Below are 144179 nucleotides of genomic sequence, written 5' to 3'. Positions count from 1 at the left end.
TATTAAATAAAATATTTAGCTAACTTGCACTCAATTAACATTTATATCAATTTTAAAAAAGTACTCAAACTATCAGTGGTCATTTAGGTTGTTTATAACTGGGTCTTTTCGATGGAGTTGTACCTTATGCTGTGTGCCGTGTGCTTCAGTGTCATTTAAAGATCAGAATAAAGCAATTTTGTAAAATTAATGTAAAAGTATGAAATACACATATACAACACTGATTTTGAATGTTTAAATAATTTTCCTATTATTTATTATTATATTACACAGTTAGAACTTATTCATGACTTGAGTTGTATATGCTACAAAAATCAGGGTCAAAACACTCATCAGGCTTGCTGAATATTTTAGTAGACTTGCTTCATAATACATGTGTGCTTCATATTACTGTATGTATTTTTTTTATTTATTTTTATGTTAGATTGCAGTCTAAATGTTGCTTATTTCAGAATTTCTTTCAAGCATAGAGGAAAGTTCTAAGGTTCAGTGTTAGACACTTTAATTTCTTTAAATCTAATATACTGATGATGAAAATGTGAGGTCAGTTCAAGGTCAGTATTTCTGTGTTCAAAACATCATTTAGGGAGAACTTTTATACTGTCTGGAGCAAATTAAACAGCTGGGTGGGAGGCAGCTGGCCAAATCCTCAAGCTGTGCCAAGGATCTCACTCCACCTACAGTATGACTATGCAAATGAGTTTCACATATTGGCTGCTTCTTGTGGCTGAGACAAGTGCATGTTGTGCGATGCCTTCATTTATGGCCTGGCAGAACAAGTGAAAGATGCACTAGCATCTCGTGAGTTCCTATGTGGGTTTCAAAACTCTGCGGAAGAGCGCCAGCGTCAAGGCAGAAAGAGATCATGCTTTTATTGCGCTAAAGCAGGCCACTTCCATGACACCTGTCCATTAAAAGCCAAGGTCTGGGTCAGCTCAACACAGAGAACACCTGTTTAAAAAAAATATTGTAATTTTGCAAATGCAAAAAGTTAGCAAAACTGTATTTTATAATCAAACATTAAACACTTACAGTGTACGATTGCCAGCAAAAGCAGCAATAGGGATGCAGAGATCATGATGTATGTTGAAGCAGAATAAAAGCTCTTGCTCTTCATTGCTTAAATAATGCTGATCATGGTAAACACATGATAAATGCTTAATAATTTTGTCCACCACTGTATATTTTTTTTCTGTTACCAAATGGCTAGGTAGCTGGAGTAAATCTTGGTAAGCAAAATGCCATGACTAATTTAAATACTGACAATGTCTCTTAAAAAAATAGATATATTTGCATGAGAAAAAAGCAATGCAATTTTTAGCACTTTAGCACTTTATTTGTTGAGGCACACTCTTGCCTTATTTTGCATTTTTAAACTATTGTATAGCAAACTACGAACATTTATTTATTAATTAGTCTTCTATGCTGCTTATTTTTTACAGGGGGGAATTGGAGCCTATCCCAAGATGGGGCAGACCATAGATATGGATCCAATCCATAGCGCACGCGCGCACACACACACACACACACACACTAACTACAGACCATTTGGAAATTCCAGTTAACCTATTCTGCATTTGTTTGGACTGTGGGCGGAAACGTGACTACCTGAACTCCCGTAAACACAAAGAGAAAATGTAAACTCCATGCACAAAGACCTGAGGTGGGAAACAAACCCAGAGTAGTGAGGTGCAAAACCACAGTGATAACCATTACACTATCATGCCGCCATTATGTGAACAGATTGCGCTAAATAAGAAAACTAAAACATGCATTATTTATTATTTAATGTTCCAAACATTGGTTAACAATTCTTTAGAATAAATTTAAAAAGTCTTCATTTGTGAATGTTATAAAAATTACTGTTTAAAATTTATCCAAACTGATTATCAAAACTTCATTTGACTGAATGAAATGTAACATTTTGAATGAGATGGTTTATTACTTGCATTAAGAGCATGTTCATAAAACATGTTTTTGTAAGTAGAATCAACTGTGAGTATTTTGTGCAGTTGTCTTCCACCTGTGTCGGAAAACATTCAGTTTTATTTTCTTTGTGGTCTATGTGTTTAACATTCAACAATTGATAGTCTTCAAAAAACAACAATGATCCTGCAAATCTAAAAATTTCTGGCAATTACTATAACTTCAATAACATGGATGAAAGAGGCAGCGCTCTCCGTGACAGTCTAAAGAACTTAAAATCAATTATGAGAACAGAATGTTAAAGACGACACACTGCTGTAAACATGCTGTATTATAGCTAAATGTGTTTTTCTTAACAATTGTGTGTTTAAAATAAGCACAAACTGATATGATTATATTCATTCCAGTGTAAAAAAGTACAGCTTTGACAAAAATCATTAATGGGTTCATTAAGAAGATGTTTGAATCTGTCAGTTTTTGTAAGGGGAATCCACTGTTCTGTGTCACTGTGTGTATCTTGCGCAGTAATACACAGCTGTGTCTTCAGTTTGCAGATTCTGTCCTTGAATTGTTATTGTGCTAGTAGAAGTGTCTCTGGAGATGCTGAACTTATTTTTTAGTTTGTCACTGTAACCTGGACTCCCACTACTACTGATATATCCAATCCACTCCATAGCTTTTCCTGCAGGTTGTCGGATCCAATATGTATACCAGCTTGTAACTGAATATGAAACCTTACAGGGGATGGAGAGACTCTGGCCTGGCTGGACTGTCATGGCAGCAGGCTGAGTCAGTTCCTCACCGTGGACATCTGAGGAGGAAAGAATAATGCGATATCTCACACTATACAGTACGCTGCACATTTTTTTATTATCGAGTATAAACCTATATTATATTTTATTATATTATAAAGCACTCACAAGAAGCAGCTGCCAACAGGAGCAGTAGAGATGCAGAGACCATGATGTGTGTTGTTTGTCTTCTCTGTTCTCCAAAATTTAACAGAGAACATCCCATTATATAGATTAAGTAATACTGTATCAAGCACTGCTTCTCACATTTACATATCTTGTGATGATGGGAGGAGTTAGTATTTAAAACATATTTAAAGTAGACAAGTTGGTAATTTTTTGGAGAATATTTGACTTTTTAAATCGGAATGGAAAACTCTTTTCCTTGACAAATGTCTCTTTTGTATTAGAAACACCTTTAACAACAAAATATCATATTTGCACTTACATGCTTTTTGGAGTTTTATGACCTACAAATATGAATCATGATATCAGTGTGGGAGAGAGAGAGGGACAGTTGCAAAATAAATTGAATTAAGTAAAAGTAAAAGTAGCTTTTAATTTGGTAAGGAACAGTTTTTATGAATTCTTTGCTCAGAAAAGTAGCAGTATTTTATTATACTTTAAAATACATATTGATTTACTGTATACATCACATCTCCCACTAGATAGCAGCACTTTTCTTATGCTTGTTAGTTATTTTATACACGAACATGACCATGAACATAAATGTAGGAGAATTCAACTTTGTAAATCACAGTGCTGCTGGAGACCTCAGATGAGAAATTGATCTTGTCCTTTAGTCAATCTCTACTGGCAGTACTGGCGCAGTCGCACCAGCTGACCCATTCCAGCATCTGTCCTGTTGCGTGTCGTACCCACGTGCTGTAGCTAGAGCTTAAGACTCTGATGTAAATCCCAGGAGAACATGCTTTCATATTTATTACACTCTCTTAGTCTTTTAAACTGCAACATGCTGGGTAGATAAAGAGTATGAATTAAGAAACAGCGCACCCCACAGGCCTTAAAGCTCATAGTGAATGATAATTGTCTTTCAACTCTCACCCAAAAGTGGCTGCAGGTACAGTATAAAACCAAGGGTATCAATCTGACTGTCTGGTCTTGTAGTTTGGTTTGGGCTTATAGAATTCTGGCCCAAATCAGCTTTTTCTGCCTATGACACCTCCTGTTTAAGAAACCAGATATATATTGCAAACAGTGTGGAAACATTTATATGTACTTTTTTATTTGGGCTAGGATGTTTTGACTAGTCTCTTTCTTTGTTGAATCATGAACACTGACCTTAACTGAGGTAAGTGAGGCCTGCAGTTCTTTAAATATTATTTTGGGTTCTGTTAGGAACTCCTGGATGAGTTGTTGTTGTGTTATTGAGTAATTTCAGTAGATTGGACGCTGCTGGGAAGGTTCACCATCAGTTTCATTTGTGTATAATGGCTCAATGTGGTTTGCTGAAGTCTTAGACTGGTACTTGTCAATTACGTTGTTCTCATGTAATATTGTATTTATTTAGATCATGTTGATTTTATTTTTAGATCTTTTAAAATTATTACCTATTTATTATTATAGGTAATTGTCTCCCCTGTGTATTCACCCAGCAGGGGAGACGATGACCTACAAGTCCGCAGCGCAAGAGAGAGAATACCCGGTGCTCGTAAACCAAGGAAACACTTGTTTTCCAAGTCAAATTTTATAAAAAATATTTGCTCGTCTTGCGGAACATTCGTAAACCGTGTTGCTCGGTCTAGGTCGGGCCATAACAGGAGTGAAAAGAAAAAAAAAAGGGGGTGAGACCAAAAGTGCGTTTCCTTAGTGTTTATTTTACAAAAAGGTGAATAAGCAAATCCCCAAAAGGTGGCTGTGAGCTTCAGAAGCCGACAAGGCCAAAACAATAAACAAAATTTCCTCTACCTAGTACCAAAAGAGACAACTTGCCTGCACCAAAAATAAAGAAACAGAAATACAAGACTCTTCCCTCACTCCCTAACTAACCACAAACCAAGAAGAAACAAGGGGCAAACAAAATGGCGTCGACTCCTTACTAAGCCACTCAAAAAAAGAGTTAAATACAAATATATACAAAAGTATTTACAAACCAAACAAACAAAACAGAGGGCAAACACAAAAGCGTAGTCAACACAAGCAAAAGGGTCATACATGGAATAGGCAAACAAAGACCAAGCAACTATCAAAAGGGGAAAGTCTAAGAGTAGTCAGAAACGTAGCAAAGGGGTCATATACAGAATAACATTCAGGATTAAGTATGGGATAAACAGTAAGCAAAAACAAGGTCTGTAGCATGGTGGTCTGAAGGCCTTAAGTAGGCCTTGGGGTCCCTGGAGGACCAATCATCTGGGAGGAGGCGGGACCAACAAAGAACAGGCAGAGCAGCAACCAGTAGATTTACAGGCACACTGAAGAGGGTGGGACCTAAAACAACAAGGGTTGACACACCCTATCCCACCACCAGCAGAGACAAAGCAAACATAACCAGACACACAAAACAAATAAATCCGAAATCGTAACACCGAGGTTCCACTGTATATATACAGTACAGTATGCATATATATATTTTTTATTTTTATATTTTAAAATTAACTGATTAAACAACTTTTTCACTGTTCATAAATATGCTGTAAAATTACGAACTGCATAAAGTAGCTTAAAAATATTATTTGAATGTTATTCTTTAATTAATAATACTGTTTGTACATTCTCAGTGGCACATGAATCTAAATATTAATTTCAGTAAATTTCAGTTAATGTTTTACTGAGATGTTTATTAATTTCATTGAGAGGATGTTTTTTTCACATTGAGTTTTTGTAAGGGGAATCCACTGTTCTGTGTCACTGTGTGTCTCTTGCGCAGTAATACACAGCTGTGTCTCCAGTTTGCAGATTCTGTCCTCGAATTGTTACTGTGCTAGTAGCAGTGTCTGTCGACATGCTGAACTTATTCTTCAGTTTGTCGTTGTAATATGTGGTGCCACCAGCTATAGACCCAATCCATTCCAGAGCTTTTCCTGCAGGTTGTCGGATCCAACCTGTATAATAGCTCGTAACTGAATATGAAACCTTACAGGTGATGGAGAGACTCTGGCCTGGCTGGACCGTTATGGCGGCAGGCTGAGTCAGTTCCTCACTGTGGACATCTGTGGAGAAAAATACATGATGATGATGTATCACACAATATACTAGATGCTGCATATTAATTGTTATTGAAGTAAATAAATGAATTTGATGAAACACTCACAGGAAGCAGCTGCCAGCAGGAGCAGTAGAGATGTAGAGAACATGGTGTGTGTTGTTTGTACTGGATCCTTTCTGTTCTCTACAGTTTAACAGAGACCATCACATCACATAAATAGAGTGATATACAATAAACACTGATGCTTGTATTTGCATGTCTATTGACAGTGGGCGGATATACAAGTAAAGTGAAACTATCAAAGATGTTTGGGAAAATGCAAAACAAACCCATTAACATGAACTGTGGATATAATAATGAAGCAGGTGCTTAAGTGCATGCACACACACATGATTACCAATGCATGTGTAGCGGACTTATAATGAATACAATCTTAGTGTACTAAGATAGTTTTTACTATAACTTGAAATACCTTTCATTACGCCCAGAGCACAGCAAAATCGTCAGTGTTAATTTAACTCCCACAGTGTTAAATTCAACACTATCCCAGTGTTTATATTATCCTCACCAGTCAAGAGTTAATTTAACACTTTGCATAGTGTTTGCTATCACATTGATTAGTTCATTGGCCATTCCCATTTCAAGGAAAAAAGTGCTATATTACTGGTATTATACAAGGACCAGATAGATATCCAGATAGCTGTCCGTCATTTATTGATACCTGCAGTAGATGATAGTTTGGCTGAGATGTTTATTAATACTTTGAGAGGGTGTTTATTGCATGTATCAAAGTTAAAACAAAAAAAAAGCAAACCATTACCAAGGTTTATGAATGTGGTGATGGAGGACATGTGGTGGGTTGGGAGGGAAGGGAAGATGTGATAAGCAAAGTTAGATGAAGACAAATGGTCCTCTCTGGCAAGGGACATACTACACATACAACAGTTTCGGCAAATGTATAACTGTACAAATTCACAAAAAAAATCTTCTTGTTTACTTACAAATGTATCAAACAGTGCAGCACCCTTAATAATAGATAAAGAATGAGGACATAAGCATAACGTCCCTGCTTTTTAACACTAAAATAAAAATAATTAAAGTGCAACTGTTTAGGTAAACCTAAAATTGTTGTGACAAATGAAAAATATTTTTGACTTTTAGTGAAATGTTAGAACAGTGTTTATTACACAGTAATTAATTAATTTATTTTAATAATAATAATTTAAATATCTATTTACTGGCACATTTAGCAAACATTTCAACTTCATTGTCATTGTAGAAATACATTTAAATTACAGTAGTTTGGTAGCCCTCAGAGACCAGCAGCATAAAAGAAGATGTAAGAATAACAGAAAAAGAAAAACTATATGATAAACAAGTGATAATTGCACTGATGTGTGTAATTGTGTGTAAATGTTTAAGTTTTAACTGCTGTGAATAACTGCTTCCATACCTGCAACTCTCACAGTGAAACATTGCAGTGCTTTCAGAAGAGGAAACAGCTAAATCCTTTTTATTAATGCAATTAAAAGTGAGCTCTATACAGTATGTTAGATTATAATCAAATAGTCTTGCCATTTTGATTCTGGTATAGACTGCCCTCTAGAGGTTTAATTAAGAGTGCAGTATAGAGGATTTCTGATGTCAGCTTGATGAGTTCCCTTTCAAAGGCTACACTCGATGCTGCGTGAAAACGCTATGGGAATATCTTTTCGTGTTGCCGGTTGTGAAGCATGTGTGTAGCAAACACGCCAAATTTTGGCTTATATAACCTCGGTCAGGTGACGTCATCTGATTAGATGCACCTGCAGGTTATAAATAGGAGTGAGCCGGCAACATTCCTCAGATCTTTTTCTTCACCGCATTGTGCGCGTGTGTGTGTCAGCAAGCATAACAAAAATACAAAATAAGCAGAATTAAATCTCATAAAACTCACCAGTTAGTATGGCGGAGTTTAGAACTAGATGTCGCCCTCCTTGTGAAAATTTCCTTTCGGAGGGCAATATGCACACATTCTGCTTCGAATGTTTGGGTGAGAAGCACGCTCTCGAAGGGCTTAATGGAGAGTGTGAGCACTGTGATCTTCTCCCCATGAAGCTGCTTCGCGCGCGTCTCGTGTTCTTTAGGGAACCACGAGCTGCGCTGCACTCATGGGGATCACAAGCAGATCTGGCCGAGGAGCGAGAGACGGAGTCCCTCCTTTCTCTCGCCCTCTCCCCCGATCCCGATGTCTCTCCTTCCACTTCACGAGCTTCTGTGGAAATGGAAGTTGCTTCCTCAGAACGCTCCTCAAAAGATGAGAGAGAATATGAGGAATTGCTTGAAGTTATAACGCGTGCAGTCGAACGACTGCATATTGACTGGCCACAGGAGCAGGCTCACCCAAAACAATTTAAATTAGATGACAGATTTCTGTCGGGTGGCCAGGAGATGGAGCCAAAACACCGCTCTCTCCCATTTTTTGATGACCTCCACAACGAGTTATCTCGTTCTTGGAGAAATCCTTTTTCTTCCCGTATTTTTGTACCATCAACTTCGTTTTATTCGAACATCATTGATGCAAAAGCACGAGGTTATGTGGTGATGCCCCAGATAGAAAAGACGCTTGCGGGCTATCTCTCTCCTGGAACATCATCCTCATTAAAGAAACCAACACTTCCCTCCAAGCCGTGTAGAACTTCTTCTACCCTGGTAGGAAAAGCGTTCCAAGCAGCAGGTCAGGCCGACGCTTCCTTGCACACCATGGCGGTTTTGCAGGCGTATCAGGCTGATCTGCTGAAAGATTTGAGCACGAGCGGCACACTGAATCATGACGCATTCAATGAATTACGCCGGGCTACTGATTTATCCCTGCGTGCGACTAAACAGACAGCCCGTGCAATCGGCCGTTCCATGGCCTCCTTGGTGACTGCTGAAAGGCACCTGTGGTTAAACCTGACAGGCATCAAGGACAAGGATAGAAGATTCCTCCTTGATGCCCCTGTCTCACCTTCCGGCCTATTTGGCGACGCTGTGAATTCCGTCGCCACTAGGTTCCGAGAAGCTAAATTGTATGAACAGGCTTTTGGGAAATTTCTCCCATGCCGTGCTCAAGAGTCGAGGCCCTCGGCCACCCAGCCTCGGCCAGATCTGAATCTCACCAGGCGAGAGGCACAGAAAGAGAGCGTCAGCAGCCGGGCACCCCCCCGTAAGGACTGGGGTACGGCTCGTCGCCCCCAACAGGCTGCCTCCAAAAGAACAGATCGCCGCACTGTCTTCTTTTCAAAGACTAAGTCCTGAAGCCTACGTGCCCAGGACTGTGGGGGTGATCCCCCCCCCCCCGGGGAACGGCACTCAACGCTCTTTCCTATAAGAGCATGCCCCCCCCGGACACCCCCAGGGGGTCGGTGTTCAGTTTCCGCCGCCTCTGGTGTTTCGGACCTCACCGACCTCCAAAGATATGTTAGTGCCTCGGTTTTATCCTGCTATATTCCAGGATGCCGAACCACTAACACCCCCCCCCCCCGCGCACTAAAACTTGTACCCCTTTCAGAGAAACTGGCAGCGTGGAAGCTACTGCCAGGCATATCTCCCTGGGTGCTAAAGACTGTAGAGAAAGGCTACAGGATTCAGTTTGCTCATCGCCCTCCGCGTTTCAACGGCGTGGTCTACACTTCCGTGATACCGGAGAGAGCGCATCTGCTGAACTCCGAACTCCAGGCGTTGCTGGAGAAGGGAGCCATAGAACAGGTTCCTCCTCCAGACAGGGAGTCAGGCTACTACAGTCGTTACTTTCTGGTTCCCAAGAAAGACGGGGGGCTGTGTCCGATTTTGGATCTTCGCGGGTTGAACCGCTATCTCAAAAAGTACAGATTCAAGATGTTAACCATCAATATGATTGTCTCGCAAATCCAACCAGAAGATTGGTTCGTGACGATAGATTTAAAGAACGCATACTTTCACATAAAAGTTTTGCCACAACACAGGAAGTTCCTGAGGTTCGCTTTCGGGGGAGAAGCTTACCAGTATCAGGTCCTTCCATTAGGTCTAGCTCTGTCACCCCGCACATATACAAAATGTATGGATGCTGTCCTGGCTCCCTTGCGACTCCAGGGCATCTGTATTCTCAATTACATAGACGACTGGCTAATCCTGGCCCAGTCTCAGAAGCTAGCGCTCAGACATCGCAATGTTGTCCTAGCTCATCTCCATTCGCTGGGATTGAGACTCAACGCTACCAAAAGCGTTCTCGTTCCGGCTTAGAGGACAACATACTTGGGTGTCAGATGGGATTCGATCACTATGCGGGCACAATTGTCTCCCGCTCGTGTCGAATCCATCCTCAGCGCCCTCAAGGAAATCAGACTAGACCAGGAAGTGACTGTATATCACTTTCAAAAATGTTTAGGCCTCATGGCAGCTGCATCCACGGTGATACCTTTGGGCCTTCTGCACATGAGAGCTTTTCAGTTGTGGCTAAGAGCCAGGGGATTTCATACAAGGGCCTATCCCCGAAGGCGAATAAGGGTTACGCTCGAAGGACGTCGTACCCTTTCTATGTGGTTCAGACGCCAGTTTCTCACCTTGGGTCCCACTCTAGGTCCGTCTTGTCGTCGCAAAATGTTAACGACAGACGCTTCCCTTACCGGCTGGGGTGCGGTCTTGGATGGCCGTCCAGCTCAAGGGCGCTGGAGAGGTCATCTTCTCACATGGCACATCAATTGCCTCGAAATGACGGCTCTATTTTTGGCCCTACAGCACTTCCTCCAGCAGCTGAGAGGGTACCATGTTCTAGTGCAGGTGGACAATACATCGGTAGTCTCCTACATAAATCGCCAGGGTGGACTGCACTCGCGCCGCTTGAACGAGCTAGCGCATCAGGTTCTGCTCTGGGCACAGGACAAGTTCCTGTCCCTCAGGGCGATTTACATTCCAGGGCACATGAATGTGGGAGTAGATTTACTGTCCAGACAAGCTGTGACAAACGGGGAATGGAAACTCCACTCCGACATAGTCAGCCAAATCTGGGAAAGATTCTTTACAGCAGAGGTGGACCTCTTTGCCTCCCAAGAGACAGCACAATGTCCTCTCTACTACTCTCTGACTCATCCAGCTCCCCTGGGTCTGGACGCGATGGCCCATACGTGGCCCAATTTACGCCTTTATGCATTTCCGCCAATATCTCTGCTCCCGGGAGTCCTGGCGAGGGTCCGTCAACACTCTTACTGATAGCGCCCCGTTGGCCGGCCAGAGTATGGTTCTCGGATCTAATATCTCTCCTCGATGGCTCACCTTGGATGATTCCAGTGAGGAGGGATCTTCTGTCTTAGGCGCAGGGGACAATATTTCATCCCCGACCCGAGGTTTGGAACCTTCACGTTTGGCCCCTGAACGGGACCAACTAAGTCAAGCTGGTTTCCCAGCCAGCATTATTGACACTATTCTAGCCGCTAGAGCTCCCTCCACTAGAAAAGCTTATGCCCTCAAATGGAATGTTTTTGAAAGTTGGTGCATGACGAAGCAGGTAGACCCAGTCCACTGCCAAATTGTTTCAGTGCTAAAGTTCCTGCAAGATAAGTTGTCCTCGGGCTTGTGCCCTAGGACCCTTAGGACGTACGTGGCCGCTATCTCAGCCTGCCACGTTCCAATCGAGGGGATTACTGTGGGAAAACACCCTTTAGTTGCCCGTTTTATTCGTGGAGCTAAACGGTTGAGGCCACCCACTAGAGCCACGGCCCCTTCATGGGATTTATCTATCGTGCTCGAAGGTCTAATTGACACTCCTTTCGAACCGCTAGAGTCAGCCCCTGACAGGCTTCTGACTCTTAAGATGTTTTTTCTTATGGCCATTACCTCTCTCAAGAGGAGGGATCTGCGTGCCTTGTCAGTCTCCCCATCCTGCCTGAACTTTGCCCCTGGGCTAGTCAAGGCCATTCTGCATCCTCACCCGAACTATCTTCCGAAAGTTCCATTTTCAAACATGCACCCTGTTGTTCTTGAAGCCTTCTGTCCTCCGCCTTTTAAAGCTTCGGAGCAGGAGAAACTTCACCTATTATGTCCAGTACGTGCTCTTCGGATTTACGTCCACCGCACCTGCCAGTGGCGTAGATCAGAGCAGCTCTTTATTTGCTATGGAGGCCGCAACCGGGGGGCGGCCGCTACTACGCAGACCATGTCACATTGGGTGAGAGATGCTATTGCTCTCTCCTATGAGGCGCGTGGGCTCACTTCGCCTCTAGGAATCAGGGCTCATTCAACCAAGGGGATTGCTTCATCTATTGCACTAGCAAGAGGTATTCCCCTGCAACAAGTGTGTGACGCGGCGGGCTGGTCCTCTCCGCACACATTTATTAGATTTTATAGTCTGGATGTTTCTGTCACTCCGGGCTCACGAGTCCTCGAGTCAGCTTCCCAGACATAGTTCTGAGACCTCTCAGCCTTGTGCGCACACGTTACACAATGCGGGGTCCAGACACTTGCAGTGCGGCGACGTTGGTACTCTCGTTCCCATAGCGTTTTCACGCAGCATCGAGTGTATCCTTTGAAAGGGAACGTCTCGGGTTACTTTGTTGTAACCCTGTTCCCTGAAAAGGCGGGAACGAGATGCTGCGTCCCAATGCCGCACTGCCCACGTGACCGGACGTCCGTTCAGACAATCAATCTAAGGAATGTTGCCGGCTCACTCCTATTTATAACCTGCAGGTGCATCTAATCAGATGACGTCACCTGACCGAGGTTATATAAGCCAAAATTTGGCGTGTTTGCTACACACATGCTTCACAACCGGCAACACGAAAAGATATTCCCATAGCGTTTTCACGCAGCATCTCGTTCCCGCCTTTTCAGGGAACAGGGTTACAACAAAGTAACCCGAGACGATTCTCAGTCAGATGTTCACATCCGCCTTCTCAGTCACTGCTGAACAGATTGGCTGTATGGAGTGTATCACTTTATAATCACCTGATACCACTGTCACTGGCTGTATAAATCTAAAGTCTGAGCTGAACCAGATTTCACCAGTAAATTCACAACTCCAGGTATCCATCTAATCATACATATTCAGTTTTATCCAAATTTAATTAAAATATTAGTTTGAAATAGCAGTTAGTCATTTTGTTTGTGTCAATGTGTCAACCAAGTGCACTAATACACAGCTGTGTTTTGATGTTTCAGGAGATTGTGAATCCTCCCTGATTTTTTTTTATTAATATGTTTTTTCTATTAATAATGTGAGTCATGACATTATGATTTATTATATTTGTGAGTTAGGAGGATGTACATGAAAGGAACAGAAATGATATTTTTTCATTTTATGTTCATTTGCTGTGTTATTGTAAAACATTCAAATCCAGCAGAAGTTTTAGATCATCCTGCTGATGTCAGTAAGGAAAAACATGATCGTTGCATTTACAAAGATTTTTGAGATATGGTGAGGTATTGAGGCAATATGGCTTTTAAATGGAACACATATACACATACACTTTACCATATCAACAATTATACATTTTGCGTCCATTAAAAAAGTTCCTCTACAGAAATTATATGATATCGATTACAGCCAAAACTACAGGTTAATCAGATTGCTAAATTCAGGAGTGCTGTAGTGTAATGCAGTGTAAACTGTAAACACCAACAGATTTATATCACAGTTTTGTTTTCAGAATATTTTTATGGAACATTTACAGTATAGAAGGAGTTCCTTAGTGTCACCATTTTGTAGACAGCATCAGGACAGAATAGTTTGCTCTTTCTGATTTCTCTTTCCTCAAATTGATAATATTTTTAACCTGTTTTGGTGGAGTATTCTTGATAGAAATAATATGTGATATGAATTACAGCCCACAAAATTACTGTCTAATCAAATTGGTGAAATCAGTAGAGCTGTGGTGTAATGCAGTGTGAAGACCAACCGATTTATATCACACAGTCAGTATATCACAGTACAGTATATCACTAATCATTTGAAAGTGAACTTCTTAATGAAGCTTTCTGTATAGGAAGATGAATTAAATGAAATAGTTTATCACTTTGCTTGTTTAAAATCATATGAATTTCCATGAAACCAACACAGCACATGTTCCTTTATGTAAAATCTGTTTAATGTAAATGATGACAATGTTGAATGCAGTCATACTGTAGCTATCATGGTTGAGCAGGTGAGTAGACTGCCATCTAGTGGAAAACAGAAAGTAAACAAAAATGTTTTTAAATGTTTAGCTGAAATACGTCTTCCTCTCAATAAAAACTTCGCACACGGAGATCAAATATAAAGTAAAAAAGTAGATGCATTTGTATCATCTCTGTATTATTCCATATTTATCTTTTAAATTTAATACATTGATAATATACAACTTAGCTAAATTCATCTATACAGTACAGCACATGTGTTTTTGTACTAACTTCTAAGCAGAAGTATCACTGTGTGTGTGGCGTGCACAATAATACACAGCTGTGTCTTCTGTCACACTGATGATAAAAATGTTAGCTCAGTTCATGACAACAACACATGTTTTTGTATTGACATCTAAGTAGAAGTATCACTGTGTGTTGCGTGCACAGTAATACACAGCTGTGTCTTCTGTCTGCAGATTCTGTCCTCTCAGAGTCACTGTGCTGCTGGAGTCGTCTTTAGAAATACTGAACTTGCTTTTTAGAGACTCTTTATGATAAGCATTTCCACCTCCCCAAATGTTGTTTATCCATTCCCGAGTTTTCCCTGCAGGTTGTCGAATCCAACCTGTGGCGTAGCTGTTATCAGTAACAGAGTATCCGGATACTTTACAGCTGAGGGTTAAAGATTCTCCTGGCTTTAACATCACTGAGGAGACCTGAGTGAGTTCTACTGCACATTCCACATCTGAAAACAAGTCACAATTTCAGTTAAACATGTATGTACAGAATGCTATAGCTACAACAATTTATTAACATCTCTCTGAGTTTATTAATGAAGTGAAACTCACAGGATGAAGCTGCCAGCAGCAGGAAAAATGACAGAAACATTGTTTAACTAAAAGCAGTGCTGAATTCTCCAGAGCCCACAGGGACAGAGGCTGATATTTCTCTACATGTAGATCTAAGTCGGAAAATTTGCATATATATTTGCATATTGACTGCTGGTCAATTAAAAAGAAATAAATACTACCAATAATAATAATAATAAAAAAAAAAAACGCTTGTTGGTTTTCTCCAGGTTTTAATAATTGCAGTGGTAAGATTTTAGTGCTTAACTTTATTTGTATTAACTAAAGACAAAACAGCAAATTGAACTTTAAAATGGACTTAATTGTAATGGTACAGCTGTTCATTATTGGCTGTCACACTTTTGATTCTTAAAGACAAAAGCAATGTTTTGGGAGCACATATAAAATCTCAATAAAATATCCCTTTATTTTCAGCAAATACTTTAACCTAGTCAGTGTTACAATCTCAAGACAACCCCAGGCATCGGTGGATGTGATGGAGGAACATATTTACACACTCTTTATGTCTAAATCAATGGTCTTCTAGCATGATGTTTTTGGACAGTTAGAGAAATTCAAATGAAAATGTATTTCTTTTTTCCTCTTTATTTCTTTAAATTTATTAGATAAAAAAAACATACATGAAATGTCCCTACCGAAATGTTTTTATAATTCACAAAATGCACAAAACCTAATCAACCTGCAACACATGTCTTTGGGCTGTGGGGAAACTGAAATACCCAAAGAAAACTTACAAAACAAATATAAAAACTGCACACACAATGTCTAAAAGATACTGTACACACCCCAACCATAGAAGTACTGACCCACCGCCTTCTTCCCCCCCAGCTCCACTTCAACCCCACATTTAAAATATTGTGATATTTGTGTTTTTCAGTGTTTAAATGAGCATGATATTAGGACTTGTGAGGGTGATCAGAATTGAGTTCATAAAATATATTAGAAAACATATTCAGAAAATATATAAAAATATATCAGCATGGTGTGAGCTTAAAAAGTCCATAACAAATTTACTATTAGTAACACGATCAATAATGTATATAAGAAACTTTATATAAATCTTATCGATATGTAAATGTAGTTAGGACTGACACCACCATTTATTAAGTAAGAAATATTCTACTAAACTGCACTAAAAACACAAGGCTCTTCATGCTTTAGGCTTTGAACCAATCATACATCAGACTGAATTTTTATAAATAATCCTAAGAGGCAGGATTTCTTGAGCTCAAGTGATGGATATATAAAGATATATTTAAAATAAATGTTTGTCTGTACATTGGTCCGAATTTGCGCTTTAAATGATCTCTTAATGTTTAATGAAGCTCCCAACTTCTGACTGAGAAAGGCCCAGCTTCCACCACCGATCCTGATCACCTTCTATAGAGGGACTATCGAGAGCATCCTGAGCGGCTGCATCACTGTCTGGTTTGGGAATTGTGCCATATCGGACCGCAAAACCCTACAGCGGATAGTAAGGACAGCGGAGAAGATCATTGGGGTCTCTCTTCCCTCCATTGAAGACATCTACACCACACGCTGCATCCGCAAAGCCAACAGCATTGTGGCTGATCGGACACACCCCTCTCACACACACTTCACAATCCTGCCATCTGGAAAAAGGTACCGAAGCATTCGGGCACACACATCCAGACTGTGCAACAGCTTTTTTCCACAAGCCATCCGTCTCCTCAACAAAAAGGGACTGAACTGATAAACACACACACACACACACACACACACACACACAAACATTATCACTCAGCTTAACTACTACAACTCAACTACATCAATACATCAAAACACTGTGACTGGACTGACAAATCAACACAAGCGCAGACACACTGACCCACACAAACTATTCTACACACATCTGTAAATGCCTCACTGTTTATCTCTTCTGCACAATATTCATTACTTCTTGCACAAATACCAATTCTTGCTGCTATGTTTTTTACTACCTCAACACCATATTTTATGTCTTATGTTTTATGTTCTGATATGTCGTTGTCGTCGCACTGTCACTTTGTTGTTGCTCGTTTTGCACATTTGCACGTGCACTTTGTTGTTGTCTGGGAAAAAAAAAAAAAAAAAAAAACCTGTAGATAGTCTTTTAGTTAGTTAGTCTTTTTTTTTTTTTTTTTTTTTTTTTTGTTAATTTAATTTATGTTGTAATTTATGTTAGGAATATCTGTCTTGTCTCTGCCAGCCAGCTAACTAGGCCTCCTAGCTAGCTAGTTTAGCTTCTCTGTTAATTTATGTTGTAAGTTTATGTTGCATGTAGCACCTTGGTCCTGGAGGAACGTTGTTTCGTTTCACTGTGTACTAACTGTATATGGTTGAAGTGACAATAAAGCCTACTTGAACTTGAACTTGAACTTGAACAAAACCAGTCTCAGATTTATTTTTATTTTTTTTGTCTAAATGTCTTTCTGTCTGTCTTTTGGTCAGTCTGTATGTACTCTATGTCCGTTTAGCCAGATTTTGTCGAAATGTGATCACACATTACAACATCACACAGAACTGATTGGACAAAATGTAATAAAACTATTATCTCATAAGGTGTCTACACTCTATAATAAACAAAAAATGTTTAATTTACAATTTAATGCTTACATTTATCTTTAGTTACCCTAAATTGGTTAAAACAAACCGAATATGAGCTCAATCCTTTTACTGAATACACATTTAGATTATCTCTTCAACATGTCAGAAAACATTAATATGTAAAATTTGATGATAAGTAATACCAGAAATTTATCCAGTCATAACTGGTAAAGTTGTTGAAGTCTATTTCCACCACTAAGGGAAAATATGAAGAGAGGGAAGATTGTCATGGTGAAAACAGCAATAAAAATGACAAATCAAAATTACAAGATTAAAATGTAAAAATTCTAAGGAAAAAAGGGAACATTTGGACTTACAAAAAAAAAAAAAAAAGAAAAATAAATATGAAAAGAAATTAAGCCTTTCAATTTTTTTTTTTTTTTTTTACAATCATTGTATATCCATGAAGTAAATGCCCAAATGACCAAAGAGGAGATTTATGGATGCAGTGAGAGAGGACATTAGTTAGATGGAGAGAGGAAGTTAGTTGGGATGAGAAAAGAGGATGCAGAGGATAGGGTTAGATGGAGGCAGATGATTCACTGTGGTGACCCCTGAAAGGGAACAGCCGAAAGACAAAGAAGAAGACTGGGGCACAGGCCACTCTGATATTTAGTTCCCACAATAATTCATGCTACTTTTTGTGTACAGGGTCACAGGGGCCTGGGGCCTATTCCTTTATTATTTTAATCATCAACTTAAAGTATAAATACTGTTTCAGGGGAAAATCTTTTACTTCAATAAAACTATAAACAGGAAGCTTATTTCCACACACTTGGATGCATTTAAAAATGGCTTCATGAAGGCAATACATACATAACGACTTGATAGTAGTGTTTGTAATTTATCACATCAGTGTTTATTTGATCCTCTGTAAGAAATCAACATTTGATCGCTGTGTGTATTATTTTGCGAAAAGATAGAACATGGTTTTAAGTGCTGTATTTCATTTTATAAAATTTAGACAAAATACATTCAAATTCAAATTTTGTCACATACACAGTCATACACAGTTAAATAAAATTTAAATTTGAATGTATTTTGTCTAAATTCTAGACAGTATTTTATTGTGCAAGAGATTTATAGAATTTAGACAAAATACATTACACTTTATTTTGTGTATAGAGTTTTAAACAAACTAAGACACATTTTTTTGGAATTTAGAAAACAGGAAAATAAAACTCAATAAACCTGTTTAAATAACCTTCAAAGGTCTAATCTCACTCTTACTCATCATCCGCTTTATCCTGTGTTCAGGTTTGTGAGGGCCTGGAGCCTGTCCCAGGAGACTTAGGGCACGAGGCAGGGTACACCCTGCTGGCTGCCAATCCATTGCAGGGCACACACACACACTATGGGCAATTAAGGAAATGCCAATTAGCCTAATCTGCAGGCCTTTGGACTGTGGGAAGAAAAGTAGAGTACCCAGAGGGAACCAACCAAACACAGGGAGAACATGCAAACTCCATGCACACAGAGAAAGGAATCAAACCCAGACCCTGGAGGTGCAAGGCAACAGTGCTAACCACTACAATATCATGCCACCTAAAAAGTCTTATGTTTTAGTAATGTCTTAATTATCAAATAATCTATTTTGTATAATGAATAAGTAACTACTTTTTAACCTAAACTGTCTATCCTAACATGTGAAAATAGACATTTAAATTTGCTTAGTGGTTCATAAAAGTGAAAAGAAGTGCACATCATTAAGTTATCTGAACTGAAACTGTTTAATTTGTTATTGCTGTTTTTATTTAAATAAAAATTTAAAATGTATTTATAAATTGCTTTCTTAAAAAACAAATTTCATGAGTTTTACCTCATTAAAAATGAGCTACTGCCCCCTATAGGTGCAAATAAAAAACAAAAATTGGTTCCTCTTCCTGCATATGTGTTTTGTACTGAGCCTTAATGGATTAACTGTAAATACACCTCAGTACAATAAATAATTTAATAGTGCTGTCAGAGATGAACCATTATGTTAATGGGGGGGGGGGGGTGTCCTAATTTTTCACTTATATTAGGTCTACCTGTGGACAAGTGTACTGCAGAGAGATGTATATGAACAGGATTGGAAAATTAGGAAAAGATTTGCATAAAATACATCGTCAACTTTCATGTCACCTTGAACACTCAGGTTTTCTTACTGATTAGCTCTCTTAAACTTAACCCAACTCTTTAACTTTAATTCTCTTAAAATTAACCCAAAATAAACAAATCACCTTTTCACTGTGATCAGCTTATTAGTGAATAACATTTTAGTGCCATATGCTAAATACCTGCACAATCATGTAAAACAAGCATTTCTCATTAAAGTAGCAGGTGCTGTGCTCAGACTGTGAAAGACTCTGACCCTCAAGGATCACAGAGAGGCGCTCATTCAAATATGCTACAGTTGCTCTACATTTTGCACAGAAACATATATAATGGATGCCATAAATTAAAATAAATTAAATAATGTGGGTAGGACTGCTGATATGGTGAAGTTCTGTGAAAGAGAAGGAATGTAAGAATTTGACGACATTATTTGAAGTGAACAGATTTTGTGTTTTTAAAAGATAGTAATACAAATAGGTTCATGTTTAAAAAGTTCTAGAACATCCTTCCAATTAATGTTTAGTACTCAGACACAGTCTCAGTGTTTAAGTCTAGGCTAAAAACCTATTTATTTAGCCAACTATTTTTGTTCTCTCTCTCTCTCTCTCTTTCTCTCTATCTATCTTCTTGTCTTTCTCTTCTCAAACCCATGCTGCTCCTGAGCTGCCAATGATCCAGACCCCCTCTGTCCTGTGGACCTTTCTCACTTCTATAATTATTTTGGTTGGCAAACTCATTGCACGTAGACTCGTGTGGTCTGCTTGGGATGCCTGTGATGACTGGGGACGGTTCCACTTTACCATGAAGACAGTCCTGGCCTCGACTGATGCAGACAGCTGTTCTCTTAGAACTTGTGACTGCATTCGATCAATTGTTCAGGACTGGAATTTAACAAAGTCAACCTGATTCATCAATAACAAACTGGACTCCTCATTAACTAAAAACTGTTATATTGAACCTCCAGCTTCCTGACACACATTATAATTGCACAATAATTCCTGCTATCTGTTAGCCCACAAATGGGGATGGGTTTCCTGTTGAGTTTGGTTACTCTCAAGGTTCCTCATACTGCCATCTCAGGGAGTTTTTTCTTTGCCACCGTCAACCTCGGCTTGCTCATCAGGGACGATCGGATCATTTTGATTAATACACATTGTCACATTTCATACAAATTTCTATAATTTTCTTTTGATCCTGCAAAGCTGCCTTGTGAGAATGACCATTGTTAAAAGCGCCCATACAAATAAAATTGAATTAAATTGAACTAAATATAAAAGAAATTTAGCCAGAAATCTGGTTGAGATTGTAGGTGTGTATTGGGACTGGGATGGCTATTAGTTTGTTGAGGAACTGTTGAAGCCACAATTCATGTGTGCTGCTAAAGGTTGTCGAATGTCTTCTTCCAGGAAAAGTTTTTTCCCTTTTTTTTTTTAGGGAATTATTCCTCAACCTGTGAAAACAGACTGTTATGCACATTGTTGGACACATTTTGTATTATTTCAAATTTACTAATTAAACATTTCGTTTCACTGTTCATTAAATATTCTTTAAAAAAGAATAAATAAATTAATAAATTAATAAATAAATTTTAAAGAATATTTTTATTATTTTTTAAATGAAAATTACTTATTGTCATTTGTTAAGCTGTTAAATCTTCATTCCAAATAACGACAGTAAAATCTGATGGTGATGTTTATTAGTTGCATGGAGAGGATGTTTATTACATGTCTCATAAGGTTTTTGTAAGGGGAATCCACTGTTCAGTGTCACTGTGTGTCTCTTGCGCAGTAATACACAGCTGTGTCTTCAGTTTGCAGATTCTGTCCTTGAATTGTTATCGTGTTAGTAGAAGTGTCTCTGGAGATGCTGAACTTATTTTTCAGTTTGTCGCTGTAATATAAACTCCCACCACTGCTAATAAGTCCAATCCACTCCAGAGCTTTTCCTGCAGGTTGTCGGATCCAAGCTGTATGATAAGTAGTAACTGAATATGAAACCTTACAGGTGATGGAGAGACTCTGGCCTGGCTGGACTGTCATGGCAGCAGGCTGAATCAGTTCCTCAGCGTGGACATCTGTGGCAGAAAACACTTAGTGATTTCTCACACAATATACAGTATGCTGCACATATAGTGTTATTGTAGTAAATAAATTAATTTGATGAAACACTCACGGGAAGCAGCTGCCAGCAGGAGCAGTAGAGATGTAGAGAACATGGTGTGTGTTGTTTATGCTGGGGTCTCCACTGTTCTTCAATGCTTAACAGAGACCATCACATACATAAATAGAGTGATAAACCCACCCTGATGCTTGCTTTTGCATATTTGGTGATGATGCACGGATTCACAAGCACAGTACTGTAAATGTTAAAAAATAACAAGTACATTGTAAAAGAGGTAAATGCAAATTATTTACTATGTAAAGTATGCAACAAAAATAATCATTGATGAAAACAAGACCTAATAACTGTTGATATGATAAGGAAGCACACACACACACACACACACACACACACACACACACACACACACACACACACACACACACACACACACACAGAAACACACACACACGTGCACATACTGTATACTAGGCTACTTGTTTCTGTATACTGTGTATATTTTTTTTTTAATTAGGACCTTTCTTTTTTATCTGACTCAAAGTTCACACAAAAAAGAAACTGCAAAGAGTAAAGCCCACCACACTAAGAACTTTTCAGTGTCATGAAAGTGATAGCTTCACAAGATATTGCATTTCCAATATCCCAATGCATAAGAATAAATATAAGAATAAATTTAATGTTTCATTTTTAAATAGATAAATCATTGCAATATGAGTTAAACAGCAGGGCTCTCAGAATCTGAAACCAAAAGAAATATTTTATAGGGAGTTTGGTTGACATGACAGTGTTTTTTCGTTTACAAAAATACTACATTTCCTGCAAATGTATACATATACACATTCACAGAATATAACATCTACTCCTGTTTTTTTTTACTGACGGTTTGTGACAAATTAAAAATATTTTGCACTACTAATGAAATTTTAGAACAGCTGAAGCTGTTTTTCCAGCACCATTATTTAATTTTTCAATAAATTTAAAGAGATAGACACTTTATTGTCATCATAGTAATACAGTTAAAATCGTTTGATAGCTCTCAGAGACCAGCAGCATGAAAGAGGATATATGTAAGAATAAACCAAAAAAATATGGAAATATAACAACATTAACAATACAATAGAGTATATGTGCAGTGGGATTTGGATGGTCCGTACAGTGCAGTGCAAACCAGTATTTTCAAAAAGAAGAAATTATTATGCAAATGATAATATTAATAATTACAGCCCTGGATGTTACTCGTTGAGTGCATTAGCAGCAACTTGGGGAAGAAGAAAAAAAAGAGGTGGGTAGACAGCTTGGTTCAAGTCTTTAGTTTTCAGCAGTTGTGTGCAGGTGTGTGTGCACATGTGTGTGAGCTGTTTCTTTGTTTGTGTCCTGATTGTCCTTATTTTGTTCCTGATGGGAGGAGCACAAACTTCAGGGGACCAGGTTGGGTTGAATCTTTGATGAGCTAGCTTTGTTGCTAACTCTTGTGTCGGCTACCTCTAGACGGCTAGCATAAACTATGTCCAGACTCTGGAGCATGGTTCCCACAATCCTATGTGCAGTTTTACCTATTTAGAAACAAAAGCCTCTGCTGAGCTTTCTTCACTAAGTAGGAAGTGTTTATGGTCCGTGTTAGATCCCTTGTGATGTACAGACCCAAGAAGTTCAACCTCACTATTTATGTGGAGAGTAGTGTCATTTTTCTGGTTTGCCTGTTGTCTACAAAAATATTTCTTTTAGTGGTGTTCAGAGCCAGGTCACAATCCGAACACCACTCAACCAGATGTTAAACTGCCTCCAGATGTTAAAATGTTTCATTTTCTGGTATCAGTCCCACTATAGTGGTGTCATCAGCAAACTTCACTACAGTGTTAGAGAAGTGGATGGGTGTGCAGTCATGTGTGAACAGGGTGATGGGAACAACCTACATATCCTTAGCACTGCTCTATTATAGAAGCTCATTTTGAGGCGAATCTTTCCTGAAGATTTTTTTTCATTAATATGTTTTTCTATTAATGTGCATTTGCTCATTGTGAAAGTCATGACATTATGATTTAATACATTTCTAAAACATATTAAAAAATATGCTATTATTTAACAATATAAAAGCTATGGCCAAGGATATAAAGCCTTCTGTAGGAAGATTTTTATGAAATATTTATGGAAGGAGTCTGTCGTGTCATGCACACAACTGCTTGTATACATCAGGACAGAAGAGTTTGCTCTTTCGGAATTCTGCATCCTCAAATTGATAACATAAAAAAGCACTGAATGACAAATGATTAATTAAATAAATAAAAAAAAAACATTCACATCCCTTCACAGTACAGCACATACTTTTTTAAAAACGTTTTTCATGTAGTACTGTATCCACGACACAGGTCCCTCTGAAAGTTACTATAGCAATGATATGTGATATAAAGTACAGCCACCAAAACTACTGTCTAATCAGATTGGTAAATTCAGCAATGCTGTGGTGTAAAGCAGTTTAAACACCTCATTTACTGATTTATATCACACAGTTTTGTTTTTAAGTCTCATAATTTTCTCAATGATAAAGTGAACTCTCCCCAGTGTATTTAATTAAGTGACTATGGGACCTTGTATGAGCCTGTCCACATAATATAGGGTTAATGAGAAAGAGATTAGAAAATATGGTCTGTGATAAAACTAAGCTTTCTCTAAGAAGATAAATTAATTGAAACAGTTGAGCACTTTGCTAGTTAAAATTCATGTGAATGTACATGAAACTAGCACAGCACATGTTCCTAAATGTAAATCTGTTCAATGTAAATGATGACATGATGCTGGATGCAGTCATAGCTGTCATGGTTAAAATATGAGTTTGCACAGACTGCCCTCTAGTGGCAGACAAATGGTCAACAAAAATGTTTTTAAATGTTTAGCTAAAATATGTCTTCCTCTCAATAAACACTAGAGCATTTGTTTTATCATTGTATTCTTCATTATCCATATTTTAAATCTAATACACTGATGATGAAAGCATGGGCTAAATCTTTCTCAACAGCACACCTGTTTTTGTATTGACATGTATTTAGAAGTATTGATGTGGGGACACGTGTCCTGTGTCTTCTGTCTGCAGGTTCTGTCCTCTCAGAGTCATCATGCTGCTGGAGTCATCTTTAGAATTCTTATGATACATATCTCCACCACCCCAAATGTGGTTTATCCATTCCAGAGTTTTCCCTGCAGGTTGTCGAATCCAAGCTGTGGCGTAGCTGTTATCAGTAACAGAGTATCCGGATACTTTACAGCTGAGGGTTAAAGATTCTCCTGGCTTTAACATCACTGAGGAGACCTGAGTGAGTTCTACTGCACATTCCACATCTGAAAACAAGTCACAATTTCAGGTTATGACTACAATAGTTTACTAGCATCTCTTTGAGATCATTAATAAAGTAAAAACACTACAATGTTTTTGGACAGTGAGAGAAAACCGGGGAACCCAGATGAAAATTTATTCATTCCTTTATTAATTGATTTAATCTGTGCTTCTTTACCTCGTTTGTTATCCTCCGAGTCTATATATTCAAGGCCACCGCACATCTCCATAGAAGAAGTTTTTAACCAGGTGTCCATTTTGATGAATTTAGTAAGCGAAAAAAAATTATAAATGTACTATCACTTAGCGCCTAATGTGAAATGTGAAGTTGTGACGCAGACATGAAACCGCGAGATGAGTAATGCATAGGTTGTAAATTACAAGTTGTAATGTGATTTTTTTCTTTCTATCAGTAAATTTCTTTTTTTCTCAAAAATATACATGTTAAGTTTGCCCAAGATAAATACATAAAAATAATAAAATATAAATATATTTTTGCCATTACAAACATTCCCCCACGCACCCTTGGTGGTCAGACTGCGCACCCCCCGTTAGTGTGTTTCTGATAGAGCAGTGTGTGTAAAAGTCGTCCAATAAAGTAGCCCCCTCAAATATGAGATGAGGGGGGGCTGCAGTGTAAGACAAGAGGAGAAAGAGAGGTAGTCGTTCCTCCTCTCGTCTTACTTTAGCTTCACACACACGCACAAACACACACATACAGCACATGCACACACAAACACTAACGGAAACACTGCTTTGTCTGGATTTATTTTTACTATTTTTAAAGGTAAAGTGCAGGTTAATTTGTTAAATTTTTTACTTTATATTATGTATTAATAGTTTTTTCTATGAATATTCTTGGGTTGTGTATAAAAACGAATAGTCTGAGTTTCATAATTTTTATTATGGGGAAATTTACGTTGATATACAGTGCGAGTACTGTATTTTGATATACAAGCAAACTTTCGGATTATGCTCGCAATACAAGGTTCCACTGTACTAACATTGACTTTATAATGCTAGGGCAAAGGAAATAAAAAATAATAATAACATAAAGAAATGGTTTAAACATGGGATTTTATTTGCATGGCTTACAGGTAGAGATGGTTTAGTTTACACAGACTGCCCTCTACATGCATAAAAAAACAGTAACTATTTAAACCCCAGTAACTTCTGGGGAAATGCGCTTTGATATATGAGTGCTTTGATATACAGTACAAGCATGCTTCCGGAATGACTTATCAATCAAAGGTCTTAAATTAAAGTTGAGTAAGTACAATACCACAGGTCTTAGTCATGAGAAATTCTGCTCTGCACACCAATGTTGAAGTTTGTCAATTGGAGTGCAATTGCAATGTGCATAATTAAGGCCAAATTCCACAACCCTCTCACAGTCCAACAATGCATATACAAATAATTTCAGTTAAAAATAAAGTTATGGAGTATTTAAAACCTATTCAATTCTGTTATTTTCTTAGAATTAGCCATATGCCTACTTTTTTATTATTACAAAATCTGCCTTAAAAACTGACTGTGTAATTACTGTAGATGATAGTCTAGCAGAGATTCTATTAGATACTAAAATGCGTTCATGCAGCACTGTGTTCTCAAACTTAACTAAGATTTCCATTATTTAAAAACCTCTTAGATTGAAAGCTTTTGCTAACCTTAATTAAATTTAGGTGTTGGATTCTGGGTCATTTTTATGTTGAAAGATGCACTTATGACTAAGTCTTGTGAACTCAAGGTATCACCATGAATATAATCGATCAAGCCTTAGCATCTTAATGGGGTCAAGGTTTGGACTTTTATTGTAACAGGGTGTACCACTGTGGGGGCACACAGTGTTTTAAACCATTACAAAAACCTGATGCTGAAACGGAAGTTGTACATATATGATATTTATTGATATACAGTATCTCACAAAAGTGAGTACACCCCATGTACTCAGCAATATGTTCTCATGAGACAATACTATTAAAATAAAAATTGGATATACTTTAAGTAGTCAATGTGCAACTTGTGTTTACTCTACAGATTTACTGTGCTAACAATATCTTTATTGTCTAAATAACGTGCAATGAAAATGAGTACACCCTAAGTAAACATGTCAAAACTGTTAATATTTTGTGTGAGCACCATTGTTATCTAGCATGGCCTTAACCTCCTGGGCATGGGATTCACCAGAGCTGCACGTGTTGTTGCTGGGATCCTTTTCCACTCCTCCATTATGATATTATGTATCTTCTGGACATACCTTCTGCTTGAGGATGCCCCACAGGTGCTCAATAGGGTTCAGGTCTGGAAACATACTTGACTACTGACAAACACACAAACACTATGAATAAAGGCATGCTACAGTATAACTTTGTATGGTTAAAAATGTACAGCTGTTATCACTAAGGTGATACTTTTTTTGCAAGCTACAGTATTTTGACAATAATGGCTGTATGTTTAGTTATTTTCAGAGGATAGTAAATCTGTACTGCTATACAAGCTGTTGACTATTCTAAAATATATCCAAGTTTTATTACACAAAGTCAAAATCCAAAATTATAATACAAAAACATATTTATTTTTAAATTGCACAAAACAGTTTAAAAGTGATTAGTTTTTCTTGCTTTTTCTTTATGCTGCAAGTTGCTTTCACGTATTAAAGTGCAAATGTCATCACCCACCATGTTTTTGTTGTATGCACCTTGGTAGCAGCATTCCAAGTCAAGAATTTCTTGATGGGTGCGTATTCAGAGGAACAAGGTAAACACTTTTATGTTGTCTTTAAATCTGTTAAGATGAGCACTGAGTATATGCACTTTAAAATACATTAGAAACTGATTTTACAGAAGTTTTGCGTCATGGTCTCTAGAAGTTCCACGCATCCGGAAAGTATTCACAGCGCATCACTTTTTCCACATTTTGTTATGTCACAGCCTTATTCTAAAATAAATTAAATATTTTTTTTCCTTAAAATTCTACACACAACACCCCATAATGACAACATAAAAAAAATTTTACTTGAGGTATTTGCAAATTTATTTAAAAAAAAAAAATTAAAAGAACATGTACATAAGCATTCACAGTCTTTGCCATGAAGCTTAAAATTGAGCTCAGGCGCATCCCGTTTTACACTGATCATCCTTGAGATGTTTCTGCAGTTTAATTGGTAATTGTGGTAAATTCAGTTGATTGGACATGATTTGGAAAGGAACACACCTGTCTATATAAAGTCCCACAGTTGACAGTTTATGTCAGAGCACAAACCAAGCATGAAGTCAAAGGAATTGTCTGTAGACCTCCGAGACAGGCTTATCTTAAGTCACAAATCTGGGAAGGTTACAGAAAAATTTCTGTTGCTTTGAAGGTCCCAGTGAGTACAGTTGCCTCCATCATCTGTAAGTGGAAGAAGGTGTGCCAAGCTTGTGGCATCATTTTCAAAAAAGACTTGAGGCTGTAATGCCAATGCCAATGCCAAAGGTGCATCGACAAATACAAAGTATTGAGCAAAGGCTGTGAATACTTATGTACATGTGATTTCTCAGTTTTTTTTTTTTTTTTTTTTTTTTATAAATTTGCAAAAACCTCAAGTAAACATTTTTTCATGTTGTCATTATGGGATGCTGTATATAGAATTCTAAGGGGAAAAAATGTATTTAATCCATTTTGGAATAAGGCTGTAACATAACAAAATGTGGGAAAGGTGATGCGCTGTGAATACTTTCCGGATGCACTGTAGTTTTCAGCTTTGTGATTTCCAAGGAACCCTCAAACCACTGCAACAAAGTTATTATATGCAGCTTTTTGTGTCCTGCTAAGGTTCTTAATATATTCCTTAAACTTTATTATCTTGTTTATTTGTAGGCCTATGAAGATCTTTGCTTTCAATTTAGCCTCTGAAAATTTTGGGAAGAATTCCTGTAAATACTTAAAGGCTGCAGATTCTTCTGCCACAGTGTTCCTGAAGCTGCCTTGGTGATCCATTAGGAATGCTACAATTTTGAGGTTTCCGGTCACCACCCAACGGCAATCCTCATACTTAAAAGCATCCAACATGATTTTAAGACTGCTGTATTCCTTTTTATGCTGCACCAAGTGAGCCAGTGGAAGAGATGGATATATGTTTTATGAAGCAGCACAGCTTTGCTGCTCCTGCATGAACTGTCAATAGACCAGTCACATTATTGCAGATGCAATGCTCATCTGGACGGCTGGGTAAGCTTGATAAATACTTGATGCTTTCTTTGGTACTCTTTCTACAGGTACACTTAGATCTATCACATTCCACTGCTTGAGTCTCAAGTCAAAAGCTCAGCTTTAGATTTCGTAAGACCAAGATCTCTCACCAAGTTGTTAAGGTCTTTCTGGTTGGGGTAGCATGAGTTTTTTTTTTTTTTTCTTTCTTCTGCATCTCTGTCATCTTGATCAACAACTTCTTTATCCTCTTCGGAAGTGTTGCTTTCTTTTGAAGACAGCTGATCTCTCTTTAGAGGAGTAGGCACTGGGAGTTTTGTGCTGTGTCATTGAGCCAATGGATAATTGAATATCTAAATATATATTATAGCAGATGTATTCTTCCCACGTTGATGTGCAGTGGCTAAAAACTCCTACAAAATTATTCTTCCACAGCTTGCTGCTGAATTTAAATAAAATATTATATATAATATGAAAAAATCTAGTGGGGATGCATTTTCTCTATATAAGTAAAAGTTTTGTCTGTGCAGTATACTGGTCAGAACTCGTTTTCTGTCATATCTTTACGTTTTATACATTGGAGGACCCGAAATCAAAAAAAAAAAAAAATAATAATCTGACAGTATGTTTGTCTTGTCTGTCTGTCTGTACAAATGTCTGTCCAATCAGATTTTGTCAAAACATCATGCAAAACTAGTTTTGGCTGAACTTTTCCAGTCCTTAGATATCTGCCTGATGTTTAACTTGCGCAATAAGTAAAATCAAAATATTTTAGTAAAAGTCATGCCATGAACAGTCAGGATTTAAAAGATTAAACTAAATATATTTGCTGGGATTTATTTGTATTAATTGTCAAAGATATATAAGGTACATCTTTAACTTGAATGTTAATGAGTAAATATAGCTGGATAAAACAAAAGCTGTGCTTGTCTTTCTTTCAGGCTGCAAAGCAACAAAATATGATTATATTTAAGGGCGTGATTCTTTTTTATACCCAACTGGAGTTTTTTCAAAATTGCTTCAAAAGCATTTTTCCATTGTGTCCATTCTACAAACTGCAGTATAGTTAATAATTTCATTCTTTTATTTTTGTTTGTAATCATTTATTTTATTTATTTATTTTCATTTTGTAAATTCTGTTTAATGCATGTATTTCTATTGTAATTTAATTTACTCTTGTATCATTTTTTAGAAATTTACCAAAAGGTTTATTATTATTATTATTATTATTATTATTATTATTAAAATTATTATTATTTTGTGTTTATTTATAAAAAAAATTATCTGGTGGCACTGTGGCCACTACTGCTTTTTGTGTTTGGAGTTTGCATATTTTTTTCCCCATGCTTGCTTGGTTTCCTCTGGGTATTTTGGTTTCCTCCCACAGTCACAAGACATGTAATTTTCATAGCAAATTGCCTATTACTGGGTGTGCCCTATGATTTATTGCCACCTTGTCCAGGGTTTACCCTGCCTAGTGGCCTTTTATTTATTTTTTCTTTTCATTGTATTGGAATCTTGCTATTTAAGGTCACAAACAGTAGTATAATAATTGCATTGCATATGTTGCTGTGTATGTGACAAATAAAATTTGAATTCTAAATTTGAATCAAGACCCTCAATTTTCCATGTCTAGCTATCTGAATAAACTAAAAACATGCAAGCTGAGTCAGGGAAGCAACCCAGCAAAGTTGTTGGTGCGGGTCCAGTGTGTGTGTGTGTGTGTGTGTGTGTGTGTGTATATATATATATAACATAAACAAACAAGTGTCCGTAAACTTGAGACATTGTACTTCATGATGCAGGTGTTTCCTGATTAACGCTATGAACACCAACTGTAGTACCAATGACCATACATTAAATACACAGTGCAGGCAGAATTCTTAACACACATCAAATCAACAAATCAAGAATTCATGAGTGTAATAATTGCTTGTTTTTAATTGCTTGTTTTTGTTTGTTATATAATTGCTTGTTGTAATTGCTTTTACAATTACAAGGAAAGCATGCATAAAAAAGTCCCTATCTTTTATAATATGACTTTTTATTCTGATGTCAAACTGTTTATATACTGTACTGTATGCCTCAGGGTACGTTTTGTTTTTTAAAAAAAAAAAAACTACATTGTTTTTATCAATTTTTTTTATCAATTACAATTATATCATATACATACTAGTACCTGTCATTGACTGGAAAATAGTTGTAGAAATAGTTAAAAGGTAAAAGCTAAAAAAAAATAAGCTGATCAGCATTAATGTAATCAGTGATATTATTATTTCACAGTGAAGCCCATGTACACATCTGCTTGTTTTTCTTATTAATACAAAAAAGTAAAATTGTGTAAAGTTGAGTATCTTACACCTGGTTTACTAGTAATTTTTCAATAAATTTTGTCCAGCCAATTTTACGTGACGCTTTGCCAAAATTGGCTGGACAGACTGGTTTCTGGTCCTCCAATGTATGAAATGTAAAGATATCATTGAAAGTGCGAGTTCTGATCAATGTACTGACAAAAGTGCTTCTTTTTTATATAGTTATCTTATACATACATTTTATACTGATAACATTATTTATTTGTGATGATAAATTTTATGTTGGGGGGGCACAGTGGCCTCACACCTCCAGGGTCAAGAGACCATTCCTGACAGTATTGTTAAAAGAGCAAAAATGTTATTAGAAACTTCCATTTAAACAGATAGCTGTACACAAAACTAGCTTACCAGGTATCTTGCTACAGAAGCGTAATGAAATTATATACAGTACATGTCTCTTCAAAGGTCCCTGTGCTAGTCACAACTCTAAAATGCAACAAAATTTAACTAAGACTCTGAGTACTTGTACTGACACCCACTTTGAATTACTAAGGCAGATAAATGGTAGGCTATTCCAGATGCACCACTATAGTCCCCTGTCCAGTTATTGCTGTAAAAACAACAATGTGAAATGGTGTTCCCGGTGATAGCATTGCCACCAGTTAGGTCACCGTTGGGATCTACAGCAAACTCCACTTCACATGCATTGCAGCCTACGAACACAGCCATCACTAACTTCAATAACCAACACTGCCCTATATAGTTACACTTAGAATTCACTTCATGAACTTAACAAGTGTGTTTTCCGTGTAATTTAGCAGTGACTATGTTTTGAGACCTTTTGCCTGTTTGAGTCTAATTCCATTCAACAGTTTAAAACTGTCAGCTTTTACTGCTTTTAGTAACAATATAGGCATGAATCTCCATCTGTCATAATGGATATATACTGTGTGGTGTGGAAAAGCTGAGATCGAAGATAATGTCAATGAAGTTGCCTGCAGCCCCTGAATCGATCAGTGCTGCAGGTGTGAAGACAACCAATTAAAAAAAAGCGCTTGATGCGCTTGCAGGTTGGAGTGACAAAGCTTTCTATCGTGGCACCTTTAAATTGCAAAATAGGGAAAAAACGTAGATCCCACCATGTTTATCTTAAAACCAACTAACTAGTTGATTAATTTAGCTTTTTCTGTTTTTTTCTGGGAATCAGATAACAGCAAGTAACAAGCAAATGTACCTGCAGGTTAATTTATATGATTGAGATAACCTCAACTTAATGAGTATGAAAGTTAAGGTAGGGGGGCATTATTTTCTTTGGCTTTTACTGGTAGGATGCAAGTACTGTAATATGTGGTTTGCACATCTGCTGCATTACAGTGATTTTTTTACAGAGAAATAAAGCTGATGAGCCACACAATGAAGCTTTGGGCAGGAGTAGTGAAAGCTCTGTTAAGGGCAGAGGTGAGCATTATTGAGCAGCAATGCGGTTTGGAGAGCAGGAAACGGGTGGAGGAAAATTTAGAGAGGTAGAGGTATGCTCTGGAAAGCAGAGGAAAGTTTAGTCATAGCAAGACAGAAAACATGTGTGAATAAAAAGGACCCAAGTAGAATGGTAAGGCTACAGGGAGCAGAAGTAAAGATGGTGCAGGACTTATTTTCAACAACGCAGAGCGACAGAGAGTGTGGAAGGAGGTGAATAGGCATGTACAGGCAGGTTGGAATGGTGGAAAAAAAGTGTTAGGTGTGTTATAAAGGAGTATCAGTAAGTGCACTGGAAAAAAAAAAAGCAGGAGGCAAAGTTAGAGGTACATATCAGAGATGAAGATGTTTAGTCTCTATTTTGGGGTGACAAGGATGAATAGGATGAACAAGTCCATTAGAGGGACAACCCATGTTGGATGTTTTGGAGATAAAGTCAGAGAGGCCAGATTGAGGTGGTTTGGACATGTCCATGAGAGCAGAGATTGTGAGCATATTGAAAAAAAGGACGCTGAGGTAGGAACTGCCAAGCAGGAGGAAGACCAAAGAGGACTGCCAAGTTTGAAACTGCCAAGCAAATACTAGAGCATAGGGTTAGATGGAGACAGATGATTCGCTGTGGCAGCCTCTGAAAGGTAACAGCCAAAAAACAAAGAAGATTACTCTGTGTATAAGGAAAATATAGCATCTGTCCAAACACAGGCATTTTCAATATGTAGTTTTCTTTATTGCATACTGTATAGTGTTACAGTATATAATTTCTATCGCTGACCATTCACAGTGTAGATTAATTAAAACTCCAGCCAAACCTGAAGGAACAACTTTCACATGTGTCTCACATGGATATTAATTTTCATAAACTCAGCCTTCAAAAACCAAGTCAGAGATTATTATTATGTTATTATTATTATTTCTATTATTATTATTATTATTATTATTATTATTATTGTTGTTGTTGTTGTTGTTGTTGTTGTTAATGATGATGATGATGATGGTAACTAATAATGTTGAAATATTTGATAATGCTATTTATTAATAATTTATAGGAATAATTCATAATTATGTATCTATAATTTAAATGATTAATTTTGGATATCATAATGGAACGTAGATGATTCACATTAGTTCAAAAATTTTGGAAATCAAGAAGATAACTGAGTAAAATACAGTACAGAAAGTTTGGTGGAAAAAAATACTGTACTTGTTGGACTTACAGGTACAGATGTCGGGTTTTGCACTATTGCTTTGAAGTATTAACCAATGTGATACTGTGACTGTGACCTCTTGCTTTGTTGTCCACTGTGTTCGATTTTATTCATTCAAAAATACCGATTATCTACGAATATTTGAAATATATCGGAGCACGAGCACTGTAAGGCAGGGTAAGTAGTTAATTCAGAAAAATTAGAGAGAAATTGGTGACCGCCCTGCAAAAACCCTGTCAGAGATTTTGTACAGAGAATCGGCTAATTAATTCACTGTGACTACTCCTACTACGCCTACTTTGACTACTGGGGGAAAGGAACTTCAGTGACCGTGACAAGAGGTAGCAATTTATTTATCTGTCACGTTTAATATAACCATAAAGTTAGACCAGTTAAAAAATATATATATTAATATTCTCCAAGCACCTCTGGGTCAGATATGAGTACGAATAGTATCTTAAACCTGATGACTGTAATGGAGCTTTTAATTACTGGGAGCAGGAACGTCTGTGACTGTGACTTCAGGTAAGAAATTAAAGCCAAACCTCTTTAAATTATACTTCTCTAAAAAATAGTGGGAGAAAAGGTTTGTATTTGTTTATATTTTTAAACTTAAATAATGCTTTAGGGAATTATTCCAGTGAAAATGTCACACTTCGTTAAACAATGACTGTAATGAAATATATATGAGCCAATCTATTTTTTAAATTGAATGTTTTGTTTACATATTTTGCTCGGATAAACAAGAAAGATACCCTGTTGTAATTAGCAATATGCTGATATGTTTTTTTTTTGTCATAAAATGACACGATATGGTTGTTCAACGCTAAGAAACGCGAAAATATATATATATATATTTTTTTTTTGGTCTGGGTTTTGTGAGGATTTTTAGACGTTATGAGTAACATAGATATTTCGGACAGGTCTTTTTGAACAATGTTAGATGAGATTTATGTCATTTTGACTACGCATTTTACGAACATTTGTCTTATTAATTAAATTAACAGTAATTTTTTTATGTATTTATTCTCCTTTTGATGTCTTAACATTAGCCTGTACTACATGTTTGGTTAAAACAACGAAAAATAACTTATTCATGGCGTTAAACTAACAGTACACTTTTTTATGTATTTATTTTTTGCGCTTTGATGTTTTAATATTATCCTGTAATGTTAAAACATCAAACTTTTGGATGTTTCGAAACTTTAAAACTGTTAAGTTTAAGATTTAACATTTTTAAGTAATATTTGTCCACACCATAAAGCAGTAAATGCGCTACAATATGTATTTTTTTAGCTTAAACATACAACACATTATTTTAAGTTTTGGTTGTGTTTTATGTAGTACGTCTTAAGCGTCAATAAGCGAGATAATAATCCATAATTTAGTTGTGTTTATTTAACATAACTATATTATAAGTAATTAAGTGCTTTTACTTCAATTTTATCATTGTGTTTATATTTAGAAAATGTTAAACGAATGTTTTTTTGTGTGAAATGTCACAGTTCGTTAGAAAATCCATATCACTATGAAAAAATATGAGCAAATCTATTTTTTATTTCATGTATGTATTTTGCTATAGTATAAACAAAAAAGATATGCTGGTATGTTTAAAATATGTCATAAAATGACACGATGTTGTTCTTTAACGCTGAAAAACGCAAAAATCGAATGCTTTTGAGTCTGAGTTTGTGGGAGAATTTTAGACATTATGAGTAACCCACAGTGTAGATATTTCGGATATGTCGTCTTTTTGAACGATATTAGATCAGATTTAGGTCACCGTGATTAGGCTTTTTATTAACGGGGAAAGGTAACGTCGGTCCCCGTTGTTTCTGGTAAGATTTTTAAAATTAAATTAACAGTACACTTTTTATGCATTCATTTTCCCTTTGATGTCTTAACATTAGCGAAAATAACGAAAAATAACTTATCCATGGCGTTAAACTAACAGTACACTTTTTATGCATTTATTTTTTGCGCTTTGATGTTTTACCATTAACCTGTTTGTGGAAAACAACGAAAAATAACATTTCGAGTTTCAAACTCTTTAGTTCAAGATTTTGCATTTTAATGTAATTTTTAGTCCACACCATAGAGCAGTAAACGCGCTAATATGTATTTTTATAGCTAAAACACAGCACATTATTAATTGGGTTTTATGTAGTACGTCTTAAGGGTCAGTAAGCGAGATTATAATGCATAATTTAGTTGTGTTTATTTCAGTTCAGTTTAGTTTCGTTAAATGTATCGAGATGTGCTGAAAGCAGGAGCACTGTGTAACTGGGCTTTTGATTATTGGGAAACAGGGTACAGCTAATTCAGCGCTTTTATGTCAACTTTATTTATGTGTTTATATTTAGGCTAAAGATATTAACGCTGATTAACGGTCTAAAATGTAAACATGGGAAAAGTTCTGTAAATAGTTATAGGACTATAAAAAACGAACTTAGTAATATGCTTTAGAAAATGTTAAACAAATATTTTTTATGTGAAAATGTCACACTCCGTTTAAAAAATCCATATCACTATAAAAAAAATATGAGCGAGTCTATTTTCTATTCATTGTTTTGTTTACAGATGTTGATTGTATAAACAAGAGAAATATATGCTCATATGTTTAAAATACGTCAGAAAATGACACGACGTGGTTATTTAACGCTGAGAAATGTTTTTGGTGTGCGTTTGTGAGGAAATTTTAGACTTTCTGAGTAACATTTCGGACAGCAAGGTCTTTTTGTACGATATTAGATAAAATTTGTGACTACGCTTTTTACTAATGGGGAAAGATAACGTCGGTAACTGTTGCTTTTGTTAAGACTTAAGACGTATATTTTATTGCCGTTAAAATAACAGCACACTTTTTTATGTATTTATGTTTATGCGCGTTGATGCTTAACTTTTAGCTCGTACTACATGTTTGTGAAACACAACGAAAAATAACACTTTGAGTTTCAAACTTGAAAACTGTTAAGTTCACGATTTTGCATTTTAAAGTCATTTTAGTCCTGAAAAAGTTAAGTGCTGAAAAACCCAGCATAGACCAGCAAATAAATCATGGTTAATACTAGTTAGTTCTTACCTGAAGCTGGGTCAGCTGGTGAACCAGCATAACTGATGGAACACCAGCGTAAACGCGCTACAATATGTTTTTTTTTTTTTTTTTTTTTTAAACAAAGCACATTATTGTCTTGGTTGGCTTTTATATAGTACTGTATGTCTTATGTAGACTTAAGCGTCAATAAGCGAGATAACAATCCATAATTTAGTTGGGTTTATGTGTGTTTCGTTTAAATAAATGTATCGAGATGTGCTAAAAGCAGGTGCACATGGTAACTGGGCTTTTGATTTCTGGGGAAAAGGCAAAGCTTTACCGTAACAAGCGATAAGTAATTCAGCGCTTAATTTCTGTGTTTATATTTAGGATAGAGATAATTAAAGATCTAAAATATAAACCTGAAAAAATTATCTATAAATGTTAAGAGACAATAAAAACGAATTTAACAATATATAGGCCATCTATAGATGGTTATCTTTAAAGTAAGTGAATTATTATTATTACGTCTTATAAACTGTGCATGACAAAGTTCCATTATTAAAAAGTTTGACGTGTTTTTTCCGCTTATTGCCATTTACCAAATGCTGACAAATTATTTAAGTGATTTTACTATTCTAATTTTCTTATTATTGTTGTTGTTGTTGTTGTTGTTGTGTATGCTGTGTATAGATGATACTACTACTACTACTACTACTACTACTAATACTACTACTAATACTACTACTACTAATAATAATAATATATTCATTGATGTATTTATTTAATGGTTGTTGTTGTGCGATCAGTTCTATCAGTAAATAATAGTAAATTGAGCGATCAGTGTAAAATAGAACAGTAAAATTGTTCGGTCTAACCATAAGTAATTTATTTCGCATGACTAAATTTAGTTTTTATAATACCAGGGTGTTACCATTGCGTAAAAAATATGGTTCATTAAATCGGAAAAAGGGCGAATTTAGTGATCTTATTTGTTTTCTCTATCTCTCAGAATGTTAAAACAAATCGTTATTTAATGCATATGTGCGTACGGAGTTTGTTTGAAGTGTAAGGCTGAGTTTATAATAACGCTTATGTGCCTTATGTGTAAATGCAATGCAGTATATATTGCCAAAAGTATACACTCACCCATCATTGAATTCGTGTGTTCCAATCACATGCATGGTTACGGGTGTAAAAAAATCAAGCACCTAGACATGTAAACCGCTTCAAACATTTGTTAAAGAATGTGTCGCCCCCAGAGCTCAGTGAATTCCAGCGTGGTAGCGTGATAGAATGCCACCGGTGCAATAAGTCCAGTCGTGAAAGTCCCTTGCTACTTAATATTCCACAGGCATCTATTAATGGTATTATAACAAAGTAAAAGCGATTGATAACAACAGCAACTCAGTCACGAAGTGGTAGGTCACGTAAAATCATAGAGTAGGGTCAGCGGATGCTGAAACGCATAGTGCACAGAGGTCGCCGACTTTCTACAGAGTCAAAAGCTACAGATTTTTGGACTTCAGATCACAGTGAGAGCTTAATGGAATGGGTTTCCATGGCCGAGCAGCTGCTTCCAAGCCTCACATCACCAAGTGCAACGCAAAGCATCGGATGCAGCCACTGGACCTTAGAGTAGTGGAGACGTGTTCTCCGGGGTGACGAATGCTTCAGCATACTAAGACATTTTGGATAATTTTATGCTCCCAACCTCCTGTTGCCCTTCCTGTTACAACATGCAGTGCACAAAGAAAGATCCATAAAGACATGGATAAGCGAGTTTAAGAATGCACAAATGCGCTTCTGGAAGAATGGTCAAATATTCCCATATACACATTGCTAAACCTTGTGGAAAGCCTTCCCATAAAATTTTAAGTTGTTATAGCTGCTATGGGTGGGTCAACATTATATTAAACCCTATGGATTAAGAATTAGACGTTCATATGCACGTGAAGGCAGGCGAGCAAATACTTTTGGCAATATAGTCTATGTGTGTGTGTGTGTGTGTGTGTGTGTGTACATGTATACATAGAACTTAATGAATAGTAGATTAGTAAAATTTTAATATCGTATGAATTAGTACAGGAAAAGCGCATATAAAATTATTAGATGTGAGAATAAATTAAAATATTAGAAAGTTGAAAATGATGGATTGTTGGTAGAGAAAACTGTTGATTGCAAATAATAATAATAATAATAATAATAATAATAATAATAATAATAATCGTGTCTGGCTTCTGTTTGTCTGGCTGTGTATATACAGCAAAGCAAGAAGCCCCGAGGTCCCTATTTCCCGTGTGGCAGTGCGGCTCGTCCCCTGATGGTTTCGTCACTCTGGGCTGCGTCACCCGCGACTTGGCAACCGGCGATGGACTGAGGTACGTTTGGAAGGATGCGAGCGGCCGCGCGCTGACTGACATTATACAATACCCAACGGTGAGCGCGAGCGGAAAGTACTCCTCGGTGAGTCAGGCGCGCGTCAGGGCTTCTGACTGGGACGCGAACAAGAAGTTCACCTGCGAAGTCTCTAATTCCGTCGGAACCAAAAAGGCGGACTTGGTTAAGCCAGGTAAACACTTCAAAACACCATTTTGTGGGTCATTTGGAAAGAAGCAATGAGTAGCCAATTTTTATATAATGTAATCTCCCTTGACCAACACACACACACACACACACACAGGGAAAATGTTTCCAAACTATTCCCTGTTCCTTGGTGAGGTAACGTCAAGGCGACAACATTAGGTACATTGAGGGAACATGAAAATAATTGAACCTTAAGGCTACATTGATGTAGGCTACATGTGAAGTTTTACTCTACATGTACCTTCCCTGGTCACATGTAACCTACATATTATGATGGTACCTTCCCAGTGACAAGGGAATGTACAGCATATAGATTGCAATAGATTACTAACTATGCTGGGTGTATTTGATGAAATTGGCAATGAATGTATTATATACTATGCATAGTAAACAAGCAATCAAATCGATATCGAAATATAATATGATTAACTTATGTGCTCTATCTGAAAGTGTTTATTCACCACAGTTCGAGCTAACACTAAAGTGAAGTTCCGGTAAAGCTTCATCAGTTAAATAGAAGAGCTAAAACCAACTATAATCACTGAATTGTGATAGATAGATGTGGTAACGCAACTAATCAGACTCTGTTCTAGAGAATAAAAAAAAATAAAAAATTCACATACAACACTGTTTTCACTGTTTACACTGGCTAAGTGTTCATATTCTGGTAGATTGTTATGGCTTTTTGGTTTCAGTGTGACATTATTCTTTGGGAAAACTATGCAAATGACATGAAATTAGACTGTTAACAGAATATATGTCTACATTTTTATGATAAACTGTGATAAATATTACATTTTATACTAATAGTTTATGAGCTTATAACAGTTGCATCAGTCATTACATTGAGTTCTGTTTTTGAAAACTCCCACAAGCAACAACTTAATGAAAAAAAAGTAAAAAAAAAAAAACAATTAAAAGGAATGAATTAAAGATTGCTGACAACAAAAACTAAAAATTTTTACACCTATATATACGTATGATATATATATATACACTACTGTTCAAAAGTTTAAGAACACTTTCTAACTCCATGACCGTTCCTGATTTTTATTTCTTTTTACATTGTAAAGGAATGCTGAAGGCATCCAAAAAATGCATTAATCCTCTTAAACAGTTAATGGTGAGATGTGTCTGCTACTTATGCTTTATAAAGACTTTATAACGCCTCTAATCTGAGGTGCTGTTAATTGGTCATTTTTCAGGCTGATAACTCTAAATGAACTTTTTGTCTGCGGCAGAGGTAGGTTTTGGTCTCGCCCTCCTGGGATGGCCTTCATGAGAGCCAGTTTCATTATGGTGCTTGACGGATTTTGCAAATGCACTTGACAATACTGTTTTTGCAAGAACTATTACAGAAAGGCTGACCTCTGTGTCTTAAAATAACAACTAACTGTTGTTTTTGTTGTTGTTACGTAATTACCTAATTCCATATGTGTTATTTTATAGTTTTGAAATCCCCAGTATTGTTGTAGAATGTAGAAAATAAATCACTAAACAAAAACAAAGAAATTTGCAAGTGTTCTAAAACTTTTGAACAGTGTATATCACTAGTAAGGCGTATTTTTTACTCTTCTTACCCAAATTATAACCTGATTTGTCCAGAGGTTTAAAAAAGCACCTGCCACAACGCACTTAAAAAATGGTGTACACTGATCTTTGGTTTTCTTGTGACACATGAGTTCCACTCATATTTCTTGTGATAACAGCATTATCGTAATGTTTACAGTTTAACAAAGTAACCTTAGAACCTTTAGAGTTCCTTAAAAAATTGTTGTGCCAGAATCATAAAAAATACAAAAATTAAAATTAAAACTTGAAGTAAGGTATACTGAGCATAAACTATATTTGCCATGTTTCTGAATTATTGTTTTCTCTTTGTTTATAGTTGTGATTGTGACTCCACCCAGCATCAGCATCAGCACCAGCATTAACACAGCAACCAAGAATATTGATTTGATTTGTTGGTTGGATGGTTTTAGTCCTAAAACGATTACTGTTGATTGGGGAGCGGGTAAAAAAGGGACTGAGAAAAAATTCAAAAATGAGGAAAAAAAAGACTTTTCCATGCTGAGCCAAATCAGCATAAATGCACAACAGTGGAATGAAGGCAAAGAGTTCACCTGCAGCGCCACACACAAGGGTAAAACCTACAGTCAAACATGGAGCATCTGTAAAGGTCAGTTCCACACAAATACAAGGCAAAATAAAAATCTTTCATGTTGTCTAAGTGAAAGTGAACAACTTCTTATATATTTCAGGCCATCCAAATTCTGAACCACGGATACACCTAGAGAAACCTCCTCTGAGGTCAATATTGACAGATAAACAAGTAACCGTTTCCTGTGTTGTTGAGACTGTGTTCCACCCTAAAGTGTCCTGGTTTGTAGATGTAAATAAAAAATCTGACAGAGACAGTAACAGTGAGAGACAGGATGAGTCCACTGTTAGCAACCTGACTATTTCTGTAGAAGACTGGACAAAATCAAGGACAATAACCTGCAAGGCTGAACATCCATGTTTAAAAACAACAATACAAGATGTTATCAATACGACAGGTAAGTTCTGTATAAAATGTAAAACTTAATTATCATCCTTTCTGTTCATTTGTATACTTTAAAACTTGAAATGTGATGGGAGTTGCAATGCTAGCACAAAAATATTAAATGTTTAAACAATAATTATAGGCACTTATTAAATTTACTTGTGCACACAGTTATAGTAATATAACACAGTTATATTGTATGTGTGCATGTAAAATGTGTTATGTTGAAAATTTAAGTTAATTTAAAAATATTTCACCTCAGTTGAACATTCTAACTTATGTGACTACGTTATGTACCTTAGAAACTGTGCAGAAAACTCCTACAGTGGTGATCAGACGGAGTCTTGCAGACGTAGGGAAGAGTGACAGTGCAGTGCTGGAGTGTTTTGCAAGCAGTCTGCCTTCTGGTGAACTCTCTGTCACCTTCCAGGCCAATGATGAGAAGTTTCCACAAATTCAGTTTGTGAATCTGCTAAAAGAACAGGACACAGTGACTGCACACTTCACTATACCCACAACACATCGCACCAAAAACTACCGTTTTACTTGTCAGATTCAGAAAAGCCATTCCATGAAGTGGAAGTCCAATTCTATAGTAAACCTTTTTGGTAAGCACAATTTCAATCTCAGTATCTTAATTGCTTGACTACTGGCATTATCTAGTTTTAAATTATACTGGAAAAGAGTGGGGGAGGAGGGGAGAACACTGGTATAACTACCAGCACACTCAGTGTGATATGTGAATTCTGGCTCTCAATTTTCCTCCATTATATCTTATCAATCTAGTTTATACAGTAAATGGTCTCAACATGAGATGTACAAAAAAAAGTTTGTTTTATACTTCTTGATTGTACAGATAATATTGTTGGTCTCTATATTTTCTTAGAAATTAAATCAGATACATGTCCGAATATATAAAAAAGTTATTAAGGCTTTAATTCATTTTGTTTAGGTTAATGAATGCATTCTTTTTCCCGCTGCGCATGAAAGTAAAACTTCCTGCATTACTTTTGTCACTGAGGTAGAAAGTGATATGTAAAATGTCTGCCTTTTGTAAATATAAAACAAAACAGGGTATTTAGTTTCCTATTGAGTTTCCATTAGTGGCCATTTGAATTTTTATGCATTTATTTCTTTGCTATAATATTTAGGTGACTTTTCTAGATGGTTTAAATCTTTGTGGATAAAATTTTTTTATTTTAGACGTAATAAATGTCCTTCTCTCCAGATGACCCTTCAGTGGAACTGTCAGCTGTATCCAGTGCGGATAAATCTGCATCAGGAAAACAAAAACTTCTTTGCTATGGAACTGGGCTTAACCCAGAGATCAAGTGGCTCCCTGAATCTGTGGGGAATTCTGATAATAAAGTAACAATGAATGCAGATGGACGTGTGAAGGTGTCCAGTGAGCTATCAGTCACAGAACAAGAGTGGAAACGTGGAACTAATTTCACCTGCCAAGTCAGAGATCAGAGTCTTACTAAAAATATCCCGAAGACCATCAATATTTGTGAAGGTATTGTAATATTAAGAGAAGTTTATGATCTTTATACAAAATGTAAATATTATACACCGTGAAAGGTCAGTCCTGCATAAAAACATCCAAAATAAGAATCTTCCATGATATCTAAGTTTAGGTAAACAACCTCTTATATCTTCCAGGCTATCCAAGTTCTGCACTACGGATACAGCTGGAGAAACCTCCTCTCAAGTCAATATTGACAGATAAACAAATAACTTTGTCCTGTGTTATTGAGACTGTGTTCCACCCGACGGTTTCCTGGCTTGTAGATGGAAATAAAAAATCAGACAGTGACAGTAACAGTAAGAGACAGGATGAGTCCACTGTTAGCAACCTGACTATTTCTGTAGAAGACTGGACAAAATCAGGGACAATAACCTGCAGGGCTGAACATCCATGTTTTCAAACAATACAAGATTTTATCAAAACGACAGGTAAGTTCTATATATGATGTAAAACTCAGTTATCATCTTTTCTGTTCATTACATTATTTAAAACTTGAAATGTGATGGGAGTTGCAATGCTGGCACAAAAATATTACTTGTTTAAACAATAATATTATAGGCACTTATTAAATTTACTTGTGCACACAGTTATAGTAATATAACACAGTTATATTGTATGTGTGCATGTAAAATGTTTCATGTTGAAAACGTAAGTTAATTTAAAAATATTTCACCTCAGTTGAACATTCTAACTTATGTGACTACGTTATGTACCTTAGAAACTGTGCAGAAAACTCCTACAGTGGTGATCAGACGGAGTCTTGCAGACGTAGGGAAGAGTGACAGTGCAGTGCTGGAGTGTTTTGCAAGCAGTCTGCCTTCTGGTGAACTCTCTGTCACCTTCCAGGCCAATGATGAGAAGTTTCCACAAATTCAGTTTGTGAATCTGCTAAAAGAACAGGACACAGTGACTGCACACTTCACTATACCCAAAACACATCGCACCAAAAACTACCGTTTTACTTGTCAGATTCAGAAAAGCCATTCCATGAAGTGGAAGTCCAATTCTATAGTAAACCTTTTTGGTAAGCACAATTTCAATCTCAGTATCTTAATTGCTTGACTACTGGCATTATCTAGTTTTAAATTATACTGGAAAAGAGTGGGGGAGGAGGGGAGAACACTGGTATAACTACCAGCACACTCAGTGTGATATGTGAATTCTGGCTCTCAATTTTCCTTCATTATATCTTATCAATCTAGTTTATACAGTAAATGGTCTCAACATGAGATGTACAAAAAAAAGTTTGTTTTATACTTCTTGATTGTACAGATAATATTGTTGGTCTCTATATTTTCTTAGAAATTAAATCAGATACATGTCCGAATATATAAAAAAGTTATTAAGGCTTTAATTCATTTTGTTTAGGTTAATGAATGCATTCTTTTTCCCGCTGCGCATGAAAGTAAAACTTCCTGCATTACTTTTGTCACTGAGGTAGAAAGTGATATGTAAAATGTCTGCCTTTTGTAAATATAAAACAAAACAGGGTATTTAGTTTCCTATTGAGTTTCCATTAGTGGCCATTTGAATTTTTATGCATTTATTTCTTTGCTATAATATTTAGGTGACTTTTCTAGATGGTTTAAATCTTTGTGGATAAAATTTTTTTATTTTAGACGTAATAAATGTCCTTCTCTCCAGATGACCCTTCAGTGGAACTGTCAGCTGTATCCAGTGCGGATAAATCTGCATCAGGAAAACAAAAACTTCTTTGCTATGGAACTGGGCTTAACCCAGAGATCAAGTGGCTCCCTGAATCTGTGGGGAATTCTGATAATAAAGTAACAATGAATGCAGATGGACGTGTGAAGGTGTCCAGTGAGCTATCAGTCACAGAACAAGAGTGGAAACGTGGAACTAATTTCACCTGCCAAGTCAGAGATCAGAGTCTTACTAAAAATATCCCGAAGACCATCAATATTTGTGAAGGTATTGTAATATTAAGAGAAGTTTATGATCTTTATACAAAATGTAAATATTATACACCGTGAAAGGTCAGTCCTGCATAAAAACATCCAAAATAAGAATCTTCCATGATATCTAAGTTTAGGTAAACAACCTCTTATATCTTCCAGGCTATCCAAATTCTGCACTACGGATACAGCTGGAGAAACCTCCTCTCAAGTCAATATTGACAGATAAACAAATAACTTTGTCCTGTGTTATTGAGACTGTGTTCCACCCGACGGTTTCCTGGCTTGTAGATGGAAATAAAAAATCAGACAGTGACAGTAACAGTAAGAGACAGGATGAGTCCACTGTTAGCAACCTGACTATTTCTGTAGAAGACTGGACAAAATCAGGGACAATAACCTGCAGGGCTGAACATCCATGTTTTCAAACAATACAAGATTTTATCAAAACGACAGGTAAGTTCTATATATGATGTAAAACTCAGTTATCATCTTTTCTGTTCATTACATTATTTAAAACTTGAAATGTGATGGGAGATGCAATGCTGGCACAAAAATATTACTTGTTTAAACAATAATATTATAGGCACTTATTAAATTTACTTGTGCACACAGTTATAGTAATATAACACAGTTATATTGTATGTGTGCATGTAAAATGTTTCATGTTGAAAACGTAAGTTAATTTAAAAATATTTCACCTCAGTTGAACATTCTAACTTATGTGACTACGTTATGTACCTTAGAAACTGTGCAGAAAACTCCTACAGTGGTGATCAGACGGAGTCTTGCAGACGTAGGGAAGAGTGACAGTGCAGTGCTGGAGTGTTTTGCAAGCAGTCTGCCTTCTGGTGAACTCTCTGTCACCTTCCAGGCCAATGATAAGAAGTTTCCACAAATTCAGTTTGTGAATCTGCTAAAAGAACAGGACACAGTGACTGCACACTTCACTATACCCAAAACACATCGCACCAATAACACCCGTTTTACTTGTCAGATTCAGAAAAGCCATTCCATGAAGTGGAAGTCCAATTCTATAGTAAACCTTTTTGGTAAGCACAATTTCAATCTCAATATCTTAATTGCTTGACTACTGGCATTATCTAGTTTAAAATTATACTGGAAAAGAGTGGGGGAGGAGGGGAGAACACTGGTATAACTACCAGCACACTCAGTGTAATGTGTGAATTCTGGCTCTCAATTTTCCTCCATTATATCTCATCAATCTATTTTATACAGTAAATGGTCTCAACATGAGATGTAAAAAGAAAAGTTTGTTTTCTATTTCTTGATTGTACAGATAATATTGTTGGTCTCTATATTTTCTTAGAAATTAAATCAGATACATGTCCGAATATATAATTAATTTATTAAGGCTTTAATTCATTTTGTTTAGGTTAATGAATGCATTCTTTATCCCACAAGCTTCATATCCTTTCATGCTGCGCATAAAAGTAAAACTTTCTGCATTACTTTTATCACTGTGATAAAAAGTGTGATGTAAAATGTCTGCCTTTTGTAAATATGAAACAGAACAGGGTATTTAGTTTCCCATTGAATTTCCATTAGTGGCCATTTGAATTTTTATGTATTTATTTCTTTGCTATAATATTTAGGTGACTTTTCTAGATGGTTTAAATCTTTGTGGATAAAAAAAATGGATTTTAGACGTAATAAATGTCCTTCTCTCCAGATGACCCTTCAGTGGAACTGTCAGCTGTATCCAGTGCGGATAAATCTGCATCAGGAAAACAAAAACTTCTTTGCTATGGAACTGGGCTTAACCCAGAGATCAAGTGGCTCCCTGAATCTGTGGGGAATCCTGATAATGAAGTAACAATGAATGCAGATGGACGTGTGAAGGTGTCCAGTGAGCTATCAGTTACAGAACAAGAGTGGAAACGTGGAACTAATTTCACCTGCCAAGTCAATGACCAAAGTCGTCAGAAAACTGTCCAGAAGTTAACCAGTTTTTGTGCAGGTATTGTAATTATCAGAATAAGTTCATGAGCTTTAAACAAAATCCAAAGGAGTGTCTAATGCTAATGTCATTTCTTTATCTCCAGTCACTTCAGATCACGCTCGGAGTGCACAGGTTTACCTGATAGGTCCCTCCATGAGTGATATGCCAGAGGAGGATCCTGTTTCTGTCATCTGTCTGCTGTTGGGCCACGGGCTTCAGGACTTCTCAGTTAGCTGCAAAGTAGGAACAGCGAACGTGTCTGCAAATGTGAATAAAACCGAAAACCACTTAAATGGAACAGAGAGTGTTCAAAGGGTTATAAGTGTTCCAGCTAAAATGTGGAAAAATTATGAAAATGTTTCCTGTGAGGTGAAACACCCCTGTTCCAATGCACAGACATACATCACCTCTAAAACCAAAGGCAAGTAGCTTTAACCATTTAAAATGACTGACGAAAAGTTGATTATTCCTAAAAGGGCTATCCATTTTAATGAGCTTATGTATGATTTGTGCTCTTTCTCTGTCAATGCTAATCAAAGCCTTTTCCTTTTTTAATCTGATGCTTATGACGTCTCGCATGTGTGTTGCCACAGTATGTTATCAAAATGCACAAGTTTATTGTGACAATCAGTTATAAGTGATAAGATTTTAAAGATTAATAAATTATAATTGAATGGGTTCTCAAGTATAAAGTTTTCTCCTTGTCCCTGCTAAAATACTATACATGGCATTTGTTTACCCATAATTATTTTAGTATGGACTAAAACATGATGAGTGCTGTTGTAGAAAAATGATCAGTTATCAAATCACACTTATGCTACAGCAGTTTGCTTATTTACAATATTTAGTTCCTTTCCAAGCTATTTGTTAACTTTAATTGGGAATTTACCATTATTATAAATATGAAAAAAGGACTTTTGTGGCTTTCATATACTGTGGCAAAACAATCTATTCCTGCTGTGTACCTGCTGTGTCCATTTCTGCTGCATACAGATGTGTGTGTTTGTTTTGCAGACCTTGCTGCAACTCTGCTTCTAACAACTCCAACTCAAAAAGAATTAGACAGTGGAACCGCTACATTCATCTGCTTAGCTTCAAAATTTTTTCCTAAATCACACACATTTAAGTGGACCCATGACGTGATAAACCTCAATAATAAGGTCAAACGCACTATATTAAGCAAAGAGAAAGATACTTACACTGCCATGAGCATTTTGGAACTCAATGCCAATGAATGGATCGAATCATCTTCTCCACTTAAGTGCGAGTTCCAGCACAAGGCACAGAATCTGTCCGAAGGGGCAAGTCATGGTACGTATTAAGTTACTCCTTTTTTCTTTTTTTTTTTAGTTTTTATGACTATGATTACTTTAATTTTTACAAATTGCCTTTTTATAGCATTTGAATTCAGTGTTATTCTTATACCATAATATGAGGATTTTTTTTTTTAGATTGAAACACCACAAAGTTTTGTTAAATGCTATAAATTGACATTTTATGTGATCATTTGTCCTTTACTTTGAATGACATGGCAGTGCAGTAAAATTCAGATTTGATGGTACTTTTCAGATTGTACATTCACTGTTTGTCCTTTTTTGTTTGTTTGATTAAAAAATTAATTTGCTTCTTTTAAAAAATATATTTCTACATCTTCTTTACAGTGTTGGTGGATCAGCAGCAGCCAAAGGTGACAATAATCCCACCTTTAAACAGAGACATTCTCATCAACAGATCTGGCGACCTTGTGTGCAAGGCTGAAGGACCAGAAGGTTTCACTGGCATTAGGTGGTTTGTTAACGATGTTGAGACCACTTCACTACCTAAAGAAGACGTGTCTGGGAAGACAGCAGTCACACTCACCACATCGATCTCTTACGCAGAGTGGAATAGTGGCACCAAATTTACCTGTGAGGTTCTTCATTCAGCATTTGCTCAGGGGTTTATTAAAGAAGACTACCAAAGAGAAAATGGTAGGAAATGTGTTTACTATTTCTACATTCTTGCTTTTACTTTGTATGAGAAAGCTGTGAGGTTTATTAAGAAGCATAAAAAGCTTTCTTATATCTAATAGTTTTAAATATATTTATATGTAAAAGCTTTTTTCTTTGTTGTTTATTTGTGACCAGTGCTCCCAAACAAAAAGAAACAATGCAGCATAAGAAATATTATTATGTTTTTGTTGTTAACTGTGATTTCATGTTTGTAGGCAACAGGAAATGCCCTGAGGTTTACTTGCTCGCTCCATCAGAGAGCTCAGGGGGGAAAACGGTGACCCTGACTTGCTATGTTAAAGAGTTCTACCCTCAGGAGGTGGCTGTGTCTTGGCTTGTTGATGATAAACAAGTGGACAATGTGGTGAGCTTTAAGCAGAACACCACTAAGGTTATTGAGAGGGACAACTACTTTTCAGCATACAGCCAGCTGATTGTCAATACTGCTGATTGGACCAATGGCAGTGTGTTCACCTGCAATGTTTATCATGAGTCCATCGCGGACCCTGTGCGCCACATATCCAGATCCATCGCTTACAATTCAAATCCACCCACCTTAGTGAATCTCAGTCTAAATGTTCCCCAAAGCTGCGCACCTTCTGTCTTGTATTAAAAAGTGTAATCTGCTTTTAATGCTTGTTTTCTTTAGATTTTTGTCTTCTACGTCTTATTCTTTTCAAATAACATAATGTCATTGTCCTTCCAGTCTGTCTGATGCTTGTGTGTTTTTGGTTTTTGGAATATGCCCAATGCAATATCACACTGAAACAATGACAATAAAAAAATCTTTCAGCATGTATCCTGTGCAGTGCAGAAATATTCTAATATTGCATTACACCAATTTCCTGATCTAAACATCTTTTAAAAATAATGGTCTTCACATTGACTGGCTTTGAATTAAGACATTTTACGTAAAGCTGTTTTAAGACCCTCCTTCATCATCAGCATTTATGGGAAAGAGTTGACTGCTTTTTTTCCCAAAATGCAATTGCAATATACAATACAAAAAAGACAAATATGTACTATTGGCTTTAAATACCTATCAAAAACAATTTAATCAAATAAAAAAAAGGCAAACAACTTAATAAAACATTAAGTCTGTTAATTATGATAATAACAGATGCTCCAAAACTTTTCCCCCACAATTTCACATTGTGTTTTTGTGTGTTTGCTTTTATGTAATATTTTTGTCAAGCTTTATTTGTTGCTCATTCTTAGTTACCCTTCAATACAGTATATCCTTAATAAGTCCATAAATAAAAATGTTCTAATGGCTTAGTTTTACAGTATACTGTTTTATCTCCAGCAAGCCAAGACATTCAGTGCCTCTTGTAATGTAAAGACTTTTGTTCTTCCTTTTTCATTTGACAGGTTGGGTCACGGATATCATGTGTACCTAAGAAAAACTAAACAAACTTTCATTATAAAAAATAATTGAGATATTTAGATGCACACATTGGCCATTTCATGAATACCACAAAACATTAATATCATTGATTATGCCTTGTGTGCCAGTAAACTGTTGAGAAGATCATAGGCAACTAAGGCTCACTCATGCCTGTGGGGAGCAACAGCCAGCCTGTATGGTCCAATGATTTAGAAATGCTAATGCAGCACAAATAGGTGAAAAAAGGCAATACTGGACACAATAGAAACGTCCCGGAATACTTAGTGCAGTCTGACCCAGCCACAGAATTCTCCAGATCCCAATCAGATTGAGTACCCATGGGATGTGCTGGACAAACAAGTCTGACCCGTTGAGGCTCCACAGCACCCAAAGGATCTGTTGTCAAGGTCCTGGTGCCAGAGTTGCCCAGGTTGTAAAAGGCAAACGTAAACAATACTGGCCATAATTTCTTGTGTTGCACTGTTATGGCTGATTTGTGTACTATAATATTGTACACATCAATCTGAATTTATAAAAAAAAAAAAGACAAAAACCTTTAACTGATTTTAACTGATTTTAGCATTACACCCATTGATAAGGCCCTGCTTAAGCACTAGTTTTCTACCTAATCATGGGTCAAATTACTAAGGCTGCAAATGCAAAGATTTGAAAGCTCATCCCAGCGCACCAAAAATACACTGATATGTTAGGAATAAACATGTCAGAAAGTGCCATTATAAATAAATAATTGAAAGAAATGATGGCTGGGTGCAGACTCATGCACTCTGAAGCACACACAATAATGTGACTTGTCACAAAGTGCACAGCCATCCATTCCAGCTTGAGTAATTACTGTCAGACACACTAATGACTTCTTTAATAAATATAAGCTAAATGTCTTTTTAGAGAGAAAAAAACTTAAAAACTCTCTACTGGATCAAGACATCACTCCAAACTGTATGAAAGCTGGTCAGAGAGGCTACCAAAGGGACATACAGTACAGCAACCCTACAGCAGTTGCAGCACTTTAATCCAAAAAGCGTGGTCATTGTGTGCATGTGACACCAAAATCATAAAATCTCCACAAATGTGGCTTATATGGGATGCTTGCAAGAAAAAAAAAATTTAAAATTTGGAGCTTTGCAAAAATGGTCAGTTGAGACAAAAATTTAATTATTTGAAACCTAACAATACTGTATGTCTGGTTGAAATCCAATACAGCTCACCATCCAAATAACACCATTTCAACAGTAAAGTATAGAGGTGGTAATATCCTGTTATGGAGTGTTTCTCTGCAGCAGAGACTGGAGCATTTGTCAGGATAGAAAGAAAATGGATGGGGAAAATACTGTCACAAACATAACAATAAGCCAAAGCGCACAGCAGAACTGACCGCACAATGGTTAAAAGAGGAAAAAGGTGAATATCCTTGCATGGCTTAGTCAGAGGAATTTTTAAAACCTATTTAAAATTTGTGGAATGACTCGAAAAACTGCAGTCCACAAATGGTCATCGTCAAATTTAATCCAACTTGGGCAGTTCTACAAAGAAGGGCAAATATTGCAAATTATTTTAAGGACAGGTGATTAATTTTTTTATATGTGTGTGTTTGTGTGTGTATGTGTGTGTTTGTATGTGTTGATGGATGCCAACGGATTCAGATGGCCTGGTGCTGTTGGACCTTTTCTACGATGGGACAGAAATGGATTATGAAAACAGAGCAAACACTGCATTAACATTTGTATTTCTCTTCCTCATCACCCTCTTCTACAGCATCGGGGTAACTGTAATCAAGGTGAGAACTGTTCCAGTAAACATAAACAGGGTGAACTAAGGCATACTGGGGGAAAAAACTATACAGTATTATGCAAATACTCTGCCTGGTCAAAAAATCTCGACACTCTTAGACGTCCTTAGATTGCCTGTAGCATTTATTCACTTTGTTATTATTTTGGCAACCTTATGCAATGTCACAACGTTAATTTCCTTGTAAAGTATAATACTTTGGCCGAGACCATGTATTGACATAAAGCGAGCTCAGGAAAGTCATCACCAGCACATTCCAATGATTTTCACAGGGGTTATGGTCAGAACTCTGCGGTGGCCAATTCATGTTTCAAAATAAATCCTCATGTTCCTAGAACCACCCTTTTGGAATTTGAGCCTGATAAATCATTGCATGAATGTCCTAGAATATGCCATAAGGGAAAAAATAAATTATGTTATAACCTGTTTAGTACCACACTGTGTGTAGAAATGCTTTAAATTTAACAGGGGGACAGGCAATGTACTTGAACTTGGTGTATATTGTTGATATACAATAATTTTACAGGCAGATATAAATATAGTTTTTTTAAATTCCATTTTTCACTCTTGCTGCAAGTAATAATTACTAAAATGTTATTTGTTCATAAAGTTCATTTGGTCAAAACAATTATAGAAGAGGATTTCTAAAACAGCAGCTCTGACAATAACATTAACTTTACTTCAATTAGAGAGGTTTGTAGTGTTGCATGTGTTGCATAAAAATGTCATTATTTTTTAATTAAAATCAGAGAAAAAAGGGGTGATGGAAGAAATACTATTTATTTCTGTTTTCCTCATAATTACATAGTTTCATTGATGTTCTACAACACTGAATGTACTGTTTCTATTTTTTAATAGGACAACTTAAAATTGTTTACAAATAACCAAATAACACACTTAAACAGCATAAACAATAATACAATAATAATAAAAATAAAAATAATAATAATTGTAGTAGTTTTAATAGTTACAAACCTAAGCTTTTCCTAACACTGTAACTGTTAGAGTTAATTATAGAATTATAAGAATTATACGAATTTCTTTATATTTATTGTAGGCCTCTACAAAGAACACAATTCAATAACAAATTGGCTTTCTAATCAAATGTAATTGTCAATTTGACTTACAGTGCTTTTCAGATAATTTTGTTTGACTTAATAATGTTTTAAATAATTATGCTACAAATAAAATAACAGTTTTGATATGTCATGGAGGGTGAAAGTAAATGTTAAATGCAAATAAGAATCAAGGAAAATATGTTTTAAGCTTTACAGTAAGTCATGTGTGTCCTGTGTGGGATTTTGTTTTATTATTGGCAGTAAAACTTAAAATATAATGTTGTACCCACAATAAATGACAGTTTCATGGTCTAATCTTCTTTATTTTCTTTCTTTCAGGTTAAATGACTACAGAAACTATCAGAAATGAGTTTGGTCTTCTCGCTTTTTTTTTTCAACATACTGTTCTGAGTTAAACTTTACTGCCTACTTTCCACATATATCTGTAAACACTTTTTGTCATCTAAAAGTTTAATGCTTTCTCATGCTTTTACTTAAATCTCAAATAAATGTCTTACAAAAATATGCAATTATTGTTTTCTACATCTTTATTTTAATTACAGTATACTTAATGTATGCAAAAAACTGGGTGTACATGGTCTCTCAATGCATGCAAATTTAACACTTCTTCCTGTGCAGGTGCGTTTCACTTTATCTCAGTAATACAGATGATTTTCACTTCTTCTTTTGCCATTTATCTTTGGACCACCTCTTGCCTAACGCTCTCAACTGCTGTTTGTTGTGCTCACTGTAGCTTATCCTGCACTGCTACCTCTTGCCACACCGCAAAAAAAACAGAGAAAACTGTAAATAAAACACAAACACAAGATTGGTCTGCTATATTTATTCATTTTAAAAATAATTTTTTATTATAATTTTTCATGCAGTAAAACTAAGAGGAGAAAAACAGCGATAAACTGATAAATACCATGCTTTATATATAAATTAAATAAATTATTTATATTATATTTGCCTATAAAATATATTTGCCATGTTCTTAAATTGCTATATTATCATTGTTTATAGCTATGATTGTGACTCCACCCAGCATCAGCATCAGCACCAGCATTAACACAACAACGAATGATATTATTCTGATTTGTTGGTTGGATAACTTTCATACTAAAGTGATTAATATTAATTGGGAAGCGGGTAAGAAAGGAACTTCAAAAAAATTTAACAATGAGGGGAACAATGAGTTTTCCATGCTAAGCCAAATCAGCATTAATGCACAACAGTGGAATGAAGGCAAAGAGTTCACCTGCAGCGCCACACACAAGGATAAAACCTACAATCAAACATGGAGCATCTGTAAAGGTCAGTTCCACACAAATACAAGGCAAAATAAAAATCTTTCATGTTGTCTAAGTGAAAGTGAACAACTTCTTATATATTTCAGGCCATCCAAATTCTGAACCACGGATACACCTAGAGAAACCTCCTCTCAGGTCAATATTGACAGATAAACAAGTAACAGTTTCCTGTGTTGTTGAGACTGTGTTCCACCCTAAAGTGTCCTGGCTTGTAGATGGAAATAAAAAATCAGACAGAGACAGTAACAGTAAGAGACAGGATGAGTCCACTGTTAGCAACCTGACTATTTCTGTAGAAGACTGGACAAAATCAGGGACAATAACCTGCAGGGCTGAACATCCATGTTTTCAAACAATACAAGATTTTATCAAAACGACAGGTAAGTTCTATATATGATGTAAAACTCAGTTATCATCTTTTCTGTTCATTACATTATTTAAAACTTGAAATGTGATGGGAGTTGCAATGCTGGCACAAAAATATTACTTGTTTAAACAATAATATTATAGGCACTTATTAAATTTACTTGTGCACACAGTTATAGTAATATAACACAGTTATATTGTATGTGTGCATGTAAAATGTTTCATGTTGAAAACGTAAGTTAATTTAAAAATATTTCACCTCAGTTGAACATTCTAACTTATGTGACTACGTTATGTACCTTAGAAACTGTGCAGAAAACTCCTACAGTGGTGATCAGACGGAGTCTTGCAGACGTAGGGAAGAGTGACAGTGCAGTGCTGGAGTGTTTTGCAAGCAGTCTGCCTTCTGGTGAACTCTCTATCACCTTCCAGGCCAATGATGAGAAGTTTCCACAAATTCAGTTTGTGAATCTGCTAAAAGAACAGGACACAGTGACTGCACACTTCACTATACCCACAACACATCGCACCAAAAACTACCGTTTTACTTGTCAGATTCAGAAAAGCCATTCCATGAAGTGGAAGTCCAATTCTATAGTAAACCTTTTTGGTAAGAGCAATTTCAATCTCAATATCTTAATTGCTTGACTACTGGCATTATCTAGTTTTAAATTATACTGGAAAAAAGTGGGGGAGGAGGGGAGAACACTGGTATAACTACCAGCACATTCAGTGTAATGTGTGAATTCTGGCTCTCAATTTTCCTCCATTATATCTCATCAATCTATTTTATACAGTAAATGGTCTCAACATGAGATGTACAAAGAAAAGTTTGTTTTCTATTTCTTGATTGTACAGATAATATTGTTGGTCTCTATATTTTCTTAGAAATTAAATCAGATACATGTCCGAATATATAATTAATTTATTAAGGCTTTAATTCATTTTGTTTAGGTTAATGAATGCATTCTTTATCCCACAAGCTTCATATCTTTTTATGCTGCGCATAAAAGTAAAACTTCCTGCATTACTTTTATCACTGTGATAAAAAGTGAGATGTAAAATGTCTGCCTTTTGTAAATATAAAACAGAACAGGGTATTTAGTTTCCCATTGAATTTCCATTAGTGGCCATTTGAATTTTTATGCATTTATTTCTTTGCTATAATATTTAGGTGACTTTTCTGGATGGTTTAAATCTTTGTGGATTAAAAAAATGGATTTTAGACGTAATAAATGTCCTTCTCTCCAGATGACCCTTCAGTGGAACTGTCAGCTGTATCCAGTGCAGATAAATCTGCATCAGGAAAACAAAAACTTCTTTGCTATGGAACTGGGCTTAACCCAGAGATCAAGTGGCTCCCTGAATCTGTGGGGAATTCTGATAATGAAGTAACAATGAATGCAGATGGACGTGTGAAGGTGTCCAGTGAGCTATCAGTTACAGAACAAGAGTGGAAACGTGGAACTATATTCACCTGCCAAGTCAGAGATCAGAGTCTTACGAAAAATATCCCGAAGACCATCAATATTTGTGAAGGTATTGTAATATTAAGAGAAGTTTATGATCTTTATACAAAATGTAAATATTAGACACCGTGAAAGGTCAGTCTTGCATAAAACCATCCAAAATAAGAATCTTCCATGATATCTAAGTTTAGGTGAACAACCTCTTATATCTTCCAGGCCATCCAAATTCTGCACTACGGATACATCTGGAGAAACCTCCTCTCAAGTCAATATTGACAGATAAACAAATAACTTTGTCCTGTGTTATTGAGACTGTGTTCCACCCGACGGTTTCCTGGCTTGTAGATGGAAATAAAAAATCCGACAGCGACAGTAACAGTAAGAGACAGGATGAGTCCACTGTTAGCAACCTGACTATTTCTGTAGAAGACTGGACAAAATCAAGGACAATAACCTGCAGGGCTGAACATCCATGTTTTCAAACAATAGAAGATTTTATCAATACGACAGGTAAGTTCTGTATAAAATGTAAAACTTAATTAATCATCCTTTCTGTTCATTTGTATACTTTAAAACTTGAAATGTGATGGGAGTTGCAATGCTAGCACAAAAATATTAAATGTTTAAACAATAATTATAGGCACTTATTAAATTTACTTGTGCACACAGTTATAGTAATATAACACAGTTATATTGTATGTGTGCATGTAAAATGTTTTATGTTGAAAACTTAAGTTAATTTAAAAATATTTCACCTCAGTTGAACATTCTAACTTATGTGACTACGTTATGTACCTTAGAAACTGTGCAGAAAACTCCTACAGTGGTGATCAGACGGAGTCTTGCAGACGTAGGGAAGAGTGACAGTGCAGTGCTGGAGTGTTTTGCAAGCAGTCTGCCTTCTGGTGAACTCTCTGTCACCTTCCAGGCCAATGATGAGAAGTTTCCACAAATTCAGTTTGTGAATCTGCTAAAAGAACAGGACACAGTGACTGCACACTTCACTATACCCACAACACATCGCACCAAAAACTACCGTTTTACTTGTCAGATTCAGAAAAGCCATTCCATGAAGTGGAAGTCCAATTCTATAGTAAACCTTTTTGGTAAGCACAATTTCAATCTCAATATCTTAATTGCTTGACTACTGGCATTATCTAGTTTAAAATTATACTGGAAAAGAGTGGGGGAGGAGGGGAGAACACTGGTATAACTACCAGCACACTTAGTGTGATGTGTGAATTCTAGCTCTCAATTTTCCTCTATTATATCTCATCAATCTATTTTATACAGTAAATGGTCTCAACATGAGATGTACAAAGAAAAGTTTGTTTTCTATTTCTTGATTGTACAGATAATATTGTTGGTCTCTATATTTTCTTAGAAATTAAATCAGATACATGTCCGAATATATAATTAATTTATTAAGGCTTTAATTCATTTTGTTTAGGTTAATGAATGCATTCTTTATCCCACAAGCTTCATATCCTTTCATGCTGCGCATAAAAGTAAAACTTTCTGCATTACTTTTATCACTGTGATAAAAAGTGTGATGTAAAATGTCTGCCTTTTGTAAATATGAAACAGAACAGGGTATTTAGTTTCCCATTGAATTTCCATTAGTGGCCATTTGAATTTTTATGTATTTATTTCTTTGCTATAATATTTAGGTGACTTTTCTAGATGGTTTAAATCTTTGTGGATAAAAAAAATGGATTTTAGACGTAATAAATGTCCTTCTCTCCAGATGACCCTTCAGTGGAACTGTCAGCTGTATCCAGTGCGGATAAATCTGCATCAAGAAAACAAAAACTTCTTTGCTATGGAACTGGGCTTAACCCAGCGATCAAGTGGCTCCCTGAATCTGTGGGGAATTCTGATAATGAAGTAACAATGAATGCAGATGGACGTGTGAAGGTGTCCAGTGAGCTATCAGTTACAGAACAAGAGTGGAAACGTGGAACTACATTCACCTGCCAAGTCAGAGATCAGAGTCTTACGAAAAATATCCCGAAGACCATCAATATTTGTGAAGGTATTGTAATATTAAGAGAAGTTTATGATCTTTATACAAAATGTAAATATTATACACCGTGAAAGGTCAGTCCTGCATAAAACCATCCAAAATAAGAATCTTCCATGATATCTAAGTTTAGGTGAACAACCTCTTATATCTTCCAGGCCATCCAAATTCTGCACTACGGATACAGCTGGAGAAACCTTCTCTCAAGTCAATATTGACAGATAAACAAATAACTTTGTCCTGTGTTATTGAGACTGTGTTCCACCCGACGGTTTCCTGGCTTGTAGATGGAAATAAAAAATCAGGCAGTGACAGTAACAGTAAGAGACAGGATGAGTCCACTGTTAGCAACCTGACTATTTCTGTAGAAGACTGGACAAAATCAGGGACAATAACCTGCAGGGCTGAACATCCATGTTTTCAAACAATAGAAGATTTTATCAATACGACAGGTAAGTTCTGTATAAAACGTAAAACTTAATTAATCATCCTTTCTGTTCATTTTTATACTTTAAAACTTGAAATGTGATGGGAGTTGCAATGCTAGCACAAAAATATTACTTGTTTAAACAATAATTATAGGCACTTATTAAATTTACTTGTGCACACAGTTATAGTAATATAACACAGTTAAATTGTATGTGTGCATGTAAAATGTTTCATGTTGAAAACGTAAGTTAATTTAAAAATATTTCACCTCAGTTGAACATTCTAACTTATGTGACTACGTTATGTACCTTAGCAACTGTGCAGAAAACTCCTACAGTGGTGATCAGACGGAGTCTTGCAGACGTAGGGAAGAGTGACAGTGCAGTGCTGGAGTGTTTTGCAAGCAGTCTGCCTTCTGGTGAACTCTCTGTCACCTTCCAGGCCAATGATCAGAAGTTTCCACAAATTCAGTTTGTGAATCTGCTAAAAGAACAGGACACAGTGACTGCACGCTTCACTATACCCACAACACATCGCACCAATAACACCCGTTTTACTTGTCAGATTCAGAAAAGCCATTCCATGAAGTGGAAGTCCAATTCTATAGTAAACCTTTTTGGTAAGCACAATTTCAATCTCAATATCTCAATTGCTTGACTACTGGCATTATATACAGTCTAACATTATACTAAGAGTGTAAATCTGGCGGGGGGTTGTGGGGAGTTGCATTGGTAGAAATACCAGCAGAATGAGCACGGTGTGTGAATTCTGACTCTCTAATTTCCACCACCATTGCTCATTAATCAAGTGCATAAATTGCCTTACTTGAAATAAGCAAAGGAACTTTTTTTTTCAACTTGATTTGTACTTGATTAATATTGTTGATCTCTATGTTTTCTTTAAAATTCAATTAGTTACATTTCCAAAAGTACCAGCAATTGAATATAGGCTTTGTTCTACAAACTTCATATGTTTTCATGCTTCACATGAAAATAAAACTTCCTTTATTACTTTGTTTACTATTCCCAAAACATAATCCTGCAAGATCCTGGTCTATATTCTCCTGGTCTGCAGCTGTAAAGCTTAAACATTTTGACATTGTGATGTAAAATCTGAGGTCCCCACATTAAAATACTATATATATATTTAAGCGACATCTCAGATTTAAAAAATATATTCTCTCCAGATGACCCTTCAGTGAAACTATCTGTTATATCCAATGAAGACAATTCTACATCAATGATCCAAAAACTTCTTTGCTCTGCAACTGGACTTAACCCAAAGATCAAGTGGCTCCCTGAATCTGTAGAGAATAATGATAGGGAAGTAACAATGAATGCAGATGGACGTATGAAAGTGTCCAGTGAGCTTTCAGTTCCAGAAGAAGAGTGGAAACGTGGAACTACATTCACCTGCCAAGTCACTGATGAGGGTCATTCCAAAACTATCCAGAACAGGACCAGTTTTTGTGCAGGTATTGTAATAATCAGAGAAGTTCATGAGCTTTAAATTAAATCAAAACATTAGACAAAGGTGTGTCTAACGCTAATGTCATTTCTTCATCTCCAGTCACTCCAGATCATGCTCGAAGTGCACAGGTTTACCTTTTGGGTCCCTCCATCAGTAATATGCTAGGGGAGGATCCTGTCTCTGTCACATGTCTGCTGTTGGGCCACAGACTCCAGGAATTCTCAGTTAATTGCAAAGTAGGAACAGAGAATTTGTCTTCAAATGTGACCAAAACTGAAAACCACAGCAATGGAACAGAGAGTGTTCAAAGGGTTTTAAGGGTTCCAGCACAAAGGTGGAACAAGCATGAAAACATTTCCTGTGAGCTGAAACACCCCTGTTCTAATGTACAGACATACACTGTCTTTAAAATCAAAGGCAAGTGCTCACTGATATTTAAGGACCCATTCAATTATTTTGTTGTAGGGGAGAAACAAACAAAATATATGCTGTTTATATGCTTGACTCAGTTTTATAAACCCATCACAGTGCATTAATGTATTATGTGCACACTTTTTACTGACCAAAAAGAAAAGACAAGCTGTTGTTGCCATGTGTCTAATATTACAGTATATTAATTATTGTGATGTTTTTTCTTTACAGTTAAATGTATTATTATTATTATTATTATTATTATTATTAAATGCGTGAAAAGAAAACTCAGTTACCACTTACTCACTTTATGACAGATATAATGGTTACAAAGTTTATGATACAAACGTTCGATGTAGCTTTACAGAAGGGTGACCATATTCATAATTGAGAATTTTTTTTCCATTCTCAATTAAATTTGGATCTGTGTTATTAAATTTGTATTTGTTGATACATCCAATAAGCAACTGTTTATAAACTAGCTTTTACTGTTAAATCCTCAAATATTGCAGTTAGGGCATTAATATAAACATGTGACCTGATATTCTGATCAGTAAAATTAAGAATTCAGTCACTTAAATATGACTATCAAAACAATCAAAAATTTTCATAGGTGGTAAAACAATTCAGTTCTGAGTTAATATTTGTATCCTTAGACCCCAAATGTCCCATCATCCGAATTCGAGGTCCCAGTGATGATGAGCTGTCAGGATCTCACAACACAGATATTCTCTGCTTGATTGACGGCTTCCTCCCTGCTGATATCTCTGTTCACTGGGAGCTGAACGGCACCCGGCTGGACACGTCTCTTTTCACCAACAGTCCGGCTCAGTTTGTGTCAGGCAGTTATTCCATGCACAGTGCACTGATATTATCACCATTAAAAAGAGAGGATGGCACTTTTTCCTGTGTGGTCAGGCATGAATCATCTGAAAAACTAATCATCAGCAACATAAGTAACATATACGGTAAGTAACATCCTCTCTCTTGTAGCTGGTTTTTATTTTTATTTATATTTATTCAAGTTCCTAAAGCTAATGTATAAATAAAATGATGATAAATTTTCTAATGATCAAATGCAAACTAATATTACGTAGCCTTTCATTAAATGCAAACTTCATGAACTCAGTGAAAGTTTTTCATCCTGAAGACACTGGAGATTGTTTTGAAAAATGTAAAATAACCATCTCCTTGCACAAAACCCTTATAAACCCTGTGTTTTTTATTTATTTATTTGTTTGTTTGTTTATTAGATTTTTTGTGAATTCCACATGGGAATAGCATCAGAAAAACAAATTGAACTTATATTATTCTTATTATAGTTTTAAAAACAACTGAAAACCACCATAAAAACACATTATCACATGTATCCTTGGTACTGTATGTATTTGCCCATGTGAACCAGAAAGTAGTGAGTAGACCAGAGAATTTATTGCACAATTATAAGTCAAAGCAAATACTATGGAAACTCCACTGATAGACTGCTGGTTTATTTATTTAAAAAAAATATATATATTGTTAATGCTTTCATTCTTCTTCTTCTTTTTCATCATATATATTTTTAAATTTGGCAATAGAGAAATCATATAAAGATGTGGTATTTATTTGCCAATATAACAAGAAAAAAACAGATTTGAATCATTTAAGTGTGACAAATATGCAAAAAATATATATTATTATACTACACTTAGATTTTTTTATGTCCTTGGTGCTTTATATTTGAAAGAAATTAATCAAACAATATTTTGCTATTGTGCTAATAAAGTATGTCCCATGATCACAATTTGCCCTCAAATACTGTACTTACAACTTTTTTTTTTTTACAATATCAGACTGTTAGTTTTACTGAAGTTTACTTTTTCTTTTTCCCAGCTTCTATAAATCCAAATCCTCCCTCTGTGAAGCTGCTGCAGGGACAAGATAAGCTGATTTGTCTGGTCTATGGTTACAGCCCATCAGCCATTAACATTACCTGGCTCCATAATAATGAGGCTGTACAACATAATGGTACCGGCAGCTCTGCCAAGGGGCCTGATGGAAAATTTATCATTAAAAGCCACCTGAATGTCAAGGCCTCTGAATGGGAACCTGGAGCCTCATACACATGCCTTGTCGAGCATTTCACTGGCCAAGTCATTCGCTCAATATCCAAAGCAGGTGATTACCACCAAGCATCAAAAAACAAAACATACACACAAAAATACACTTTATTTTATTTATAGTTGTAAAGAAAATGTTTGTGTTAAAGTTTGACTTAGGTTGATTTACAATAAGAAAATGCCTAAAACCCTTTTTTTCTGACAGAATTTATTGAAAAGGCAATATACTTTAATGACAACGAATCAGGCATTAATGCAGTGGATCAAGCTGAAGAAACCTGGAATATGGCCTGTGCCTTTGTCATACTCTTCATCATCTCTCTCATCTATGGATGTTCAGTTACTCTGGTCAAAGTGAAGACGCTTCAAAAAGTCTAGTCAAAGCTTGATCAGCTGTTTATGGCAAAGTTTAGATTTATGTAATGCTTTACTGCTATATTTGTTTAAATGAGAAAAAAAATATTAATGACTACTTTTAAGTTGATAAATGCAAGCTAGTTAAAAGAATAAAGAATTTTTTTATTTTTTTTTTATTGATGCTGGAAATTGTTTTTTTTAGCTGTTTAATTTTATTTTATCAATTTGTATTTTTTTTTCAAATAAAGGATATATATTCAAAACCATTTCTTAAACTCAATTACACTTGTATTATTATTATTGTTTTTCAATCTACTGGGTGCCAGTATAATTTTAAAGATATATTTCAATCTCTTTATTCAAAACATAATAAATAAAGAAATAGAAGTACACATGTACATGTACATCCTACAGATTCATGTTAAGATGTTAAGTTTGATTATTTTCAGTTCATACATCTACATGTGTCAAATTAACCAAACGTAGGGTAAATGTCTCGTTTGTGAAATTTAGAATGAACAAGTTTTAAAAATGGGGCCATCGGTAGCTCAGTGGTTAAGGCATTGGACTACGGTTCGGAAGATCCCAGGTTCAAACCCCACAACCACCAAGTTGCCACTGTTGGGTCCCTGAGCAAGGCCCTTAAACCTCAACTGCTCAGATGTGTAATGAGATAAAAATGTAAGTCGCTCTGGATAAGAGCGTCTGCCAAATGCCTAAATGTAAATGTAAAAATGCATCATTAATAGGATCAGAATATCAAACATAGTTTGACTATGTTTGACTGCTAGACTAAAATATCAAAATGCAAATTTCAACAACATGCACACAATCATCTCTGGTCCAGAGGTGACAGAACGATTAGCACATGACCTAAACCTTTCAAAGTTCCTCCAACTTTCTGAATATATAGTCCTCTCTATAGTCATAAATTTTCACCAGGATTGATCCAGCTGTACCTTTAAATGTGAGAAATTTAAAGCAATGAAAAAATATTTTTTTCATACAGTGGAACCTCGAATTGCGAGTAACATAGTGAGTAACGTGGTTTGTGAGCAAGACAAGCAAAGATTTTTAATAAATTTTGACTTGAAAAATAAGCAAGTCTTGATTTACAAGCAAGTTTTGGTTGAGCAAGCATGTGATTCTTGTTTTGACAGCAAGCGTCACGTGATCACAACTGAGCTAATGTTTTTTCTCTCTCTTGCGCTGGGAAAAAACAGAATTACGGGTAATAGTCTCCCCTGCTCAGTCTTACTCACTGGTATAATCAACATCTGTGCGAATGTTTACTGTTTACTATAACACTGTGACCACATGTGTGGACGTAAAACATATTTTATTTTGTGTTTGTAAGTGTGTGTATACAGCACGCGTGTAAAGCTAAATTAGAGAGGTTAAAGATAAATTTTCCCCCTGTTTCAGTCGTTATGTGTGTGCGTGCACATAATTTGACACCATGCCCTTCACACGCACACTCTTGCCTTTACATCCACCACCCCCTGCTCAGCTTCACACACACACACACACACACACACACACACACACACACACACACACACACACACACACACACACACACACAATTGTGAAATTCAAATGAAGAAAGGAGAAAGGTTTACTGTGTAAGTGAGAAGGGGGAGACGGGAGGGGCTGATTCCTCCTGTCCTCATACTTTAGATTCACACACATACACAAACACACAAATGAAAACACTTATCTGTCGAGATTTATTTTGACTTTTTTTAAAGGTAAAGTTCAGGTTAATTTGTTTTATTTTTACTTTATATTTTGTATTAATTATTTTTATGTATTTATTTTTTGGGCTATAGAAACAAATAATTTAAGTTTCCATTATTTCTAATGGCAAAATTTGTTTTAAGCTTTTATATTATTATTGATAACTAGCATTATTAAACATTATTAATGGCTAAAGAGTTTGTAACTAGTTCAAATGTTAAAAATAAGCTGGTCAGCATTTGACACATAACTGTTCAACATTTTTATTTCATTTAAGGTGCAAGATTCAATTTTTCAGTTTTCATACTGAATATCCCACCTTTTGGAGAAAGCCATCCTGTGTCCACCATCTAATCCTAGGTTCAGTCCTTACACTTTTTTCCTTCTTCTGTACTTCCAGAGTCCACCTGAGTGATAGTTAATGTCAACCTGCGTTCCTCTTTCTTTTTAAAAGATGTCAGCTCCAATTACCAGTCTTTCTTCTGTGGGGACACTTACTACCACTTTTCCAACAATTTTCTTCCACCTTCACATTATATCTTACCTCGCTATCTTTCTCAGGACCATCATATCAGCTAGGTCTCTCCCTTTCCAGTTATAGTGCAAACATTTTATATTCAAAGTTTCTATTTTAATCTCTTTTAACCAGATCTCACAATGTCTGTTGCATTGTTGGAGTAAGCCATTCTATGTCGCCCTTTTTGTGTTTGGTGAGGATTGTGGAAGTTTGTAAGGTGCATTGTCTTTAGCATACAGTACTCTGTGTGCAGTATACACAATAAATTATCGAGTTGATTGGCTCTGTTGAGTGACGTGTATAGCCCCACTCACCTCGAGGGAAAAGCGTTGAATTCATTGGCTCTGTCAAGAGATTTGCTAAAAAATATCATTGAAGGAGTTATTTCTGACCAATGTACAAATAAAACCTTATTTATACAGATTGTTTAGCTTCATTATGCTTCTTATGACTTTAAGAAAGGTGCACACACAGCATTTAAAAAATAATATTTTTTACATTATAATTAAAAGATTTTCTATTATTTGCCTTCCGTGTGTAATAATATACTGTATGTATATTTAAAAAATTGGGCTTGAAACTGAACAGCTTGAACTGATTTAATTAACAAAGCAGGACACCTTAACGCTTGATAGAGCTCCCATCTTCACATGTGTGTGTTTCAGTGTTTTGCTTCAGGCTCTGCTGGTCACACCTGAGGTGCGAAAAGATAAGAAACTATGAAAAGGGAGTTTTTTTGTTTGTTTGTTAATTTGAATTTTAAATTACCTGAATAGAAAGGATCCTTATGATTTCAGCTTTTAAGGCTTTTATGACTTTATTTACACACATGCTACATTGTTTACTGTATCAGGAGAAATTACTATAAATTAATTTTATTATCTAAAAGGTGCGTTCAAGAATTTTTATAGCAAGACTAATTGACATTTACAGAAAGCTTTAAGCATAGTCAAATGCTATCTCTGTAAATGATATATCCCAGTTAAGATGGCTCAGAGTCCATGCACTGCAGTCATTTCTGTAAATGTTCTGTAAATGTCACATCACGCAGGACCTGGCATGGTCCTGTCACATCAACACCGTGGTAAAAAAGGCCCGGCAGCGTCCTTACCACCTCAGACGCTTGAGAGACTTTAGACTGCCCTCCAAGGTGCTCAGGAATTTCTACTCCTGCACCATAGAGAGCATCCTGACGGGAAATATCACGACCTGGTTTGGGAACAGCACCATGCAGGACAGACGAGCTCTACAGAGGGTGGTGCGATTAGCTGAGCGCATCATCCGCATCGAGCTCCCTGACCTGCACTCGATCTACAGCAAGCGGTGCTTGACCAAGGCCAGGAAGATCGTGAAGGACCTCAGCCACCCCAATAACGGACTGTTTACTCTGTTGCGGTCTGGGAAGCGATTCCGCTCCTTGAAGGCCAACACAGAGAGACTGAGGAGGAGCTTCTTCCCGCAGGCGATAAGGTCTCTCAACCACAACCACACCACTATGCAGAACTAACACAATCTTTTCATAATTGATCAAATCTATCAATCTTTTTACATCCATGGACACTATGGACAATTACACGCTCACCTTCCTTCATATATACACTACATGTCGTACGTTTACATCCTGGACCATTGCACAAAGACACTTTAATAACTTTGCACACCTACCTTCACAACTACACTACATTTTACAGTTTTACGTTTACATCCTGGACCAGTGCACAAAGACACTTTAATAACCTCTGCACAAAGTCACTTTGTTCTATGCATATTTGCACACACAGCACAGTATATTTCAATTTGCACAGTATATTTCTATTTTGTACATCATATTTCTATTTTTATTTTTAGTTCTATTTTTTTCCTAGCACATTTCTATTTTTATTTTTAGTTCTATTTTTTCTAGTTTAATTTAATTTTTTATTTAATTTCTATCGTATTTCTTTTATTCATATTTATTTCTATTTGTAAAATTTAATTCTCTTTTAGGGTCAATGGCAGTCGTTTAAGCATTTCACTACATTTCGTACTGTGTATGTTTGTGTATGTGACAAATAAAATTTGAATTTGAATTTGAATTTGTTCAGCAAGTCCAATGCTCTCAAGAGAAAAGTGGACTGGTTTGAGCACCAAAGGTATGCTGTTTTTGCAGGACAACACACAACCTTGTACTGCTCCATTAGCACATTAGAGGAAATTTACTGGAAGTTAATACCACATCCCCTGTACAGTCCTGTGTGTAGCTTGCTCCAAGTTATTTCCACATGTTTGGGCCATTAAAGCCGCAGTACGTTTGCAAATTACAAATATTTCAATATATTTTAGCCCATAACCATATTAGAATTTTTTTTACTCAAAATACAAAGTAAACATGCAGCCTACACTGACATTTCATTTTTATACAACAAAAATATGTATTTTATATTTATATCAAATAATCAAATCAAATAATTAAATAATATTTTGATAGAATTAAATAATAATGTATTTCTTAACTAAGTATGTTGTGTATAAGGTTATAATAGGTTAAAACGAGTTCTGTTTTACACTGTTTTTTTTAAGCATCAGTTATGCTTACTGAATAGTAACACACAGGATGCATCTGTTCTCTAAGTGCCAGCACCTTTTGCTTTCTAGTTTCAAAAATGTAAATATGAAAATATGAAAACACCAACTATGGTATATGAAACTTTAGGAAACCTTATAAACCTTATGTTCCTAACTGTGCTTAATGTTCTTTTATTTTTATTCATATTTTATTTTTTATTGGTGCAAATTAACAACCATATATCCACAATGCTTTAAACATTCTTTGTTTTGGCTGTCTGTTAATCTCCCTACGTATTTGTTCTTTTGTGCATTGATCTGTGCATCTGCTGGTTTTCAATGCAGCTTGGCCTTCCCTCATTGCGCATAAACTACTGATCAAATGGGTAGAACAGTTGAGTTCTGTCACATGGTCACCCCACAGCTAAGATTAAACGCCTGAAGTCTGTGAATCAAATTGATGATTTTACAATAAGCTACAAGAACAACTGGCAGAACGTTGCCTAACATGTCCAGTATACGCCTTGCAGAGTTATGTAAGCTGAACAATAGATAACCAACTTACCATAAAATCAGCTATTTTTAAATCACATTGCCGATATTTGAAAACAGAACAAACTCAAACTACAGTCTTTCACATGTCTTTAAGCTTTCTTCCATCTTCTCTATAATGATATCTAGTTAACTACAAAACAAACTGCTGCCAAAAAAATTAATGAATAAATAAATAATAATAATAAAACATAACAGTATCAAAATGTGAAATGAATTCCAAGGGTATACAAAGTAAGTGCCAACTGGTTTTCCTTCTGCAGCATAAACTGTTCACTGTTGGAGCGCACTTGCTTAAGGATTTTGTATGGCTTATATTATGACTCAAATTTAAAAGAAAGCAAAACCAGGATTAAAAAAAAACATGTCCACGTAGGCCCTTTATTCCTGAGCACTCATTCAGTCCCTTTTTTTTTTAAATAAGCAATTATTTTCTATATCTAAGGATGTCATTAAAAATACACTGTAGCAGTCTGTAAGAACAATAGTTTGCAGTAGCTGTACATTATGAAAATCAGTTTTCTGACATCATATTAATGTTCATACTATTAGAATCATTTATGATCTATTGAAAGGCAGATTTAGCTTAAGTCAGTGTGTGTGAGCTGCCCTACATCCCCTGAGCCCTGCTGCGGTTGTGTGAGAGCCAATTAGCTGCAGAGCCACAGTCCAGATTACAAAGATGCTCCTGCTTTTTACTGACAGCTGTATAACAAATGCTTAGTTTAGGGTTCGGTATGAGTGCTGCTAAAAGCAGGTCGCATCTACCCGCCAAATACACATTTACCATCGCCATTTTGCTGCTGGCGGGCTTTAAAAAAATATAAATAAATAAAAAACTGCCAGTAAATCAATGAGGCATATACTGTACCTTGCCAAAGTGCTTTTAGAAGTCATAAAGAATGTAGTTTAGTTGTACTGTAAATGTCATTGGCAAACTTAACACATGGACAAACATGGAAAACATATTGAAACTTGGATGGTAGTGCCACTGACAATTACAAGATATACCCCCATCAGCCATAACATTATGACCACCCTTGTCAAAGTCACTCAAATCCTTACGCTTGTCATTGTAATAAGATATTAACTGTAGTTTCTGTGACCAGGGCCAAATTGTGATTGCTAGATAACTAAGTCAGAGCAACTTAAAAACTGTAGCTCTTGTGAAATTTTTCGTGTTCTGCAGTGGTAAGGACAAATCCAAAATGTCCCATAGAAAGAAAACTAGTGAACTGGTGACAGGGTCAAGGACGACCAAGGGTCACTGATGCACAAGGGGAGCAAAGGCTGGCCCATGTAGTCTGATTCAATAAACAGCTACTGTTGCTCAAATTGATGTAAAGGTTACTTTGATACTTTTGAAACAGAGTAACACCCACAGGATGAGTCTTTTGATATGATTGTTTAAGAAATATAAGAATAACGTATAGCCAGCAAAAGCATATTAATCACTGTAATAATTATCCAATGGAAGGCTCTTAACAATTTGCCTAGTTAACTCCAGATGGTGACTTTTCTTTTGGATGTGTGTGAGTGTGTGTGTGTGTGTGTGTGTGTGTGTGTGTGTGTGTGTGTGTGTGTGTGTGTGTGTATGCACACACAAACATAAACTCGTTTTGGGTGTTTTTCGGTATGGCTTGAGGAACAAGAGGACGTATGGACAGGGTTTAGTGAGCACAGCAAACAGCAGATGTGAGCTTTAGGCATCAGGCAGTCCAATGATAAATGGCAACATCTTTCAAAAGAAGTGAAAATCAGCTGCATCTTTGAGATGGTATGAAACGCACCTGCAGAAAAAATGTTCCATGTGCATGCATTATTACACATGTACTGTTTTGCCTGCGATGGAAATGTGTTTTTTATTTTTTTATTTTGCATACTGCCCAAAATTATAATAATTATTATAAATTCATTGTTTATTACATTTCACAAACCCTCGAAAGAGAAACCCTATTGTATAGGTAGCTTGTAATTAAGCCACTACTCTTAAATACTTTACATTTCAGTAATTTAAATAATTTCACTATTAAATATAGCCCTGAATTGTACTTTTGTTCTTTTTAGCATTTAATTTCACGAAATGTTTAAGTGCTTCATTCAGAATCTTTTGATAATGATTTTGCTGAAACCCTACCTATCACCTAACTAGCTTTTTGTACTGAATTAAGCCATGATTCAGTACAGTAAGCCATACAGTTCAGTATTTCAAATGATTTTAGATTTAGAAATTAAAAAGTACTTATTCACCTGAAAAAAAAAACAAGTTTAAACTGATTAGATCTCAAAGTGAAATAACTCATCATCATCATCATGTGATATAAAACTTGCTGTTTCTTAGCCATGTAATCAAATATTATAACCAATTATGCTATATGTTTAAAAATTAAAATATGCTGGGATAGTTCAGGGATTTCTTTGTTATCTAAGTTTTCATGCCATGAATATAAACTAAATCCTGTACATACAAAACATCTGTCATTGTCAATGTGTTTACTGTTAGTGTAGTTACAAGAAATCTGTTTTTAAATTGAACATCACTTTTTTTCTTAACTACACAACACCCTTTTTGACCATTTTCATTTATTTATTGAGGTACCAGTGTAAAGTCTGAAATTATAAACACTGTACAACAAATGAAACGGTATGCACCCTGTTTATGTTTACTGAATCAGGTCTCACCTTAACAACAGTCACCCTGATGCTGTAGAAGAGGGTGATGAGAAAGAGAAATAGTCCATTTGAGTCAGGTTGTGGCTCTTAATCATTACTAAATTGAACAAATTATAATTTTCACAAAGTATTTTAGACTATTTGTCAGATGTTACTATGGTATGCTAAAATATTATTACATGCATTTCAAAGGATTTATAGGCAATTACATTTAGTTTATACAAAGAGTCAATAATTGCATTGTTGCCCCATCTTTTTTCAAGACCTCTGCAATTTACCTTGGCGTGCTACTGTATCGATTTAACTTCTGGGCCACATTCTAACTGATGGCAGCTGGAGGATTGACCACAAGTTCTCAATAGGATTAAGGTCTGGAAGTTTCATGGACACAAAATTTCAATGTTTTGTTCCACAAGCCACTTTATCACTTTTGCCTTTTGGCAAGCTGCGCCATCATGCTGGAACAGTTTGTTTGTTACCAAACTGTTCTTGGAGGGTTGGGAGAAGTCGAGGATATGAGAATGTGTTTGTACCATTCTTTATTCATGACTGCTATTAAGCAAAATTGTGAGTGAGCTCTCTCCACTGGCTGAGAGGCAACCTCACACATAAATGGTGTTAGGATGCTTTACTCTTTGTAATTATACTTCAGTATACAATAGTGACACTTGTGACTTTGTGACATTAGTAACTTTGTAAAAAATATTTTCTGAGCCAAACCTTTGGCTACGACTACTCTCTGAGAATTCTGGGTAACTCTCAGCTATTCTACCTGTGTGACACTACCACCCTCTGCTGGCTATGAGTGGGATAGTGTAGCCTCTTAAGGTTACAAGAACCATAATGAAATTTATTACTAATATAGTAATGCTTTTTGTTTAGTATTTAAGACAAATCTGCTATCTGGAGTTTAATATAAAATATCTCTTACAAATATGTTCTGAAGTGACTGGAATACAGAGTAATAAACTGCAGTGTATTTTGTCCTCACGCTGCTCATGTGCAGATACAGTACACCTGCATCTTACTGTTGCCTCTGGAAATGGTGAAGCAACCATTAACTGCACAAGAGTGTCATTTGCTATCAAGTGTTATTGTTGTAACCCATTATAGCCTATTTCCAGGTGTCTGTCTGATCCAAGCCGTCCAGTAGTCACCAAAGTTAAATCCAGAGGCTGTGCAGGTCAGTGTATGAGACTGATCAGATTTGATGATCACTGAATCAAACTCCATCAGTGTCTGAAAGCAGGAATCTGAAATACAAAAATGCACAAAAAGAATGGTTTAAAACTTAAAAAAACCTAATGCTGTTATTAAAAGAACATTGCTAGAGCAAAATAACTCTCTTTAGTCCCATCTCATAGAGTGTAATGATTATTGTTGCTGTAAATAAACACAAACTTATCGGGATAAATGGCTCAAAAACATGATTTTGTTTGCATGCCAGCCCACAAAGAAGGTAAAAAGAACAATAGTTCTTTACAATAGTTAATTATTTAATGTCCTTAAAAATATAGGTCACAAATCATGACTGACTAATTCAGTCAGGAGCTGAATAATGAGAATAATGGAATATTATGCATCGTTAATTATTCTATTTTCTACAAGAGTGTAAAGAAAAATATAAAAGTAGTATAGTATAGAAAGAGCAAGTTTTTTATATTTATAACTGAGTTATTTAATAAAACTAAGATGATGGTGAGTCATTGAAATCTGTGCGAAGGGAGAAGTTGTACTGTATGTGTATTAATAAGCAGTTAGAGAAGGTTTAGTTTACACGGACCGCCCTCTTGTGGCATGAAACAACTTGGAATCGATTTTTCTATTCAGAATTAAACTGCTGTTTTTGTTTCTTATAAAAGATATAAACACTTGGACTTTCACTTAAAAGAACACAAAATCAGAGCTTAGTGACAGTAAAACCACATGAGTGCATACTGCTATAGGGAAATAATGTCAGGTAAGGTGGTGGAATCATTCCTTACTTGGAGACTCCAGCTCACATGAGTTCTAACCAGACACTCCTAATAATTAAAATCAGACGTGAATAGAAATCAGAATGAGAGGAACGTCTTAAAGTATACTGTATGCTCTACTGAGTTTTCTTCTGATGTTCCCAAGCCATTTATAGGCTATCTATTGTGTCTTTTGTGTATAACTTTAGTATGATTCATTGACTGTGATTTGGATTTGCTTTCACTCATGTTGTTTGCTGATTGACCAACCCTGCCTGTTAATTGACCACTATTTTGATTACCCATGCTTGATTTGACTGCTCTTCTTTTTTTAAACCTTTACCTGTGACTGTGTCTGGTCCTCGCAGCTATAATTTCTGTGTTTTACTTTACACATTAGAAAATGTAAATAAAATTGATTTAAGAACTGGAGGATTAAACTCAAAACCTGTTAAAGCCATATTTTAAAATTTTCAAATCGGCTGGGTCTTAAAGAAAATAATAATAATAATAATAATAATAATAATAATAATAATAATAATAATAATAATAATAATAATAAGAGGAAGAAAAAAACTTTACCCATAATAAAAGTGAGATTATATTCATTCTTTGCATCAGTATCATAGCTGTATTTTTTTTTAAATAAAATGTTGTGTGGAAAAATATTCATCTTGTTTTGGTACAGCTTCTTCCTCAGCTCCAGTCACTGTGTCTCTCGAGCGCAGTAATAGACCGCAGTGTCCTCTGTCCTCAAACTCTTGACCTCTAAGTACTGTGTGCTTGCTGGAACGTCCTCTGTAAAGGTGACCCGGTCTTTCACAGACTCTGGTTTCTGTCGTATCCAGTGTACTATATGTTGTTGCTTGTCATTGAATACCCATTTATTTTACAAGAGATCTTCACAGTTTCTCCAGGTGTCTTTACCACTGCAGGAGACTGGTCCTGTCTGATCTCAGCACTGTAGAAACCTGTCAGATAAAACAATCAAAGAGAACATAATGTATAAAGGAGTATAAGTAAGTATAAAAATGCACTGCTGAATCACACTTTGCCCCATAATCAAACTCTGTGATGGTTGAAATTTCTGTAATTCAATTCTGCAATTCAAAACCAAATGTCTGACTGATATGAGCTTTTGCTGGGCAACCAGCTGATTCTTTTATTAATCAGGATGGATTTGCATAACCATCCTTTAAACCAATAGAGTCAGGTGTTGAATATAAACATCCATGACTGATTTTGCATGTCCTAGGAATGAGAGTGATGCCACATGTGACAGTTTGGCAGTTCAGCATAATAAATTTGTATATAATAATAATAATAATAATAATAATAATAATAATAATAAGTAGTAGTAGTAGTAGTAATATTATTATTAATATTATTATTAGTATTATTACCATTGGTGTCCATTGTCCGGTAATAAGGGAGTGAATTACGGAAAAGTAATCAAAAAATAGATCAGATAAAGATTAGGTAGATCCTGCGCATGTGCAATATGCCTTCAAAACTTGTGGTTTATATTCAGGCACAATAACTTCCCTTTTATTCAACATTTTAATTTCATTCATGGTGCAGATTTTAACTTCAGGCAAACACATAAAAAACTAACATGGTGGGGAATACCCTAAACATGCTATTAACCCACCACAGGGTAGAAGCACACACTCTAAATGTTATTTAGAGGTAACCAATTCAGAAAATTAAATGTTCATTAAAACATGTTTCATGGGTTTACGTGAACTACTGTCCACTATCGGTGGACCTGTTCATAACCATGCCTATCTGTAATGGAAAGCACACTGTGATATCTAACATAATATACTGTATGATGTGCATGTAGTGCTATTGTAATAAATAAATTAATTTGATAAAGCACTGCCAGGAAAGTCTATAGACAAAGAGACACCATTACATCACATAAATAAAGTAATAACCAGACCTAACACTTTGATTTGCTTATAGAGAAGAATGAATATAAATGTATTTAAAATATGAAGAACCGTTTCATTTTACAAAAAATCTTTTTAAAAAATAAAAAAAAAACATTTTTTAAAGTTGTTGCCAAATTAAAATAAAATAAAAACTTATTTTTATACTACAGTATGTGTTAGTGAGGAGATTATACAGTGTATTTGTTAAGCAGCAATGTTAGTGATGCAAGACAAATACAAAAAGACAATCTACATGATAAACCATTAATATATAATAATAATAATAATAATTATTATTATTATTATTATTATTATTATTATTATTATTATTATAATAAATCTGAAACTCTTGTTGATTTAGTCAGATATGAATAAGTAAGAGATGTGTTTTGTACAGTATGTACACTGAATGAATGACCACAGTGGGTGTCAGCAGCATGTATCTCAGGGGAGATCTATCAGGCCTCTATGGTAGAGTGGCCAGAGAGTCTCATCAGACCTGAGAATTTAGTTTCTCATGGTCTGAGAGTCCTTCAGGTGCCTTTTAGCAGGCAGGATGCCATGTGCCTTTTACTAAGGAGTGGCTTCCATCTGGCCACAGTACCATATAAGCCTGATTGGTGGATTGTTGCAGAGATGGTTGTCCTTCTGGAAGGTTCTCCTCTCTCCACAGAGGACCTCTGGAGCTCTGACAGAGTAATTATCGGGTTCTTGGTCACCTCCCTGACTAAGACCATTCTTCCCCGATCCCTCAGTTTAGATGGCTGCCCAGCTCTAGGTAGAGTCCTGGTGGTTTTGAACTTCTTCCACTTATGGATGATGGAGGCCATTGTGATCATTGGGATCTTCAAAGCAGCAAAAAATTCTGTAATCTTCCCCAGATTCGTTCCTAAAGACAATCCTGTCTTGGAGGTCTACTGACAATTCCTTTGACTTCATGCTTGGTTTGTGCTCTGACATGAACTGTCAACTGTGGGACCTTATATATACAGTACAGGTGTGTGCCTTTGCAAATCATGTCCAATCAACTGAATTTACCACAAGTGGACTCCAATTAAGCTGCAGAAACATCTCAAGGATGATCAGGACAAACAGGATGCGCCTGAGCTCAATTTTGCAAAGGCTGTGAATACTTATGTACATGTGCTTTCTCAATTTATTTATTTGTAATGCATTTGGAAAAATCTCAATCATCCATTTTTCATGTTGTCATTATGGGGTGTTGTGGGTAGAATTCTGAGAAAAAAAATAATTCACTTTAGAATAAGGCATAACATAAAATGTGCAAGTGATGTGCTGCGAATACTTTCCGGATATAAGAAGTATTATATATTAATGGAGAACCATGAGCTGGCTTACAATGCACCAAACACAATGTGAAAGTAGGTTAAATAAGAAACTTCTTTATCATCATTTTCAAGGTTTGGAAGTTCTGCTGGATACTTCCAAAGTGCTGGGAACACCACTGATGGTTCTGTACAGAGTATTATGAAATAATATAACTAAAACTAATAGTTTATTGTGTTTACACTATGGATCTGGCAGGTCAGAAAGTTTTGTCCATGTCAAATCACAGTGTTGCTAGACCCCATGGCTGAGAAACAGATCTTGTTCTTTGGTGAATCAATACTGCCGGTATTACTGGAGCTGCAGTACCAACTAATCCATGCCAATGCTTGGCCTGATGCATGCTGTATCCAGTAAGTATAGCTGCTTGTGGCTGAGTATCTGGTGATTTTACAAGGGACTGAAAATGATTCTCCAGCCTTAACCACCATTTCAATACATTTAGACTGCAGGCTGAACCAGTTCGAAACATTTAATACCTATGAACAATAACCATGCAATTATTTAGATAAATTCTTTCAAAATGTAATGTACACACTTATTTGTTGTCCTCCAAATTTTCCAAATACTTACCAGATGCAGCTGTTACTGTAACAGCGGGAGAAGAAATGTCGAGAACCATGGTTTGAGTGGAACCTGAACCCAAAACCTCAGTTCTACAGGAGCACCTTAAATGTTTTTAAAATAAATTATTTGATTTGCATAACAATGTTTACATTTTCATGAAGGCTAAAGGTGGTGCTTGTAATAAATGTTTCTGTTGCAGTATTTCTTTTATCCTAAAGCATTTCCAGTTTCTGTTGTTTAAACTAATTAAATAAAAAGGAGAATGCACACTGTTATTAGCAAACTATCATCAGCAATCATCCTAGATCTTTTATTATTTTCTTCTAACTTTACCATGTGAGTGATTTCTGCTTAGCATTAAATTATGTAAATAATCAAACAAGTCTCTGTGAACATGTTGTTTGTAATAAATGTCTCTGAGGTTCAGTTTCCTGCTGAGGGAATATTCACAGCTCATGAGCTTGTGTAAGTTTTTGTACAGTTCTGGAGTCTGTTGTGTCACTGTGTGTCTCGTGTACAGTAATAAACAGCCGTGTCTTCAGCTTTCAGACTCTTCACTTCTAGATACACCATGTTTTTATTGGTGTCTTTAGTGATGGAGAACTGTCCCTGCAGAGACGGAGGAAATGTAGTGCCAGTGCTACTGCCATCGTCAATGCGCCCGATCCATTCTAGTCCTCGTCCTGGTTTCTGACGGATCCAGTGCATGTAGTAACCACTCAAAGAGAATCCAGACACAGTACAGGACAGAGTGACTGACTCTCCAGGTCTCTTCACAACAGAAGCAGAGGAGGTCAGGGACTGTCCATAAGAATCTTTAAAAGAGATTAGAATAAATGTTGTAATGATAAAAGACAAACAATGAGACAATATTTTAGTTTTCTGATGAAGATTATGTGAAAATCTTTCATACATACATGAAATTAGCACAAAGGCAATACTGTATCCTAACAACATTCTCAAACAAGAAGTTTGTCTCCACACAGAATTATGTGTATGGGAGTGTTCTGTATCACAGAGCTCAATGGAAACTAGAAGAGACAAGAACATGCTGTTTATATCTGACTCTATTTGAATAGGGCGTGTCCATGAGCACTATAGGTGTATTAAATCCACAAACACAAGCTGAGTCTGTACTAAGTGATGTGGGTGTAATTGATCATTTGGAGTGGATAAAAAAATTATACAAATCTTATGTGATCTTAACATTGATCAACACATATTGTTTCAGCAGAACTTCCGAACCTATAGTGTAACAATGATTGGGCTACATTTTAAGAAACTGAGTAAATTTTTATTTAATGATTTTATTTTTTAAAATATATGAATTTTATCTTATCATTAGCAGAAAACAAATAATAAAAATTTTAGGTATGTACATTTTATTGTTGCATGAGTTTGATGGGGTGTTTTGTTAAAAGGAAAAGTGTTTGCATTATAATGTAGTACTTGTTGGGGTGGGTTGGTTTCATTTATAATAAACTGTGTAGGCAGGTTCTCAAAGGAACAAATACATTACTTGATTTCTTATATATGATAACTTTATATAATCAGTGTATGACTATTGTGGTCATGTATTTTTAAATATTATAAAAGCATTTAATGACTAAATCATTTAGTATGTCTTTGCTGCTACTTCATTTAGCTTTTTTGTTGGTCTTCAGCCTTAAGTACAGTATCAGCCAAAGATAAGAGGAGAAAAGGCTTAAAACCGTACAGAGGAATTTTGACTGTTAATACAGTAAGACAGAAGGGAAATAAAACTGAGCACCAAATTAAATGGATAAATGTCTGTGAGAAAACATTTACAGCTCATGAGGACATGTTTATTTGTCTGTAGTGTGTAGTTTGGATGTCAAACACAGTATACTGTATGTGTATATCACTCCACATACAGTAAAAAGAGCTTTAAGATGTTGATGAAGTGCGCTTTTCTATAAGGAGATGTTTATTTTTCCATTCATGTAAGGAGTCACCAGTGTCAGGTTTAAAATAAAAGAGAATAAAAATGTGGTTGGTAAGGAGCTGAAGTGTTGATACTAATAGGATGCAAGTGATAAAAGAAACTAACTAAGGTGTGTTAAGGTTTCACAAGATAGCATGTAACTATAAATTTAAAAAGGACAAATTTATGTTGTGTCGCATTGATCAAAAATGTAGAAGAATTAAACACTGTAACAGAGCTGACATACTCTTTAAGTTACCCCTGTACAGAAGAGTGACAATTCGTGCAATCCAAGTTACTGTGTGAGAGTTCTGGGTAACTGAGTTTAACTGAATAGGAAACAAATGCTGTGCTTCCATGTTGTGAAGGGGTTTGTGTACAGCCCTGCAGCCTCATGTGTCACTGTGTATCTTTAGCGCAGTAATACACTGCAGTGTCTTCTGTCCTCATGCTGCTCATGTGCAGATACACCTGCATCTTACTGTTGTCTCTGGAGATGGTGAAGCGACCATTAACTGCACTGGAGTAAAACTTGCTACTACTGCCCTGATCAATAATTGCAACCCATTCCAGTCCTTTTCCAGGAGCCTGTCTGTTCCAACCCATCCAGTAGCTACCAAAGCTAAATCCAGATGCTGTGCAGGTCAGTGTATGAGACTGACCAGGTTTGATGATCACTGAATCAGACTCGACCAGTGTCTGACTGCAGGAATCTGAAATATGAGAATAAACAAAGTTGGGTGTCAAAAGTAATAATAATAATCATAATCATAATCAGATTTGTTCAAAGTTAATTGAATAATAATTAACAATTTAATTTCAAAGTATGAAATTATTTATTTCAGGAAATAAATTATGTAATACTGACATTGAATGAACAATGCTAAAGCAAAGTAACTGAAAACTCTACTTAGTCCCATCTCAAAGAATTAAAATAACAATTACTGTTTCAGTAAATGAATATAAACTGCAGGTATGTGGTTGAGCAGAATTTATTAGAAGAAATTGTTCACATGCAGGATGTTATTTGAATGCCACACCCACCACAGAGGTAAAAGAGGAATAACTATGAAGAGATAAACTTACAGATGTGTTTCATGATGTCAGGACCATAACTGCTCCTATAATTATTTTTAAGTACATCAGTGTGTATCACTTCAACATCCAGAAGGACATGAAGAACCTGAATTTAGTGACAAAAATAATGCAAGTCACAAATCATCATTCATTCAGTATATAGTATATGACTAATATAAAGCATTAATTATGTTATTTTCTAGATTAGTGTAATAAAAAATATAATATTATGAAACTATATACACTACCGTTCAAAAGTTTGGTGTCACTTGCAAATTTCTTTGTTTTTGTTTAGTGATTTATTTTCTACATTCTACAACAATACTGGGGATTTCAAAACTATAAAATAACACATATGGAACAACAACACAAACAACAGTTAGTTGTTATTTTAAGACACAGAGGTCAGCCTTTCTGTAATAGTTCTTGCAAGAACAGTATTGTCAAGTGCATTTGCAAAATCCGTCAAGCACCATAATGAAACTGGCTCTCATGAAGGCCGTCCCAGGAGGGCGATACCAAAACCTACCTCTGTCACAGACGAGAAGTTCATTTAGAGTCATCAGCCTGAAAAATGACCAATTAACAGCACCTCAGATTAGAGGCGTTATAAAGTCTTTACAGAGCAGAAGTAGCAGAAACATCTCACTATTAACTGTTCAAAAGAGATTAATGCATTTTTTGGACGCCTTCAGCATTCCTTTACAATGTAGAAAGAAATAAAAAACAGGAACCATCATGAAGTTAGAAAGTGACCCCAAACTTTTGAACCGTAGTGTATGTTTGCAGTAAAGGGGAATTTATTAAAAATGATTGATTTTAAAATTAATAATAGTGAATCATTGCAGTCTGTGAGGAGAGAAGCTCAATCTTTTTCAATGAGCAGTTGAAGATTGTTTTATGTACAGAGACTGCCCTCTACAGGCATAAAATAAGAGTAACTTGATTGTGTATTTAGTATACATTTCTGACAACAGACCCTTGAACCTTTATCCAGAACACCACAGGAGCAGAGGAGTGAAACACATGACTCAGTGACAGATTCAGTAAGGAATAAAGCACTGTGGTGAATGCTGTGAAAATCATCAAGGGTGAAGTGATGTGATGCAAATTCAATAGAGGCAGTGTTATTCTTACCAGTATAGTACTGATGTGTTTTATCCTTCAATACCTCTCTCTTATTTTTATGTACTCAAACAACATCTGGAATTAGTCATTAAGAAACAACATATTTTGCATCAGAGCTCTCATTTATTTTTAAATCATGTTATTGTCATTACTGTTTGAATTCAGTTTAATGAGAACCAGCATATTGCTAATAGGAACATGATAAAAAAAAAACAAATGAATAAATAAAAATAAGTAAATAAAATAAATGTAAATAAAAACCTATTTTGAAAGATTGTCCTAGCACTGGACATTATATAAAAATATTTTTTCAGGCAACAAGAGCCACAAATTCTGTGTTCTGTTATACACATTAGTAAACTTATCTACAATTAATTAGAGAACTGGAGGATGAAACATAATAAATATGTTAAAGGCAAACTGCACAGATACTGTACAAACATTGTCTTAAAATCATAAATTCATATGTTCACGATCATTTATTCACCACTTTGCTTTATTAAAATTAAAGCTAAAAGGTGATGCATGTGTGAGTGATGTATGATTTATTTTGGTAAGAGATTGCATGCACTGCATGTTCACGTGAAGCGCTCATGTTGCTTGAAATGGTTTTTAATTGTGCTTGAGACAACTCGTGAGATCTAGTTTCAGTTTCAAGTTTTATTGTCATATGCACAGTAAAGAAACATGTTCCCCCTTGTTCAATGAAATTCTTCCTTTGCTGTCCCCTACACATACACATATATATATACATACACACATATATATACACAAACACACACATTATATATATATATATATATATATATATATATATATATATATATATATATATATATACTCCAGCAAACCACAGTGAGAGCCATTATCCACAAATGGCAAAAACATGGAACAGTGGTGAACCTTCCCAGGAGTGGCCGGTCGACCAAAATTACCCCAAGAGCGCAGAGACAACTCATCCGAGAGGCCACAAAAGACCCCAGAACATCTAAAGAACTGCAGGCCTCACTTGCCTCAATTAAGGTCAGTGTTCACGACTCCACCATAAGAAAGAGACTGGGCAAAAACGGCCTGCATGGCAGATTTCAAAGGCGCAAACCACTTTTAAGCAAAAAGAACATTAAGGCTCGTCTCAATTTTGCTAAAAAACATCTCAATGATTGCCAAGACTTTTGGGAAAATACGTTGTGGACCGACGAGACAAAAGTTGAACTTTTTGGAAGGTGCGTGTCCTGTTACATCTGGCGTAAAAGTAACACAGCATTTCAGAAAAAGAACATCATACCAGCAGTAAAATATGGTGGTGGTAGTGTGATGGTCTGGGGTTGTTTTGCTGCTTCAGGACCTGGAAGGCTTGCTGTGATAGATGGAACCATGAATTCTACTGTCTACCAAAAAATCCTGAAGAAGAAAGTCCGGCCATCTGTTCGTCAACTCAAGCTGAAGCAATCTTGGGTGCTGCAGCAGAACAATGACCCAAAACACACCAGCAAATCCACCTCTGAATGGCTGAAGAAAAACAAAATGAAGACTTTGGAGTGGCCTAGTCAAAGTCCTGACCTGAATCCTATTGAGATGTTGTGGCATGACCTTAAAAAGGCGGTTCATGCTAGAAAACCCTCAAATAAAGCTGAATTACAACAATTCTGCAAAGATGAGTGGGCCAAAATTCCTCCGGAGTGCTGTAAAGGACTCGTTGCAAGTTATCGCAAACGCTTGATTGCAGTTATTGCTGCTAAGGGTGGCCCAACCAGTTATTAGGTTCAGGGGCAATTACTTTTTCACACAGGGCCATGTAGGTTTGGATTTTTTTTCTCCCTAAATAATAAAAACTATTATTTAAAAACTGCATTTTGTGTTTACTTGTGTTATCTTCGACTAATAGTTAAATGTGTTTAATGATCAGAAACATTTTGTGCGACAAACATGCAAAAGAATAAGAAATCAGGAAGGGGGCAAATATTTTTTCACACCACTGTATATGTATGTATGTATGTATGTGTGTGTGTGTGTGTGTGTGTGTGTGTGTGTATTGTTGCAGGACTTTGGAGTTCTGGCACGAAGATTCTTGAAGGTCTTGATTAGTGGTTTCCATTGCATTTGGCTTTAATTTGCGGCATCTGGTCTCAGTGTAGCTCCACATTTGAATTATAACACTAAAAGTGAATTTTGTTTTTGTGTGCTCTCTCCAGCTTTGCATGTTTTCTGTACATGTTTATGTAAAAATAGCAAAAAAAAAATATATATATATATTCTGTCCCTCAGTTCCAGGTTTATCTCTTCATACTTTTGCCTTTTGTATTAGTGGTTAATCTCCCACACAGTCTGTCTGACAGTTTTAAAGTCTGTTTGACCCAGTGACCAACCTCCCTGCATTCTGTCTTTATTAGTCCCAATCTGGAAAATCTGCATTGTCATTGCAGAAAAGTGGACAGTGCAAGACAAAAACAGCTAAAATAAAAACTGTTCCAAGAGTACAGTATAAAAAGTACACTATACAATCAATCTGGAGACATAAATATGGAGGAGTTTGCAGATGTTTTTAAGAGGATCGGACTGTATTCTGGCGGGTGTACTGTACACATAGACCCACATGCAACCCCAGTAGTCCATCCACCCAGACGCATTTCTCTTGCATTACGCAGCCATCTTAAAGAGGAGCTTGAGGGCATGGAAAGGCAGGATGTCATTGTTAAAGTCACTGAGCCAAATGAATCGGTTAATTTTATGGTTGTGGCCAAAAAGCTACGCACCGGTCAGCTAAGGGTATGTCTACTGTAGACCCAAGGGACCTCAACAAGGCCATCAAGCAAACTCATTACTCTCTACCCAGCCTTGAGGATAAAACATCCAGGCTAGCTGGTGCCCGATATTCTAGTGTCCTAGATGCTTGATCAGGTTACTGGGCTATTAAACTTACCAAAGAATCATCAAGATTGACCACTTTATCACAGTCTTTGGACGCTACCTTCTTCTTGGCCTAATTTCAGCTCAAGATGAGTTCCAGCAGAAAATTGATAAAACAAACGAAGGCATGGAAGTTGAGTTGTGGCCATAGTTGACGACATTCTTACTACATTACGACATTCTTGACTAAACCTGAGCATGATGAACATCTCCATGCCATGCTACAACGTTCTAGAGAGAGGCATCAAGCTCAATCCAGAAAAGAGCGTAATCGGCGCTACAGAGGTGAGCTATTTTGGACATCTTCTCACTGCTGTTGGAGTAAAACCTGACCCCACCGCTGAAGTCTCCTAAAAATAAAGGAGATCTTAAGACAGTGCTGGGTATGTTTAATTATAACTCCGATTTTGCACCTGGTCTTTCTGATGTCAATCCACCGACAGCTCTTGAAGGATTCAAGTGAGTTTGTCTGGGACATCCAGCATGACAAAGGCTTTAAGAGAATAAAAGAGCTGCTTCAATGCTAACTAGGTCCAGTCTTAGCCTATTTTGATCTTATCAAAGAGCTCAGATTGCAAGTTGATGCCTCCAAATACAGGCTTGGGGCAGTGTTAATGCAAAATGGATGACCAAAAGGGCATCGACTCCCTACTTACCACTATATACAGGATGATATTTTATAATAAAATTAGTTTCGTCCAATTTATCATTATAAAATATTTATTTTTGATATATATAAATATTTATTTGCATATTTTTATGACAAACCCATGAAAAATAAATGTGTTACAAAATAAACATTATACAAGAATTTGTATTAATGGTCTCGACGGCTGTCTCGTGCCTAGGGTTTATTATAATAGTAATATCATATTTGATAACAATAAACCTATGAATTTATGTTCATATATAATATTTGATAGTGATTACTTTATGTGTGTGTGTGTGGGGGGGGGGAGTCCATGGCAGGGGGCATATACTTTTCTTTTTCCACGCGCTCAGTCGTGAGTCAGTCGTGATCTTTAACCAATCAGATGTGGCCTCGCCATTTCAACCAATCATAACCCGACAGGAGCACAGGCTGTTTACATGTAATAAATCTGCTCCCGAGCAGGTTCAAGCTTACGGCTATGTTGCTATGACAACAAATGCTAGAAGTGCATCGAAGAATGAGACAATCCAAGATCAGGACAAATCCACAACAATCAAATCCAGCTAACTGAGTTAGCGACGTTCGAAGAACGGACCCCTGGCAACACAAAGAATAATATAAAAATATATATGTATATAATACATCAGGGACGTAACATCACCATTGAGAGCGACCAAGACTCGAGTCAATAATGTGGAAGCATTTGGCATCAGTTCCCCCAAGGCTGGAAGTCGTTATCTGACCAAAATGCAATCCCCGGTGAAGGTATGGAACTTCAAGTACATATTGGATACAGCAGTCTTCCTGTCAGTAATTCAAAGTTAAAGCAGTTTAGAGCTAAACTGAAAAAGTTCCAGACACTAAAAAGAGTCATACAAAGAGGTTGGCTAGATGTGAAAAGAAAATGTCCCCTGATCGTGTCAGAATTCTGGAATCACCGTGATGAGCTCTCATACCTGCAGGGAATAATCTTCAGAGGTGAAAAGAGCATCATTTCACAAAAAAAAAAAAAAAAGCCTTCACTAAAACATGTTGGCACGAATACATGCTAGTCACCTGGGCATGGAAAGCAGCAAGTTTTCTTATATCAAGATATCAAGAGCAAAGGCCTATGATATCATGTTTTGGCCCGGGATGAGGGAAGAAATAGAAAGCATTATCAGCAAATGGTCAATTTGCTTCACATATCGCCCTTCCAACACCAAATGGCCCATGATCAGTCACAAAGTCCCAGATAGACCATGACAAGTAGTAGTTACTGATTTGTCACATGGAACAATGAGGAGTATCTTGTGACAGTGGACTATTACGGCAGATATTTTAAGTTGGACAAGCTCAGCAGCACAACCTTAACTGCTGTGATAAACAAACTAAAAGCTGCTTTTGCACGACATGGTGTTCCACAATATGTCATTTTAGATAATGTTCATCAATACAGCTCGGGTGAGTTTGAGACATTTTCAAGAACATAGGAGTTTATACATGTCCCTCAGTACAGCTCAGGTGAGTTCGAGACATTTGCAAGAACATGGGAGTTTACACATACCACCACTAATCCATACCACCCACAAAGTAATGGGTTGGCAGAGAAAGCTGTACAGACTGCAAAGATGTTGCCGGAAAAGGCAGAGGCAGACAAGATAGACGCATACTTCAGTCTCCTGGAATATCGCAACAGCCCTGTCGATGGTTTCAAATCGCCGGCTCAGCTGTTGATGAGTCATCGCTTGCAATTAACCCTACCCAACACCAATCTGCCAAAAGTCATCAGCTACAAAGATGTCAAAGCAAAGAGACTGCAGAAACAACAGCTCCAAAAGTGCTATTATGACAGATCAGCTAAGCACTTATCTCAGGAGGGACAGGCCATTAGGATGCAAGACCAAGGATACTGGAAGCCAGCTGTCATCGTAAGAGCAGCCATTGCGCATTGTGCATTCTGTGACTTTTTTATTCTGTCTGCTGATGTATATGGCCATTTTAGCCTGACCTAAGATAAAATTGATAAGCTGACACTTCAACCTTTCTTTCTCGCATATATAAAATCAAGGATAAAAAACCTGTAGGAGAAAAGTTGCATCAAATTATTTTGCACGACATGGTGTTCCAGAATATGTCATTTTGGATAATGTCCAAATGCTGTCTAAAATTCGGAACAGTGGCCGTGGCCTAAAACAGTTTATAAAAGTATAAACACTTTCTCATTCTGCAAACAATAATGATACTCATGTGGAACCTCTGACTTTAGAAAGCAGAAAAAAGCATGGACTGAGACAATCCTATGCAGTATTCTCATGTCACTATTCAACCCAAAGACACTGCACATGACATATAAAACATCTCAATCGAAGCTGTTTTAAGGCTTATTTCTGTCTTCTATTTGTCTCATAGAGTGGGCTTAATACTATAGACAAATTACGCGTGACATGTCTGCGATGATTCTCAGTCATCCAGGTGAGGGTTAGGGAAAATGTGAGTGGTGCTTGCCATGGCAAAACATTGTAGTCATGCTAGCAACATGCTAATCATTTTAGCATCATGTTGGCGACATTCTAACGATGTTGCTAGCAACATGTTAATATACAAGCAAACGCACAAACGAACAAACACACACATCAAATACACCATGGTAGTTATGTGCAATATTATGACAGAACATGTTAAACTTTATAGCGATGTGCAATATTTCTAATCATGTGCAATACTTTGGTGGATTGTGCAATTTTTCTTTTTGTCTCGGGGAACCACCATAACTGGGCAAAGTGCAATTTAAAACATTTAAAACATTCAAAATATTTTTATAAAGGCCTGTCACTCACTCTCTGTATGTATACATATACTCATTGAGTACAAACATATTACTTAGTCAACTGTGTTTACTTATAGTCTAAATATAATATAATATAATATTTATGTAAATATTTTTTAGTACACAGATGTCCATATTCTATAGCCAGATTGTATAATATACATTTATACTGTTAGTATTTTTTATTTATTTTATTTTTTCCCTATTTTTATTTTTATTTTATTTTACTTTATTCTCTTGTTTCTTAATTTTTAACTTTGTACTGTCCACTTGCTGCCGTGGCAAAACAAATTTCCCACTTGTGGGACTAATAAAGGTTTATCTTATCTTATCTTATCTTATAATGCTAGCAACATGCTAATCAGCTAAACGTCATTTTAGCTATATGCTTAAGAAAACTAGCATTATGCTAGCATGTTTTTCTAGCAACATGCTAATCATGTTAGCACGATAATACCATGTTGCTAGCATGTTTTGCTAGCAACATGCTAATCATGTTAGCATAATACTAGTGAAATGCTAATAGAATGCTAATAATATTGCTAGGGGGCGTGGCATTTGATAAATGCGAATGACTGATTGGTTGCCTGAGTTAAATGACCCCTCCCCTGTGTCTCTGCGACAATAGGATTCGGCTGTGGCGACCCCTTGTCGGGAGCAGCCGAAAGACCAACATGTTTATGTGAAAAGTCATAGCACCACATTCCTGAATAAGCTGCACCTCAATCATGGGTCTACAACATGTGGGCCTAGTTACTCGCCAAACCTTTGTACGGAAGAAGAACCACTAACCATTTGTTTATTGTGTATATGTAACTTTATTCAGTTGTTTAAGTTTTATGAAAATAACATGCCTACTGGGTTACTATTATTTTTTTGTTAAAATTGAATGATACCTGGTTGTGCATGCGAAACGAATTGTGTGTAATAAGTTATCCTAAAATAATATTGTTTGCAATACTGAAGCAAACATGAATTTTATTTTGTTTTACAATAGATCTTTCATGATAAATATGTGTATATTTATACATACACTGTCTATATATTGGTATACTATAGCTATTAGCAGAACTTCCAACCCAAATAGAACAATGATTGGACGTAGAGTGAAACTTGTTAATTTAATAATATAATTTTTTTATTTAAAAGAGACAACGTTTAAATTATCAATTATCATTTTACTGTAAAAAAAAAAAAAAAAACGTGTATGTGTTTGAATGTTTGTTTTGACAAAGGATAAGTAAACGTATTTGCACTATAATGTATTACTAGTACTTATCCATTTTTCACATTTTATAAGACCATTTAATGACTGTATCATTTAATATGTGTTAGCTTTTTTTTAGTTTTGCTTTCTCATTTGTGTTCACTTTTAAGTACCAGCCAAAGACAAGAAAAGAAAAGGTTTACAACGGTAGAGAAAAATTTTGACTGTTAATTCAGAGGACAAAGGGGGAAACAAAACTGAGCGCCAACATAAATGGACAAAGTATATAAAAGGACAAAACATGTATAGCTCATTAGGATGTGTATAATTCCTGGAGGATGTTGTTTGGGCCTCTTGCACAGTAATACATGTCACCCCAAAAAAATGAATCAAAAATATGCATTTTAGAAAACATCTACAGATGTTTCATTTACATTCATGTAAGTGTCAGGTTTGTCAACATACAGTAGCATGCAACTTCATCAGAGAGAATTGAAGAGATACTGCTAGGATGCCAGTGATTAAAAAACCTAAAGTCAAGTAGGCTTTCATTGACATTTCACCCATATACAGTTTAGTACACAGTGAAATGAAACATCATGTGTGTGTGTGTGTGTGTGTGTGCGCGCGCGCGCGCTTTTTTTGTGTGTATCAGTCCAGTCCAGTTGTATTGAGCAGTGAGATGGCTTATGGAAAGATGACGTTTCATAAGTTTACATGTAATTATAAATATATTAAAAAAAAAAAAACAATTGTCTTGAATCAAAATTAAAAATGCAGAAGAATAAAACGGCGCTGACATACTGTACCAGTACAATGGAGTGACTCAGGCAAGTGACTCTCTGAAAGGTTTTTTTTTTTTTTTTTTTTTTGACAAAGCTACCAAATGGAGTCTATTTTAACTTTTAATATTTAGAAAAATATTTTCTCTTACAATTATGTTCTAAAGTGACTAGGAAAGAACAAATGCTGCACTTTAATGTTATAAAGGGGTTTGTGTACAGCTCTGCAGCCTCATGTGTCATTGTGTGTGTCATGTCTAGCACAATAATACACTGCAGTGTCTTCCATCTTCAAGCTGCCCATAGTCAGATACACCTGCATCTTAGCATTGTCTCTGGAGATGGTGAAACGACCGTTAACTGCACTGGAGTAATATTTGCTATAACTGAGATCTGATATAGTTGCAACCCATTCCAGTCCTTTTCCAGGAGCCTGTCGGATCCAAGACATGTACTTATCAAAGGTAAGTCCAGAAGCTGTGCAGGTCAGTGTATGAGACTGACCAGGTTTGATGATCACTGAATCAGACTGGATAAGTTCCTGACTGCAGGAATCTAAAATACGAAATACACAAAGATAATTGTTTCAAAAAATCACAGAAAGAAAGTTATGTTAATACGTAATAAATAATAATACTGACATTGAATGAACATTGTTAAAGCAAAGCAACTTAAAACACGGTTTAGTCCCATTTTAAAGAATGTTAAACTATTACTGTTGCTATAAATCAACACAAACTGCAGGTATGTTGTTGAGCAGAATTTATCAGCAGAAATGGCCCAACTGTAGGATTTCATTTGCATACCACACCCACTACACACGTAAAAACAGGAAAAGCTATGAAGACATAAAGCTTACGATAGGACTCCATGTGTGTTTCATGCTCTTAAGGTCATTACTGCTTTAGATATCATGTTCTTTTAGCACATCAGTGTGTATCATTTTACCACTCAGAAAAACAGCTGATGGTGTGTAAATGAGCAGTTAAAGATTGTTTAGTTTGCACAGACTGCCCTCTACAGGCATAAAACAAAAGTAAATAGATTGAGTAGTCAGTATTTACTGCTGTTTTACATTCCTGCCATCAAACATAAGCACTTGGACCATTACTTAAAACACTATAGAGGCAAAGGAGTGACAGATGGCTCGGAGACTAATTCAGTAAGGAATCAAACACTTGCTGTTATAGGAAAATAATGAACGGTATGGTGATCCATCCTCACTTGTCATTGTTGCCACCTTAAAGCTAATGATTTAGACGAGTTTTACCCTCCAATATCTCTCCTGTGTTATTCAAATAAATATCATGAATTAGTCCTCAAGAAAAAAAACATCACACCATTGATATATTTTAACCTTCGTGTTGTGTTTGTTTTTGGCTCACACTCATAATGTTTCCTGTCACTTTTGACTGGGATCATTTTATTTCATTATAAATCCACAATAATTTAGATATTATTTCTATATATTATTAATGTTGTATTAGATATTTTCATCAACTTCAAATATTGTGAACATTCAAAGTTTTTAACTTGTATTTGCTGTATATGTTCTCCTGGCCTCATATACCTGAGCTCATACCGCTCGTTGTTTTGGGGGGAAACATTATTATTTAAAATTATTTTACATCCACAGAATGGGCTGTACAAATTGCAGCGATATACTGTAAGAACAAAAAAAAACAACTACAAGTGTGTACCTATTTATCCTTATGTGGTGTGGGACTTTTCAGTTACAGGACAAGATATACATTTTATGATACTGTTACTATTTAAACATACAGTAACTAATAATAAAGCAAACACGGAATTTCTTGTTCTTGATTATTTAAAAAAATCCCTACGACTTGCCTTGTGATTTAAAATAAATAAATAAACTCACATGACAACAGCAGCATAAAGTCACCCTTAAGCAACTGCCTGAAGCTTATTGTTTGTCATACTTAAACCAGACTAACAAATCAAATCCATTGAATTAGATGGTGCTCATTTAAGTAGTACATGTCAAACATGGGCATATACTGTAAGTATGGTATAAAGATATGGGCCGCATGTGATGAGAAGACATGTTATGCCCGAAACATGCAAGTGTACACGGGCAAACCGGCTGATGGTGTTCATTAGAAAAATCAGGGGAAGTTGCGGAGAGAAAATTTTGGGGGCGAATTTTCATGCCGCACTTGACAGCAAAATGATAATGAAATTGGCCATGTTTAAAATTTATTGACATATTAATTTCTTATCCAATAAAAATAAATAACACCAAGATCAAAACAAATAAAATACAAGTACGATTGTTATAACAATCGTACTTTGTCACTTATTTTTGCATAATTAATGCAAAAATGCCGCACACCTACAAAAAACATAGAACGATATTGATCTTCCCTTATATTCAGCGACTGAAGGATCGCAACATCAGCATATACTGTACATTAGAAAGAATGATAAGTACATATATATTACCGAAAGTTTCCTTATTGTGCCTCTGCAATTAACATGCCGACATTAAACCGTTATTCTTTAACTGTGGTTCCACTTTTTCTCCTGGCCCCCAACTGATGTTATTTTAGTTTATTTGTATTAATAATCCATTTCTTTGAGTGTGGTTGTTTTGTTTTGAGTGTACGATTTTTATTGTACAGATTGTTTCAGTCTGATCTAAGCACTGCAGAAACCTGACAGTTAAAAATAATGATTAATAGTACATAAAGTCATAAGTCATTTCTTTAAAAATTCTTCTAACAATTCTTTAATTTATTTAACCTTTGACATGGTTGTTAATTAATAATGAACCTAATTTATATAATGAATTAATAACTCCATGATGTTTTTTTTTTTTTTTTAGCAACTGAACACTGTTACCATAAATATCCATCCATCCACACTGGTTTTCCTGGTTAGGGTGGTGGAAGCCTAGAAGCAATCCCAGTAACACCCCACACTTATACACACTTGCTCACACAATCAGAATTTCAAAATACATGAAATCAGCCTACACTTCATGTCTTTGAACTACAGAAGGAAACCAGAGTATACAAAGGATACCTACCAAGCACCAGGAGACGATGCAAACTCCATGCATGCAACTTCTTAATGTAAATGTTCAAAGTGTCTTAGATGTTTTAGTTGTTCATATACAGTAGGTAGGTTATGCTTTACATTTTGTCTTGAATATTTACACTTCATGCTATTGCTGTTGGTATTATTTGTTATATTTAAAGCAGTGAGAGTGAGTTTTCCTTCAATTTAAGTGAGCTACTGCACTTTTAAACTCAAAGCATGCCATCAAAACAGCTTGAGTCAGTTTACCACCATGCCTATCTGTATAGAGAAACAAACTGTAATATCTTACATGACATACTGTACGATGCACATTCATTTTTTATTATAATAAATGAATGAATAAAGCAGATGTCACCAGGGGTAGTAGTAGACTTGTAGAGAACTTGTAGGGAACATGGTGTGTGTTGTTTGTACAGTGCTTGAGTATTCTCTTTTCCACATTGTTAAACAGAAACCATAACATCATGGTTAGACGAATAGAATAATATCCAGCCCTGATGCTAGGATTTGCTTATCTGTTGATGATGCATGTACAATATTTTTTTTAAATATGTGGAAATCTTCATCTTATGGAGGATATGTATTTTTTAATACATATTTTAATTAAATACTATCAATTGTAATGAACAATTAAGCATCAGTGAAACAGACAACAAGGATAAAATACTACATTTAGAATAATAATTATTATAATTTATAGAATATTGTGACAGTGATAATGGGGAAAAAATTACTTAGTTAACGTTTTTTGGTTATTGTCAGCCAATATTACAGGATAAGAATGTCTTGTTAGGGATGTGATTATACAGTACAGCAATAGTGTGTATATAGGACAAAACTTTTTAAAAATTTAAAATCTATACTCTGAACTATTTTTAAAAATTCACTCAAAACTATTGTTTTTATCTGATTGGGATTAATAAGTGATGTGTCTTTTATTTACCCTGTTTGAGGAAGTTATTATTGACATTTTTTTACTGCATAGTAATACACAGCTGTGTCCTCAGTCTGCATGTTCTTCCCTGTTAATGTTACTGTGCTGCTGGACGTGTCTATAGAAACCTGAAACCTGCTTTTCAGTTTCTCGTTAAATGAAATGCTACCACTACCAAGCATTTGTCCAATCCATTCCAGAGTTTTTCCTGCAGGTTGTCGTATCCAGGTTGTCCAGTAGCTGCTTAAAGAATATCCAGATGTTTTACAGGTCAGAGTCAGTGACTGACCAGGAGCTACTACTGTGGATTTGGTCTGGTTCATCTAAACACTGTGAACACCCTGTTAAAGAAAAGTTATTTTAATGTTAAAAAAGCAAAAGTCTATATGTAACCAAACAGAATTATGTCGAATAAAAAACACTTATAGTCTACTGCTGCCAGCAACAGCAGAAGAAGACTTGTGTGTGTAAGTAGATGAAGTAAAATCACTTGGTTTTCATTGCTTAAACATATAACAGGAAAGGAAATTTGAATAGAGACACTCTTTAAATGAGAGAAAATGTGATGGATTCCTCTATTGTATATGAGAAAACGTCTATGTTTCTTAAATATATCTGATCAGTAAGAATATGTACAAAATTTCAAATGATGTCAAATCATCCATGTTTAAGGTTATGTTTTAACAAATAATAAACTTGAAGCTGTGCTTAATGGGTGACGTCTTATAGGTTTTGTGCAGTAAGTTTATAAAGATTTATAAAACATCATAGGGAAAATCATCAGAAAGAAAAACTGTTTTGTACACACAGAGCCTATACTGTTTGTTCATATATTGTTGTAATTGCTCATGCTGTGGATTTTATTTCATATTGATTTCAGATAAAGTGATGATTCCAAACATGCAACCCTAATTTATTAACAAGTATTAAAGAGAAACTACTGTAACTACTGTATATGAAATTAGATTCTTTTCATGAAAATCTAATGAAGTAATAATCAAGTACTAACACACAGTAAAAGCATATGATTTAAAAAAAATCAGAAGAAAGAAACTTACTGTAGCAGATAATGAGTTATACTGAATGAGGCTTATGAGAATAGATACAGTTTGTGGATTACAAATTTATTTTTTAAGCTCACCTCCCCCGTTTGTTTCATTTCAAATATTGCACCTTGAACTATGAATGTTTTAAACACAGCACACTGCTAGAAATATGCTTTTTCCCTAAATTAGAAGGACTGATCATCCTGCATCCAGAGCATTTTCTAAGTGTGGCAGTGGACTTTAGAGACACTTTAGGGCTAATACAATTTAATTTAGCCATTATTATATAATAAAATAGCTACTGTAGCATAATGTCTTAAACAATACATTATTTAAAATGTAAAATGTGTTCTGTGCAGTTATTAGTACACTGACTGTCAACCAAAGAAACAATTGTGTTTGGATTACTACATTTATATTTTCATTAATTACTGTACATTATAACTTTAATTTTGTTTATAATGTAGTCATAGTCTTGATTTTTTACTTAATACCAAAGACATAGTTGTGTTTAGATTATTAAAACCTTTGTTTTACCACCTTTATGTGTTCATTAATTATGGAAATGCAAATCTTAGAAAACAGAAAGTGCAAAACCTTTCATCTTAAAAAAATAAAAAAAATAAATAATAAATACTTAAAAATACTTAATCTTTATTTATTGATTGATTAATTAACTAAATATTGGTTTGTTTTAAAAAGTTATACTTAAAGTCCTCTGTAGGTTCTAGTGGAGGACAAACTGCAAGAAGTATTAAATATTAAATTAAAGACTACTAGGTAGCGTAAAAGCTGTCATGTTCACCAAAAGCAGTATGAAATAGTAGGTTTAATAAGAAACTTTTAAACTACTTTTTGATGAGGGATAACTTTGTTGAAATGCATTCGTGCTACATTATCTATATTGAATTAAAAAAGGGACTCTTTTTCAAAGAGTGCTGAGAAGCCGGGATCCCTCAGTGAAATGAAAGAGTATTTGTTCACTTAACTGTCAAATGAAATGATACAGCTGCATTACAAGTGTTTTTGTACAGTGTTTCCTCATCTTTGTGCTACTGTGTCTCTTGCACAGTAATACACAGCCGTGTCCTCTGCTGTCACACCAGAGAGTTTGAGATATGCCATGCTGTTGGAATTATCTCTGGTGATTTCTGTTCTGCCTTCAAAAGGTTTACTATACCTAGTGACACTGCCATCAGTATAGATATGCCCCATCCACACCAGTGGTTTGTTCGCCTGTTGTCTGATCCAGTGCATGCTGTAGCTTCCGAAAGTAAACCCAGATCCTCTGCAGGAGAGACTCAGAGTTTCTCCAGGTTTCTTTTGCACTGTTGTTTGTAATGACTCGAGACTTTCACATTTCACACCTGAAAATGGATGAACAATATTAAATTAGTTGAGTTTTAATACAGAAACCTACAGATTGATAACTGAACTGTTGAAAACTCACTGATGATGGTGATTAATAGCAGGAGCAAGGAGAGTGGGATCTTCATAGTGAGTGTTGATGAGACTCGAATACACCACTCAGCTCAGCTTTATATAAATACTAAATGGACACATAGCACTAAGAACACAAAGCACGCAAAATTTGCATCATGACATCATCTCTATAGATAAAAGGGAACAGGTTTTTTTTTTCCTCATAAGTAAGTCCATTTATTATTGTACTGTAGTTACACTATAGTATTTTATTGACTGTTCCTTATTTAGATTTAATCAATGTGACCTTTAAAAAAAGAATTAGCATTATGTTATTTGCATTTTTATTTAAAGATTGAAATGATGACAGTAATCTTGCTCCTGCTTCCATTCAATACAGTGGGAATCAATGACTGATTGTCCAGGGTCCAGTTTCCCGAAAGCTTCTTATCGCTAAGTAGTTCTTAAGTTGTACCTCTCTCTTAATGTTATGGCGCGACTCCCTTCGTACGCTAAGTATTGGTCTGGTCAAAAGGTTGGTCTGGACCAACCTTAACTCACTCTTAGAGTAGTTTAATCTCAAGACGCTAGTCGCCACCACTGTGCAGCAGTCTTTATAATAAATCAGCGGTGTATACAAGCACATTGTGGCATATTATCAAAGTTGTGTCAATGATGGAATATACTGTAGGCCTGTTTTTCATAATGTGACTAATGCATTAAAATTGGCAATCACTTTGAATATTGAACAGGTGGAAAACAATTTGGCTCTAAGTGGCTAGGGTCGCATAAATGGGTAATCATGGTGGCTTCCAGAAAACAACAGACATGACAGCGATACAGCGTGTTATTGTGCTAAACCGAAGACAGCGCCGTCCGCGGGGCCATGTGGTTTATGTAATTTTTTTCTTTAGGCAAAACTTTAGCCCTTTTCATATTTTGCCTGAGGTGGCTATTTAAAAAAAAGTTTCGCCTTCCAAGGCAACAGATTATGGAGCTTCTTGACCTGCTTAGACCAGCGCTTGCCAGGCCAACGCGTCGTACTTACGCTCTACGTCCCGATGTCCAACTGCTCGCTGCTTTTTGTTCAAAATACTGTATGTTTCATTGATTATTAGCCAACATCCATGACTGGATGGACTTTTCTTTTGACACGTTTTATTTTATGATGAAATTTGATTCAGTTAAATGAGACAATAAACTTGGCAGTTTCAAACCCTTCGCTAAGAATGTGCGTTATTGGGAAACCTGGCCCTGGCCTTTAAAGAGCCTGTACAATACAGTAACACTTTACCTCATTAAAATTAAAGTTTAAAAGAAAGTCTCTAATATATGTGTTGGTTTGTATTGCAAACAGTTTAAAGTATATAAGCACTATAATTGAGCAGATCTATAACCATAGTAAGAGGGAGATTATTTGAATTTTTTGCACCAGAATGACAGAAATAATAAGTTGTTCAGTAGAATGCTGTGTGAAAAACATGTCCGGGTTTTAGCTGTTTCCTCAACTCCAGTCATTGTGTCTTATCGAGAGCAGTAATAAACCGCAGTGTCCTCTGTCCTCAGCTGAAACATCTTCTGTAAAGGTAACCTGATCTGAGACTCTGCATATGTTTCTTGATCTCTTTACCACAGCAGAAGACTGGTCATGGACATTATCAATACTTATGATATCATCAGTGGAAAACATAAAGGAGTCTCAGATACCTTGTGTTAATGTGAATATAAAAATGTACACCTGAATAACTCTTAACCCCATAATCAAACATCTGTGTGATGGTTGCACGTTCTGTAATTCAATTTGCTAATATAAGCTTTAATGGAGCAACAAGCTGATTTTTATGTAGAGTATATAATAAGAGGATGGATTTGCATAGACATTCTTTAAACCAATAGCATCAAGTCTATAATATGAACAACCACAAGCTGATTTTGCATGTGCCAAGGATGAGAGTGATGTCACTAACCCTGGTGCTACCATCTTTTCCATGAGGGGAGATTCGATATCAGCTGGTAGTTAGACAGCTAACAGAAGTCAAGGTCAGGTGTGATAATTAGTGGTTTAGAAGTGGTTTAATAGGTAAAAGCATCTTATTTTAAAAAATCTGAAATTTAGCTGATAATGAGTGACACTGAATGAGTCTTATGTGAAAAGATACAGTTTGTGGATTTAAAATGTATTTGTTAAGCTCTGCTGCCTCCTTTGTGTGGTGTCAAATATTGCACACTTTAGGGCTAATATAATTTAATTTAGGCCTTAATATTAAAATAAAATGTAGAAACCATAAAAAAAAAACATTACTGAGAAATGTACTTACTTAGTAGAAAAGTTACTAATACACTGACTGCCAACCAGTTATGTTTGAATATGATTGAATAAGTACTGCAATGATAATTACTCTAATCAGTCACAACAGTAACACCACATATATAGCATTAACATTATAATAACAGCAATCTTATATATATATATATATATATATATTTGCAAGCCTTTTTTTTTGCATTTTATGCTTTTAATCGTGTTCTATACTGTACACAGTGTTTTTGTAAAGAGATGTTGTTGATCTGTTTCACTGTGCATTACGAGCGCAGTAATACACAGCTGTGTCCTGGGTCTGAAAGTTTTGTCCATGTAAAATCACAGTGTTGCTGGAGGCCTCGACTGAGAAACTGATCTTGTTTTTAAGTGAATCAATACTGCCGGTATCACTGGAGCTGCAGTACCAGCCGATCCATTCCAGTGCTTTTCCTGATGCGTGTCGTATCCAGTTAGTACAGCTACTTGTGGCTGAGTATCCGGTGATTTTACAGGAGACTGAAAATGATTCTCCAGGCTTAACCACCATGACTGCAGGCTGAACCAGTTCAATACATTTAATACCTGTGAAAAACAACAATGCAATTATTCAGGTGCATTCTTTTAAAATGAAATATACGCACCTATCTGTATATCCCCCCAAAAATTCTTCTTTTGCTTACCGGATGCAGCTGTTAACAGCAGGAGAAGAAATGTAGAGAGCATGGTTTGAGTGAAACCTGAACCAAGAACCTCACTTCTTCAGGAGCACCTCAGATATTTTATAAGTACAGTACTGTAGGATTTGATTTGCATAACAGTGTTTGGGCTTTCACAAAGGCACAGCAAACGTAAAGACGTGAGGCATTTCCTACAAGTGTAAAATATACGTACACATTACCAAAACACAGGCTGTATTAACTTCTTACTTATTAAGTTATCTGTTATTTTTTAGTGTCATAACAATGTTACTGTTAGAGCTCATGACTTTGATGTAAATCCCAGGAGAACATGCTCTCATGTTTATTACACTCTCTTAACAGAAGTTGTGTGAATAGAGAAAGAGCGGCCCATAATGGCTTTAAAGCTTAAAACAATATATAAAATTCATGTAGTTTAATGTGGGTAATGTGTAACAATTACTAGAAGAAGATTATACTTTCACTTGTCTGTAACCATTTAATAATTAATTATTTTCTCTATTCTTCTTTCTTCTTTGTCTTTCGGCTATTGATCACATGGAAAATTAAATGAACATCATGTGCTGTATACAGTATGTGTGGTAGTCTGGGAAAACACATCAGAGGAAACTGGTTACTTGGTTTTATGTAGGAATTTGACTATAAGAGCCAGTCATTGTGTTCTCATAATATTTTACAGAAAATATGTGAGATTTTAGAATAAACAAAGCACAAGAGTGCCCCCTATTGTTTTATCACTAGTAATGTTTATGAAAGCTTTGGTTTATTTATTGTAAAAACACAATCAGTAATTTTTGAAAATACAAAATCTGTCTCATACAAATGCAGAACAAGAAACATTTTTTATATCTAGAAATGACTGCATTACTTTTTTTTCACACTTAATTATCTATTCATCTTCCTTTTAAATGCCAGGGGTAGCTCAGTGGTTAAGGCATTGGCCTACGGTTCGGAAGATCCCAGGTTCAAACCCCACAACCACCAAGTTGCCACTGTTGGGCCCTTGAGCAAGGCCCTTAACCCTCAACTGCTCAGATGTGTAATAAGCTAAAAAAAATGTAAGTCGCTCTGGATAAGAGCGTCTGCCAAATGCCTAAATGTAAATGCATTTGGAGGATAAAATATGCAGAGATTTCAGTAGTTGCATTATTGCTTTTATCCAAAAGAGTTTTGTATTTTTGGATTTTACTTGAATAATAATTCTAAACTTGCAAATAAAATATGAGCATGCACACTGCTATTGGACACTTATGAAGAACAGCCGTCCTGGACTTGATTACGTTCTTCTAGTTCCATTTAATGACGATGAAAATTCACATTACACGTTTTTTTTTTGTTTTTGTTTTTTTACAGCTCTGAAGTCTGTTGTGTCAGTATGATTCTTTGTATTGATTCACAAGAATAAAGAGCCGTGTCTTCAGTTTTCAGACTCTTCACTTCTAGATACACCATGTTTTTATTGGTGTCTTCAGTGATGGAAAACTGGCCCTGCAGAGACGGAGCAAAATAGTGCAAGTGCCTCCTTCAATGCGTCCAATCCACTCCAGTCCTTGTCCTGATTTTTGACGGATTCAGTGCAAATAGCTAAGCAAGAGTCCAGACACGGTGCAGGACAGAGTGACTGACTCTCCAGGTCTCTCCACCACAGAAGCAGAGGAGGTCAGGGACTGTCCATAAGAATCTGGAAAAGAGATTATGAATAAATTTTATAATGATTAGAGACAAACACTGGGAAAATATTTAAGTTTTCTTGTGAGGATCATGTTATAACCTTTCATACATACTTGAAAAAAGAACATGCTGTTTATACCCGACTCTATTTGAATAGGGCGTGTCCATGAGCACTATAGATGTATTAAATCCATTGTACTCAGTGATGCCAGTGTGGTTGCATATTACGTTTAAAGTCGATGAAAAATTATCATGGGAGTTTAAATTTGATCAACTCATATTGCTTCAGCAGAACTTGCAAACCCAGTGTACCAATAATTGGGCTGCATTTTAGGAAATTTTCTTTTTGTGAAATTGTATATAATAACGGATTTGTTTATCTTTTAAAAGAGACACAATGTATAAATAAAACTAACCACCAGTGTAAAGGGATACATATCTCTGAGAAAACATTTACAGCTCACGAAGACGTGTTTATGTTTTTGTGGTGTTTTGTTTGGATCTGACGCACAATTATATGTGTCACTTCGCATAAAAAGATCTTTAAAAATGTTGATGAAGTGCGGATTTCTATAAGGAGATGTTTATTTTTTAATCTATGTCTCCAGTGTCAGGTTTCTCAGTAACATAACGTAATTTTATTAGAGGGAATATATGAGAGGCTGTTAGGAAGCCAATCTTTCTAATATTTAGAAAAAGTTCTACTTTACTAATATGGTCTGATGTGACTAGGGTAGAAACAAATGCTGTGCTTCCATGTTGTGAAGAGGTTTGTGTACAGCTCTGGAGCCTCATGTGTCACTGTGTGTCTCTAGCGCAGTAATACATTGCAGTGTCTTCTGTCCTCACGCTGCTCATGTGCAGATACACCTGCATCTTACTGTTGTCTCTGGAGATGGTGAAGCGACCATTAACTGCACTGGAGTAAAACTTTCTACTACTGTCCTGGTTGATATTTGCAACCCATTCCAGTCCTTTTTCAGGAGTCTGTCTGATCCAAGCAATGTAATAGTCACCAAAGTTAAATCCAGATGTTGTGCAGGTCAGTGTATGAGAATGACCAGGTTTGATGATCACTGAATCAGACTTGACCAGTGTCTGACTGCAGGAATCTGAAATACAAAAATATACAAAGATGGGTGGTAAAAGTAATAATAATAATAATCATCATAATCATTATCATCATCATCATTATAAAGTATGAAAGTATTATTAATTTTTAGCAATAAATGATAATACTGACAATGAATAAACAATGTTAAAGCAAAGTAACTCAAAACTCTTTTTAGTCCCATCTCAAACATTTTTTAACAATCACTGTTGCAGTAACTAAACCTAAACTGCAGGTATGTGGTTGAGCTGAATTTATTAAAAGAAATGGTTCACACGCAGAACATTATTTGCATGCTACACCCACTACCGAGGTAAAAGAGGAATAGATATGGAGAGATTACAGATGTGTGTCATGCTGTCAAGTCCATTACTGTTTTTATGATTATTTGTTTTTAGCAACGGTGTATCACTTTAACACTCAGACGGACACATTTTTCTGATCAATAATAATCAATGATAACCACAAATGTATCATTTAGATTCTAGCATTTTTAGGCAGTCCAACAAAATTTAGTTGAATCTAGTTACAGAAATAATGCAGGTCACAAATCATCACTGACTCATTCAGCAGCTCATGACAACAACTTGTCTGGTGTTAAAGCTTCGTAAATAATTGAATAATTTGTTACATTAGTTATTGACTTTCCTTGAGTAGTGTTATGAAACATATAATACTATAAATAAATAAAATAAATAAACAAAAAACAATAATTATATTATATTATATTATATTATATTATATTATATTATATTATATTATATTATATTATATTATATTATATTATAAATAATATGTTTTAAATTTATGCTAGCAATGGCCATTACGGTAACAGAACTTTTCTGGTGACAAGAGCTTCTGTGTTCTCTTACACATTTGGAAATACGTCTAGAAATTCATAGAAAAGTATTTTAATTCAAGAATTGATTAGACAACTGGAGGATGCAACTTAAAAATGCTATTAAAGCCAAACTTTCAAAGTACATAGACATTATCCTACAATCATAAACTTCTACGTTCACAATAATCTTGCCTTTAGAGAATAATGTATATTACAGAAACACTTTTCCATATTAAAATTAAAGTTTAAACAAAGTCTCTAATACACATTTGTTGGTTTGTATTGCAAACGATTGTAAAGACAGTATAATTGATCAGATCTATAAGCATAGTAAGAAGAAGATTATTTTCATTCTTTGAGCCAACATGATAAAAGTAATAAGTTGTTCAGTAAAATGCTTTGAGAAAAACATGTGTCGAGTTTTAGTACGGCTGTTTCATCAGCTCCAGTCATTGTGTCTCTCGTGCAAAGTAATAAAATGCAGTGTCCTCTGTCCTCAGACTCTTGGCCTTTAAGTACTGTATGCTTGCTGGAACGTCTTCTGTAAAGGTGACCTGGTTTTTCGCAGACTCTGCATATGTTCCTCTATTATTGCCTGTATTCATATACCTGTAGCCCATCCATTCCAGAGCTTTCCCTGGTTTCTGTCGTATCCAGTGTATGTTGTTGCTTGTCACTGAATACCCATTTATTTTACAAGAGATCTTCACAGTTACTCCAGGTCTCTTTACCACAGCAGGAGACTGGTCTAGTCTGATCTCAGCGCCGCAGAAACCTGCCAGATAAAACAATCATAAACTACCACTAATAAACATATCATACACTCAGTGGAGAACATATGAAGGAGTCTCATATACCTTGTGTAAACATAAGTATAAAAATGCACTCCTGAATGACTTTTCGCCCCATAATCAAACTCGGTGATTGTTAGAAGTTCTGCAATTCAGTTGGCTGATCTGATTTTTAGCAGAGCAACAAGCTGATTATTATGCAGAGTGAAAAATAACAGGTTGGATTTGCATAGACATCTCTTAAACCAATAGCGTCCGGTTTATAATATCACAATATTAAGGGTGATTTTGGATGTGCCAAGAATGATGGTGATGTCACATTTTACAGTTTGCCAGTTCATAGTTCCTGAAATATTAATTCCCTTCATCTAAGTTTATTAACAATTTTGCAACTGAATATAGATATATATTTTTATCAACTGAACTTTTTTTTTACCATTCCACATTTCATTCCAGAGAGAGAGAGAGAGAGAGTTTTAATTCAATAGAAGAGAGCTACTGCCCTCTGTAGGTCAGTCAGTTAATAACCAGAGCCAACACCCACAAATGCCATTATGCACTTTTTTTTAAGTAAATATAGATTGATTAATGTCTATCTCTATATAAACCTCTAAATGAAAAGCTATATGATTATGTTCTGATATTGCTTAAAATCTATAATACTTAGACTTTAATCTATTTAACATTTTGGCTGTTTTTTTTTTTTGTTTGTTTGTTTGTTTGTTTTTTAAGTCAAATGTAATGCATATTAGTAACTAGCTGTGCCCACAACTTTGTTCGCTTGGAATGCCCCAAAGAAAATTACAAACCGAAATAAGTACGCAAAATTCATATTTGCAGGTCAAGACAAATAATAAGTACAGTATAGTACAATGAAAATCCCAAATGTTACAAAGCGAATTCCCTTAAAATATGAATTTCAAGCCTAGTCAAATAAGACCAGAAAAACTTTCTGCTAATCAAATAAGAGCAAAAAAAAGCAATATTATACAAAAAAGTATATAAATCAGATTTTTGCATCCAAGTCAATTAAGTAAAGCTTTTGTTTAAACATATTTATTCCTTTCTAAAAAGAATGTGGAGTAAAGGCAAGAGATCACATTTATAAATTAGATTACAGTTGCATACTCATAAAAAATGTACAACCCCATACAGTATGTTGAGTTTTTGAACTGACTAATATTTTTACATGTTGTTATTAGCAAGTGAATATGTCTAGTGCCATCTGTGGTAATAAAAGTACACTTTTTTTTTAATAAGGGTGTTTTCCATTTATATTTATATTGCTCGGCCAAATACAACGGTGAAAATCCCATTAAAATGTATTCGGTATAGTTTTTACGTGACACATGTACGAACAAAGAGACAGAAAAAAATTCCCAAAAATGTCTTGATGTGTTCTATTATTTATCTTACGTCTCCCAAAATTATTTTTTCGAAAATATCAACATACGCACATGCCAATCTTACAGTTTTATTGTATGTATAAATTATACACACAATGCATGAATCAGTATCAGTAAACAGATGGAGACAGACTGGTCACTGTACTGGGGGTTTTTGGACAGGGATATTGTACACCTGTCTCACTGTGTTAGACAAGTGCAATAATACACAGCTGTGTCTTCAGTCTGCATGTTCTGTCCTGTTAATGTTACTGTGCTGCTGGACGTGTCTCTGGAAACCTGAACCCTGCTTTTCAGTTTCTCACTGTAGTAAGTGTCACCACCACCACATATACTTCCAACCCACTCCAGAGTTTTTCCTGCAGGTTGTCGTATCCAGCCTGTACAGTAGCTGCTATCAGTTACTGAATATCCGGATACTTTACAGGTCAGAGTCAGTGACTGACCAGGGGTTACTACTGAGGATGCAGGCTGGGTCAGCTCAACACTGTGAACACCTGTTAAAGAAAAGTTATTTTAATGTCGTGACAAGAAAAATGTACCCAAAAGCCATATTTATAACAAATGTAAAACCCTTACAGTGTACGGCTGCCAGCAGCAGCAGCAGTGGGGATGTAAAGATCATGGTGTGTGTTGAAGCAAAATAAGTAAAAGCTTTTATTCTTCATTGCTTAAATATGTAACAGGGAAGGACATTTGCATAAAGACACTCCTTATCTAGGGGATTTTTTTTTTCATACAAAGCTTAGACTTGCTCTTAAGTGAATTTATCCTGATAAATATAACCCCATGTAAGTTAGTGATAAAACACTGATGACATGCTGTTATAAAAGTATTCAAGTATAATATTATAATAATATTAAAGACAGGGTGTGTAGTGAAGTGGCGTTACCACCTTTATGCTTTTATTAATAAATGGAGAATATGTTAGGGTTAACTTTTATTTTGTATAGCATAAGTATCCGTCATTGATGGATAAAGATTTTTTTTTGAAACAGTTAAAAGGTTAAAGCTAAAAATAAGCTGATCAGCTTTAATGTCATCAGTGATATTATTTCAGGTTGAAGCCCACATACATGTCTGTCTGTCTTTCAGAAATAAAATGTAAGGTTGTGTATCTAATGCCTCGTTTACACACGGTTGTACTTTCGTCATCATTTAAATAAACTTCCTGTTCGGAAATCGGAGAGTGGATCACAGATGAGAAATAAGATTAGATCAGATAAATATTGCATTTTATCTTAAAATGACTCCAGCACATTAAAATCCACTTACACCGCTTCAGGACTCTTATTTCATTGGTGAAAATGTCCCTGTAAAAATATTCAATTTAGATTTTCTAATTAGTATCTATCGGTGCAGGTGTTTGTTTACTTTGAGCAAGTAGCTTATTAGTAGCTTACTTTAAAGTAGGTTATTAAATCCGGCACATAACTGTCCATAATATTGTTTTTACACATTTTGATTTCATTCATCGTTCAAGGTTCGGTTTTCTTATTGTACATCACATTTTTTTGGAGTAAGCCATGATGAGTCGTGCTGTTGTTTGTGTTTTGTGAGGGTCATTTTTGTTTCTTCCACATACTCTGTGTATACATGGTAACCTATCACGTTGATTGGCTCTGTTGAGTGATGCGTAAATCCACACCTGCCTCAAGGCAAAAGCACTAAATGAGTAAAAAACAGCACTATATGCTGTGACGTAGTTCTTATCAATGTAGAGACAAAACTTTTCTTTTACTTATATAGAGAAATATAATGTACTTATGGCAGCTTTACTAGTTTTTAATGTTAACAGGCCAAATCAAATGCATTTTTTGTGAGACTCCAGAAAGGGAAATAAATAAATGAATGAATAATTAAATACATGAAATAAGAAAATCATACCAGAAAAGGCTTTATTCAGTGATTTGTTTTTATAGGTGCTGCGACAGTAGTTGCACTCATGAGCTACTAATAATTGTTAAATCCTCTACAAGTTCTATTATAGAACAAGTTACCAAACATGTTTTTCAAACAATATCAGTAATGTTTTTCTGCAGGGATATGAACAGAATTAACTGTAACTAATAGTTTGTTTGTTTACTGTATCGATCTGGAACATAAAATATTGGAGACAGGATAGTGTGTAAGAGGGCTACAGAGATGGAATGCAGATACTGTATCATTTTTATGCCTCTAACAGTGTTCTGTACATGGGGTTTTTGTAAAGAGATGTTGTTGATCTGTTTTACTGTGCATTACGAGTGCAGTAATACACAGCTGTGTCCTGGGTCTGAAAGTTTTGTCCATGTAAAATCACAGTGTTGTTGGAGGCCTCGGCTGAGAAACTGATCTTGTTTTTCAGTGAATCAATACTGCCGGTATCACTGGAGCTGCAGTACCAGCCGATCCATTCCAGCGCTTTTCCTGATGCGTGTCGTATCCAGTTAGTACAGCTACTTGTGGCTGAGTATCCGGTGATTTTACAGTTGACTGAAAATGATTCTCCAGGCTTAACCACCATGACTGCAGGCTGAACCAGTTCAATACATTTAATACCTATGAAAAACAACCATGCAATTATTCAGGTGCATTCTTTGAAAATAATAAATAAATATACACACTTATCTGTATATCCCAAAATTCTCTTTGTGTTTACCGGATGCAGCTGTTAACAGCAGGAGAAGAAATGTAGAGAGCATGGTTTGAGTGAAACCTGAACCCAAGAACCTCACTTCTTCAGGAGCACCTTAGATATTTTATAGGTACAGTAGGTGGTTTGATTTGCATAACAGTGTTTGGGCTTTCATAAAGGCACAGCAAACGTAAAGACGTGAGGCATTTCCTACAAGTGTAAAACATACGTACACATTAATAAAACACAGGCTGTATTAACTTCTTACTTATTAAGTCATCAATAGGATTATGCAGACTGGTTTAATAAGACACTGATATAATACAGCTGTCATTTCTTAGTGTCATAACAATGTTACTGTTAGAGCTTATGACTTTGATGTAAATCCCAGGAGAACATGCTCTCATGTTTATTACACTCTCTTAACAGAAGTTGTGTGAATAGAGAAAGAGCGCCCCATAATGGCTTTAAAGCTTAAAGAACAATATAAAATTCAAGTAGTTTAATGTGGGTAACATTCACTAGAAGAAGATTATACTTTCACTTTATTAAATTCATTATTTTCTCTATTGATGACATGGAAAATTAAATGAACATTATATGGTGTATATGTGTGGTAGTCTGGGAAAACACATCAGAGGATCTTATCAACAGAGCTGACATACTGTACAAGTTACCCTTCTACAAAGGAGTCGCAATTCAGGTAATCCAATTTACTCTCTGAGAGTTCTTCTATAGCTGACTTTAACCACATGGCCACTCTTGCTGTGTGACACTACCACCCTCTGCTGGCTGTCCTTGGTATAGCGTGACCAGTAACAGTTACAGGGCCATAATAAACTTCAGAGTGGTACAGTAAGAGGAACTCTTAGCATCACTTCATAACACTAGGCTGTTGTATACCTTAAAGTGTGTATAATGAAAAGAGATTTTTGTTAAATCTTTTAGATAAAGCTGCCATGTGGGCTGTATTTCTACGTTTTAATATTTAGAAAATGTTCTTTAATAGTAATATTGTCTAATGTGTCTAGAGTAGAAACAAATGCTGTGCTTCCATGTTGTGAAGAGGTTTGTGTACAGCTCATGTGTCACTGTGTGTCTCTAGCGCAGTAATACACTGCAGTGTCTTCTGTCCTCACGCTGCTCATGTGCAGATACAGTACACCTGCATCTTACTGTTGTCTCTGGAGATGGTGAAGCGACCATTAACTGCACTGGAGTAAAACTTTCTACTACTGTCCTGGTTGATAGTTGCAACCCATTCCAGTCCTTTTCCAGGAGTCTGTCTGATCCAAGCCATCCAAGAACCACCAAAGTTAAATCCTGATGCTGTGCAGGTCAGTGTATGAGACTGACCAGGTTTGATGATCACTGAATCAGACTCGACCAGTGTCTGACTGCAGGAATCTGAAATATTAGAATATACAAAGATAAGTGTTAAAAGTAATAATAATAATAATAATAATCATCATCATCATCATCATCATAAAGTATGAAAGTATTATTCATTTTTATAAACAAATTATAATACTGACATTGAATGTAACTCTGCAAAGTAACTCAAAACTCTGTTTAGTCTCATCTCAACATTTTTTTAAACAATCACCGTTGCAGTAACTGAACATAAACTGCAGGTATGTGGTTGAGCTGAATTTATTAAAAGAAATGGTTCACACGCAGAACATTATTTGCATGCCACACCCACTACCGAGGTAAAAGAGGAATAGATATGGAGAGATTGCAGATGTGTGTCGTTCTGTCAAGTCCATAACTGCTCTTATAATTAATTGTTTTTAGCACTGTGTATCACTTTAACACTCAGATGGACAAATGTTATAAAACATGTAATACTATGATAAGGTTTGCAGTAAAGAGAAAATAATTAAATATGATTGAGATGATGGTGATTCATTGCAATCTGACATTATTTGGAAAAGAAAAAGAAATACAAAATAAGCAAAAACAAATAAATAAAAATATATAAATATAATATATTATAAAAATAAATAATATGTTTTAAGATTATGCTAGCAATGGGCATTATGGTAACAGAACTTTTTATGTGATAAGAGCTCTTGTTTTCTCTTACACATTTGGAAATACATCTACAGTAGAAATTCATAGAAAGATATTCTTTTAGAGAATTCTTTTAGAGCCTTTAGAGAATCAGTATATTACAGAAACACTTTTTAATAATAAAATTAAAGTTTAAATAAAGTCTCTAATACACATTTGTTGGTTTGTATTGCAAACGATTGTAAAGACAGTATAATTGATCAGTGCCCGGTTTCTCGATAACGCACACTCTTAGCACGCTAAGAAGACTCTTAAGATATATCTTATGTAAAGTGTATTTCTCTAACTGTCCCTTAGGAGTCTCCTTAAGTCGCTGCCTCTTACGGCCGACGTTACAAGGCGCTGTCTACAGTGAAGGTCCTGAATTAGCTGACATCGGTTGCTCAGGAATCGATTTTTCACTCCTTTTGCATGGCAGCTTTAAGAAAGATGGCACTTCCTATGCAAATTAAACATTGCACAAAATTCTTCCAATAACTTTTATTTCAACATGGATTAACTTATCAATAGCATGCCATAATAGACAAATATATAAAACTTTATATCATCAACTTCAATATATAACACTGTGTATGACTGTGTATGTGACAAATAAAATTTGAATTTGAATTTTATAAATTAAATAACCAAACTGTCGCTAATATTTTCATGTAACCTGTAGTGGCTGTGAAATGAACCAGGTATATAATCATAGCTGATTGACAAACAGCTGCGGTCTTCTATACGTTTTCTTTAGTTAACTTTTGACAGAGATATTCTAATGTGTAGGCCTATACAACTTTAGGAGAAGCATGTCAGTGGTTGGGGTTGTATAGCGCACTTATGGAATGAATACGATGAGATGACAGAGTAGAGATCAAATAAAATAAAATTCTTTAACAGGCCCACAGTATATTCCATCATTAATACGACTTTGATAACGTGCCATAATGTGCGTGCATACACCGCTGATTTATAAAGACTGCTGCTCAGTGGCGGCGACAAGCGCCTTGAACTGAAACTACGCTAAGAGTGAGTTAAGGTTGGTCCAGACCAACCTTACGAACGAGATACAGTACTTAGTGTACGAATGTTTCAGGAATTGGGCCATAACATTAAAAGAAAGGTTAAGGTACAACTTAAGAACTATTTATCAATAAGAAGCTTTTGGGAACTCGGGCCCAGACCTATAAGCATAGTAAGAAGGAGATTATTTTCATTTTTTTGAGCCAACATGACAAAAGTAATGAGTTGTTCAATAAAATGCTTTGAGAAAAACTGGTTTTAGTACAGCTGTTTCATCAGCTCCAGTCATTGTGTCTCTCGGGTGCAGTATTAGACCGCAGTGTCCTCTGTCCTCAGACTCTTGGCCTCTAAGTACTGTGTACTTGCTGGAACGTCTTCTGTAAAGGTGATCTGGTCTTTCACAGACTCTGCATATGTTCCTCTATTATTGCCTGTACTCATATAGCCAATCCATTCCAGAGCTTTCCCTGGTTTCTGTCGTATCCAGGCTATGTCGTGGCTTGTCATTGAATACCCATCAGACTGGTCCAGTCTGATCTCAGCACTGCAGAAACCTGCCAGATAAAACAATCATAAACTACCACTAATAAACATAACATCATACACTCAAGAGAGAACATATGAAGGAGTCTCATATACCTTGTGTTAACATAATAAGTATAAAAATGCACTCCTGAATGACTTTTCGCCCCATAATCAAACTCAGTGATTGTTGGAAGTTTTGCAATTCAGTTGGCTGATATGATTTTTAACAGAGCAACAAGCTGATTTTTATGGAGAGTAAATAATAACAGGATGTATTTGCATAGACATCTCTTAAACCAATAGTATCAGGGTTATAATATGAACATCCACAGGCTGATTTTGCATGTGTGAAGGATGAGGGCGATGTCTATATTACAGTTCAGCTACTTCCCCCCCAATATAATAAAGTGAAATATTAGTCATAGTCATATTAGTCATCTGAGTTGTTAAATGTTTATTAACAATTTTTGTACTGAACATAAATGTTTATTTTAATCATCAACTGAACATTTTTTTCATTCCACATTTATTTGCCAATGTAATTTTTTTAAAGCAGCCGCATTTACACACAAAACCAAACTGTGCCCGAATTAAATTGTAAAACAGCAGAAAAAAAATATATTATTCATGTTTTTATTTACAGTAGACCTAATCATTTCAGAAAATGTTTCCATTAAAAACATGTTTCATAAGTTTTAAATCAATAGAAGAGAGCTACTGCCCTCTGTAGGTCAGTCAGTTCATAAACATCTGTACAGGAAAGCACTCTGTGATACAGTCTCTCATCCAAGATGACAATCCATCTTATGGTAATAATAATCTTAGAAGAAGAAAAAAAAGAACAACAACAGATCAGTCAGATATAAATAAGCAATTAATGTGTCTTTTATGTACACTGTATGACTGATTGCAGTGTATGGGTGCCAGAAGTATCATTAGTAGGGACGTAGAGACCATGGTGTGTATTGAAGCAAAATAAAAAAGTGTTTGGTCTCTTTATTGCTTACATACAGTATATAACAGGGAAAAAAAAAACAATTGTGTAGAGACACTCCTTATCTGAGGGGAAACCTTACATTTCTCAGCCTTAAATTATAACAATATTATAAAGCATATCTTGTCCGTATACTGAAAAGTCTCACAGCCACATGGTACAGTATGTAATCCAAAACAAAAACTTAAAGGTGTTTTTTTCTGTTCTGTTATTGTTGTAGTTTGTCCAGGTCATGCAGTGGATTTTTTTGTCCATAATGATAACAGACAAAGTGATGAGACCAAACAAGCAACCATTCTTTATCGCCCGACATTGAAAAGAAGAACAGACACTTCCACAGCAAGAAATAGCTTTACTGCCTCAGCAGGCATCGTTTTCCTCCCACATGAAATGAAGACAAAAAAATTAAAACAAACTGCAAAGAATAAAGCTCTCCATCCAAATGTTATATAAATGATAGCTTCACTGAAAATGTTATTTTCACTAATTTTGATTTGCTTGTGTTTAATAATGTTCTGCCCTGTTAATGTTATCATACTGCTGAACGTGTCTCTGGAGACCTGGACCCTGTTTCTCAGTTCTTCAGTGTAGTATGTGTTACCATCACCGCATAAACTTCCATCCCACTTCAGAGTTTTTCCTGAAGGTTGTCGTATCCACTCTGTACAGTAGCTGTTATCAGCCAATTAATATCCAGACACTTTACAGGTCAGAGTTACAGTACTGTAGTTCAGAGTTAGGATCAGTTCACTTTACACCTGTTAAAGATAAATTATTTCATTAATTTAACAAGAAAAAGGTGCCCAAGGCCTTATTTATAACAAATGTAAATAATAATAATAATAATAATAATAATAATAATAATAATAATAATAATAATAATAAATAAATAAATAAATAAATAAATATACAATAATACAGCAGCAGCAGTAGAGATGTAGAGATCATGTTTTTTTTTGTTGTTGTTGAAGCAGAATAATTAAACTCATAGTCTTCATTGATTAAATATGCTACAGAGAAGGACATGCATAGTGACACTTTTTTCTGAAGGAAAGTGCAATGGATTCTTCTATTTTATTTTTTTTTAATCTGTACCCTGCAATTTTATTTTTTTTAATGGTTTCGATTATGTTTAACAAATACAAATGTTCTTAAGTAAATTTAAACTAAGAAAATATAACAATGGTAAGTAAGTGATAAAACACTCTCACATCATGCTGTTATAGGAGAATAATTAATCTGAAGGTGTGTAGTGAAGTGAAGTCAGGGATACCACCTTTATGTTTTTATTAATTACTGAACAATATGTTAGAACTATTTTTTTGTTTATACTGTGGTTATAGCCTCTTTTATAGTTTTTTCAGTTAATAGGCCAAATCAAATGTTTTTTGTTTTCCTTACACCACAAGGGACCAGAAAGTATTTTATAAAAATGAATAATTAAATTAATTAATTAAAATTTAAAATAATAATAACAATAATAAATAAATAAATAACAATAATAGATTATCATGTCAAAAAAATATTCTTTGATTTATTTTTAGTGTTGAGAGAGTAATATTTTCTGTCCTAAGCTACTTATATGTAAAAAATCGCTGCAGTTAATAGATGACTATGCACTAGTTGAAGTCATGTGTACCAAAGGTAATCTAAAAAAGTTGGTTTAATAAGAATCTTTTTAAACATAATTTTAATTAGATAAATCCTTGTTGAAATGCCTTATTGCTACAATCATTGTCTATAGAATTAATTAAAAGGAAATCTTAAAATGCACTCAAAGAAAGGAATCAAAGCTACCTTTTAAATAAAAGATTTATTGGTAGTATTTGGTTGCAATGCCACTAATGCTTTTACAGGTAAATATTAAATAATATAGCTAAAACTATTAGCATGTTGCGTTTACTGTATGGATCTGGAACATTAAAATACTGGAGAAAGGCTACATTATAACAGTGTGCATTATAAGCACAGGAATAGTCCGGCAAACTGTACTTCATGGTTTAAGTGGAACCTGAACAAACACAGTATCTTTACTTTTTTATAGATGATTTGATTTGCATGATATTGTTTAGGCCCAGCAGTATGAGAGGCATGAGGCATTTCCTCACTCACTCACTCATCGTACCACTTTATCCTGTATTCAGGGTTGCCAGGGATCTGGAGCCATACCAGGTGACTTGGGGCACGATGCGGCGTACACCCTGGACAGGGTGCCAATCCATCACAGGGCACACACACATACACGCACTCACATACTACGGGCAATTTGGGAACGCCAATTAGCCTAAACTGCATGTCTTTGGACTGTGGGAGGAAACCAAAGTACCCGGAGGAAGCCCACCAAGCGCAGGGAGAACATGCAAACTCCATGCACACAGAGACGGAAATCAAGCCTTGCCGGGATTCAAACCCGGACTCAATTTAATCATTTATTAATTCATTATTTTCTCCATTGATAGGATGGAAAATAAAATAAATATTATGCACTGTATATGTGTGGTAGTCTGGGAAAACCCATCAGACGAAACAATTAAGTTGGTTCTCTGTAGGAATTTGACTATAGGAGCAAGTCATTGTGTTCCCTTTCAAAGGCTACACTCTATGCTGCGCGAAAACGCTATGGGAACATCTTTTCGTGTTGCCGGTTGTGAAGCATGTGTGTATCAAACACGCCAAATTTTGGCTTATATAACCTCGGTCAGGTGACGTCGTCTAATGAGACGCACCTGCAGGTTATAAATAGGAGTAAACCGGAAACATTCCTCAGATCTTTTTGTCTTCATGACCGCATTGTGAGCGTGTGTCACAAACAAAAGCAAATAAAAATTAAAAGCAAAGAAAAGTGTTAACTCACCGATATAATGGCGGAGTTTAAAACTAGATGTGTCCCTCCGTGTAAGAATTTTCTCGCGGAGGGTGATCTCCACACTTTTTGCTTTGAGTGTTTGGGGGAAAGTCACGCTCTCCAAGCGCTTGAGGGAGGCGGTGAACACTGTGAATACTGTGATCTTCTTCCCATGAAGGTGCTTCGCGCGCGCCTCGCGTTCTTTAGAGAGCCACGAGCCGCGCTGCATTCCTGGGGATCACAAGCCGATCTGGCTGAGGCGCGAGAGACGGAGTCACCCCTCCTTTCTCTCGCCCTCTCTTCCGATCGCAAGGTCTCTCCTTCCACTTCACAAGCGCACTCCGGTGCTTCTCGTGAGTGTGTAGAAGAGGCTTGCTCTCTTGCTTCTGTGGAAATGGAAGTAGCTACCTCAGAACGCTCCTCTAAGGAAGATAGAGAGTATGAGGAGCTGCTTGAAGTCATAACGCGTGCAGTCGAGCGGCTGCACATTGATTGGCCACAGGAGCAAGCCTTCCCCAAACGCTCAAAATTAGATGACAGATTTCTGTCGGGTGGCCAGGAGATGGAGCCACAACGTCGCTCTCTCCCCTTTTTTGACGACCTCCACAACGAATTAACTCGTTCATGGAGCAAGCCTTATTCATCCCGTGTTTTTGTTCCATCAACTTCGTTTTATGCGAATATTGTTGATGCAAAAGCACGTGGTTACATGGTGATGCCTCAGATAGAAGAGACGCTCGCGGGCTATCTCTCTCCTGGGACATCATCCTCATTAAAGAAGCCAACCCTTCCCTCCAAGCCGTGTAGAACTTCTTCTACCCTGGTAGGGAAGGCGTTTCAAGCAGCAGGTCAAGCCGGCGCTTCTTTGCACACCATGGCGGTCTTGCAGGCGTATCAGGCCGACCTGCTAAAGGATTTGAGCACGAGCAGCACTGTGAATGAGTTAGCCTTCACAGAATTACGCCGGGCTACTGACTTGTCCCTTCGTGCGACAAAACAGACAGCCTGTGCTATCGGCCGTTCCATGGCCGCCCTGGTGTCCGCAGAAAGGCACCTATGGTTGAATTTGACGGGCATCAAGGATAAGGATCGAACATTCCTCCTTGATGCCCCCGTCTCACCTTCCGGCCTGTTCGGCGAAGCTGTAAATTCCGTCGCCACCAGGTTTCGGGAAGCTAGGCTTTATGAACAGGCTTTTGGGCAATTTCTCCCACGCCGTGCTCAAGAATCAAGACTGCCGGCCACCCAGTCTCGATCAGATCTGATTCTCGCCAGACGGGAGGCGCAGAAAGAAAGCGTCAGCAGCCGGGCACCCCCTCGTAAAGACAGGGGTACGGCTCGCCGCCCCTCACAGCCCGCCTCAAAGAGGTCAGATCGCCGCACCGTCTTCTTTTCAAAGAAGTCGTCCTGAAGCTTATGCGCCCAGGACCGTGGGGGAGGACCCCCCCGGGGAGGGGCGCGTAACACCCTTTCACATAGGAAGACGCCCTCCCTGGCATCCCCAGGGGGTCGGTGCTCAGTTTCCGTCGCCTTTGGTGTTTCGGACAACACCGGCCTCCAACAGTACGTTAGTCCTTTGGTCTTATCCTGCTGTAATCCAGGATGCCGAACCACTAACACCCCCCCGTGTAGCCGAAGTGCTAAAACTAGTGCCCCTTTCTGAGAAGCTGGCAGCGTGGAAGCTACTGCCAAGCATATCTCCCTGGGTGTTAAAGACTGTAGAAAAAGGCTACAGGATTCAGTTTGCACACCGCCCTCCGCGTTTCAACGGCGTGATTACCACCTCCGTGATACCGGAAAGGGCGCATCTGTTGACTCTCGAACTGCAGGCATTGCTGGAAAAAGGGGCCTCCTTCCAGACATAGAGTCAGGCTACTACAGTCGGTATTTCCTGACTCCCAAGAAAGACGGGGGACTGCGTCCAATTCTAGATCTTCGCGGACTGAACCGCTATCTCAAAAAGTACAGATTCAAGATGTTGACTGTCAAAAGCATTGTTTCACAAATTCAACCAAGGGATTGGTTTGTGACAATAGATCTGAAGGATGCATACTTTCACATAGAAATTTTGCCACAACACAGGAAGTTCCTGAGGTTCGCTTTCGGGGGAAAAGCCTACCAATATCGGGTCCTTCCATTTGGTCTAGCTCTATCACCCCGCACATACACAAAGTGCATGGATGCAGTCCTGGCTCCCTTGCGACTCCAGGGCATCCGTATTTTAAATTACATAGACGACTGGCTCATTCTGGCCCAGTCTCAGGAGCTAGCGCTTCGACATCGGGATGTCGTCCTAGCTCATCTTCATTCATTAGGATTGAGACTCAATGCTGCGAAAAGCATTCTCTTTCCAGCTCAGAGGACAACATACTTGGGTGTTATTTGGGATTCAATCGTTATGCGGGCACAGATGTCTCCCGCTTGTATCGAATCCATTCTCAATGCCCTGAAGGAAATCAGGCTAGACCGGAGAGTGACTGTACATCACTTTCAAAAATGTTTAGGCCTCATGGCAGCTGCATCCACGGTGATACCTTTGGGCCTTCTGCACATGAGAGCCTTTCAGTTGTGGCTAAGAGCCAGGGGACTTCATGCAAGGGCCAATCCCCGAAGGCAAATAAGGGTTACGCGCAGAGGACTTCGTACCCTTTCTACGTGGTTCAGACCCCGGTTCCTGACTTTGGGTCCCACTCTAGGCCCGTCTTGTCGTCGCAAGAAGCTAACGACAGACGCTTCCCTCACCGGCTGGGGTGCGGTCTTGGATGGCCGTCCAGCCCAAGGGAGCTGGAGAGGCCATCTTCTCGCATGGCACATCAATTGCCTCGAAATGATGGCTCTATTTTTGGCCCTACGGCATTTCCTCCAGCAGTTGAGAGGCTACCATGTTCTAGTGCGGGTGGACAACACATCGGTAGTCTCCTACATAAATCGCCAGGGCGGACTGCGCTCGCGCCGCTTGAACAAGCTAGCGCACCAGGTTCTGCTTTGGGCACAGGACAAGTTCCTGTCCCTCAGGGCGATTTACATTCCAGGGCACATGAATGTGGGAGCAGACTTATTGTCCAGACAAGCTGTGACACACGGGGAATGGAAGCTCCATCCGGAAGTAGTCAGTCAGATCTGGGAAAAATTCTTTACAGCAGAGGTGGACCTCTTTGCCTCCCAAAAGACAGCACAATGTCCCCTCTACTACTCTCTGACTCATCCAGCTCCCCTGGGTCTGGACGCCATGGCCCATACGTGGCCCAAATTACGCGGCCCAAATTACGCCTTTACGCGTTTCCTCCGATAGCTCTGCTCCCGGGAGTCCTGGCGAGGGTCCGTCAACAGCGTTTGCGCCTCTTATTGATAGCGCCCTGTTGGCCGACCAGAGTGTGGTTCTCGGACCTAATATCTCTACTCGACGGCTCACCATGGGTGATTCCAGTGAGGAGGGATCTTCTGTCTCAGGTGCAGGGGACAATATTTCATCCCCGGCCCGAGCTTTGGAACCTTCACGTTTGGCCCCTGAACGGGACCAACTAATTCAAGCTGGCCTTTCAGCCAGCGTTATTGACACTATTTTAAATGCTAGGGCTCCCTCCACTAGGAAAGCCTACGCCCTCAAATGGAATGTATTTGGAAGTTGGTGCATGACGAAGCAGGTGGACCCAGTTCACTGCCGAATTGCTTCAGTACTGGAGTTCCTGCAGGAAAAGTTGTCCTCGGGCTTGTGCCCTAGTACTCTCAGGACGTACGTAGCCGCTATTTCAGCCTGCCACGTTCCTACTGATGGGGTAACAGTGGGAAAGCACCCTTTAGTTGCCCGTTTCATTCGTGGAGCTAAACGGCTGAGGCCACCCACTAGAGCCACTGTCCCGTCATGGGATTTATCTGTTGTGCTCGAAGGTCTAATTGACACCCCTTTCGAACCTCTAGAGTCAGCGCCTGTCAGGTTTCTGACCCTTAAGATGGTTTTTCTGATGGCCATTACCTCTCTCAAGGGAGTTGGAGATCTGCACGCCTTGTCAGTCTCCCCATCCTGCCTAGACTTTGCCCCTGGGCTAGTCAGGGCTGTTCTGCATCCTCACCAGAACTATCTTCCGAAAGTTCCTTTCTCAACCATGCACCCTGTTGTTCTTGAGGCCTTCTGTCCTCCGCCTTTTACAGCTTCGGAGCGGAAGAGACTTCACTTACTGTGTCCAGTACGTGCTCTTCAGATTTACGTCCACCGCACCAGCCAGTGGCGTAAAACAGAGCAGCTCTTTATATGCTATGGGGGCCGCAACCGGGGGGCGGCCGCCACTACACAGACTCTGTCACACTGGGTGAGGGATGCTATTGCCCTCTCCTATGAGGCGCGTGGGCTCACTTCGCCTCTAGGAATTAGGGCTCATTCAACCAGGGGGATTGCCTCATCTATCGCTCTGGCGAGAGGTGTTCCTCTGCAGCAAGTGTGCGACGTGGCAGGTTGGTCCTCCCCACACACATTTGTTAGATTTTATAGCCTGGATGTGCCTGCTACTCCGGGGTCACGGGTCCTCGAGTCAGCTTCCCAGAGATAGTTCTGAGACCTCCTTGGTCTTTGTGCGCACACGCTACACAACCCGGGGGTCCAGACACTTGCAGTGCGGCGGCGTTGGTATTCTCGTTCCCATAGCGTTTTCACGCAGCATCGAGTGTAGCCTTTGAAAGGGAACGTCTCGGGTTACTTTGCTGTAACCCTGTTCCCTGAAAAGGCGGGAACGAGATGCTGCGCTCCAATGCCGCACTGCTTACGTGACCGGACGTCCCTTCAGACAAAAATCAATCTGAGGAATGTTTCCGGTTTACTCCTATTTATAACCTGCAGGTGCGTCTCATTAGACGACGTCACCTGACCGAGGTTATATAAGCCAAAATTTGGCGTGTTTGATACACACATGCTTCACAACCGGCAACACGAAAAGATGTTCCCATAGCGTTTTCGCGCAGCATCTCGTTCCCGCCTTTTCAGGGAACAGGGTTACAGCAAAGTAACCCGAGACATTCTCACAAACATAGAAACAGTGTGAGATTTTAGGTGAAACAAAGCACAAGAGTGCCCCCTATTGTTGTAAGTATGAACGTTTGCAGAAGTTCTATTTGCTTTATTTATTGTTAAAACAGAATTTGATTCATTGAGCTAATAAAAGTATAAAACATGTATCTTACAAGTCCAGGACAAAGTACACTTTTATAATATCTAAAAATGACTGCGTTACCTTTTCTTCTCACTCTTTTTCTCACCCCATCTTCTGTTCTCTCCCTCAAAAATTCTTTGGGAAGAGAAAACAAATAGATGTCAGTAGTTACATTATTGAGTTTCTGGATTTTAAAATAATATTAAAAATAAACTAGCAAATTAAATGTGCACATGCACACTCTTATTAGCATCATGTTAATAACATGTTTTTCATTTGTTTTGCCTTTTGTTATATAAATCATCCAATATGTCCCTGTGAATTTGTTGTTTGTAATAAATGTCTCTAAAGTTCAGTTTCAGTACAGCTCATGAGGACGTGTTTTTGTTTGTGTTTGTGTAAGTATCAAGGTTTTTAAAGCATTAGCTGATTTATTTACTGTTAAAATAAAATAATAATTTGTGAAAATACAAAACCTGTCTTGTACAAATACAGAACAAGAAACATTGTTTAATTGGTTTCTTCTATTTAAATAATATTAAAAAATACACATTACAAGTTCAGGTTATAGCAGATAACCATGTTGTTTAATAGTAACGTTTTTCATCTGCTTTGCCTTTTATTATGTAAATCATATAACATACAAGTCTCTGTGAATGTGTTTTTGCAAAAAATGTCTCTGAGGTTCAGTTTCCTGCTGAGGGAATATTTACAGTGAATGAGGAAGTGCTTGTGTAAGTTTTTGTACAGCTCTGGAGTCTGTTGTGTCAGTGTGATTCCTTGGCACAGTAATAAACAGCCGTGTCTTCAGCTTTCAGAGTCTTCACCTCCAGATACACCATTTTTTTATTGGTGTCTTTAGTGATGGAGAACTGGCCCTGCAGAGACTGAGCGAATGTAGTGCCAGTGCCACTATCAATGTATCCAATCCACTCCAGTCCTTGTCCTGGTTTCTGACGGATCCAGTGCAAATAGCTAAGCGAGAGTCCAGACACGGTGCAGGACAGAGTGACTGACTCTCCAGGTCTCCTCACCACAGAAGCAGAGGAGGTCAGGGACTGTCCATAAGAATCTGGAAAGAAGATTATGAATAAATGTTATAATGATTCGAGATGAACAATGAAAAAATATTTACGTTTTCCAGTGAGGATCATGTTAAAACCTTTTATACGTACATGAAATGAGCACAAAAACAATACAGTGTCCTAATAACATTCTGACAGTTTCTCTCCAAACAAGATGGAGTGTTATCTATTACAGTGCTTGATGAAAGTTAGAAGAGACAAGAACATGCTGTTTATACCAGAGTCTATTTGAATAGGGCGTGTCCATGAGCAGTGATGATGTATTAAATCCACAAACACAAGCTGAGTCTGTAAGTGATGCCAGTGTGATTGCTCATTAGGTTTGGAGTGGATGAAAAATCACACAGTCATATGAATTTAATTTTGATCAACTCCTATTGATACAGCAAAACTTCCAAACCTAGTACAACAATAATTGGGCTACATTTTTTGAAACTGATATCTAGTGAAATTTAAATTGAAAATGGACTTGTTTTTAAAGAAACACAATGTATAAATTATATCTTATCATTAGGCACACAACAAATAATCAAAATGTTAGGTGTGTACATTTCATTGTTGCTCTCTTGGGGCAGTGCATGTGTTTGACTGTGTGTTTTGATAATAGGAATTATTACGCTGCAGTGATCATACATACTTTATATATTAAAAGAACATTTAATGACATTCATTCAATATGTCTTTGCTTCTACTGAATTTGCTTTCTTGTTTGTCCTTAGCTTAACAAGAAAAAAGTAAGAGAAGAAAAGACTAAAAATTAACACAGTAACACAAATGGGAAAATAAGACTGAGCACAAAAATAAATGGATAAATGTCTTTGTGGAAAGATTTACAGCTCATGAAGATATGTGTAACATAGCATGCAACATCATTAAAGAGAATATTAGAAAGGCTCCTAAGGAGCCAACTGTTAATAGTGCTGGGTGCAAGTGATAAAAGCAGCTAAATTAAATGCAACTATAATATAAAGTACAAAAATATGTTGCACTGAATTAATCATGAATGTAAAAGAATAAAGTACCATAACAGACTGTACCAGTCACCCCTGTACAAAGTAGCAACAATTTAGGCACTAAGTTATTCTTTGAGAATTCTGAGTAACAATGTAGCCACTGTCTCTGTGTGACACTACCACCCTCTGCTGGTGAAGCATGAGAGTTACAGGACCAAAATAAACTTCTGGTGGTAAGAGGAACTCAGCAACATTTCATAACACCACTCTGTTGCATACCTTAAAGTGTTTATAAAACTTTGTTGTTTATTATTTTAGATAAAGCTACCATATATACTGTATGTATACTTTTTTATATTTTGAAAACTAAAATCTCCCTTACTGATATGCTCTGAAGTGACTAGGGTTAAAAAAAAAAAAAATGCTGTGCTTCTATGTTGTGAAGAGGTGTGTGTACAGCCCCGCAGTCTGATGTGTCACTGTGTATCTTTAGCGCAGTAATACACTGCAGTGTCTTCTGTCCTCACACTGCTCATGTGCAGATACACCTGCATCTTACTGTTGTCTCTGGAGACGGTGAAACGACCATTAACTGCACTGGAATAAGTCTTGATACTACTGTCCTGGTTCATAATTGCAACCCATTCCAGTCCTTTTCCAGGAGCCTGTCTGTTCCAAGCCATCCAGTAGCCATGAAAGTTAAATCCAGATGCTGTGCAGGTCAGTGTATGAGACTGACCAGGTTTGATGATCACTGAATCAGACTCAATCAGTGTCTGACTGCAGGAATCTAAAATATGAGAATATACAAAGATAAGTGTTAAAAGTAAAAAAAAAATAATAATAATAATAATAAAATAAAATGTATTTAAAGAAATAAATTATAAAACTGACATTGAATAAACAATGCTAGAGCAAAGTAACTCAAAACTCTGTCTAGTCCCATCTCAAAGAATTATTTTTTTTTTTTTACTGTTGCTGTAAATGAACATAAACTGCATGTATGTGGTTGAGCTGAATTTATCAGCAAAAGTGGTTTACATCCTGGAAATCATTTGCATGCCACACCTACAATAGAGGTAAAAAAAAAAAAAAAAAAAAAAGCTATGAAGGGAAACTTTCTAGTCCAGATGTGTTTCATGCTATCAAGTCCATAACAGCAATCCAACAGAACCTGATTTTTTTTTTTATCAGAAATAATGCTGCTCAAAACTGATCACTGGCTCAGCAGTTCATGCCAACAACGTGTCTGTTGTTAAAGCTTTCAGAATAATTAAATAATATGTATAATTAATTCATTCTAGAGTAGTGTAATGAAAAATCAATACTATCATAATGTTTGCTGTAAAAAGCTAATTTTTAAATATGATTGAGACTTACGACTTAATTTAAAATACCACAGGAGCAGAGGAGTGACATATGATTCAGTGACAGATTCAGTAAGGAATAAAACACTGGGGTGCATGTGGTAAAAATCATCAAGGGTTTGATCCAAATTCAATTGAAGCAGTGTTATTATTAACACCGTTGTTTTTTATCTAGTGAAACAACATCTGGAATTAGTCATTAAGAAACTATATATTTTGCATTAGAGCTCGCATTTATCTACAGTACATTTTAAGGTTATTCTAGCACTGATGCTAGAATAATAACCAGATGGATTTGCAAAAACATTGTTTAAACCAATAGAGTCAGATCTGTAACATGAACATCTACAGGGTGATTTTGCATATGCTAAGGAGGAGAGTGATGTCACTGTTTACAACTTGCCAGTTCAGCTTATATACATATATACTCTATATGTACTGTATATTTCTTTTTTTCCTGGACATGGTTGTTAATTAATGATGAAAATACTTCATGTAATGAATAAATAACTTCACAATGTTTAATTCCACTTTGCAACTTATCGACTTTACAATCAACACCCATCCATCCATCCATACTGCTTTTTCTGGTTAGAGTGGTGGAAGTCTAGAGGCTATCACAGTGAAGCACAAAACTCTAGCCAGGGTGCCAACCCATCACAGGAGCACACATACACTCAATTACACACAATAACACAATTACAACATAAGACATTTTTTGTTAATGATGTGATTGTACATCAATAGTATGTATACTGGACAGCAATGTTAGTGTTGTGAGATTACTGGGATTAAAATTTACTCTATAAACGAATGTAAGTGACGTTACTTTAGCAAACACTCTGAGGGGAACTTTACATATTATTTATTTTTCCCAATTATAATTTTATAGCTTGCAGAAATATTATATGTAATGTTTATTTTTGCTTTGTGGTGTGATTTGTTCATAAAATATCAATATACTCACTCACTCACTCACTCCTCATCTATCCTGTATTCAGGGTTGCGGGGGGCCTGGAGCCTAATCCCAGGAGACTTAGGGCACGATGCATGATACACTCTGGACAGGGTGCCAATCCATCACAGGGCAGACATACACACACACACACACACACACCCTCATTCACACACTAAGGGCAATTTGGCAATAACAATTAGTCTAAACGGCATTTCTTTGGACTGTGGGAGGAAACCGGAGTACCCAGAGGAAACCCACCAAGCACGGGGAGAACATGCAAACTCCATGCACACAGAGACGGGAATCTGTTAACCACTTCACCACCATGCCACCAAAATATCGATACACCAGTTTCCAATACAGTTTCTGAGACAGTGCATTGTTTAAAAGGAAGTTGAAACAGTGTTATGGTGAGACACACTCACCACGAGAGAGAGTATAACGCTAGCAAACTAGTTGCTGTCCTGAAGTGTTGCTAATATGCACGTTTAGTAGTCCAGCTCTGAGAGAAAATGTCCGACAGAAACGGGTTTATTTGCCTCTATGTCTGTATACAGTGTATTGTGAAGTACGGCGGAGAACAGCAGTAGAGATGTAGAATGTGGAGAGCATGGTGTGTGTTGAAACAGAATAAGTAAAATCTATTAGTCTTATAATAATAATAATAATAATAGTAATAATAATAATAGTAATAGTTTCTGAGCTACTTATGTATTAAATCGTGCAGATTCTAATGTAGAAAAACTACATGTAATATTAGATGTTAGTGTAAAAACTACAACATGACTTGCAAGGTGACATTTTTACCAAACGTAATGTGAAAAAGTAGGTTTACTACATTCATCATCTAAATTAAATGAATAAATCTTAAAACCATATGCTGGGGATCAAAGACACTTTATTATAATTAAAAAATATTTGGACACTGAATGGTCAAATGAAATGAATTACAACACCTCTAATGTTTTTCTACACAGAAATATGAAATATAACTACAACTGTTAGTTGTGTGCTTAATATCTGGAAAACGTAATGGATGTTAAACATAAAATACATTAAAAAAAAAAAAAAAAAAAATTGTGAGAGATTTAATGGTAAACAAAGCACAAGACTTCAGTTTCAAAAGTATATCTTTTTTTAGAAGCTTTAAATATTTTATTTATTGTTTAAACAGAACACATTAAAAATAATAAAAATACATGAACTGTCTTGTACACCTCATTGTTCCTTAAAAAAAAAGCTTCTTTTAAAAAAAAAAAAAAAAGTGTATACAGATTTATGTCACTAAATTACTTTTTGTATTACTTTTTCAGTTCTAAAGAGTTTAGATTTTCTGTTGTTTAATAAAATAACAGATATCCTGGACTTGATTATTCTTCTCCAGTTTTATTTAATGATGTTGAAAATTCACATTACTAGTTCAGGTTATATAGCAGATACTGTAACACCATGTAACACCTGCTTTGCCTTTTATTGTGGAAATCATCCAACATACAAGTCTCTGTAAATGTGTTGTTTGTAATAAATGTCTCTAAGGTTTAGTGTCCTGCTGAGGGAATATTCACAGCTCATGAGGAAGTGCTTGTGTAAGTTTTTGTACAGCTCTGGAGTCTGTTGTGTCGGTGTGACTCTTGTGCACAGTAATAAACAGCCGTGTCTTCAGTTTTCAGACTCTTCACTTCCATATACACCATGTTTTTATTGGTGTCTTTAGTGATGGAGAACCGGCCCTGCAGAGACTGAGCGAATGTAGTGCCAGTGCCACTGTTAATGTATCCGATCCACTCCAGTCCTTGTCCTGATTTTTGACGGATCCAGTTTAAATAGCTGAGGGAGAGTCCAGACACGGTGCAGGACAGAGTGACTGACTCTCCAGGTCTCTTCACCACAGAAGCAGAGGAGGTCAGGGACTGTCCATAAGAATCTAGAAAAAAGGTTATGAATAAATGTTATAATAATTAGAGAAAATATTTAAGTTTTCTAGTAAGGATCATGTGAAAACATACATGAAATTAGCACAAAAGCAATAACACATTCTCAAAGTTTGTCTCCACAAAAATGATGTGTGTGGGCGTGTTATGTATCACAGAGCTCAATGGAAACTAGAAGAGACAAGAACATGCTGTTTATATCTGACTCTATTTGAATAGGGCGTGTCCATGAGCACTATAGATGTAATAAATCCATAAACACAAGCTGAGTCTGTAATAAGTGGTGTGGGTGTAATTACTCATTAGCCTTGGAGAGGATGAAAAAATTATACAATCATGTGACCTTAAATTTGATTAACTCATATTACTTCAGCAAAACGTCCAAACCTAGTGGAACAATGATTGGGCTACATTTTAAGAAACTGATGTCTAGTGAGTCTTTATTTAATAATTGAATTGTTTTCCTTTTAAAATGTATACATGTGATAATACATATCTTATACTGTATATAATAACTTTATATAATCAGTGTATGAGCACAGTGGTCATGGATTTTTAAATATCATAAAAGCATTTAATGACTGAATCATTTAGTATGTCTTTGCTTCTACTTCATTTTGCTTTCTTGTTGGTCTTCAGCCAAAGATAAGAGAAAAAAAAGGCTTAAACCTGTACAATTTTGACTGTTAATACCGTAAGACAGAAGGAAAAATAAAAATGAGCACGAAAATAAATAGATAAATGATTATTTTTATTTGTCTGTAGTGTGTTGTTTGGATGTGAAGCACAGTTACAGTATATGTGTGTCACTCCACATAAAAAGATTTATAAAAATGTTGATGAAGTCAGATTTTCTATATGGTTATTTTTGCATTCATGTAAGGAGTCTCCAGTGTCAGGTTTCTCAGTAACATAACATGCAACTTCATTAAAGAGAATAAAAGAGAGGCTGTTAGGAAGCCAAGTGATGAGACTGCTAGGATAGAACTGATAAAAGGAACTCACTTTTTTCAAGATTTAAAGAACTTTTAACTTTTTATTAAACCCAGAGGAAAATTCTTATGTGCTAATTCTTGGTTACAGTTGCTTGAGTGTTTATGAAAGAAACTAACTTGTTTTTAAGAGATTTCGCAAAATTACATACATCTATAAATATATATTTTTTTAATTAGTGTTGTTTTAAATTAATCAAAAATGTATTTAAAAATGTGTTTAAGAATAAAACCCTGGACAAAGGAGTGACAATTCAGGCAATCTGAGTTATTCTCTGAGAGTTCTGTAGCTAAGTTTAACTATACGCCCACTCTTACTGTGTGCCACTGGCACCTTCTGGTGGTACCACCGTCGATGGTGTAGCGTGACCTCTCAGAGTTAAAGGGCCATAATAAACTTCAGAGTAGTAAGAGAAATTTAGCAACACTTTACACGTAAGACCACCCTGGTGGATACCCTAAATGGTTGAATATTAATCCACCTTCAATTGAAGTAATTTTTGCCACCTTAAAGTTAATTGGGTAATTAGTACCGATGTGTCTTACGGTATCCTCCAGTACATTGTTCTTTATTTTTTAATACACTGAAACAATATCCAGATTTAGTCATTAAGAAACAACATCAGAAATATAATTTATTTTAAAAATCTGTTTTTGTAATTACTATTTTTTAATTTAGTTGTACAGTATGAGTGTTAAAGTGTTGTTGATAGGAATAAGAATTCAATAAATAAATAAATATATTGTAAGATTATTCTAGGATTGGGTTTTACATGAACAAAAATTTTCAGGCAACAAGAAGCACAAATTATGTGATTTTTTTTTTACATAAGGAAATGTATTCATAAATTGATTGCAAAACAGAAGCATGCTCATAAGAATCTGGCATTTAGAGATTCTGTACACTACAGTAACTCTTTACCTTATTAAAAGTAAAGTAAAAAAATGCAAAACTTATTCATTCTTTTGTATTACTAATAACTGTAAAGACATTGCTATTCAGCAGATCTTTAACCATAGTAAAAGTGAAATTAATTCAATCTTTGCAACATCATGACAAAAGTAATAAGTTGTTCAGTAAAATGCTATGTGCAAAACATGTGTCTAGTTTTAGTACAGCTGTTTCCTCAGCTCCAGTCACTGTGTCTTATCGAGCGCAGTAATAAACCGCAGTGTCCTCTGTCTTCAGACTCTTGGCCTCTAAATACTGTGTGCTTGCTGGAACGTCTTCTGTAAAGGTGACCTGGTCTTTCACAGACTCTGCATATGTTCCTCTATTATCGCCTGTAATCATCACACCAATCCATTCCAGAGCTTTCCCTGGTTTCTGTCGTATCCAGCCTATATTGTTGCTTGTCATTGAATACCCATTTATTTTACAGGAGATCTTCACAGTTTCTCCAGGTCTCTTTACCACAGCAGGAGACTGGTCCAGTCTGATCTCAGCGCCGCAGAAACCTGCCATCCAAAACCAAAAATAATCATTAATCATACATAAGGTCATAAACTTAGTGGAAAACATATAAAGGAGTCTCAGATACCTTGTGTTATCATGAGTATAAAAATGCACTGCTGAATGAATCTTAGCCCCATAATTAAACTCTGTGATGGTTAGAAGTTCTATATTTCTGTCGGCTGATATGAGCTTTAACGGCGCAACAAGCTGATTTTTATGCAGCGCAAATAATAATTTGCATAGACACCCTTTAAACCAATAGCATCAGGTTTATAATATGAACAACCACAGGCTGATTGGTGTACATGAAATTAACTTTCCAAATTCCTATGACAATTCTTTCATTTCTTTAACTTTTGATATTTTTGTTAATTAATAATGAACATACTGTAATTCATATAATGAATAAATAACTTCATAATGTTTCTATTTACATAGCACCTGAACACTGTTACACTCAATATCCATAAATACATACTGATTTTCCTGTTTAGGGTGGTGGAAGCACACACAAGCAGAATTTTGGAAAACATGTAATCAGCCTACACTTCACGTCTTTGGGCTACAGGAGGAAACCAGAGTATACAGATGAAACCAACCAAGCACCAGGAGATGATGCGAACTCCATGTGTGGGACTTCTTAATGTAAATGTTCAAAGTGTCTTAGATGTTTTAGTTGTTCTTATAGAGTAGGGTAATGCTTTACAATGTGTCTTGTATATACACATAATTCATGTTATTGCTGTTGGTATTATTGGTTATATTCAAAGCACATCTCATGAGTTTTACTTCAATGGAAGTAAGTTACTGCCATCTAAAGGTCAAAATGTAGCATTGAAACAGCTTTAGTCAGTTTACCACCATGCCTGTCTGTATAGGACACACAATGTGATATCTTAAATGACATACTGTATGATACACATTTATTTTTTATTATAATAAATGAATGAATGATGTAGATATCAGCAGGAGTAGGGGTAGGCTTGTAGAGAACTTGTAGGAAACTGATGTGTGTTGTTTGTACTTGAGTATTCTCTCTTCCCCATCGTTTAACAGAAATCATCACATCACAGGCCTGATGCTTGGACTTGCAGGCAACAAGGATTTACATTTAGAATGATAATTATTTTTGTTCATTTTGTGATCAGGAGAATGGGGGAAAAATATTTCTTTTAAAAAGCATGACAAAATTCTCACATCCATACAGTATATGATCAGAAATATTCTAATTTTTGTGGCCAATGATACTACAGGATAAGAATTTCTTGTTAGTGATGTGATATGTACAGTATGACAATAGTGTGTATATTGGACAGGAATGTTAAAGATATATATACGCTTGCATAATCTTGTATGTAGAATACACTGTTTGATGTGTTTTTGTACAGGGTTATTATTCACATGTCTCATTGTGGGCCTCCCGAGCGCAGTAATACACAGCTGTGTCTTCTGTTTGCATGTTCTTCCCTGTTAATGTTACTGTGCTGCTGGACGTGTCTGTAGAAACCTGAAACCTGCTTTTCAGTTTCTCGTTAAATGAAATGCTACCACTACCAAGCATTTGTCCAATCCACTCCAGAGTTTTTCCTGCAGGTTGTCGTATCCAGTGTGTCCAGTAGCTGCTTAATGAATATCCAGACGCTTTACAGGTCAGAGTCAGTGACTGACCAGGGGCTACTACTGTGGACTTGGACTGGACCAGCTCAATACTGTGAACACCTGTTAAAGAAACGTTATTTTAATTTTAGAAAAGCAAGGGTCTATAAGTAACCAAAACAGCATTGTGTCGAATGTAAAACACTTACAGTGTACAGCTGCCAGCAGCAGAAGCAGACATGTAGAGGTCATGGTGTGTGTTGAAGTAGAGGAAGTAAATGTGTTTGGTTTTTTCATTGCTTAAGTATATAACAGGGAAGGATATTTGAATAGACACTCCTTTTCTGAGAGGAAATGTGATGGATTCTTCTTTATGATAAAATCTCTTAAATATGCCTGTAACAATATGTCCTCAGTTTGAAATGTTTTATCATGTCTGTTTTAAATATATCTATCAGTCTGGTTTAAGTTTTTTTTTTTTTTTTTTTTACCAAATAATAAGTTTGAGGCAGTGCTTAATAGGTGACTTCATGAATAAAAGCAGAAGATGAAGTAAAGAGACCATAAAAACAAATGGTCCTGTTTTAGTTTACGTTTTACGAGTGTTCTGCAATACGAGCAAAAAATTTTAATAAAGTTTTGACTTGAAAACCGAGCATTGTCTTGGTTTACGAGCACCAAGTATCATGTAACATGCATGTGCTACTTGTTTTGATGCCCAGCGTCACATGATCACAACAGAACCAACAGTTTTTCTTTCTCTTGTGCTGCGGAATTGTAGGTAATCGTCTCCCCTGCTGGGTCTTAGTGCTCGTCTCTCACTGGAATAATCAACATCCGTGCACATGCGATTATTTTCAAAAGTAAAGTGCCGCCGGTTAATTCTTTTTTTTTTTTACTTTACAGCGGTGATTCTGTTAGTATGCGCTCACGTGAGTGTGACTAGCGATGTTGCTTGCTAACTTTTCCATTAAAACAGTCTCTGTGTGTGTGTGTGTGTGTGTAATGTGTTCACACACACACAGCGCCTGCGTGCACAAACGGAAACACTTATCTGTCGGGATTTATTGTTAGTTTTTTTTAAAGGTAAAGTGCAGGTTAATTTGTTTTATTTTTACTTTATATTTTGTATTAATTCTTTTTATGTATTTTTGGGGGGGCTGTAGAACGAATAATTTGAGTTTCCATTATTTCTTATAAGAAAATTAAATTTGGTTCACGAGTGTTTTGGAACAAATTAGGCTCGTAATCCGAGGTTTCACTGGAGAATGATCTCACAATATTAAGTCTCATGTCGTCACCTTGAGATTACAGAGAACCTTTTAGAATAGCTCTTCCTTCTTAAATTTTAATGCTAAACATGTAACTAGATTAAATCATCTTCTGTTTATGAAAATCAGCAGCTTCAAATGAAGTACATATAGTTTCAAGGAACGATGACGGGCCCAAACACTCTGTGCCAGCGCCACCCCAGGGGCACAGCACAACCCCAGGAGCACAGCACAACCTGTGTGTTATGTGAGCGTGTTAAGACCTCGAAAAAGCCATCACCACCCGGTTGCACCGCACAACTTGCACACTTGTGTGTGTGACATGTGGATGTGTGAGTCTGTGTGTGATGAATAAATGTGTTTGTGCATGTCTGTGTGTGTGGTGTGTGAGTCTGTGTGTTAACATTTGTGGTATGTGTGTTAGTACAGTATGTGTGTGATGTGTGTATGAGACATGTGACTTGTTAGTGTGTGTGGGTGTGTGTGTTTCTGCATGCGGGCGTGTGAGACAGAGATGTGAGTGTGTGATTGTTAAAATTTGTGACAATCACTGTGTAATATAAGAGTGTGTGCGCCTGTGTGAGTGTGAGAGTGTTAACATTTGTAATGTGTGTGTAATATAAGTAAGTTTGTGAGTGTGTGTTAACATTTGTGATGTGTAGGTGTGTACAATAGGCCACAGATGCTGGAAGAAAAGCATCACATTATGATGTTACTCAATGTATTGTCACTGAACGTGTCATATATAATGTCACTCAATATAATGCCACACAAAGTTATTAATAATTTTTCAACATAAGTTCAAGACATTATTATGGCTGACCCATTTGAGATATCAAAAATCTCTCCACTATTTTGCATCCTTAATCTCTAAAGATCACATCGGCCCGGTTTGGTAACAATCATATAAATTCCCTAGGAGGAATATTTCAAAATCCATCAGGTGCATTTTTGCAAACAAACCCAAAATAACTTGCCTCCTGTTGAGTTGAGTCCATGACATGCAAAAGTTGTTCGGCTCCAGGAGCTCTAAATGTGTACAGAGTTTCGTGTGGATATGTGCAAATGTGTAAAAGCTATGCAACAAAATCTCCTTGGGGGGGCCCCTGCAGGCCCCAGGCCACGCAACTCTCAGAAGTCCTAATGGCAGCAGATTCCAACCTTGCTTTAACACTGTCAAACTCCATTTAAACAATGCTGTTATGAAAACTTAAAGTAGGAAAATATAAAAAAATAAGAATATAAGGAATAATAGTTTCTATAAACAGTATCTGGTTTAAATAAAATCCAGAAACTTTATAATAAATATATTATAATTTATAAATTAAAATATATTATACTGGTTAGCACTGTCACCTTGCACCTCCAGGGTCCGGTTCGATTCCTGGCCAGGCTCGATTCCCATCTACGTGTGCATGGAGTTTGCATGTTCTTCCTGTGCTTGGTGGGTTTACTCTGGGTACTCCGGTTTCCTCCCGCAGTCCAAAGACATGTAAGACGGGATAATTGGCATTCCCAAATTGCTCGTAGTATGTGTGTGTATGTGTGTGTGTGTGCCCTGCGATGGATTGGCACTCTGTTCAGGGTGTACCCTGCCTTGTGCCCCAAGCCTCCTGGGATAGGCTCCAGGTCCCTGTGACCCTGGATACAGCATACAGTGAGTGAGTGAGTAAGTGAGTTAGTAGTGATAGTGAGTGAGTGAGTGAGTGAGTGAGTGAGTGAGTAGTGATAGTGAGTAAGTAGTGATAGTGAGTGAGTGAGTGAGTGAGTGAGTGAGTAGTGATAGTGAGTGAGTAAGTAGTGATAGTGAGTGAGTGAGTGATAGTGAGTGAGTGAGTGAGTAGTGATAGTGAGTGAGTGAGTAGTGATAGTGAGTGAGTGAGTGAGTAGTGATAGTGAGTGAGTGAGTAGTGATAGTGAGTGAGTGAGTAGTGATAGTGAGTGAGTGATAAGTAGTGATAGTGAGTGAGTGAGTAGTGATAGTGAGTGAGTGAGTGAGTAGTGATTAGTGATAGTAAGTGAGTGAGTAAGTAGTGATAGTGAGTGAGTGAGTGAATAAGTGAGTGAGTGAGTGAGTAGTGATAGTAAGTGAGTGAGTGAGTAGTGATAGTGAGTGAGTGATTAGTGATAGTGAGTGAGTTAGTAGTGATAGTGAGTGAGTGAGTAGTGATAGTGAGTGAGTGAGTGAGTTAGTAGTGATAGTGAGTGAGTGAGTAGTGATAGTGAGTGAGTGAGTGATAAGTAGTGATAGTGAGTGAGTGAGTAGTGATAGTGAGTGAGTGAGTGATAAGTAGTGATAGTGAGTGAGTGAGTGAGTAGTGATTAGTGATAGTAAGTGAGTGAGTAAGTAGTGATAGTGATAGTGAGTGAGTGAGTGAGTAGTGATAGTGAGTGAATGAGTGAGTGAGTAAGTAGTGATAGTGAGTGAGTGAGTGAATAAGTGAGTGAGTGAGTAGTGATAGTGAGTGAGTGAGTAGTGATAGTGAGTGAGTGAGTGAGTGAGTGAATAAGTGAGTGAGTGAGTAGTGATAAGTAGTGATAGTGAGTGAGTGAGTAGTGATAGTGAGTGAGTGAGTAGTGATAGTGAGTGAGTGAGTGATAAGTAGTGATAGTGAGTGAGTGAGTAGTGATAGTGAGTGAGTGAGTAGTGATAGTGAGTGAGTGAGAGATAAGTAGTGATAGTGAGTGAGTGAGTGAGTGAGTGAGTAGTGATTAGTGATAGTAAGTGAGTGAGTAAGTAGTGATAGTGAGTGAGTGAGTGAGTGAGTAGTGATAGTGAGTGAATGAGTGAGTGAGTAAGTAGTGATAGTGAGTGAGTGAGTGAATAAGTGAGTGAGTGAGTAGTGATAGTGAGTGAGTGAGTGAGTAGTGATAGTGAGTGAGTGAGTAGTGATAGTGAGTGAGTTAGTAGTGATAGTGAGTGAGTGAGTAGTGATAGTGAGTGAGTAAGTGAGTGAGTGAGTGAGTTAGTAGTGATAGTGAGTAGTGATAGTGAGTGAGTGAGTAGTGATAGTGAGTGAGTGAGTAGTGATAGTGAGTGAGTGAGTGAGTGAGTAAGTAGTAATAGTGAGTGAGTGAGTGATAGTGAGTGAGTGAGTGAGTGAGTGAGTGAATAGTGATAGTGAGTGAGTGAGTGAGTGAGTGAGTGAGTAAGTAGTGATAGTGAGTGATAGTGAGTGAGTGAGTAAGTGAGTGAGTAGTGATAGTGAGTGAGTTAGTAGTGATAGTGAGTGAGTGAGTAATGATAGTGAGTGAGTGAGTAGTGATAGTGAGTGAGTGAGTAAGTAGTGATAGTGAGTAGTGATAGTGAGTGAGTGAGTAAGTGAGTAGTGATAGTGAGTGAGTGAGTGAGTAAGTAAGTAGTGATAGTGAGTGAGTGAGTAGTGATAGTGAGTGAGTGAGTAGTGATAGTGAGTGAGAGAGTGAGTAGTGATAGTGAGTGAGTGAGTGAGTCAGTAGTGATAGTGAGTGAGGGAGTGAGTGAGGGAGTAGTGATAGTGAGTGAGTGAGTAGTGATAGTAAGTGAGTGAGTGAGTAAGTAGTGATAGTGAGTGAGTGAGTGAATAAGTGAGTGAGTGAGTAGTGATAGTGAGTGAGTGAGTGAGTGAGTGAGTAGTGATAGTGAGTGAGTTAGTAGTGATAGTGAGTGAGTGAGTAGTGATAGTGAGTGAGTGAGTTAGTAGTGATAGTGAGTGAGTGAGTAGTGATAGTGAGTGAGTGAGTGATAAGTAGTGATAGTGAGTGAGTGAGTAGTGATAGTGAGTGAGTGAGTAGTGATAGTGAGTGAGTGATAAGTAGTGATAGTGAGTGAGTGAGTGAGTGAGTGAGTAGTGATTAGTGATAGTAAGTGAGTGAGTAAGTAGTGATAGTGAGTGAGTGAGTGAGTGAGTAGTGATAGTGAGTGAATGAGTGAGTGAGTAAGTAGTGATAGTGAGTGAATAAGTGAGTGAGTGGGTAGTGATAGTGAGTGAGTGAGTGAGTAGTGATAGTGAGTGAGTGAGTAGTGATAAGTAGTGATAGTGAGTGAGTGAGTAGTGATAGTGAGTGAGTGAGTAGTGATTAGTGATAGTAAGTGAGTGAGTAAGTAGTGAGTGAGTGAGTGAGTAGTGATAGTGAGTGAATGAGTGAGTGAGTAAGTAGTGATAGTGAGTGAGTGAATAAGTGAGTGAGTGAGTAGTGATAGTGAGTGAGTGAGTGAGTGAGTAGTGATAGTAAGTGAGTGAGTGGTGATAGTGAGTGAGTTAGTAGTGATAGTGAGTGAGTGAGTAGTGATAGTGAGTGAGTGAGTGAGTTAGTAGTGATAGTGAGTAGTGATAGTGAGTGAGTGAGTAGTGATAGTGAGTGAGTGAGTGAGTAAGTAATGATAGTGAGTGAGTGAGTAAGTGAGTGAATAGTGATAGTGAGTAAGTGAATGAGTGAGTAAGTAGTGATAGTGAGTGATAGTGAGTGAGTGAGTAAGTGAGTGAGTAGTGATAGTGAGTGAGTTAGTAGTGATAGTGAGTGAGTGAGTGAGTGAGTAATGATAGTGAGTGAGTGAGAGAGTGAGTAGTGATAGTGAGTGAGTGAGTAGTGATAGTGAGTGAGTGAGTGAGTAAGTGAGTAGTGATAGTGAGTGAGTGAGTAGTGATAGTGAGTGAGTGAGTAGTGATAGTGAGTGAGAGAGTGAGTAGTGATAGTGAGTGAGTGAGTAAGTAGTGATAGTGAGTGAGGGAGTGAGTGAGGGAGTAGTGATAGTGAGTGAGTGAGTGAGTGAGTAAGTAGTGATAGTGAGTGAGTGAGTGAATAAGTGAGTGAGTAGTGATAGTGAGTGAGTGAGTAGTGATATTGAGTGAGTGAGTGATAAGTAGTGATAGTGAGTGAGTGAGTAGTGATAGTAAGTGAGTGAGTGAGTAGTGATTAGTGATAGTAAGTGAGTGAGTAAGTAGTGATAGTGAGTGAGTGAGTGAGTAGTGATAGTGAGTGAATGAGTGAGTGAGTAAGTAGTGATAGTGAGTGAGTGAGTGAATAAGTGAGTGAGTGAGTAGTGATAGTGAGTGAGTGAGTGAGTGAGTAGTGATAGTGAGTGAGTGAGTAGTGATAGTGAGTGAGTTAGTAGTGATAGTGAGTGAGTGAGTGAGTAGTGATAGTGAGTGAGTGAGTGAGTTAGTAGTGATAGTGAGTGAGTGAGTAGTGATAGTGAGTGAGTGAGTGAGTAGTGATAGTGAGTGAGTGAGTGAGTGAGTAAGTAGTGATAGTGAGTGAGTGAGTGAGTGAGTGAGTGATCGTGAGTGAGTGAGTGAGTGAATAGTGATAGTGAGTGAGTAAGTGAGTGAGTAAGTAGTGATAGTGAGTGATAGTGAGTGAGTGAGTAAGTAAGTGAGTAGTGATAGTGAGTGAGTTAGTAGTGATAGTGAGTGAGTGAGTGAGTGAGTGAGTAATGATAGTGAGTGAGTGAGAGAGTGAGTATTGATAGTGAGTGAGTGAGTAGTGATAGTGAGTGAGTGAGTGAGTGAGTGAGTGAGTAAGTAGTGATAGTGAGTAGTGAGTAGTGATAGTGAGTGAGTGAGTGAGTGAGTGAGTAGTGATAGTGAGTGAGTAGTGATAGTGAGTGAGTGAGTGAGTAGTGATAGTGAGTGAGAGAGTGAGTAGTGATAGCGAGTGAGTGAGTGAGTGAGTGAGTAGTGATAGTGAGTGAGGGAGTGAGTGGTGATAGTGAGTGAGTGGGTGAGTGAATAGTGATATTGAGTGAGTGAGTAGTGATAGTGAGTGAGTGAGTGAGTGAGTAGTGACAGTGAGTGAGTGAGTGAGTGAGTGAGTAGTCTCATGAGAACACAGTTTGTGGATCCACAATTTATTTGTTAAGCTTTGCTGCTCTCTTTGTGTCATTTTAAATATAGCACCTAGAACTATAGGTGCATTAAGCAGCTAGTGTTAAGTACACTGGAGTTAGTGAGCTAAAAGTTTATAACCGCATCTTTTTTCCCCACTTTTGCCCAGCAACAGCGTCCTGCTCCACCCCAGCACACAGCTAACAAAAGTGCGGAAAAAAGTGTGTTTAACAGTAAAGAAATAACAGTGCTTTAATACTCGGTAAGTTAAGAGATATAAAAATGTCTGTGTTAGTTTGGCTTCAGGGTTGTTTATGCTCATCTACAAAAATCTCATTAAAATTCATTTAGTAGTACATGATGTGTGTACAAACAAACAGACAGACAAAAATTCTAAAAACTATCTACTGTACATGTCTTTCATTACTCATCTTACATCCCCTAAATGATTTTTTTCGCAAATATCTTCAATACCCTGAACTTTACAGTTTTATTATATGTATAGATTATATATTTATCATAACTAGATATTTCGTGAAATTTATCATATTTGTCTTTACCAGACTTATCGTGTTCTCTTTAACCAGAGCTCTGCTGTGTAGGATTGGGTAAGAGGGTGATGGCTGGCCTTTTGGAGCTACAGGAGGAGCACGAATAAGGTGTTTGAGGGTGCTGTAGTCCTTGAAGGCCTGCTCTAAAACATTGAATTCCAAAAGGACTGGACAGACACCCACTGTATGAAGCCATCCAAAGCATTATTATTGGACTTGGAGAGACATGCTCCCCTCAGATTCACATGTTGAGAAACAAACTCTTGTTGCCATAGACTTTTTTTGTGTTTGACACATTGGGGGAAAAAGTCTTCAAAAGTCAATTTTTTGTTAGTTTTTAAAAATTTTATTGTTGTGATATTGTAATATAAAAGAATAAGTAAGAGTCTGATCAACATCTGGTGTTATCCAGGTATTTTATTGACCTTTAAGCAAAATAAAAACCTGTATTCTCCTGTTTTATGCAGATCACTGATTTACCTTTTGAAATCTTTGACTAATTTTGGAAGAATAAAGTTTTTTAGGTAATGTTTGTGTGTTTTAATTGTTGGGGAATTGTTAGGCAAACTTGTTTTTATTAAAAACAATCACTTGACCCAACTACATCAATGGACTACAATAGGAGACAACTTATTTTTTTAAATAGATGAAAACTTGGGCAACTCTAAAGAAATATACAGTAATTAACTGAGCCCACAATCAATACTACTTGAGCTGACTTAAATATCTAACTTACTGTACAAGTTGAGTTAACTTAAGGATTCGAACCGTGTTAACTACGCAACAATGTGAAATATTTAGTTTGGCCAGTAAATTTCTCTAAAAGTTGAGTAAACTTTAAAAATCTGTGCGTCGTTACTAAACTTTTTAATTTTGAGGCAGCATTTCCTTTTTTTTACAGTATAGGTTCTAATGGAGAACAAACTACAAGAAGTAATAAATGTTAATGGAAGACTTACAGGAAGACGTATTAAAATAATGTGAAATAGTAGGTTTAATAATAAACTTTTTAACTTAGTTATTGATGAGGGATATCCTTGTTAAAATTAGTTTATGCTACATTCATTATCCATAGGCTGAATTACATGAGGAAATCTTATTCAAATAATGCTAATGATCAGGGATCCCTTATTAAAATGAATTTAAAAAAATCTGGTCACTTAAAGGGCCAAATGGAATAAACAGCTGCATCACTAGTGTTTTTGTACAGTGTTTCCTCATGTTTGTGCTATTGTGCTTCTTGCACAGTAATACACAGCCGTGTCCTCTGCTGTCACACCAGAGAGTTTGAAATATGCCATGCTGTTGGAATTATCTCTGGTGATTTCTGTTCTGCCTTCAAAAGGTTTACTATAACCAGTGCCACTGCCATCAGTGTAGATATACCCCATCCACACCAGTGGTTTGTTCGCCTGTTGTCTGATCCAGTGTATTTGGTAGCTTCCAAAATTAAATCCAGATCCTCTGCAGGAGAGACTCAGAGTTTCTCCAGGTTTCTTCTGCACTGTCGTTTGTAATGACTCAAGACTTTGACATTTCACACCTGAAAATGGATGAACAATATTTAATGAATCGGTTTTTAATACAGAAACATACAGATTGATACCTGAATGAAAGGTTTCAGTTGAGAACTCACTGATGATGCTGATTAATAGCAGGAGTAAGGAGAGTGGGATCTTCATGGTGAGTGTCGATGAGACTCAGCTGCCTCACTCAGCTCAGCTGCACATAAATATAAAATGGACACACATACTGTAGCACACAAGATTTGCATGATGACATCATCTCCATAGATAAAAGAGAACAGGGAAGAGATTCAGACTTTGAGTGCAGATGAGACTCTTAGCAGCAGTAAAACATGTGACTGGTGCAAACATTTTAAAGAAGGCTGTACAGCGTTCCAGGAAGAGGTGGCTCGGAGCCCACTGTAGTCAGTCCTGTGACCATTAATGAGTAGAAAGCCTGATCACTAAAAAAATCGACAGATAACTTGTCGCAAACCTGCAGAAGAGACGCATCTGTAGGAACTGTACACACAATCATTCACTAATACCACTTGCACATTACAAAAACATGTCTGGGTGTTATTGCCACATCCTTAGTAAAGTCCTGGCCATCGTACAAACTATTTCCACATGTTTGGGCCATTAAAGAAGGTGCTGGGAAGCCAGTTTTTCAGATTTGAAGCAAGCCATCCAATCATCTGCATGAGAAAACTTTCTGTGAAATGCTGGAATATAGGAGCTTTTGTTTATAAGGTTATTATATAGAAAATAGACAGATGTGCACCTCTGATAATAAACATCTGGTTCACATTTAAATTGTCATCACTTCACTGCACTTGACTTTGAACCAAATAAACATAAAATATCTGATTTCCATTCAGTTGGCCTCTCCTAAAGGGGCACCATATCAAGATTGACCCTGTGCTCCAGGAATCCCAACTTCCTAACCAGCTGAGGTCTGAGAAGAAGGTATTTTGCGCTGCTGTAATGGATATGTTGCCCTCCAGTGGATTGGCACACTGTCCAGCGTATACCCCGCCTAGAGCCGTGGGTCTCCTAGGATAGGCTTCAGGCCCCCCGCAAACCTAAATACAGGATAAGGCGGTATAGACAATGAGTAGGTGAGTGAGAGTGTAATGAATATGTTACAAATAAAGTCTTCATCTAATTTTACCATACAATTATTTGCTATATGGGTCAGGATCACTATGTAACCTCAAAGCATAAAAGCAAATAAAAAAAAGCAAATAAAAAAAATTCAAAGAAAGCACCATGGTTACAAAAAGGGTATAGGACTAAAAACACAAAGATACTCATTAATTTCCATATTTATTAATTTAATAATTTTAGGCTGGTTTTACTGTAAGAAACCAGAGGCAGCACTGCAGTTAAGAGAGCAGGTGCATCCTGTTTGTGTGACAAACTATAACCATAACTTAAGTTCATAAAAGTATATTATGAATGTACATTTCATAAATGTATGGAAATCATCTGAAATAATATGGATTATTCCCATACAGTATAGATTATTAGTATTGTTATTGTTGTTGTTGTTGTTATTATTATTATTATTATTATTATTATTATTAATAATAATAATAATAATAATAATAATAATAAGTAATCATCAAACAGCTGTAAAAAAAAAAAAAATAAGTAAAAGAACATCCCTTTTTTACGTCAATAAACTTCTTAAACAGTCCCGGTGACGACCATCACAAGGTTTTTTTTTTTTTTTACAAAGTAGATGAAACTCTGTGGGCTAACAGACTCCCCAATAATTACACAGGTGTTACAATTCAAAGATAAAACAGAGGATGTGGAGTGTGAAAGATCTTCTGAGATACTGTAAAAGAGTGACTTACGGCACTCTTTATTTTTTCATACTTTGCTTCCAAAAACACGGACAGTCTTGTATTTTTATGGTAGTTTTGATAAATAGTCCTCCAAGCTTCCTGAAGGACTTTACTGGCTCTTATTTTAAGTCCAGTTTTAAGGAAAGGTATTTTGTTCGTTAGCCACACAGAGACCTATGATTCATTCATGCATGAAATTTCTTTTTTTTTTTTACTTAAGGCATGAACCAGTGAGAAACAGGTGCAGATGATGACAGATGATCAGGCTGATGATTATTATACCGCTGATCCTGAATACTGAGTGGTTGGAACAGATAAAAGGGGAAATGAGATCGCTGCTGGGTTCGTTATATGAACAACCATTTTTTAAAAAGTATAGCTTTGAGCAATTTGCAGCCTGTCACATAAAAAAAAAAAAGCATCTAATTTCCTTAATTTAATCTACACAATTTAGGTACATTTAATTACATTGAAGACTTTTGTATAGTACTGTAGTTGTTGTATTATTGTAAAAAATATTTACGCAAAGTGTTGTTATTAATATACTTCACTTAACAATGCCTTAGTCAAATCTAATTTCAGTAGGCATGTGTAGTCTAAAGAACTGTGTAGTACATGGAACTAAAAAGAAGTCTAAAAACTGGTTTCAACCAGATGGATCTGATTGTTGTAAATCTGTGAAAATAAATATAATAATATATAACGTCTGTAGAGGTTGAACTGATATAACAAGCTTTTTGGCAGCAAGCCTTAAAGAACAAAAAGCCACCGCACATCAACTTTAAACCTAACTTTAGGCCTTTTTGTTCAAAGTTTCAAAGGTTCAATGTTCAAAGGTCTTCTCTCTCATTCCAGTACACATGCACATGTAGACATGCTGGAAAGAAATTAAGTTCCCAGTTCCTGGTGATTAAACAAGGAGCCCACAGTTGTTTGGGGGGGGGGGGGGGGGGTGATGACAGAGTAATGGCCAAACATGCAGCTTGTTTAAAGTTAATTATTGACTAGTGAAATTTTAGATAATTAAGATAGATAAAGGCAAGTAAACATTTTGTAAAAGGCCATTTTGCGCCAAGATTCTAACCTAATCAAGATGCAGTCATCCAAATTATTGATATACTGGATTTTCTTTAAATTCATTCATTTATTTTTAAAGGATGCTCTACAATTCCTCATCACCATAAACAGCAAACCGGTTATTACAGCTAATGAAGGTTCTATAAGGGTTTAGATACTTGTCTCAGTCTGTGCAGCCTCATATAATTATAACTGTTGATAGTTTCTAATCTCTTCTTAGCCCAGCTGTAATTATAAGAGCCTGAAGCGAAACGCAAAGACACTCTGAAACAACAACTGAAAATTAGAAGTTGAACCTTTCTGCTTTGTTAATCAAATCAGCCCAAATTCTCTCCAGGGCTTAAATACTAATTTGACTTTTTTGTTAATTACATGGACAATCAAACTCTTCATGCATATATAATGTCTACGTTTCTTAAATCTCTGTTGAGAGTGAACGTTGCAAGCTAAATTATGTAATTGTTTTAGCCCCACTATTCAACTAAGCTGTTTTTCATCTGTTTTGGCTGGTTACTGCGAATTTAAATTGCAATGTATGCAATTTCGTCACAAATTTGGTTATCAGTGTTTGTAAAGCCGAAAGTCCAAAATTATTAATCTTGCAAAGAGTTTTTTCGCGTTTTACCAACATATTTTTTGTTTATTAAAGAATATCAGATCATAATTTAGGATATTTATAATGACATTTAAATGTTGTGGCTTGTACATGAATTAGTTCCTCTTACCAGATACATAATAGTTTGTACAAATCTTACTGCTTGGTTCCTTTTAAAGTGAAGAAGACAAACTGCAGTTCGTCAAATCACAAGATTTTTTTAGCGCCCTCTCCTGATTGAATTTATTTCACACTTCTCAAAGTAAGTTTGAGCTATTCTTCTCTGACCTCTTTTATTAACAAAGGATTCCCAGCCGCAATGGAGAGCTTTTATATTTGTTGTTTTTCCTCACCATTTTGTGCAAACTGTGTGTGTGTGTGTGTGTGTGTGTACATTCAAAACATCTTCTGACCTGAAACA

At 36.4% G+C, this 144179-nt stretch overlaps 1 protein-coding gene, 1 pseudogene and 13 gene segments (V, D, J or C); 2 read left to right on the top strand and 13 right to left on the bottom strand.

The window, feature by feature from the left end:
• Positions 1-14399: 14399 nt before the first annotated feature.
• Positions 14400-14891, bottom strand: LOC128544255 (immunoglobulin heavy variable 3-53-like). The segment is given in 2 exon segments: positions 14400-14719; positions 14823-14891. Coding segments are annotated over 2 exon segments (360 nt in total).
• Positions 14892-24708: 9817 nt separating this feature from the next.
• LOC128544254 (Ig heavy chain V region 5A-like) lies at positions 24709-25253 on the bottom strand. The segment is given in 2 exon segments: positions 24709-25001; positions 25175-25253. Coding segments are annotated over 2 exon segments (372 nt in total).
• A 9198-nt stretch (positions 25254-34451) lies between these two features.
• LOC128544253 (hemicentin-1-like) lies at positions 34452-64085 on the top strand (the record flags this gene model as incomplete). Its single annotated transcript, XM_053514306.1, has 27 exons — positions 34452-34518; positions 39478-39783; positions 41686-41976; positions 42059-42355; positions 42645-42950; positions 43571-43916; positions 44015-44298; positions 44589-44894; positions 45515-45802; positions 45949-46242; positions 46533-46838; positions 47480-47767; positions 47853-48170; positions 55018-55308; positions 55391-55684; positions 55975-56280; positions 56922-57209; positions 57356-57649; positions 57940-58245; positions 58887-59174; positions 59321-59614; positions 59905-60210; positions 60778-61065; positions 61161-61478; positions 62129-62440; positions 63345-63629; positions 63777-64085. Coding segments are annotated over 27 exons (7740 nt in total), but the record flags the coding sequence as incomplete, so codon positions are not given.
• On the top strand, positions 48177-50537 carry LOC128544687 (Ig mu chain C region membrane-bound form-like). The segment is given in 3 exon segments: positions 48177-49060; positions 49411-49719; positions 49956-50537. Coding segments are annotated over 3 exon segments (1116 nt in total).
• A 14173-nt stretch (positions 64086-78258) lies between the features above and the next one.
• On the bottom strand, positions 78259-78762 carry LOC128544252 (Ig heavy chain V region 6.96-like). The segment is given in 2 exon segments: positions 78259-78575; positions 78678-78762. Coding segments are annotated over 2 exon segments (357 nt in total).
• A 1342-nt stretch (positions 78763-80104) lies between these two features.
• LOC128544251 (immunoglobulin heavy variable 3-7-like) lies at positions 80105-80652 on the bottom strand. The segment is given in 2 exon segments: positions 80105-80418; positions 80574-80652. Coding segments are annotated over 2 exon segments (366 nt in total).
• A 9847-nt stretch (positions 80653-90499) lies between these two features.
• LOC128544250 (Ig heavy chain V region 6.96-like) lies at positions 90500-90990 on the bottom strand. The segment is given in 2 exon segments: positions 90500-90822; positions 90909-90990. Coding segments are annotated over 2 exon segments (375 nt in total).
• Positions 90991-96339: 5349 nt separating this feature from the next.
• Positions 96340-96894, bottom strand: LOC128544981 (immunoglobulin heavy variable 5-51-like). The segment is given in 2 exon segments: positions 96340-96680; positions 96764-96894. Coding segments are annotated over 2 exon segments (372 nt in total).
• Positions 96895-99308: 2414 nt separating this feature from the next.
• On the bottom strand, positions 99309-99778 carry LOC128544249 (immunoglobulin heavy variable 1-8-like). The segment is given in 2 exon segments: positions 99309-99619; positions 99718-99778. Coding segments are annotated over 2 exon segments (354 nt in total).
• Positions 99779-109260: 9482 nt separating this feature from the next.
• LOC128544248 (Ig heavy chain V region 6.96-like) lies at positions 109261-109754 on the bottom strand (annotated as a pseudogene).
• Positions 109755-121525: 11771 nt separating this feature from the next.
• On the bottom strand, positions 121526-122002 carry LOC128544247 (immunoglobulin heavy variable 1-46-like). The segment is given in 2 exon segments: positions 121526-121830; positions 121934-122002. Coding segments are annotated over 2 exon segments (345 nt in total).
• A 1270-nt stretch (positions 122003-123272) lies between these two features.
• Positions 123273-123747, bottom strand: LOC128544246 (immunoglobulin heavy variable 3-7-like). The segment is given in 2 exon segments: positions 123273-123586; positions 123691-123747. Coding segments are annotated over 2 exon segments (366 nt in total).
• Positions 123748-126689: 2942 nt separating this feature from the next.
• On the bottom strand, positions 126690-128607 carry LOC128544245 (immunoglobulin heavy variable 1-46-like). The segment is given in 3 exon segments: positions 126690-127031; positions 128363-128441; positions 128591-128607. Coding segments are annotated over 3 exon segments (438 nt in total).
• Positions 128608-129191: 584 nt separating this feature from the next.
• On the bottom strand, positions 129192-129675 carry LOC128545028 (immunoglobulin heavy variable 5-51-like). The segment is given in 2 exon segments: positions 129192-129502; positions 129586-129675. Coding segments are annotated over 2 exon segments (363 nt in total).
• Positions 129676-130893: 1218 nt separating this feature from the next.
• Positions 130894-131348, bottom strand: LOC128544244 (Ig heavy chain V region PJ14-like). The segment is given in 2 exon segments: positions 130894-131219; positions 131306-131348. Coding segments are annotated over 2 exon segments (369 nt in total).
• Positions 131349-144179: the final 12831 nt, after the last annotated feature.

Source organism: Clarias gariepinus, chromosome 16 (assembly GCF_024256425.1).
Source record: "Clarias gariepinus isolate MV-2021 ecotype Netherlands chromosome 16, CGAR_prim_01v2, whole genome shotgun sequence".
Taxonomy (NCBI): Eukaryota; Metazoa; Chordata; class Actinopteri; order Siluriformes; family Clariidae; genus Clarias; species Clarias gariepinus.
Note: the sequence above shows the minus strand (reverse complement) of the source record. Positions and strands in the feature narration are given on the sequence as shown.